This window comes from Rhinopithecus roxellana, chromosome 6, assembly GCF_007565055.1.
Source record: "Rhinopithecus roxellana isolate Shanxi Qingling chromosome 6, ASM756505v1, whole genome shotgun sequence".
In the NCBI taxonomy this organism is placed as follows: domain Eukaryota; kingdom Metazoa; phylum Chordata; class Mammalia; order Primates; family Cercopithecidae; genus Rhinopithecus; species Rhinopithecus roxellana.
In genome coordinates this window covers 151,376,323-151,519,267 of record NC_044554.1, presented here as the reverse complement: position 1 = coordinate 151,519,267, position 142,945 = coordinate 151,376,323, and the positions used below count along the sequence as shown (strand labels likewise).

At 48.7% G+C, this 142,945-nt stretch overlaps 1 protein-coding gene across 4 annotated transcripts; it reads left to right on the top strand.

Annotated features, from left to right (window-relative positions):
* The first annotated feature begins 44,083 nt into the window (after nucleotides 1-44,083).
* Nucleotides 44,084-108,495, top strand: ADCYAP1R1 (ADCYAP receptor type I). 4 transcript variants are annotated; one of them, XM_010365070.2, is made up of 17 exons: nucleotides 44,084-44,471; nucleotides 54,949-55,070; nucleotides 56,597-56,702; nucleotides 69,764-69,871; nucleotides 72,387-72,407; nucleotides 73,490-73,531; nucleotides 75,919-76,028; nucleotides 76,516-76,613; nucleotides 77,089-77,221; nucleotides 78,162-78,315; nucleotides 78,721-78,781; nucleotides 79,405-79,474; nucleotides 89,685-89,776; nucleotides 97,219-97,299; nucleotides 100,310-100,439; nucleotides 101,942-101,983; nucleotides 103,583-108,489. In XM_010365070.2, exons 2-17 carry the CDS (start codon nucleotides 55,020-55,022, stop codon nucleotides 103,769-103,771), a joined length of 1,488 nt encoding a protein of 495 aa, XP_010363372.1. In that variant the 5' UTR covers nucleotides 44,084-44,471; nucleotides 54,949-55,019; the 3' UTR covers nucleotides 103,772-108,489. The 4 variants fall into 4 exon arrangements, with proteins under 4 accessions (XP_010363372.1, XP_010363373.1, XP_010363374.1 ...); XM_010365069.2 differs by having other exon boundaries at nucleotides 44,255-44,471; nucleotides 97,216-97,299; nucleotides 103,583-108,495; XM_010365071.2 differs by lacking the exon at nucleotides 97,219-97,299.
* Nucleotides 108,496-142,945: the final 34,450 nt, after the last annotated feature.

The following is a 142,945-nucleotide window of genomic DNA, read 5'->3' as shown; positions in this document are numbered from 1 at the left end:
TGTGTGCCCCTGAATTCCTCCGCTACACTTTAGGGAAGGAGGCTGCCTTAGGGAAGAGTGATTTGTGTATGCTCACAGGTCAGACTGGAAGGTGAGAGAGAGACGAGGTGGTGGGATGACTGCAGCAGACCTGGCGAAAGGTGAGGAGGGCCTGAACTAGGGAGGAGTTCAAGGACATGGGTGAGGTCTACTTCTCAGCTGGGGATGCAGCTCCTGACTTCTGTGGGGCCCCAGGGTGGCATCCATGAAGACCCTTGTGTTTGCTCAGCCCCTGCTGAGGGCTTCCCCTTCTGCAGAGGATTCTGGGAAAGGTTGCCCCTGCCAGCCTTTAGTCCTAAGGGATGGTGGTTGGGCCAGGCTCAGGAACCTAGCCTGGGTCTCGCCATCCCAGACCCTCCCCACACCACACCAAGGAAGGGCCTGTCACCAGGATAAGTATGACCCTCCCGTGTCCGAGTCCTCATTTCACTTACAGCTCGGCGCTAATCCAATTGCTGGCTCTAACCTAATTCTCCATTGTTGCTAGAGTCCTTTGCCTGCCGATATTAAAAATCTTTTCATTTAATTGTGCAGAAGATAGATCCTCCTCAGCCATCAGGTGGTAAATATAGAATAGCTGATGTGTAGCTCTAATTTCTTCCCTGGTGGGCCTCCTGCAGCTCTGCGTAATTGGGGACCAAGAAGCTCTGGGAGGAAGGAGACAGGAAGGAGAGAAGAGGGAGGCAGGGCGGGGAGCTGGGACCTTGCTATTGTCAGGAGGTTACAGATCAAAGAGATCTGGTCAGTATGTCCATTTCTGCAGGGCCAGTTGTTTTTCTCCTGAATCTCTCATGCTACCTGGTGACTGGGGTCCTGAGATATTGCATGAGAATCATGTGTTCCTCTGCCATAGGAGATCAAGATGCACCATCCGAACATATCTTTGGTGAAGGTCATGGGATCCCCAAGTCACCAAGAACCACAGCTATTTGATACACCAAGACCCTTTGCGATGATTGAGTGTAACCCTCTGGTTTGGGGACCACGTAGTTTCCCAGGCAGGCACTGAAAGAGTTGATGACAGAGGACAAGCATCTTGGTTTCTAGCCAAGGAAGAAAAACTATGTGGAACACTGTGGTTACTGTGTGTTCCCATAGGAGAGGGACAGTGGCATTGAAGTGAGGCTCCAGCAGCCATTAGCAGACCCAGGGTCCTCTCTCATTCACCCAGCAAATGGCAGGGCTCCAGTTAAAGTTACTGGCCTCACACTTGGCTACCAAGCAAGAAGGAAGCATCCTAGGAAGAGCCACTGGTCACTGGACACTGCCTCTCTGGTGGCTCAGTCCCAACTGAGACTTCCCAGGAGTTCGCAGCTTCCAGGATTCGCTGGTGCTCTGGAGAACATGGCAGGTTACTCCATCTCTTGGAGGGAGGGCTGCAGCTTCCTGTCAGCTGCATGCTCAACTGCCATGAGCTCCCAGCTCCTCATGCCTGTCCCATTGGCAGACCTGAGCTGCTGAGACTGCTCCTGCTTCCCTGTAGGAGGTTTTGCTGCACCTCAGCTCTTGGACTCCATTCTCTCCACCCCACCCTCTCACAGGCTGATGCGGGGGCATTCCTCTTCCCAGACTGGGGACCTCAGGTAGCCTTTCCTTCCCTTCTCCCTCCTGCCTCAGAGAGAGACACAGGTATTTCATAGGAGTGCCTGTTTCCTGAGCACTTGGGGGATTCTCGGGGCTCCATCCCCGCCTGGCCCCATCACCCCAGGCCCTCTGGGTAGGCCTATGCTCTCTGACTCCGCCCCGTGTACTCTCCAAGACCAACTCCTCCTCTCCCCCACTAATAGTGGGTTTTGCACACCCCTCTTCTCTACCCTTCTCTACCTGCTGATCCAAGATCCTTGGGGGAAGAGGAGGGAACCCTCACGGCTTGGGAGCTGCTGAATCCTCTGACCAGGGGATCCTGAAGAAGGTGACTAAGGTGGTTTCCAAGACCCTGGCCTGGAATATTCCCACTGCCCTTCTCTGTGAGTTCTTCTCCTCTATGGCTCCTGCATCTTCAGAACAAACAACAGCAGAGCACGTGACTGCTGGCAATGCCCAAATGACTCCAGTCACAGGATCCCTGCATGTCCGGGCCAGAATGGGCAGCACAGCTGACCCCTTTCCTGTTCTCAGGTGAGGAAATGAACAGCATGTGGGGAGGCATTTTTACCCAAGCTCACGCAGTGGCTCCGTGCTAGGACCCGGGCTTCCTAGCTCCAGTCTAGATGCTAGATATTTCTGTTCCTATTGTCAGAATGATAGAGAACTCACAAGGACGGGAGTCAGGATGACAGAGTGTCAAAACCAACTCTGCCCTCTGCCAGTGGTGTGACCTCCAGCAATGTACTCAACCTCTCTGGGCCTCCATTTTCTCATCTGTAAAATTAGGGTGACAATGGTATCTGCCTTGTGAGGTGACACGAGAGTCTGCTTAGATAACCTTCCCAAAGCTCCAGCACAGCGTCTCCCACATGGTAAGTGATAATTAGCTCTCACGCAAAATTCAGCTCCATTGGATTGAAAATTTCTCCTCAAACCAATGTGAGGAGCATTAGCTTTTCAAGCAATGAGCAGGCATTTAATTTACTCCCTCAGAAAATTGAAGGGTTCTGTGTTGGGGAACTATTTGGATGACTTTTTCAGAAAAAGAAGGTTGTGCAGATGTCTTTTTTCCTTCCATGGAAGTTTCCCAGCATACAGCAGGGACAACAGAGTCCTTCTGCTCATCTAGACACTGCCCCTGGAAGCAGAGGGAGCCACCCAGGCCAGCCTGCTGCTGGTTCTGCTCTGGAAGGCCTGCAGAAGCTCAGGGCTGCCCCATCTGGAACCTGTCCTGCATCTCCTGCAGGGCTGTGGGAATCCCTGCCCTGCTTCCCTGGAGGCTTTGGAGCAATGACTACGCCCCATGGTTCAGGCCCTGGCAGGGCTTCAAGCAAAACTGCTGATATTTACTAGGGCTGGGGCTAAAGATTACCTACTCATCTGGGCTGCAAAATTTAAGGAGTGCTCCAAACCCTATAACCAAAATACGCAATAATGTCCTATGTTTACAAAACAAAATTAATTTAAAAATCCGTGATGAACAAAACATCAAACTTAAATAAAGGCAGCGTTTGATCTTGTGCCAGCAGGAGCCTGAGAACAAGTACCTTTCTCATTTCATGCTACCTCAGCCCTGAGTCCTGGGGCTCCTCCTAGATCAGTGAAGTTGGCCTCTGGGAATGGGATCAAGGTGGGAATATTTGGGAAAAGCTCTGCAGATAATTCTGCTATAAGATGTTTGAGTACTCCCACTGTGAAAGAAATAATAAATGAAAACTGAGGGTTGCAGAAGGGAAGGGATGGGAGATGCCATGTGGTCCCTTCACAAGGGACTGCAACTGTTTAAGAGCTATATGCAAACAGACAAGAGCGGTTCCATCAGCCAAGGGGACTGCCATTCTGCTTTTCCTCCTCCATCCCTTTGGGAATTTCTTTGTGAATTCTCTTAGAATTCAGAAACTCCTAGAATGATTAACTGATATGACAAATTAACTTGCTCTGTCTTTGAAGACCCTCTGCTCTATCGTCTCCTACTCCAGAAAACTGGGGTCTTTCCCTGTGCTCATCCACGTCCTATACAGACTTCTAGGCCCAGCCTATGTCTTCTCTCTTCCAGGAAGCCCTTCCCAATGCCTCCTGTTGCGGGATGTCTCCCTCCATTCCTTCTGTGGCACACATTTGAGATCCTACTAAATGACAGGCCGGATTAAGGATATACAGGGATTGAATTTTCAAAAAACTGTACTTGGGGAATTCAGATAATACCATCACATAATTAAATTATACTATAAGGTTTAGAATGAAAAGCAGCAATCTTTGGTCCCTGTTTCTCCAAGCCTCAGGAGGCTGAGGCAGGAGAATCTCTTGAACCTGGGGGATGATGGTGGCAGTGAGCCAAGATCACGCCACTACACTCCAGCCTGAGCGACAAGAGCAAAACTCTGTCTCAAAAAAAAAAAAAAAAAAAAAAAATGTTTTCTGTTCTTCCCCATCCTGCCCACCAACCCCTGTGTATCCAATATATTTTATTAATTTTCTAAGGCTATGTTTTTAGTTTTTTCTCCTATTTGTCTCTGTTTCCTTGAAGTCTCTGTCTCTGTCTGCCTAGTCCTTTCTTAGCTCCTCCTCTCTGGCTGATGTCTTTCATGTAGAAGGCATTTCTAAAATGTCTGGGGACCCTTGGCAGCAGTCCATATTTAAGACAGAGGCACCAACAATCTGACAGGAGAGTATGTGTGCATAGATAGGGCTTGTCCCGGCACGGGCTTTCCTGGAGGTGATCAGGTGGCAAGTCCAAATGCTTCTAGGTCTTTTTCCTCTTGGGCTGATTAACTTTTCCAGAGAGGAGCTATCTAATTTCTGTCTGGGGATGGTTAGTGTTCTGCAGGTGGAGTAGCAGCTAGGGGCTGGAGACCTACAATTCTGTGTATAATCCCCTGTTTCCAGTATGGTGTCTCATCCTCCACGCTGCTTCACAGCCCAAGTCACCAAGACCTGAGACCCTTGGGTGCGCTTTTTGTGAGAGTAAACTTTCCGTCCTCAGCCAGGTGAGAAGGGAATTTAGGGGTGCAATGGGGGGTTTTTAAGTCCTTGTTTAAGTCCTTTTTTAAGGAGACATTCACCACTGCTTCTGTGTCCAGCCTCGCTCCTGCTTTCAGAAGAACTGGGAGCTCTACGTCCTGAGACTTTCCAGGTGCCCAGGCAGAATCCATCTCCCAATAAGCAGTTAGCTTTCCGCCTTCTCAGCTCTGCCAAGGCAGTTACTGTTCCTCCACTTTCCTTTTCACACATGTTGCTTCCCATTGTCTCCTCTGGTTGTCTTTTCCTGTCAGTGGGGGCTTTGCAGGGGTCTGTGCAGAGAACATAAATGACTGGGGAAGGTCCAGAAGTCTCCTGAAGGCCATCTAGATAGGGCCACGTAAGCCTCCTGGCTCCTCTCCATGCTGACAACCCCTGGTTCCACTCACCAGTCCAGCTCTCTCCTCAGAGGCCTGGGTGTGTGATGTGGACCGCAGGCCCCCACATTCAACATCCCTGAAGTTGATCTCATCCCCACTCCCTTCAAAGCTGCTCTTTCTCTTGTGTCCCACCATTGGAGATAATCCTGCCATTCACCTTATGCATCCCACCAAGACAGGCAGCCGTCATGCACTTCAAATTCCACTTCCTCTTGACTCTAGTCACCCCCTTTCACTGCCACCTTGACCAGTCTGGCCCATGCATCGGTTCTCCACTGCACTGCAGCTGCCTCTTAAGTGGTGTCGTTCTTCCAAATTTGGCTCAGAGAGACCTCTCTCAATCTCATCATGATGCTCATGCCCAAATACACACGGAAGCTCCCCGGCAGCTCCTCACCGCCCCAGCCCAGGAGGCTTGTCGTCAGGCCCCTCTGCTGCATCCCAGCTTCCCACCCTGAGTACTCTGGAGTCCAAATAGTGCTCATCACACTTGACATCTCACCTTGAGCCCTCAGAGTTGTCCCTGTCTCTTCTCCCTGTCTTCTCCTTCTCCTCGCCTCTTTTCCTCTGCCTGACCTCCCTTCTTCATCAGGTGTCAGCTTAAATGTCACTTCTCCAGGAAGGCTTCCACAACACTGCAGCCATCCCCACCTCACAAAAATTGCATGGGTATCCCTTCTGCCCATCCTTCTTCATGCTGCAGCATCCTCCCCTGGCCTTGTCCTGTCTTCCCATCACACTGCAAGCTCTGTGAAAGCAGGCTCGTGACTGCCCTGCCCAGGGTGTGTGAACCTGCCCACCCTGCCTCCAGAGGCCGGCCCAGTGCCTGGCAGAAAGTAGGCATGGAGTTGTTAAACGTATTAATTAATGTTATAATTAATTTATAATTATATACAGATTGCATATTATGTACTCATATAAATATATTTTATAATTGTACAGGTTATAAGTTAATGTTACAAGATATTTAGTGTTACGTACTTGTTAAATTATGGATAGGTGAAGTCCATTGTGGTCTGGGCAGGGATCAGCATTTTACCTGAGGAGGGAGAATGGCCTTGGTTTTCAGGAGGCTGTGATGAGTGAGTAGTCCCTGTCAATTACTGTGCTCTGGCCTCAGAGGGACCCAGGTCTGGGTGACCACAGACCCCAAGGAGAAAGGTGTGTCCAGAGTAAGCGGGGACATTTCTTCTGCTGCTCTTGCTGTGATGGTGGCTGTGCCCCTCCTGTCACACCTCTCTGCTTTCACAGTCTTCCCATCGCAGCTCTAACTGGGACCTCCGAGAGGCTGGGCACAGATCCAGGGCTGGGTGGGTGGGGAAACTGTCACTAGTGTGTGCCAACTCCTCCGCCTCCACCTGGGCCTCAGTGAGAAGCTCAGTGAGGTGCAGCCACCTCAGTGGAGAACAGTCCCTGGCAGTGCCCCAGCCCTTTCCCCATTGCCACTGCCACTGCTGTCACTGCTCCCCCCATAGCCTCTTAATGAAACGTCATCTCCCAGTATTTCCCCAAACCACTTTCTTCTCACTATTCCTCCCACCCCTGACAGCCATAGATTAGGCTCCAGCATGTCTGGTCTATGTTTTATTTGCCTCCACCTGGCACATTGCCTGTGCCGGGTGGGCAGGAGGCAGGAGCACAGGATGGCCAAGGGCAGAGACTTTGGAGCAGCTGCCTGGATTTGAAAACCAGAGTTCCATCACTGTTGCATGCCTCAGTGTTCTCACCTATAAAATGTGTATGAATATAACACTAGCAAATTAGATTGTTGTACAGATTAAACGAGCTAGTGCATGCAAAGTGCTTAGAACTGTGTCCAGCACACATGAGCCTTACAAAAGTGTTGCCAGTTATCACAAAGTGTGCACTCAGGAAAGATTTTCTGGGTGGAATTGTGTCAGGGTGCTGGAGGTGAGCTGTGCCTTCTGCTCTGGACAGTCACAGCTTCTTGGCTGGTCCCCTTGCGTCCTGCTAATCCCCTCTCAATCTGCCCTCTCCACTGTAGGATTGCCAAGGCTTTCAGGAGCCTGAGCCTTGCATGCTGTGGCCCCTTCCCACTTCTCTATTTTTCTCAGTCATACACACACAAACACATGCACACACACATGCATGTATATGCACACATGTGCACACATATGTGGACACAAGGTACATATATATGCACATGCACACACACCCTTCCCATGGGTCCCCCATGCTCCTGGCTGTTCCCATCCTCTAGGTTTTGCTAGGCCCTCTCTGTCTGCCAGCTGCTGCCCTGCTTTTTGCCCCATGAGGTCCTCATGCTGGCCTTGGTTCTGTTGTCACTTTCTCTGGGACGCCTCTTCTGCTCAGATAGCTCACATTCAGGGAGAGCTGAATCATACTCACCCACCTCATTACTCTCTCCTGAAGTTCCCTAAGGAGACCTTCCACCTCCCATGCAGTGATGGAGCCATAACTGTTTACCTGGGGGTCTCCCTATCTGTCAGTGAGCGTCTAAAGCCCCTCTTGGGCTTTAGGGGCAGGTGTAAATCCCACAGGGCACAACAACTTCCTTCTGTCTCTTAGTTTCCCTCCCCAGCCCTGACTCAGGGACCATGAGGCCCCAGGTAGAGGCAGCTCCTTGACCTGCCCCCATTGGCTGGGCCTTGGCCACCTGCTGGGGCTCAGCAACCCCCACCTGCCTCTGCTCCTAACCTCCACGCCCACCACCTCTCCTTCCTCCTCATCCTTCCTTCTTTCATTCCACAACCTGAATTGGGAGCCTGGGGTCTGAGGTGAAGGTGAGGTCCCACAGAGGTGCGGTCTGGTGGGACATCATCATGCCATGCTCTCCACCCTGTTCATCCAATTCTCTCCTTGTTCAGGAGGTTGAGGCCCAGGGAGGGGACACTGTGCCAAGGGAGCTGAGGACAGAGCTAGGACCAGACGCCACTCCTCTCTGCTCACAGGTCCAAATATGGGCTCTAAGCCTCACTATCTGCCCTTTTCCATCACCTCAGTCCCACTGTTCCTCCCCCAACACTCCTCCCCGCTCCTGCTGCCCAACCGCTGCTTTTCAGAAGCTGCCCCACCCTAGGGGAACGGGATGGAGGACAAGATGTGGGTGATGACTGTCCTTCAGCTCACATGGTGAGCATTCAGGCAGTGGCCCACGCTGGTGGTTTGTCCCCTGAAGGGACCAGTGTGGGCAGTGGCTGGGGTTGGGCAGAGAGTCAGACTCACTCCCTTCTTCATCTGTGCGATCTCAGAGAAGTTGAAAATGCTCCCCGATGTTCAGCCTGGTTCCTCAAGACTGAAATGCCACTGTCACAGGCCCACTCCTCATGCCACTTGAAGCCTTATCAGTCACTTATACCTTGGTGTGAATGAAGGAAGTAGGGGGGGATAGGGCGTGAAGTGGGAGGATTTAGGGAACCAGAGAGGGAGATGCCTTGTCTGAGGTCACACAGCCTGGGCCAGGCAGAGTGGGGCAGCTTGGGCTCTTTCTGAACCTACATACCTGGGCTACAGCTTCTCCTCTGAGCCTTGCACTGCCCCCTCCCCCGCAGTCCTCTGCCCACCATCCTGAATAGGGCCAGATCAGATGGATACTATAGAGAAGCCCTGGGTCAGCTGTAAGCCACCAGTGAGTACGCAGAAAACGGAGTGCAGCCCAGGAGGGAAAATGGAAAAGTCCCTTTGGAATTGCCTCGCCCACTCTGCCTCTGGTGCCTTGCAGATTCCCAAATTCCCAGCGCTGTGCTTCTTTTTGGGGGGGATATGGAGGAAGGGCCTTGCCCCACTTCCCTCCTAGTGGAGGGTGGAGTTTTGTTGTTTTTGCAGTGTTTTTGGCATCAAAGGTGAACTCTGGTTGTCATGGGAACTCCAGCAGAGGGAGGGAGGGAGAGGGCCTGAGGGGGCTGAATTAATTCCAGTGTCGGCTGGTTCTCCAAGTGGGAATCTGCGGGCGGTAAAGAGTGAGGGTCCCAGGAAAGACCCTCACCCAGGAAGGCCCCTTAGTGCCCCACGTCCCACCTGCCCAGCCTGGCTCCAGGTGGGCTCCCGCATCTGCCGTGCAAGCATTCTTACTTTTGGGAGGAGGCATGGGCTTCCGCTGCTGCCACAGGAGGTTCTGGGTCTAGAGAAGGTTGTCTTAGCTTGGGTGAAGAAAAAGGAGGAGGGAGCCCCCCAGAGAATGTCAGCAGGCTTGGAGCCTGTGCAGACCCCTCAGTCCTGTTGGGGCAGCAGGGAGCAGCAAGTAGGGCAGGGCCAGGCGGTCCTCTGAGTGGCTTGAAAAACCCGATTCAATTGCTAGAAGCCTCAGGCTGGGACATCCAATAAGAGCACAGGACCAGGCAAATGGTGGGTCGACATGTTGTACTTTCCAAGGAAATAGTCTCCTTTTGCTATCTTTTCTGAAACACACAAGTCCTCTCATCCTCCAGTTCAATTTTCTACCTTTGATAGTGACGCAGTGACAGCGTAATCATTCTCTACTAAAGCAACAGCTCAGGTCCAGTGGTAAAAGGCAGCTGGCATTAGGGATGGGAAGCAATGGGGATTGGTGAGGAGCATGGTTAAGGGGAGAGCTTTGGTTCTGGATGAAGGGACTGTTTTACACGCTGCATCTGACTGCTGTCACATGCTGAGTCAATGCTGCCAGATAGTCCAACTGCTTAGACAAAGCTAGAAATCCAGATTATGTAGAGTTCCCTGATTCTGCCTTTTTCCTTACCATAGTCCTCATTCCAGCTTCCTCTGCCCACCTAGACCCAAGACTTCTCAAGATCATTGATGAGGGAACCCCTGCTGTTACCCTGAACAGTTAAGATAAACCAAGCCCTTAGAAATGGTCTCATTTGTCTCATCCTGCTACAGATAGGGAAACTGGAGCCCAGTGGGGCAGGGACCTCCTTAGCCAAAGGCACTGAATGGGTTAGTGGCAAGCTGCAGCTGGAGGTATCCAGGGCAGATAAACAGAAGGATGACCCAAGAATGTATGTGCTCCTGTGAGTACATGACAAACGATGTGTCCCATCAAGGTGAGACGAGACCACAAAGGTGTGGGAATGATGTTAATTTTAGCCCACATTTATTGGGACAGGCACCAGACCAAGCAGGGTTTGGGTCTATTGAAAAGACATTTTATTTTTGTATCACACAGCCCCTTTTAAACTGTATTATGGGAGAAATCTTTGCTTGCTTTATGAGCTGAAAACTCAGACAGATCCCATGTCTTTTTTGCTCACTCCTATGTCACAGACAAGATGTTCATTAAAATTCTGAAATTGATTTAATGGCGCATCTTTTCCCCATGCCCCACTTAGGGCTGGAACCTGCAGTGGAAGGGGCAGGGGGTGGGGATATGTCCAGTTTCTTTGTTCTCCTTGACCTTCTCTCTTCCAGCCACCCTCCAGTTTACAAGCCAGTTACTGACCCCTCCGGGGTGTGAGTAGGGCAGGAGGGAGGTGGGAGAGAGGGCTGGTAATGGGAGGCAAAGTCTTACTGGAATCAGCTTTGCACTCTCTGGGCCTGGCAGGTGGGTAGCAACGGCTACTCTTCTGCAACACTCAGTGGGGGCCACCTCTATTCTGCCTCTCCTGGGGAAGGAGGTGGCATTCATCATGAGCAGCAATGCCCACCCCACAGCCCACCACAGCCACAAGGCCCACATCATCTGGTGCATCCCAAGGAACTTGATCTGTGTCTCACATAGCCTCTTTTGGTCTTAGTTTCCTCATCTGTTAAATAAAGAGCCTTGTATAAGGTTGTCTTCCTGCTGTAAGGAGCAGTCAGGTCCTCTGAGGAGCAGGGTGCAAGAGAGTTAACCTTTTCTCTTGGCTCTCACCTGGGCCCAAGCAGAAGACCAAAGCCACTTCTGAGCTGCTGGGGGACTCCTGAGTTCATTCCCCCAGCATTCCCCCAGAACCTTTAGAGCTCCTGCTATCTGCCAGGGGCCCCTCCCAGCTCCTGTGGTCTCCCACTTCCTACCACTTCATGAACCAGAAGGGAGGTCAGAAGGCCCCATGCTCACCCACACTTCCTCCTTAGCACCACCAATGCCAGCAGGAGGAGGAGCTGACCATTTCGGGGTGGGGTGGGGGTGGAGGGTGGGGGGGGACCTGGGAAGATGTGAGGCAGTAGTACCTGACACCAGGTGAGGCTCTGGACTTTCTCCTCCTCCTTGTCCCCCATCTCCTGACCCTAGCCTGTCACCCAGAAGAAGGCCATGCTGATAGGAAGCTGGCTATGGATCAGGGTGAGGACCCCAGAAGGCCAAGTTAGTGCCCAGATCTGAGGTGCAGGGGTACAGGGTGAGGGCCCAGCTGGAAGCTGGTGCTGGTCTTGGTGAAGGAGAATTTGCTATGAAAGAGAGGAGAATGGGTGGAGGCTTCCCAGCTGGGAAGGGAGAACTCTGTGCCTTCTTTCCAGCTCAGTCAGAGAGCTGGGGGAGCAGTGCCTGCCCTTCCTTGTCTGTGCCCCTGGCCTCCCGGGGCATCAGCCATGCTGACTGGGGACAGGAGTGTGGGGCGGGGTAGAAATTGGGTGAGGATGGGCCCATCCTCAGGAGTTCCTGATCCTCCTTCAAGCCTCAGAACAGATGTCATCAATGCCCTGGTAGGTAGGTCATCAACACGTCCATGTTCAAATGAGATGAATCAGCTCAGGGTCACCGGGAAATGCACCAGGAGGCTTTCCAAATACCAGAGAACAGGCCTATTTCTCAGGCTCCGCGAGCCTCTCTGTGCAAGCCTCTGTATGCCCTTCACACAATGCGAGGAATTGCCATTCCTCTGCCACCCGGGGCCTGGGCTGTGTCCTTTTCACCTCTGACCCCCAGGCCCAGGCCTCGTACCTGGCACAGAATCGGCATTGGATCAGTGTTTGCAGAATGAATGAATGAATGCAGGAGGAAGATAGATGGAAAGAAGAGAGGAGAGAGAGAAGGGGCAGGTGTGCTGGAGGAGAGGCTAGGTGTGGGTGTCACTTCTGGCCAGCTGGGACTCTCTGGCCAGAAGTGACAAGAGAAGGTGGGGCAGGGGGTCCAGGATGTTTGAGCCCAAGATCTGCACATACTGGCTTTTGTGCTGTAAGCTCTGCAGCCAGGGTGAGCAGCAACACACTCTCCTCATTCTCATACTCTGTCCTTGTCTGGGAGGGGAAGCCACTTTCATAGGGGAGGTGCAGGTGGACATATGGAGATTTGGGGAAACACAAAAGGGAGAGAGCAGGATGAGTGAGGCAGAGGTAGTTCCAGGTGGAAAAGGATGGAGGGAGGGGAAGGGTAGGGTGGAAACCTGGAGAAAAGAAAGAGGCCAAGAGGGAGGTGGAAGGGAGAAGAGAAGGAGGGCCCAGGAGGGTTTTGTTCTCCCCATTCCTTACCGTTGGTCAGACAAAACAGAATCTGCCTGTTTATAGGAAATGCTAAAAATGTACCTTCTTCAGGAACGACTACTGGTTCACATGAGCTGGTGACCTCTGAGCCATCGAGGTTCATTCCCTCTCTCTCCAGGTGTCTGGTCCTTGGAGTCACGGGGCATCGAGTGGTCTGTGAGGGGGCATGGCCTAGTGTGCATCGGAGATCAGATTGTCTGAGCTCAAATATCTGCCTGCTGCTGACTAAATGATTCTTGGGGCAGTTAGCTTGAATGCTGTCTGCCTCAGTTTGTCCATCTATAAGCTGGAGATAATAAAATAACCATCTCAAGGTGGTGATGTGATGTTTGAATGAGATAATCTAAGTAGAGTGCTGAGCCTGGGGCATCATAGGGTCTGCATAAATACGTATTATTATTATTATTATTATTATTATTATTATTATTATTTGAGATGGGTCTCACTCTGTCACCCAGGCTGGAGTACAATGGCATAATCTCAGCTCACTGCAACCTCTGCCTCCTGGGTTCAAGCGATTCTCCTGCCTCAGTCTCCTGGGTAGCTGGGATTACAGGCATGCAACACCACACAAGGCTAATTTTTGTATTTTTTGTAGAGACAAGATTTCACCATGTTTGCCAGGCTGGTCTCGAACTCCTGGCATTAGATGATCCACCCCTCTCTGCCTCCCAAAGTGCTGGGATTACAAATGTGAGAAACTATACCTGGCCAAATATGTACTATTATTGCTTGGGGTGCTTCAAACAGATGCAGAGACAGCAGGCAACTTTTAACTCCTGCACACCTGTCTCCTTATTCGCAGAAAAGAGGAGAATGAGCCTGGCTCAGACAGCCTGCCATGGATGGTGAGAGAATCCATGCTGATGATGGACTGTATCAGCGACTGTTTCCAATGACTGACTTCCTCCTTGGCTTTAAAAAACATTTCTCAACCTTTGAGGGAGATATTAATGTCCATTGTACAGATGAGGAAACTAAGGTTGAGATAAAACAGGTATTTTGCCCAGAGCCACATGGAGGATCTCATCAGCTGGGGAGGCTGGGACTCCCTGTGCCTGAGGAGACTCCTTTCAATTTGATCTCTGGAGAGAAACCTTAGGGGGTGTTGAGGGCTGGGGACATGGTGGGGAGGAGAGAGGACAGGTTCAGTTCCTGCCCGACAACTGTCATTATCTGTCCCACTTATTGTTCCTTGCTGATTCTGAACAGCATGTACCAGGTCTTAATGCTACAATCACCTGCCTATTTGAGGAGAAAATTGGACTAAAATGGCCTGGAGCTTTCAGTCTACAGTTCAGGAGAAAAGCGGGTGATGAGCAGCACATGGAGCAGGGAGGAAGAGAACAGCTTCCGAATCAAACGGTGTCAGCAAGGCCCGAGAGCAGCCATCAGTCCCAGGTAGATGCCGGAGGGGAGAAGAAAATGCCAGAGTCAAGGGACCTGGCCCAGACTTCTCCCCTACAAAATGCAGGCTCCTAAACCCCTCCCCCAACAAGACATGGTACAAAACTCACCCAGAACCACCGGGGCCCCAGAGTTTTTCCCCTGAGACATAAAGCTGTTGTTCAGGCCAGGTAAGGGCCAATGGCATGAAGTGGTCTTTCCAGATGTTGGAGGGCGGCTTGCCCTCTACTCCCTCTGCCGAGTTCTGGACCCCCTTGGGAGACATCTCTAACTACACAGTCCCCCATCCCACAGAGATTGTGCTGTGTCCCAGTTCAAGTGTTGGCTGAGAGTTACTGGCAAGAAGGACATGAAGGTCAGGACCCACACCCTGGGGACCACCCTCCTTGAAGGGGAGGGGCGAGGCTTACCCAGGGAGGCAGTGGCATCAAGGAGGTTGATCAAGGGTGGGATCAAGGAGGCTGAGGGGCGTGGTCATAGGTGTCCAGTGCTACAGAGACAGAGTAAGGTGAGGCATGAGGCTAGCAGGCCCAGTGACCAGGAGGTCATGGGGACTCTGAGTCCTCCTGGGGGCTGCTGATGGAAAAGCCCAAGTCTCAGAAGCCAAGTCAGGTCTGCTATTGTCAGCACCCCTTGGGTAGGCTGGGGTCTCCAAGCTGTCCTGGAAAGAATGTGGGGCTGCATTACTCCAGGACCCCAAAGTCCCATCTTGTGCTCATGCATGGGGAAGCTGACTCACAGCAGCTCTACCCTCTCCCAGCGCATTTGCCCTGGGTCTTGGCCATCTGCCCTCCTACCTACTTTTCTCTCTTCCTCCCACCTACAGGGCCAGAGGACTAGACCACCACAGGCCTGAGTGTGTCCTCATTCCTGCCCAATCCCAGGACCTAGAACTTTCTCTTTCTGGGAGTGCAGGAGTACTCAGACTGAACCTGAATTTTATGCTGCAGCTCAGACCTTTGATTTCATGGATCACTTATGACTGGGCTTGGAGGCTTAGACTTTTAATAGGAGGCTAAGGCTGAGACTAGACTTTGAAGCCACAAAGTCCACCAGCAAGTTGGCTATAGGAGCACTGGCTGGGGGAGCATGAATGGCTCTGTGTTGCCCTCCCCATCACAGTGGTCAAAAATCAGTGCTCACAGCTATGGCAAAGGTTAGGGAGGGAGTCTGCACCCCTGGTAGTGGGGAGCTGATGGCACAGCCTCCTTGAGGCACATGTAGGGGCCACCTGGTGATCTGGGCAGTGACTGGGTCATCCTTGCAGCCACTGGGCCTGGAACATCCAGTCCCACAGGTGGACAGGCACTTATCTGTACCATCTGCCTGTCCACCTATGTCTGATGTGATCTCCTTCAGCAGCCTATGCTTGCCTACAGCATGGAGGCCCTGCAGACGTGGGCTGAGGAGGGGTGAGGGAGGACCCTTGAAATCTATGGCTCCTGTATTCGTCCCTTCTCACACTGCTGTAAAGAAATATGGGGACTAACAATAGTGATGCCATTTTTCTACATTGGTGACTGTGTTTTCTACCTTGGTGATGGTGTTCCCAGAAACGAAGCAAGTGTCAACCTTGCCCATACTTTTTTTTTTTTTTTTTTTTTTTTTTTTTGAGACGGAGTCTCGCTCTAGCCCAGGCTGGAGTGCAGTGGCCGGATCTCGGCTCACTGCAAGCTCCGCCTCCCGGGTTTACGCCATTCTCCTGCCTCAGCCTCCGGAGTAGCTGGGACTACAGGCGCCCGCCACCTCGCCCGGCTAGTTTTTTGTATTTTTTAGTAGAGACGGGGTTTCACCGTGTTAGCCAGGATGGTCTCGATCTCCTGACCTCGTGATCCGCCCGTCTCGGCCTCCCAAAGTGCTGGGATTACAGGCTTGAGCCACCGCGCTCAAGTATGGCCAATTGCCCATACTTTTAATAGAGCGTAACAACCCAACCACAACAGAGCCTGATGGCCCTTACCACATCCTTCTCCAGTCCCCTGGAGAAGGTTCCTACCTGCCAGCACTTCCTCAACCCCTCTCCTATAGAAATTTATTATAAAAACCTCAGTTTGTAAGCGATCAGGGTCTCAACGAGATTCCTGACTGGGACCCCTCACAGGCTTATTCCTGTAAATAAACCTGTTTGGCCATCGAGTTGCCTTCTCCCTCTCTTCCTTCATATTTTCCTAACAAGAACTACCTGAGACTGGGTAATTTATGAAGAAAAGAGGTTTAGTCGACTCACAGTTCTGCAGGTTTAACAGGAAGCATGGCTGGGAGGCCTCAGGAAACTTACAATCATGGCAAAAGGCAGAGGGGAAGCAAGCACCTTCTTTACATGGTGGTAGGAGAGAGAGAGCAAAGGGGGAAGTGCCACACACTTTTAAACCATGAGATCTCATGAGAACTCACTCACTATCACAAGAACAGCCAAGGGGAAATCCAACCCCATGATCCAATCACCTCCCACCTAGCCCCTCCTCCAATTCGACATGAGATTTGGGCAGGGCAGGGACACAAATTCAAACCATATCAGCTCCCTAGACCAATGCCCAAGTCTTGGGTCTTGGGGACAGAGAGTGAGCTCCTACCTGGAAAGGAAAAGGATTCTGGCTTCCACTTCAGTAACCTCCACCACGTGTGAACCCCTGAACTGTAGCCCCCTCCCCAAGGGATGCCCATATCTCACCCTTGCGCTCAAACGTCCTTCCAAGATCAGGAATGCCAGCTATGACCAGAGCTGAGGCTTGCTGTGGGTAGGCAAGCTGGGAACAAGAAGAAAGGCAGAGGGGCTTAAACATGGAAAGGTCTTTAAAGAAAGTCTTGTCCAGTGTGATTTCTCAAACATTTTTAGCAGCTCAAAGGACTGGGCATCTTAGAAGCTCAAATGACTAAAACAGATGAAAGTAGTCAGTCTGATCGCAGTGTGGGTGGAAGGCCTGGGCCCACTTATTGACCCTGCTCTTCCTGCCCACCAGTATCGGCCACTGAGTGTCCTTGATGAACGCCTAGGGCTCCAGGTAGCAGAGTTTGAAAAACTGTCCCTCGACTTCAGTCCCTCTGCATTCTCTATTTGGCCTGCCTGTTTTTTGGATAGGCACACTGAGACTTAAGAAAGAAGGAGTTACTTACACAAGGTTGTTTGTGGCACAGCCAGGGACACAAACCCAAGTTCTTACATCCCAGCCTTATTCCTCCCAGCTGCCTGCTAGAACTCCATCTTCCTGCCTGCTGATTGCATCCCAACAGCTCTGTTTTAAAGAATAATTTTATTGTCCTAATTATGCATTTCAATATTCTAAACCACCTTACATTTGCTCTGGAAGCAGGAAGAGTAAACATCATAAATGCACATATAAAATCATTATGCTCCCTTTTCGTTTGACTCTGGTATCTGCTCCCTTGTGGGAGGAAATGAAGGAGGCTGAATTTGTTCCGCACCCTTGACAAGCTCATGGTCAGGATGGGAGTTTGGAGAGAGAGGGTGGTGGACTCTGGGGCTACCCTCAGGAGCTGCAGGCAGCGTAGAGAGGGGAGCTCACACCCTGCCACAACGGTGTGGGGGCATTCTGTGTAGCTGCAGAGTAAAGGCAGATAACCCACATTTTCTGTGTCACACAGCCTGAATGCTATTAAGAAGATAGACTGCCATGTAATAGCTATGAGCTTCAGCAAGTTTGCTAATCTCTCTGTGCCTCAGTTTCATCATCTGCAATTTATCATGTGTCAATTTATGCAAAACACTTAGCCCTGTATGCAACATATGGTAAATGCTCAGAACAATTAGCTGATAATAATGAGTGTCCACCCTGGAGGGGAGCTGTGGTGTGCGGGCTCTCCCAGGAGCAGCCCTCTTTGTCTGAAGCTTGGTCACTGGAACTCTGGTTAAAGGGTGAATGAGGCGGCCTATTGCGGAGGAAAGAGCCCTGGCTCGGAAACAAGAGACTTAGAACACCGATCCTCACTCTACCACCTTGGGCAGATCTGTATCTTCTTGGAGCCTCAGTTTTTGCGTCTGTAAGGTGGGTAGCATCACAGCAAATACACAGCGTTATTGCTCTCAGTGTTAGATTAGATAAGTGTGTAAAATGCTTATCATTTTACCTGGCAGGATGGAGGCATGTTGGAGTTAGGGAATGTTAGTTTCCCTCCCTGAGAGGACAGGCAGGAGGGCCCTGGATAAAGTGTCATGACAATGATCCTCCTTAGAAATTGGGGAGAAGATGGAGGTGACAGCCCCAGCAGCTAACAGAGGTGGAAGCCGTGAGAGAGGCCAGGCTGGGAGAGAGCAAACTTTCACTTTCACTCACTTAGCATGTTTCCAGGACACTGACCATTTCTGGCCCTAGGCTGGATGCAGGGGCTGACAGGTGAGACCACAGCAGCCCGGGCTGCCATCTCCTGAAATGAACGGCATGCCAGTTGGAGGTGCAAAGGCTCACTGGAGGCAGGAGGACCCCTTCAGCGAGGGAGGGTTGGGGTTTTGTTTTTGGACTGGGGTGTTAGGGGCAACTAAGATAGAAGAAATGTAGGTATCCCAGATGGAGGGAACCTGTGGGGAAGCACGGAGACAGGAAATTGTGAAGGGTGTGAAGGTCTAAGTCATGATTATTTTTTTCCCCAAAGGGAGACAAGCTGGATCTATAGCTGCATGGCATCCCAACGGCCTGCCCAGGCTTCCCCATTCCACCGGAACACTCTTCCTGGAGGAGTCCACAAGTCTTCTAGCCTAGAGCCATCTCCAAAATCCCTACAAAGCAACGAACGGTGTGACCCACAGTCTCATTCTGAAATAGACTGAAGCTCTAGGGCCACACAGGGGAACATTGACTGAAATTTCACAGTGGGCCCTGGGAGGGTCAGGGGACCCTGCATAGAGCCGGGGCAGGGTCCGCCCAGGCCCAGAAGGCTTCTCAGAGGAGGTGATGCTGTTGGAGGCCTGCCTGTGTCCATATCAGGAGAAAGCAATGTCAAGAACAGCAAGGTTGCTCACTCACTTCCTACTGTAGATCAGAGCTGGGAGTTTTCCTCAGATTACTTCTCACTAAGAAGACAGCCCTCTTCTCAGGCGCGGCTGCTGACATGTTTTGTTTTCCCCAGATGGGGATAATCAGCCTGTTTGGGAGTCGGGCTGACAGCTCAGGCAGCAGGCGGGGGCTGGGGGCGGGAGGCTCTGGGCTGCAGGCAGCTCAGAGATCTCAGGGAGCAGACGCTGCCCTGCCTGCGTGACAAGCTCCAGCAGGTGGGGAGATTTCCGTTTGTGCCACGGAGGAGCGGGCTGTAGAGTGATTTAGCTCAGTTATGTGAACCTTGAGAGGCTGCCCGACTCCTCTCCCCGTTTAATTTATGTTTGAGTGCCAGAGCTGAAGAGCTTCAAGCCGTCCCCTGCTATACCGGAAGGGGCCCATCACGATCCTGGCTAGGAGCTTTGCTGGGTATTTCCAGACATTCCACAAAAGGTGGGGACAGGGCTGGCTGTGCTCTCTCCCTCCCCTTCTCTGGGAAGACTCCCACAGCTTCCCCATCCCTTCCTGATGGCCCCACCCCACTGGCTCCCAGCCCCAGGAGTCTCAGTCTCACCTTCCAACCCTTGCGCAGGCCCAGGTCTGGGCTCTTCACTGACTCATGTTTTGGAGGAAGTGGTTGAGTCACCCACCAGCCTCGGGGCTGTCTAAAGGCAGGTCATAGGTGCTCTGAGGGCCGGACCCCAGGGCCTTCCGCTGCTCAGCATTTCTAGGCACTGGGCTGGAAGGTTCGGATCCCAGACATAGCAGGGCTGAGGAATGGCTATGTTAGAATCACCTTGAGCAGAACAGCCATGCTCACCTGAGGATCCTGGGTCCTCTCCTGTGGGTGAGTCTCTGGAGGTCTGAAGAGGCCTGACACCTGCAGACAGGTTGCAGTGGGCCCTTTTCTGTTCTCCTTCTCCCCCAGTCCCGCTTCAAGGAAGGAAGACCAGGCCAGAGACAGCCTTCCTGAGAGACTTGCACCTTCCCCTCACCCAGCACACCCTGATTTCCTCCTATGTGGAATGAAGCCGGTGGGCTTCCCATCTCCATGGCCCAGCCAGCTCTCGGTTCTCTGGTTATGGGTCCTGCCTCCCAATCTCAGCACTTCTTTTCTGACTCCCCACTGGGCCTAACACAGAGCCCAGCCTCTGCCTCTCAGTGCTTGCCCACGTATACCCTATGCTTCCAGAGGTGGAAGCCTTCCTCAGACTCTGGGCCTACACAAGGCAGCTGCTCCCAAGGACAAGGGTTAATGGAGGTCTTTGATAGAGTCTGAGGCCTTTCCAGAGGGAAATTTAGCTCCCAGAGGGGCCCGGGTGGGGGCCCGAGAGACCTGGCCACAGAGACCTATGTGCCCCTCTGACCATGTTCTTGGCTACAGCCTCATGAGGCCATCAGCGCCTAGTGCAGGAGGAAGGGCCCGGGCTCTGTCCTCAGCTCCTGGCCACACACCTTCAGTGACAATGAATCTGCCCCTCACCCCCTGCACCTCAGTTTCCTCGTCCGCCCCGCAGCATCCATGGGACCACAGCAGTGTGTACATGCGGCTGTGGCCCCTGAGAGAGGCACCTCTGGGACCACCGGCCATCTGGCCCTCGGTAGCCGTGTGGCGCAGATTTCCTCCTCCGTGGTCTCCCGGGCAACGCAGAGCTGCCTGCCAAGCCTGCTGCCGGGCCTGGCTCCCGCGCAGATCTTTAGTGCCACACAGAGATGGCTGATGGCAGGAGCCAGGGTGAGGCCCAGCCTCCCCAGCTGTCACAGGGAGCAAATCAGACAAAGGCTGAGTTGGGAGGGGTGGGGCGCCGGAGCCCGAGGGCCTGGGAAAATAGCTCAGAGGCCCCAGCTGCCCCCTCCCATCTCATCCTCCCAACACTACCCTCTCAGTGACCCCTGCTTCCTAGAACACTCTCTTTGGAGTTTCTCAGCTGTGGGCCTCAGTTTCCCCATCTGTCAAATGGGAGGAGCCAGGTCTCTGACCCTCCAGACTAATGGCCTAAGACAAGAACCCAGCCTGAATGACAGAGGCCTGAGGAATGGACAGGCTTTGATGGCTAATGGCCTTCAGACAGACGCCCACACTGCCACTGAAGGACTTTGGAGGGTGGATGTCTCAAGGGCATTTATTAGCTGATGTCTCCAGGGCCATTTGCTCCAAACCACCCGCTGCTGCTCACTCCATGCCACTGGTGAGGACTCTTCTCCCAGGATGGCTTTGCCCTTGTAGTTTTTTTCTGCTGCTCCCAGGACTTGCAGGCTCTGGAGGCTGGGCAGTTCTGTTTTAGATCACAGCCGCTCCTGCATTGACGACACCATTCCACCCCTGTCCTGAGTGAGACAGAAGCTGGAGCTGACCCTGGGACATGGGGTTGAAGGCAGGATGTGCAGAGAGTAAAGAGTCCTGCAGACTGCTGCTTCTGTATGTGAGTAGCTAGGCAGGGAGGGCAGCACCCACAGACCAAGGGTAAGGGAAGGAGGTGCTGTCCTACCTACAGCATACCCTCAGGTAAAGAGCAGAGATCCAGGCATTCCCCCATCAAGGTTGGGTCCTACAAATAACCAAGAGGCTTTTAGCATCAGCAGGCACAACTGCTGCAGTGGGGGGCTCCTTTGGGAGGGGGCAACTGGCACCATCAGGCAGCCAGATAGACAAGGATGCTGTCGGCCCTCAGGCCCCCTTTCATGAATTAGAATAAAAGATGCTCTCTCTAGGCAGTCCTGGCCCTGCAGTGCATGAATTTCAGTCCCTCACACCTCCCTAGGGTGCCATTGAATGGAGCAGAACCTGAATTGCTGTATGTAGCAGTCTGCCAAGCAGGATTGGAGAGGCAGCAACTCTTTGACCAAATACTGGAAAATCAAGGGAGATTCCTGACATGGTTGCATGGGGGAGGGTTTGTTGACTGTGAGTCTGAGACCCAGAGGCCAGTACAGAAAGGGCATAGGTTCCTTTAACAAATATTGATTGAGAACACCTATCCAGTGCCTGGCACTCTTTCAGATGCTGGGAAGGGAGCGATATCAAGATAGACAAGGTCCCTGTGGTCCTGGAGCTTGTGTCTTAGAGGAAAGAGTCAGAAAATAGTAACCTAGAAAAATTATCAGACAGCATGCAAAGACTTCAACCACAGGATGGATGGTGGGTGAAAGGTGATGTTAGATTTGGGATTGGGAGGTAGGTATCTGGTAAGACTCACTGAGCTTGAAGCTGAGACTAGAGTAATATGAAGGACTCAGCAACGGATTCATCAAGGGGAGAAGTAGGGCAAGTCAAGGGACCAGGTGGGAGAAGATTGTACTGAAGGAATGAACTTGGCCTTGTCCGGGAACTGAACAAGGAGGCTTGGGAGGACTAGGGGATGCAGAGGAGAGAAGAGGGGATGCACTCTGGAGGCAGGGGCTGGATATTGGGACTCAGTCACGCACTGTGAGGGGTCTGGACTTTTTCCTCAGTGCAATGAGAAGCCATTCGAGGAACTGACCCAGAAGAGACTCTAGAACAATGACTCTCAACCGGGTGTTATCCCCACAACCCCCAGGGATTTTTAGCAATGTCAACAGAGCGTGAGGATAGGAGTGCTACTGGCAGCTGGTGGGTAGAGGCCAGGGATGCTGCTAAACATCCTGCGATGCACAGGGCTGACAGCTCTCCACTCCCAACAAAGAATTATCTGGCCCCAAATGTCATTATAATACTGAGGTTGAGAAACTCTGCTCAAGATGTTGGAGTCCCCTGGGTCCTTGCTCTTTCAGAATAACTCAGGGTCAGGGCTGGGCACGGTGGCTCATGCCTGTAATCCCAGCACTTTGGGAGGCCAAGGCAGGTGGATCACGAGGTCAGGAGATCGAGACCATCCTGGCTAACACGGTGAAACCTCATCTCTACTAAAAAAAATAGAAAAAATTAGCCAGGCGTGGTGGTGGGTGCCTGTAGTCCCAGCTACTCGGGAGGCTGAGGCAGAACGGCATGAACCCAGGAGGCGGAGCTTACAGTGAGCAAGTTCACGTTACTGCACTCCAGCCTGGGCAACAGAGCGAGACTCTGTCTCAAAAAAAAAAAAAAAAAAAAGAAAAGAATAACCCAGGGTCACTGTACTCTAGCCTGTTGCTCTTTCTATATATATTCTGGGTTCAGATTTTGTCTCCACTGCTTGTCCAAAATGTCAGTGGTGCAGAGGTTGAGAAACTACTGTACGGGAAGAAGGGAATCATCGCAACTACTTAGACCTGTGCTGAATGCAGTAGCCACTGGCCACATTGGCTTTTGAATACCTGAAATGACCGGGCATGGTGGCTCACACCTATAATCCCAGCACTTTGGGAGGCTGAGGTGGGTGGATCATTTGAGATCAGGAGTTTGAGACCAGCCTGGCCAACATGGTGAAACTCCATCTCTATTAAAAATAAAAGTTAGCCGTGAATGGTAGTGTGTGCCTGTAATCCCAGCTACTCGGGAGGTTGAGGCAGGAGAATTGCTTGAACCCAGGAGGTGGAGGTTGCAGTGAGCCGAGATCTTGCCACTGTACTCCAGGCTGGGAAACAGAGCAAGACTTCGTCTCAAAAAACAAAACAAAACAAAAACCTGAAATGTGGCTAGTCCAACTGAAGTTCTGTGAGTATAAAATATCAGATTTCAGACTCAGCACAATACAAAGAATACAATATCTCACTTTTATTTTTATATGGATTACATTTTTAAATGATAAAATTTTGTATATGTTGGGTTAAATAAAATATATCATTAAAATTAATTCCACTTTTTTTTTTAAAAATAATGTGGCTACTGGAACTTTTAAAACTCCATATATAACTCCCATTTATGGACCACAAACTATGTTTCTGTTGCCCAGCATTGAGTTGACTAGCAATAATACTCATTGTACCGGTTCCTGTGTCCTAGCACTCTTCTGTTTTATGTACCTCGCTTAGTTTTCACAACAATCTCATAAGGGAGATATTGTTACTATTTTTCAGCTTATATATGAGGGGACTATGGCCCTGAGAGGTTAAGTAACCTGCCCAAGGCCACACAGGGAGTAAGCGTAGAGCTGGTTCCAGGGTCTGGATGTCCGGAGGATGGTGGCTTGGCTATGATGAAAACGGTGGTGACAGAGTGACAGAGTTTGGATGTTCATTTCCTCCAAATCTCATGTTGAAATATGATCCTCAATGTTGGAGGTGGGGCCTGGTGGGAGGTGTTTGGGTCATGGGGGCAGATCCCACATGAACGACTCCATGGCCTCCCCATGGTAATGAGTGGATTCTGGCTGTTAGTTCACTTGGGAGCTGGCTGTTTCAAGGCACCTGGCACTTCCTCTTCTCTTTCTTGCTCCCTCCCTTGCCATGTGACACACCTGCTCCCCCTTCCCCTTCCACCATGATAGGATGCTTCCTGAGGCCTCACCAGAAGCAGGTGCTGATGCCATGCTTCTTGTACAGCCTGCAGAACTATGAGCCAAATAAACCTCTTTTCTTTATAAATTACCCAGCCTCAGGTATTCCTTTATGGCAATACAAAATGGACTAACACATGGAGAGAGGGGAGATGGTTCAGGGTTCGCAGGGGCTCCTCAGGACTCACTCATGGAGTGGGCGTGGTGATGTGTAAGGGAAGGGACGAAAGCAAGAACACTCAGTAGGGCTTTGCTGTGAACAGCGAGGTGGGGGGTGATGCCTTTTGCTGAGAAGGGGAAGCTGGGGGTGGTACGGCCTTGGAAGAAGAGCTCCAGAGTTCTGTGTTGGTCCTGCTAAGTTTGAGACGACTATAGACATATAAGAAAACAGCTGGATTTGCAGAGAGACACCAGGGGTGGCGAGAGACATTTGGGGGTCAGACTTAGTATACTGATAGAATTTAAAGCCATGAGGGGCAATGCGATCACCTAGAGAAATTGTAGATGTTGGAGAGAAGGTTGCTAGGATAGAGCCTGAAGCATACCAGCAGTTAGAGGGTGAGCCATGGAGAAGGATCAATGCAGGAGGCTGGGAGAGAGACTCCAGTGAGGCAAAAGGAAGACTAGGCATGAGAAGAAGTATCTCAAGTGGGAGGGTGTGGTCAGTTTCCAGGCTCATTCACATTTTGCCTGTCAGCCTCTGGCTGGTTGGAGCAAGCAAGATAGCAGCAGGGCTCATTGACCCAAGGTAGGGCATCTGGGGAGCTGGGCTCATTTCCAGGCCCAAGCCCTCCAGGCTGGCCAGCTTCATGCTGAGCTCCTGCAGCTAGGCATTTCTGGTTCCTGAAAAGACATGGAGGAGCAGGAGAGTGTCAAGTGGCCCCAACTGAGGCAAGAGGAAAGCCCTGAGGTGTGGGCAGGGTGGCCCAGGTCACTCATTTGAAGCAGGTAACCCTACCTGCTTCAAAGTGATTTCTGTACTTAAGATAAAGTTAGCTCCTACATATCCTTCTTTTGGGTGAAGACAAAAGACACAGGGAAGGTCTAGGGAGAATCATGCCCACAATGGGTGGATGTGGGACTCCCTTCCCTGATCTCTCTTAAACATGTCAACCCTATCTTCTCTAGACTACTCTTTCTTTCTTAGGCCATAAGAGAAGTTTCTCCTCCTTGAAAAGCACATTCAGCTCTGGGCTCTGACAGAGTTTGGGGTTCAGGACATGAGGGGAAAGGTGGGTAGAAACTCTGATCTGAGCTTTCTGTGTCATGACCCTGGCACTAGAAGTTTCCATTTGGCCCCCATCCCTCGCTCCAGCTGTCTCTCAGCTGATTCACAAGGTCTCTGTCTCCAGGATCTTTTCTCTGCAGCACGTGTTTCTGGTTTGGCATCTGCTCACTGCCACCTGGATCCTGGCACCACTCGACCTGGCTTTTGTCCTCAGTCTGCCCACTCTTGGCTGCCTTGGGCACCCCCCACCTCTAGCCCAGGCCTGGTTTTGTCTCTCCCACCGCCTCCTTGGATCTGCCATTCCAGCTTACCAGCCTCTGCTCGTTCCCTGTCACTAATTTCCCCATCAGCAGCTTCCCTTCAACCGCACTGCCCGCAGAACCAAGTGCTTTGTCAATGAAAAAGCCCTCTGGGGGCAAGCACAGGAAATTAAAGACTCTTCACACAGTAAGAAAATCCATTCTCTTTCATGGATTTCTGCAGTCCAATTGCTTCTACTTCTGCTGAGTGGCTGGGATCTTCTGGTCACTCACACCCATGGGGGCTGGCCAGGGAGGGTGATGTTAACAAGGAGGGCCTCTGTCTGAGATTCCGTCATCCACAGTTCATGTCTTTGGGGCATGGAGGCTGCCTCCTGCATCACTAGGGTATGTGTGGCAGGAGAGTGTCTTCAGATCACTGTCAGAGGCAAACACCTAGAGTGGATGTGTTGTTGACTGAGAAAGAGCGTGTCCTGCTGGAGGGGAGGCACACAAGTCCAACCTAGCTTTGTGGTTCTGAGAGGAATGTGCTAAGGGAACGATATTCTACAGGGTGAAGGTTCTCTACTCCCAGCAAGTTAGTACTTTTCACTCCCTTGTCTAAAAAATAAACGGGCTTGGATCAGATGGTGTTTAAGGTCCCTTCCAGGTATAATTTATTCAGCAAATATGGATGAAGCTCTATACATGTGCCAGAACTTTCAGGAGCCTCAACTAATTGTGCCCAGGGCCCCAAATCAGACAGGCAGAAGCTGCCTCTCTCTTACCTCCCAGGGCCAACCCCTGTGGAGAGGCCAGGCTCAGGCTGCAGCCCGGAGAACAAGCTCATTGACCTCGATGTTTGAAAGCCCTTGAACCACAAAGGGGCCTCAGGGACACTCAGATCAGGCTGGCATCTTCTCTGAGAACTCCAAGACCCCATCAAGGGCACTTCACCACCATCACCAGGCTCTGAACACAGAGGAGGAAGCTTGGTCACCAAGAAGGCAGGTCAGGTGCTGGGAGAGGAAGTCAGGCAACTCCCTTAAGGGAGGTTGCAGAGCACAGGGAAACAACCTCAGATTGAGATGCTTCCCCCTCCCCCTGACCCCAAAGAAGGAAAGAGCAGGGCCTGGGCAGGGGGGACATGGAAGACTTCTTCAAGTTACTTAGGACCTGCCAGCATGTCCCAGTGGAGGGACTGGGAGCTGAGGTTGCAGCCAGCCCTGGGAGAATCTTCCAACTCAGGGATCTGGGTGGTGGCCACAGTCCAGACATTGGGAGAGCAATTCCTACAGGGCAGGATAGGCAATCCTGGTCCCAGAGGCACAGCAACAGGGGAAGATGCAGGGACTGGAGAACCAGTAGGCATCAGGGTAAGGGCTCAGCAGCCAATTATCCAAGTCTGCCTGGACACGGGATCCAGGAGCCCACCCATTCATCCATACATGTACCCACCTGCCTTAGTCATTTGTGCTGCTGTAACAAAATACTTGAGGCTGGGTCATTTCCAAATAATGAAAATTTATTCCTCACAGTTCTGGAGGCTGAAAGTCCAAGAGTAAGGCACCGGAAGTTTCTGGGTCTGGTGAAGGCTGGCTCTCTGCTTCTAAGATGATGCCTTGCTGCTGCGTCCCCCTGAGGTGGAAGGCAGAGGGCAAAAAGGACTAGGGCACCCCCTTCAGCCTCTTTTATAAGGTAACTAATCCCATTCATGAGGGCTCCACCCTCATGACTTAATCACCTCCTAAAGATCCCACCTCTTAGTACTATCACATTGGCGATTAAGTTTCAACAAATGAATTCTGGGGGACGCATTCAGACCACAGTACCACCCATCCAGGAAACATTTTCTTCTAGGTTTTCCTTTCCTCCCCATTCCCACAGTGCTCCTGCCCAGTGGGTGCCTCCCACCCCACCCACTGTGGGCATGATTCTTTCTACACCTTCCCTGTGTCAGACAGGTCCTCCTAGCCCTGTGTCTGCCCTTTCACATCCTATCCTAGCAGCCTAGGTGGATAACCACCTTCTCACACTTGTGGATGGTCACCCTAGCTCTGTGTCCCACAGTCCTCTCCCCTACAAGCCACAAAGCTGCTGGACACCTCACTGTTACAGAGTGTTGACAGTCTTCTGGGGCTACCCTTGGGCCACACTGAAGATTTACTTGATTAAATTTAAATGAAGAAAAGGAACCCATATATAGTGAGCATCTAGTCGAGGACAGATTTTTTGCAAGTTCACTCACAGCCCTCTGAATTTGGTATAACCCTGTTAACAGCAAAAGTAGCTAGTATTTACTGTTGACTACTACTATATTCTAGGCATTAAGCTGAGTAATTTGTAGATGAAGAAATAGGCTCAGAAAGGATAAGCAATTAGTAACTTTCCCAGTGGCACGTAACCAGAGAGTGGCAACGCTGACCTTCAAAACCGGGTCTGGCTGACCCTTTGGAAAATCCTTATGGTGGGCCTCCCTGCATCCTCCCTTTCCCACTGACCCTAGCCCTGTAAACCACGTTCTCCTCCTGACCTAAATGCTATGGGCTTTTTCCCTTCTGGGCTCTCACTTGCATCTGGCACGTTCTTCTGTAAGCTCCCTAAGAGCACTAGGGACTTTATAGGTCCTCTTCATCTCTCTGTCTCTCTCTTGCTCTTCTGTCCACTCTCATCCAAAAGACAGTAGAGGTAGGCCCAATGAAAGGTACTTCATAAATTCTTATTGTTTCATTAATGACTTTGATGCTCACAACAAAACCTACCTTCTTGGTAGTGTTGGGCATAGCTATTCCCTTTTACAGATGAGCAAGTTGAGGTCTAGAAAAACAAACAAACAAAAAACTGGCTGGTCATATAATAAGGAAGTGGTAGATGTCCCTGAGTGCTCATCTGTGTGTTTGCCGTGCAGCCTGGCCTGGGACTTGAAGACAGGGTCATCAGTTGCAGTGACAGACATTTGTGGTCTTGCCCTGGACAGGGGCTCCTTCCCAGGAGGGAGAGTGGAGCCCGCTCCCTGTCAACCTGTGGCCAGGTCAGCTGTGAAGACCAGAGCAGCTTCCTAGTGGCCAAGAGGCAGCCCTGGGAGGGAGGGAGGAGACAGACCAGTGATGTCACTCCTAGGCCCCGTCTGAGAGGACTACTGTGCTTCCTATCTGGCTTTCCTTGCCACAGTCCATATGGGTACTGTGCTGGGGATGGCTGGACAGTTGCTACGTGTTGCCTGCTCTTTCTCACATCCCAGCAGGGCCCAGAAGATGTGAGAGGCACTGCAATCAATAGGACCTGAAGATTGATTCATTTCTCACTCTATCCTTCCTCCCTGGGCCATCTCATCCACTCCCATGGTTTCAATTGCCATCCATACCAGTGGTTCTCAGCCCTGGCTGCACACTACAATCACCTGGGGAGCTTTTAACAACATGCCTATGCCAGGCCCCCTTCCCAGACCTGATAAACTCAGAATCTCTGTGTTGGGACCCAGGTATCAGTATTCACCAAGTTCTCCTCTGCAGTCAGGGTTGAGAACTGCAGATTAATTCACCCTCTGATTACACTTTCTTCCAACTCCCATCTCTCTTCTGAGCACCCTGCCTGCTCCTTTGATGTTTCTCCCTGTGTTCCCCTCAAGGTACCTCAAACTTACTTGCCCAAGTCAAGTTCATAATCTTTACCACCACTGCCTCACTCCATCTCAAAGTCTATTTCTCCAACCAGGGCTCCCTGTGTCAATGAACATGACCACCATACATCCAGTGGTGTAAGACAGGGACCTTAGGGCCAGCCGGCCTTCCCTCTCTTTTCCAACATCTTCATGTGTAATCCACCACTCTGTGAATATTTGATTCAGCAGCTGTAGCAGAGAGACCCAAAATAGCAGTGCCCAAACAAAATAGAAATTGCTTTCTTCCTCACATAAAAATGTGAGTAGGCAATTCAGGGCTGGTATGCCAGTTCCGTAATCACGGGTTTGGGCAATGGTGGGGTTGGGTGGCGGGGGGCGGGGGGGCGGGGGTGGGCAGGACTCCTGCTAAATCATGTGGCTTTGCTCTCCTTACAAAGCAGCTTCCTCCTCTTTGCCCAAGATTGTTGCCCTAGTTCCCACCATTGCATCACCATTCCAGCCAGTGGGGAGGGAAAAGGGAAAGGGGAGGCCATACCCCTCCCTTCGGGAGCACAAACTGGATGTTGTTCCTATCACTCCTGCTCACACCCCACTGCCCTGAATTTAGTCACACCTCACACTTGGCTGCAAGAGAATCTGGGAACTGTAGTCCTGCTGGCTTTATCTCCTAAGGTGGTCTCCAGATCCTCCATCTCTCTCTACCTCTCCTACCATTCTATTAGTCCAAATCACATCTTTTGCCTCATCTACTGCAACAAGTTTCCTTATTGATTTCCCTGCATCCTTCAACCTGATTTTTCCCCTGCATCCTGGGTGATATTTTTAAAATGCAAACGAGGCTTTGTCATGTGTTCAGCAGCTTCCCACTGGTCTGAGATAAAACCCCAGGCCTTGATGGGCCCCCAAGGTCTGACCTGGCCCTCCGGCCTCAAATCCAACCTTTCTCCCTTGCTGTCTGTCCTCCAGTCACGCTGGTCTGAGTTCAGTGGGTTGAGTGCTTGGTGCCTCCCTCTCTACGCACAGTTTTGCTCTTGTTTCTTACTCTGCTGCAGTATCCTCACCCCCTCTGTCCCCACCCAGCTCTCAGCTCCCTTCATTTGTTCTTCAGATCTAAGATAAACTGACTATTTCTTTGGGAAGCCTCCCTGACCCCTGGGTGAGATCAGGCTGTCTTGTTACATAAGTTTATGGCACCCTATTCTTTATTTCAATATCACAGGTTATTTTGCATTATTTGTGTGATTTTTGTTTCAGTTCTGTGTACTGCATCTGACTATAAGCTTCGGGAGGGCAGGGACCACTGCCACCTCAGTGGTTGGCACTGTGCCTGGCCCACAGGAAGTCTGTGCTAAATACTCGTTGCTCAGGTGAATCATGAGAGCTGGAGAAGTGTGAAGAATTCCAATTTACCCAGGAGATGAATATGGTATCATCTGTGGAGGTGGGACATGGCGGGGAGGGCACAGATCCTGTGTCCAGTGTTGGAAAGACTGGGCTGGACGTGTCTGTGAAGCCACTGGGGTCAATAGGCTGCTGGATGTATGGCTCTGGACCTCTGGAGAGATGTCCTATTTCAACCAACTGACATTGGATTCTTGATCTGGACCCAGGTTATCAAGGGTCAAGTCTGCTAAGAGGGCAGCCATTCAGAAGGTCTTGGCATGGTCCAACATTAGATGGGAGGAATCTGGAAACTGGGAGCTACTCTAATTCTCCTTACCGAATTCTAATCTTGAAAGGTCCGTTCTGAGCCCTTCAGATGGTCACGGAAGCCAAGGTTCTGAGTAGCAAGCACAGTGAGCACAGGAGGGCTGGATCTGTGTTCCCCCTCCTGTGTAACGTTGCACACTTCCCACCACAAGTTCAAATCCATGAGCAGTCTAGCTCAGCAAACACTCATGGAATGTCCACTGAATGCCAGGCCAGTGGGATGGGTGATGATGGCTGTGGTAGTGGCAGAGTAGTGGCAGTAGTAATAGCTATTGTTTAGAAGGTAGATTCACACCAAACACCATCCTAGGCGTTATAACATTTAAACACACTTCATCTTCACAGCAACCCTATGTGCCATTGTTCTTCACATTTGACAGCTGGGAAAACTGAGGCAATAAAAAATTAAAAACAAGATCACAGTTAGTGAGTGGCAAGAAATGAAAAGAAAGACTATAGTCCCTTTGCTTAAAAAAGTTTAGAGGTGGCCAAGCACGGTGGCTCACGCTTGTAATCCCAGCACTTTGGGAGACTGAGGCGGGTGGATTACAAGGTCAGGAGATCAAGACCATCCTGGCTAACACGGTGAAATCCCATCTCTACTAAAAATACAAAAAATCAGCCCGGTATGGTGGCGGGTGCCTGTAGTCCCAGCTACTTGGGAAGCTGAGGCAGGAGAATCACATGAACCCAGGAGGCAGAGCTTGCAGTGAGCCGAGATTGCGCCGCTGCACTCCAGCCTGGATGACAAAGCAAGACTCTGTCTCAAAAAAAAAAAAAAAAAAAAAAAGTTTAGAGGAATGGGGCTATTTCCTTGGATTCTCTGTAAATAATGAGGATAAATATTGTCACTCCCATTGGACAGACAGGGAAACTGAGGTCCATAAAGGGGTTTCTGGTAAATGTAACATTCAGTTGCATGAATTCTCACTTCTTTTCTTTTGTCCTTCCCATCTTGTACACGTTAAGATTAATCAAGCTTTCCCTGGAAAAGACTAAACTAATTTTAAGGAGACAGGTAGCTGATGGTCTGGCTTCAAGTCAGTGAACGGTAATGGAGAACCACTACCAAGGATGACTTTCAGCATTCTGACGGAATTCACAGAGCTTGGCAGTTTAAAAGGTCCTTTACAGAACTTGACCCCGTGAGATAGACAGCATCATCCCTGAGTCACGCATGGAAAAATGGAGACTCTAAGAAGTTAAGTGACTTACCAGGACCCTAAGGCTGGCTGGTAGGTTGTGGAAGGGACATATATATGAACACCAGCCTAGGGCTGTCTGTCTGACACTCCTTCTTATTGCTTCTGTCTGTATCAGCAACTCCAAATCTAGGCGTCCAGATTTATTCCCAGCTCGATCTTGCATTTTCCTGCTGGCACATTTTCCCTTTTCCTCACCCCACCTAGTGTCCATTCTTTAGTGCCCTGACTGTGCTAATTTTTAATTGCTGTATGGATGAATCAGTGAATTTGTGCTAAAATGTTAATGACTAATAATGGCTCAAGGTATTTATTCTCCAGAGGTTTTTGCTATTTTTCTTCTTTTTTAAAAAAATGATTAAAAACAATAACAAAAATTCTTTTTATGGGTCCTGCCCTTGGATTTTCAAAAATGGTTCCCATTCATTTATCTTATTTCCTTCTCAGATCCAGCTCTGTCCTTTTCTATCTATGGCCACTGCTCAGCCTTTCGCCATCTGTCCTCTGTTTCATTAGGTTCCCAACTGATCTCCCTATCTCCAGTACATCCTCCACCCTGTAGCCCAAGCGATCCTACTTAACATTCCTTGCCCTAAGCTCTTCTCTGGCTTTGCATCCTCCAAGAATAAATTCAATCTCTTGGCCTGGCATTCAAGGCCATCACCTGGTCCTGCTCACCTTCTAACTGCTTTTCCCACCACGCTTCTTCTGGCACCTTATCCCCCAAACTGTCCATTGTTCTTCCTACACCTCACTCTGGGATGTGTCTCTGTGTAGTCATCCCTGAGTCACCCAATTTCAGGGGAAACTTTCCAAGATCTCCAAAGAGTCTTTCAAGCTCCTTTTACTTGATTGAGGTGACAGGAAGTTTCCCTTCCTACCTGCCTTGCTTGGATGTCCCCAACAAATGTATCCTCAGAGGTTTTCACTTTCTAAAGTCTTCACTTTCTATTACCTGCAGGTAGGGGTGGGGGTGGGGGATAATGTTGTTTAAACAGGTTTGAGGCCACTGTCTTTGCAAGTCTTTCATGGATAATCTCTCAAGATAGTTCTCTAAGGGGTAAAGGGTGGGCAATGCTGAAAATGTGTGGGGGTGTTTTCAATGTCACAGTCACTGGGCAATGACACTAGCATTTAGAACCAAGGTCAAGATGAAAGGTCTAGAATGCTAATCATGTAGGATGCTAAATGGTTTATGTGGCAAAGAGCAGTCTACCAATAAAGAATAAGTGTCCCGATGAACACACCTACAGTGCTGCCCACCTTGAGAACTGAACATGGGATCAGGTGGCAGAAGTATCAGAAAGGAACAGGTGATTGGAGCTCTGAGAGAGACCATCCATCCTTCCCAGACAGAACTCCCTTGAACTTCTGGGAGTGAGCAGGTGTGTCAGACCAAGTGTCTAAGGGGGAAGCCTCCAGCTCTGCTGTGCAGCCATATTGATGGGAAGAAGATAACTTCTTCCACCTTAGAGATGCTAAAAGGAGAAACAGGGAACACACAGACTCAGATTTGTTATTTGGATTGTTACAAAATTCCTCCTAAAAATTTCCTGACTCATGAAGGAAAAACAATGAGAGTAAAGAAAAGTTGAAAGACCCACGTGAGTATGTGGCTACTGCTGGGTTTAGGAACATTCATCTATAGCTCCATCTCCATTTGTTAACATCATCAAAGTTTGCATCTCCACCTCCAACACCACCAGGGCCACCTCCCTCCAGGATCACTCACCCACCACCACAATCAGCATCTCCTCCAACATTGCTGATTCCATCCCCAAGACACTGTTCCCTGTGTCTTGACTCTGGGTCAAATAAACTGCCTGGTCCACCAATCTCCTAGATACTCTTTCCCATATTGGGAAGAGCTCAGGGTTTGGAGTGGAACTGTTCCTGGAGCAGAAGACTCTCCTCCATCAGGAAGGGGATGAGTCAGCTTGCTGTGGGCTTTAACAGGGACTGTAGCTCAAGTCTTTGCAGCTGTAGGTTTCCATAAGCCAGCATGTTGAGTGGGCTCAATTTGACCATTTTAAGGAAGTCCACTGGTCTTTTGAACTTTTTAAGATGAATCCTGTTTTCTGCGATCTGTGGGCTCATCTAAGCGTCATTTTTCAAGGAATCTGTAGTTGGGATCAGGGTTCTGCCTTGAGTTAGCGTTAGAGGTCAGTCTGTGGCCAGAGCAGGAACTTGTTCTGAGGCTGGGATTAGAGGCCAAACTGGGATGGAGTCAGGATTGAGTGTCTGACCTGGGCAGAAGCTCTGGCTGGGGTTGAGTTAGTTCTTTGGGTAGAACTAGTGTCAAGGTCGTTAGTTGAACTTCTATTGTATATCCAAAATTTCTTACAAAGTACCCCCATTTTATCCTGGGTCAATCTATTTCCTTGAGGGATTCCTCTATCCTCCAGCCCCCCTTGTCACCACCCTACTTTTAGCCCTAAGTTTGCTGAGGCTGAAGGCACAGTCACACTCCTGCTCTGGGGTAGGGACTTCAGAACAAGGTGGAGAAACTTCTGAATCCAAAGCCCTCTGCTGCCTAAGCCCACAATTGGAGGAGGGGAGGGCATAGCCAAGGCCTGATGCCTGCCAGCCCTGGCAGCTGGATGAGCAGCTGTAATGGGATTAGGCCTGGCTATGCCCGCCTCCCTGCGTGCTGTCCCGAAGCCCTCCCTCTCTTCCTCCCCCAGCATTCTGATCAGGATTCAGCCCTCGGCTCTACCTACCCCGGCCAGGCCAGCCCCATTGTCCTCTCCTTCCCTGGTGCCGGTGCCTAGCAACACTCACAGGGGAGCTCTTTTCCCACCGCTATCCTGGCCCCTCACCCTGCCCCTCGGCTCTGAGCACACACAAGCACCACTTGCCTTTTTATCACTGCAAAAAAAGCCAGTGAAAGGAAGCCAGCTGGTTTCACCAGATTCTCCCAATGATCCAGTTCCAAGCCTCTCTTCTGAAATTCTGGGCTTCCTTTCCAAGATTCCTGGGTCCTACTACCAGCAATTCTCAGATTACATTTGAAGATTGTAGAGTTTCATTCTGGAATTCTCAAGTCCTGTCGTCCATTCTAGGACTCCATGAATTCTAGAATTCCAGGACTTTGCGATGTGGGTTTGCGACCTGGGTCTCAGACCATTTAATTGTATTCTAGAATTGAGTTATTGTATTTCAGGGGAGTCTGTCATTCCAGAAATGGAGTCTGTGGCCATGAATCATGGTGAGAGGGGTTAAGAGATGATGGGGACATGGGAGATGCATTTTTATTCTCTTTAAATTGCAGTTTCTGAGAGTGAAGAGAAGAATGAACCTGCTATCTGGAGAAAGGGAAGGTGGGATTCATTCACCAACTCAACAAACACTATTAGCTGCTCTAAGCACCTCTAAACACAGGGAACAGAGCATTGAGCAAAGAAGGACCCTGCCCTCAAGCAGCTCACATTCACTTAGGGGAGACAGATCTGAAACAAATAGACAGACACTATGCAACATGTCAGATCTACGAAGAAAAAGAGCAAACAATGAATAATTGATACTGTATTATACTTATTCTGTGCTAGGCACTGTTCTAAATGCTTTACATGTATTCACTTATTTAAATCTTACATTAACATTAAAAGGTAGATGAGATGGTTCAGTCCCACTGAATAGATGAAGGAACTGAAGCACAGCAGGTTAAGTAACTTGTCCAAATGGCAAAGCCAGGATTTGAACCCAATAATCTAGCTTCAAAATCTGTGTCCTAATGCAGGGTTGAGGGGTGGAGAGTGATGGAGGGTATAGCTTACACAGGGCAGGTAAGGACCTTCAAACAGGGTGTAGCTTACACAGGGCAGGTAAGGACCTTCAAACAGAGACTTAAAGAAGGTGAGGGGGTGACGTATATGGATATCCGGGGAAGGGAGGTGGGACAGACATGTTCCTCAGGGATTGAGCCAGGTTTCTTCTTCCAGTAAGGCAGACCAGTGTTCTCTGTGCTGGGGGGCTAGAGGAAGATTTTCCAGGGGGACCTGGTGGGAGGGGCAGGCTCAGAGAGATACTTATTGCTGTGGGTGTACCAAGACCCCTTTGACGGCTCCAGTCAGATTCCTGTGTGTCCTCTCCTCCCTGGCCACTGCGGATGGATCCCCTCCTTAACAGATAACTGTCCTCAGAACACAAAAGAGAGAGCTGGAAGAGACAATCCCTCATGACAGGACTAATCAGGCTGGCTAATTATGAGTAATTAGAAACACCTCTCCCGCTGTGGGTGGCCCTGTCCCAGTGTGAAACAGAGTGAGGACTTAATTCCCCTCTGAAGGAAGTGGGGCTGGGGAGAGGCATGGGAGGGAGGATGCATCCAGGCGCCCCTGCCCCTCCCTGTACGCCTGGCCTCCTGACCCTGCACTCAGTCTGTCCTGCTGGTAGACACAGACTATGGGACATAGGAAAGGGATCATCTGAGACATCGGGGTGGAGCCGAGAGAGAGAGAGAGCTAGCAGCATCTTTGGATGAGTTGTTTCACCTCTCCAAGACTTGGTTTCTGTATCTGTAAACATGGGATAATAATAATTCCTAATCACAGCTTTACAACAATCCAGGGAGACAAGCTAGCAAGATAGCATGGGGCCTTAGTAAATTGTAGTGCTTATCACTGTTTCGTTTTGTCATCTGTTGCTTTGGATGACTTAAAACAGTTCTTTCCCTTCTCTGGGCCTCAGTTTCCCCATCAAGGTACTATGGAGGTAGGGGTTGGTTACTCACTTGTTCAATCAATACATATTTCCTGAGCACTGACTTTATGCCCAGCACTGGAGGTGGAATAAGACTGACACGGGCTCTCGCATTCCAGGGAGCTCCTCAGGGAGCTTGGTCAATGGGTTGCCCCCAGCTGTCATGTTCCAGGCTAGAAGGTGGGGGGACTGTAGTAGACTGGCTTCTAAGGTCCCCAAGGTTCCTGCCCCCTAAAATACAAGCCTGTACAAGTCCTTCCTCTTGACTGTGGGCAGGACCTATAGATAAGATGGGGTTTTGATTTCCTGATCAGGCCAGTTATGTGGCAGAGGGGAACGGATTCTGCAGATGTTACTAAAAGCTCTAATGAGTTGTCTTCAAGTTTATCCAAAGAGAGATGATCCTGAGAGGATCTGAGCTAATTACATTAGCCCGTTAGAAGAGGGCCTAGAGAATGCTTTTACACTGTTGGTGGGAGTGTAACTTAGTTCAACCATTGTGAAAGAGAGTATGGCGATTCCTCAAGGATCTAGAACTAGAAATACCATTTGACCCAGCAATCCCATTGGTGGGTATATACCCAAATGATTATAAATCATGCTACTATAAAGACACATGCACATGTATGTTTATTGCGGCACTATTCACAATAGCAATGACTTGGAACCAACTCAAATGTTCATCAATGATAGACTGGATTAAGAAAATGTGGCACATATACACCATGGAATACTATGCAGCCATACAGAAGGATGAGTTCATGTCCTTTGCAGGGACATGGATGAAGCTGGAAACCATCATTCTAAGCAAACTATCACAAGGACAGAAAACCAAACACTGCATGCTCTCACTCGTAGGTAAGAGCTGAACAATGAGAACACATGGACCAGGGCAGGGAGATTCACACACTGGGGCTTGTCGGGAGGTGGGCGGCTAGGGAAGGGATAGCGTTAGGAGAAATACGTAATGTAAATGATGAGTTGATGAGTGCAGCAAACCAACACAGCACATGTAAACCTATGTAACAAACCTGCACATTGTGCACATGTACCCTAGAACTTAAAGTGTAATACTAATTAAAAAAAAAAAAAAAAAGAAGAGGGTCTAGAAATCCAGGATGGAGAAACAGTGGAGTCTCTCTCCCTTGGCCTTGACAAACCACACTGCTATGAGTGAAGAGAACCACAAGGTGGCAAATGGTGGGAACCCTCTAGAAGCTCAGGGCCTCAGTCCTACAACCACAAGGAAGAGAATTCTGCTAACAACCTGGGAGGGGACCCCAAATCCTCAGATGAGAGCCCAGGCCTGGCTCACTTTGACTGTAGCATTATAAGACTTTGGGCAGCGGACCCTGACCCATGGGAATGGTGGGATAAACAACGTGTGCTTGTTTAAGCCACTGCTTCCTGCAACTTGTTATAGGACCCTTGATTGTATGCAAGGCCTTGGACCAGTCCCATCCCGCCGGCTCACACTAACCTTCCCAGCCCCTGATTGAGGGCTAGAGCCCTGGGTGCCTCAATGAATTTCTCGCAGGCAGTCCTCCCATCACCCATGGCAAAAGATTGTTTCATCAACTGCCAACCTGTTCCCAAAGTTGCTCATCAAAGATTGTTCTATTTGCCCTACTTTTAATATAATTATCAGCATTATTTGCATGACACCGAGTCAGGGCTCAGTCTGTCACAGGCCCCATACTATCCTGAGCTGCTTTTCTGGGAAAGGCTGTATCCCTGCCTCATGCAGGCTGCTTCCTCCCACACAAATTATCTGTAATTTCCACACCTCTGTGCTTGCCGTGGCTCTGCGTTAAAGCCAGGACTTGTGTGGGGCTGGAGCATACTGTTATTTTCAAAGCAGTCAAGCCAGGCTCCAGGAAGCTATAGGAACATCAGGTGGGACCTAGCTTTGACTGCAGCACCTGCAAGGGGGGACAGGCAGAGTGGGTACAGGTGTTCACTCCAAGAGTAGCCAGACCCAGACCACTGAGGTCAGCAATTGTGCAGAGGGCAGGGCATGTGCAATGTGGCTCCTGAACACACATGATATGGCCTATTTGTAAGATACTCATGAAGGTCCCTTCTGCAGTCAAAGAATACTATGCACAAATGCCAGGGTGTGCAGAAGATGGAGGAGAGGATAGGGGTAGAGATAAGAAAAGGAAGTCCTGTGGATAGAGATTTGGAAGTGAGAATGGAAATATTTCATTCTCCTTCAACCAGGGGCCCTGGAGGGTACTCATCTCCCATGTGTAAACAGCTGTGTCTCTAGGAGGAGACTACAGTAGGTGAATGGAAAGTGTCACTCACTGTCTGACAAGAATTGCCTGACAGTGATGAAGCTATGCCTCTGTAGACAGGCCTGCTGCCTGCCTGAGAGTCTGCAGGAGAGGGAATATCTCTATCTTGGTAGAAAAGATGTGCTTTCCTATTCCAGATCTGTGGATGGCGTGTGTGTGTATGCGTGCGTGCACACCTGTGCATCTGAGTGCATGCACATACTTGGACCGTATGTGAATGCACCTCTGGGCACACATATTAACTGGAAATGCACGTGTGTATGTGTGCACAGTGTACTCAGGTGTAGCAATAAGTATGTATATTTGAGCATATGCTCATCTGGGTGTAAGGGTGCATTTGGATATTTATATACACAAAGGACAGAAACTCAGGGCACTTGACTCTTCACATATGTCTCTTGCTATTGCCCCAGGCTTCAAGAAATTACTTCTTCCATCCGCCCCACCCCCAACACACCCACACTTTCCAACTCCCTAGAGGCATGTCTTCCCTTCTAAGGTCACGATTCTGGGGATAGAGCACAGGACCAAAAGCCCAGAGACCTGGTGTGTTGGCCCAGCTCTGCTACTAGTTAGCCCCATAACAGAACAAACCATTTCTGTTTCCTGAGCCTCATTTTCTTCATCTGTGAAAGGGGGTGCTAAATGGTCAAGTCTGCACTTAGCATTTAGGGCCCAAGTCCTTTGTCCCCTGGCCCCACCTGCCCCCACTCCCAACAGCGCTTTTCCCCTTGCTCGTCCTCACCCATTGCTGTGCCCTGTGGTGGGTGGGGGACAGAGAGGACTCAGGCCTAATCTCTGAGGAGCTCCCAGGCATCTCTGAACATGGGTATCCCCTTGAATCCTCCTTGACTCCAGGCTTTTTGTGAGGCAGCTTCAAGGATTTCTAGAGCTCTCGGAACCCAGTTTGAAAATCATGGATCTAAGCAATCTAACCTTCATTCCCTTGGTTTCTCAGAGGATTCCAAGAGCCCTGGGGACCAGGGTCTGTGGGGTGACTGAAAAGGCTCTACATGGCATGGGTTCATCTGATGAAGATGCTACCTCCTGGCTCCTCTGTGAGACATCAGGGGAAAGGAGTGCACCTGGCCTTCTGGGCTGCTTCTGGGGTGGGTGGCCTCCGAGGAGAACTCAACCCTGCCACTGGAATGTCTCTGGAGCCTGTGTGTTCAGGGACAAAGGGCCTTAGTGGGGCAATGGGCATGGCTGACCCAGCTTCGGGGGGGCTAAGCTTTCCAAGGCCTCTCTGTTGCTTGCTCTGTTCTGTTGCTGATGCTTCCAGGCCTTCCAGGGAGCACTCCCTGAGGCACCTGGGGCTCCTCAGTGTCTCTCTGGCCATCTGACCCCATTGCAGATGTAGCAGACCAGACAGCATTCTGAATGAAGCTTTCCCAGAGACAGAAATACTATTTCACAGTCTGGCATTCAAGGTTCACACCACTCCCCAAACAGGGATTAAATGGGCCAATGCACAAAAAGCAGTTGCTTCCCAGCCTTTCCATACTCTGGTGCCTGTGGAAAATGAAAACATTTATATGTCTCCTGAGGAAAGTGGAAAAGGCTGCTTATGGCTGCCCAGCAGGCTGAGGGACCAGCATCTCAGAACACTTCTAACCTGTTCTGGACATATGAGCATGCTATCTTGGGATGCTTGCCCACAAAGCATTAGCAGAGGGCTGACGACAGGGGTTCCTAACCGTGGCTGCACATTAGCATCCCCTGGGGAGTTATAAAAAATTCTTTTGCCCAGGCCTCACCATGGACCAATTATCTAATTATCTTGGGTGGTGAGGCCTGGGTGTAGGCACTTTTTAAAAGCTCCCCGGGGGGAGTCTGTAGTGCCCGGAAGGTTGACAAGCATTGGTGCAAGACATGGTGAGCATTCGGTCGATGCCAGCTGTCTACAATAAAGCACCTGTGTCCTTGTGTGTGCTGTTCTTGTCTGAGCAGCGTAAAAGCTGGAGTGGGGTGGGGTGGAGTGGGGTGGGCTGGGGTGGGGGCCCTGTAGTTAGGGAGGAAACTGCTGCTCAGGAGAGATGAATGCTGGGTAGGGTGGCCTGGCATCCATCTCCCTCAGCCATGTCTCAGAAAATTGAATTAAAACCCATATTTTTCAGCTGCTGCCCGCCTGGCTGGCTGGCTTGTGGAAGGGAGTGAGGCAGTGAGCACCTCAAGGCAGGGAAAAGCTGGTGAGGGGGCCCCCCAGCCTCCCTCCCTAGGAGACAGGAGGCAGCCCAAGGGGTCCTCTGAGAGAAGACCCTTCCCAGGGGTGGTCCCTTGGTCTCAGGTCTTCCCAAAGCCAGGCAGGTAGGGGTAGGGTGGGAGTGGTAGGCTGGCTGGCTTACAAGGTCAGGGCTAGATCTTGAGGTGAAGTTGATTTTTTTGGGTGATTGGGTGGGGAGGCAGAGAAAAGGGGCCTGTCCCTTGGGAGGCCTAATCTCGGGGAACAGAATTGGCATAGCTCCTCTTCCAAGATTATTTGGAGAGACTACAGTGGATGCCTGAGACAGGTGGAGAACAGTGCAGGATGTGAAAGCCTGAGTGGCTCCCAGAATTAAGGGGGTGGAAAGAGCTCACAAGGTAGAACAACACTAAGTTGGGCAGCAGGATAAGATTTCTGATAAGAAAGTTGCCTGTGTGTCCTCGGGCTAGTCTTGTTGCCCCTCTGGGCTAAGGCAGCCCACGCATAGAGAAGGAGACTAGACAACCCTCCTGGATCCCATCTCCAATGTGTGTTCTATGCCTCACCCAGGCTAATGCTACTCGGGGGGCTGGAATTAGAATTGAAGTCTACGAGGGCTGCTAGCCTACATGGCATCTTCAAGAGCTTTAAAGAGGTGCTGCCTCCGGGTGGATCCACTACAAAAAAGTGCCCCTTTTGGGTAGATGGGGGCATGCCTGGTTTGGTGGGCAGTAGGTAGAGTAGGATCTGGATTTCCAGCCCCACTGGCGCCTTCCAGGGGATCTGGAACCCACAGTGGAAACTGAAGAACCAAGAGTATGGAAAGGGAATAAATCTGGAACTGAATGCTGAACTTCAGAGTAGGGGGGCCTCTATCTGGAAGTCTGGGCATCCACATTCCCAGGATGGGCTGGTCTGCCATAGATGACCTTGATCTCCACCCTTCCTCTCACTCCCAGGCCCTCTGCGTCCTGCATTCTGAGTCCCTCTTGACTCTGAGACTCCTGGCAGCCTCCTTTCCCTCACACTTAGTTTCACAGTTTACAGAAAGCTTTCACACACAGCATCTCATTTGATCTTCACAACACCAGAGTTGGAGGCAGATGAAGAAATCAGCTCTCAGGGGTTAGGGCAACAAGCTAAGATGGGGTTAGCCAGGATTAGAGGGAGGTCCTGTCTGTGTCTGATTTTAGCACATCACCTGGCCCTTTTCTTTCCATTATTTCTTCTCTCCATTCTCTTCATTCTTTCTTGATACATATAAGACTGATATTCTCCTCCACCAGGAAGCTTTCCTGGACTGAAAGGAATATGAGACAATCAGACTACCAGCGTGTTGTGTCAATGGGGGTCAGTGGCCATTGGTCAGTAAAGAGAAACATGGACCTAGGAACCTCCACGTGTCTTTCTGGGACCTCAGATTGCTTCTTTCAAGTTTCCATATGGATTCCTCTCCATCCACAGGTCCTTTCCTCTTTGGTAGACTGGGGACCCCAAAGGAAGGCTCAGGGTTCTCCCTCCTCCTTCCCCCTCCTTGAGGCCTCCTCGACAAGGTGGCCATACCTAGAACTTGGGCCCAAAGGGAAGCTGAGTGAGAATTTACTTGAATGGGCAAGAATAGAGCCTAGCTGCAGAACTGAGATGCTCTAAGAGACTGATGCCTGAGGCAGGGACCAAAAACTGAGGGCAGAGGCAGGCAGGAGCAGCTGTGGGATGGGGGCTGGGGTGGGGTGGGCAGAGGGTGAGAACTTGCCTGGGAATGGGTAGCTAACTACTCTCAGCTAAGTTTTGGCTTCACTGCCAACCCGCTAGGCCACCTTTATTTGTGTAGTTCTCCTTATTAAGCCATTTCTACTAGGAGGAGTTTGGACAGGACTGTAATAACAGTAGCAATAGAAATTTATTCAGCATCGGCGAATCAATGATACCAGGGAGAAACTACAATGGAGTGAGTGCACCATTTTTGTTTGCTGCTGCTGTGAAGAGTCCTGGGAGCCAGTACTGCTGTTCCCTTGTGCAGATGAAGAAGCTGAAGCTCAGAGAGGCTGAGCCACTTACCCAAGCTCACAGAGCTGTGGCACAGCAGGGACTGGAGCCAGGCAGTCTGATATTTTAAGTTGCCTCTGTCCTGTAAGCACCACCATCCCCTTTCTGGTCGTTCTCCGGCGGGGGGAGGGGGGAGGGTCACATTTGAGTACATCCCGACAGGCACCCCAAAACTAGCCGACCCTCCCAGACCTGGGCGGTAGGGGCAAAGAAGAGCCCAAGGAGGGTCTGAGACTTGCCTGGTAAGGAAGTCTTCTTGGAGGAAGGAGAAGACAGGCTCTGATACACAGGAAATCTTGAGGACCTAGGGAGAAGAAAGAAGGCTTTCTAGTCCTGGCTGTGATGGAGGGAGTGGGAAGAGGGTGGTGAGCCCAGGAGGCCCAGAGATAGAGGAGACGGGGATGACAGGCGGCTGAGGCCTCCACCTCAGCGACCCCGACTCCCGCCACTGGGATTTCCCGCCGCAGCTCCTGCTCAGGTCTGTGCTGCGGGTGGGGTGAGGTTGAGCAGCCCGGCGCCCCCACCGTGCCCCCCACCGCGCCCCCCACCTGGCCCCTCACCTCGCGCCCCACCGCGCCCCCCACCGCACAACCCTCGGCCTAACCCCGCCCCCGGGCGCTCATTGGCGTGCAGCACCCCCTCCCCAGACTGCGAAGTGTGCAGGGGGAGGCGGTGGTCTGTCGCCTCCCTCCAGCGCCCCGCCTGGCTTCGCGGCGGAGGCGGCGCCTCTCCTGCAGGACTGAGCTGAGCTGGGCTGCCGTGCCGCGCCGCGCGGGGCGGGCGAAGTGGGGCGCTGCGCTTGGCCCCGGGCGGGGACTGACGGCGGCGGCGGCGGCGGCGGCGGCGGCTCCGGGCGAGCGTGGTCCCCGCGTGCGCACACGCACACGCCGCCGCTCAGGGACAAACGGACCCCGGCCGCCCGCGGCCACACAGGTGCAGAGACCCGGCTCGGCGCGCTTTCCTCGGCGCACACGCTCCCCATCCCCGCGCCGCGCGGGCCGCGGACTCGCAGGCTGCGCGTCCTTTGCGGAGTCTGCCCCTGCCCCACGGACAGGCCCCGCAGTGAGCAGGTAAGGGTCGCCCCGCCGCGGCTGCCCCTCCACGCCTAAACTGTCTTCTCCCGGCTCCAGAACCTTCGCCCAGCCGGGACCTCGGATCCCCTCCTCTGGCTTGGCGGTCTCCGCCAGCCGCGACCTCCACCGACGGAGAGTGGGCGAGGGCAGGCGCCAGGCAAACCTTCCAGATCCCAAATGAAGCCCCCTACCGCCTGTGCGCCCTTCCTGCGCGTCAGGATGACACCCCCCAACCCAAGTGTCTGGCGCTGCGCTCCGGGCGGCCGATGGCCGCAGCCTGCCGGGGTAGGGGTCGGCCTAGCTATCTCGCGCCCCTCCTGATGCGGAGAAGGGAGACCAGGGGCAAGGAAGCCAGGAGGCCGGAGGGACCCGGAGTGACATGCCGCCCTACCCCTAGGCGGACGGACGCACCTACGCGGATCCGGAAGGCAGGGCTGGAAAGTCCCCCGGGGCTAGGTACCGCAGTCCGCACGGGGCTTGAGGGGTGGGCAAGCAATGTGCTAGGTAGGGGTTGCGGTAGGGGCCAGTGTAGAATGCCCCTCTGTGGTGACACATTCGGGATTGTTCAAAAGAGCGTCGTCTCGGTTTCCCGTGGCGCGGAGGGGCTGGGGTTGGGGATGCTAAGGCTTCGGTGGTCCCAGAAGAAACGCCCTGCGGGGTCTGTGGGGAAACGACACCGGCCTTCCCAGGCTGAAGTGGGCCCGCCCAGACCCCTGCCGGCCGCTTTAAAGGCAGAGGCTCCTGCGGCAGCTGCGGGGGGCGGAGGCCACATCCTCGGCGGGACCTTGGCAGGTTAGGGGGCTCAGAAGGGACCGGGGAGCCAATGGATGCAGCTAGACCCTCAGGAGGGAACCCAGCCGGAAGCCGACTGCATTTCACGTGGAACTGAGGAGCGGAGCCTCACCCCTGGATGGAGCTCAGCCCCCTTTTGGAAGATGCTGGGGGTGAGGGGTGGACACCTGCTAATTCTTCCGACCATTCCTATGTTTTTGAGTGCAGGTGCGTCAGACTCCCTTTATCTTCCCTAGCCTTACGATGTCCCACAAAGCCCCCCTGGCCCTCTCCAAAGACACAGTATTTGGCTTTTCCCACGAGCGGCCCTGGGGAGGCGCTGGGGGATGGGAAGGGGCTGGACGCAGCATGTGGGGGGCAACTTGCCCTGGGACTGCAGCTGGCCTGAGACAGACAAGCATCCTGAAGGTCAGGGTAGAAGCTTTGAGTGGCAGTAGGATTCCCAAGAAGATGAAAAACTATGTTTGAACCTTTGGGGGCAGGGGCAGCAGGCAGCACCCAGGTTTTATCAGGAGACCCCAATTAAATGAGTTTGGTGCTGGGTACAAGTAGGACTGGTGGAGTCCCCAGTCCTAAGCTAAGTTCTGCTCCTCATCGACCTTGGGGAGGGCAGGCAGAGGCACCAGCTTGGACACAAGCCGAAATCTGAACATACAAATTGGAGATGGAACACGCTGAGCAGGCCCTGGGCCAGATTTTCCAACCAATCCATCAACAAGTGTGTGTGGGGTGACAATGGAGGCGGGCCCGGTCCTTTTCCTCTTTGGCCATGGGTGATTCATGGGTGGTTGGGTGTCTGGAGCAAGACCCCCAAAAGTCTGTTTGCCCCCATGTGTGGTGAGGGGAGGTGTCTGTGGGGAGCCTCTGAAAGGATCCCTTTCCTGCACTGGGACTGATCTAGGCTAAGCGGTGCATTAAGTCCTGTTTTGTATAAGGTTCAGGCTGGCAAGGGATTGATTGGAGAAACACTTTTGACCCATGCTTTTCACATGGCCACCTCTCTCTGTTGTGCATCAACTTTGGGACACTCCCTCAATTTATGTCAAATAAATAAATACACACATGGGAGTTTATAGTATATGTGGCTGAGAGGCTAAGAAAGCCAAGGCCACAGGGTGGCTTTTCTCCTGGGGACAGGGCTTAGGCTGGAGCGTCCCAGGTTGCCGCCCTCCCAGGGACAAGCATTTCATTGACCTGGGGCTGGCACTGATTAAGTGGAGGACATCTTGTGCTGTCTGCCACAGGGCAGAACCAAGATGTGCCAAGTGCAGAGCTGGAGCTTAGCTGGGTGCCAGGCAGGCCTTGCTTGCCTGAGACCCACCCACCATGGGGCTGACACTGGAGGTGACAATGAGTTTCCTGTCCCAGTCAGGTTTGTGAGCAGAGGCCTGATGCCCCAGACAGGGGCTACCAAGTGGTTTTCTACCCTGGAAGGCCTAGAGGCCTCAGAGACCCTCAGCCTTCCCTGAGGAGAGGAATCTAAGATTCCAGGGTCTGAATGAGTTGGGCTTAGTGGTCCAGCCGCCTGGCAAGATGGAGACTGGAAACGCCTCAGCTGCAACGTGTTTGTACCGAGCTCTGGATGCCGTCAGAGGCAAACGGTGACAGCCACCCCCACAGTGACACACAGAGAGGGAGTGACACACAGCTAGGAAGGCATATAGGCTTTCTATGACACCTGCCAGAGAGCTGGGGTACAATAGTGACAAGCAACACCAGAAAGACAAATGGATGTTGAGACACACCCTCTCACACAGATCTGGGCACACCCAGGGACTCAGAGATATTTGCCCAAAGAAGATCACAAAGGTCTTCATTAGTAAAAGTCCAGCTGCATATTGAAATGAATGGAGGAAAGTGTGTGTGTGTGTGTGTGTGTGTGTTGCATGAACCTAGAACAAGGGTAGGCAACCTTTTTCTGTAAAGTGCCAGATAGCAATTATTTTACGCTTGTGTCCATATACAACTGCTTAATTCTACTGTGTAGCCTACTGCAGCCTTAGATGATATGTAAACAAGTGAGCATGGCTCTGTTCTGATAAACTTTATTTATGGACACTGAAATTTGAATTTCATACATTTTGCCTGTGTCGTGAAATATGATTCTTTTAATTCTTTCCAACCATTTAGAAATGTAAAAAGCATTCCTGGCTCACTGGCCGTACAAAAATAGGCTACAGGCTGGATCTGACTGGCTGGAAGGGGTTGCCAGCTCCTGGGTTGTAAGGTTAGGAAAGAGAAATGGTCAGAGAGGTTGACGAAGGGAGGGACTTAGCGCTGATAGCTGGAGATGCCTGATGGTACCTTGGATACTTTGCTCCGTTCTACGTGGAGCTCAGAGTGCCCATCTGTTTAATGGGAGAGGCTCCCTGCCTAGCCTCAGCACCCTCCACCAGATTGGCCTCCGCTTTGTCCCTGTGATCGATTCCCCCACTCTGAAGACACCTAGAGACAGCATTCAGGACTGAAAAACTGACTGCTGTCACTTGAGCCTGCCAAACAGTTCCTGAGCCCCCTTTACCATTCACCCCTTGTGTCCCAGTCTGTGCCCATGCCCACAGGTGGGGAAGCCACACGGAAACCTGGGCATGCCCCTTGTTGTAGACACGACTCGAAACTCACAATGAACACGACGAGACCTGAAACAGCTTAGAGGAGAGGGGCTCCTTATCTCAGGGCTGGGGCTTCTCAGTGGAGGAGGGCAAGGTCATAAAGGACAGGTGGGCAGGTGCTGCCTGAGTGGGCTTCCTGGAGGTGGTGTTGGGGGTTTGGGTTGACCTTGGAGGATAGCTGGACACTCTTATCTCAGCTCTCCACAGACTCCATGCATTGCCTTAGCTGTCCTCATCTTTTCCTCCTGATCAATGGGCACTGCAGAGGGTTGACTGAGACAAACATATATATATATATGTGTGTGTGTGTGTGTATCCTTCCTAGGCACCTCTGAACTTCCCAGCCACTGATCTGAGGCTTGTGGGCTTGTGTAGTGAACCAGGTCCTATCTTGTGTTTCTTCCTTTCTCTACTGCCTCCTCCTGAAATTTCCTTCCTGCCACCTGTGGTGGGGATGGGCCAAGGAGACACTCCTGTCTGATTTTTCCGTGTCTCTGGATTCTGTCCCCCACTTTCCATCCCAACCGCCTTCCTGCTCAGCTTAGTACCCCATCACCTCTACCCCAGATCCAGAAAAGGGCCTCAGGGTACATTTCTGCCTGCACTTTCCTCCCTTGTCTTTGCTCCCCAGCCTTTGAAGGGATATTTTCTAAATGAGAAACTGATCACTCCACTCCCTTGCTTAGAACTCTTCATTGCCCCACCTCTGTCCGGTGGAACAACCCTCCAGCTTCCACAGACTGGCACCAGCCCTCCACCCTCTCATCCACCTCACCAACTCCTGATATCTTGTTGTGCTGCTTGACACCCTGGAATCACCTTCCCAAATCCATCCAGGGGGCACTCATCCAAGTTTTCTGGGCACTCATGTGTCTTGCCTGTGCCAGGTGCTATGGGCACACGCACATCAGAGCTGGGCTCATGCTCACTTAGGAGAGGCTGAAGCTTAACCAGGGTCTGCACCAAGCGAAAGGTTCTCAGTGCAGAGCTACTCCTCCTCAAGCCATACCCCCTGCCGGGTAGGTGCTCAGTGAACACCGTCCACAAGCTTGTGCCTCTCTCTGGCCAGGCTTCCTGTTCCCCTTCCTCCCCTCCCTCCTCCTCTCATTCCCTCAATCCTTTCCCTTCCTACCTCCCTCTTCTCCCTGCATTTATCTTCTGCCTTCTTCCTCCTCCTCCTCTTAGCTGGCCCAGGGGGTGCACTCCCTGACACCTCCAGGTCAGGAAAGGTCCCTGCACTATCCAGTATGGAAGAAGACTCCTCACAGGACCCTGGGAAGGACTCGGCAGCATGACCTTGGGGAAGTTTCCTCGTCTCCTAGGGCCTCAGAGCCTCACCAGTGAGATGGGATGATACTGCCAACGTTCATGGGTGCCCCAGCCTGGCCCTTCCCTGCCTTGGACCTGGTTCCCCACCCAAGCTTGTACGAAATGCAGGGCACGAGTGGGATCATCACTAGGGCCCATCTGGTGGCCTGACTCCTGTCACCTTGTCACGCCTGCCATTGTGCCCTTTATCGGCTCTGGTCTTCTTGAGGAGGAAGGAGGTTCTAGAGGGTTTCCCCTCCTTCCCTGCAGTAGCTTCTGTCCCTCCCTTTGAGGGGTGAGTGGGAGGGGGGCAGTGTTTCATCTTTCAGCCTTCTCTCCCTTGTTCCTGGCCCTAGGAGGGAGAAGAGGAAGTAGGGGTAGTCCAGCTCCCCTGTCATGAGTAAAGGGAGCATGGGGAGAGCAGGGGAGGCGAGTGATGTACTTAGCCTGGCCATCTCCTTTCTAGTATCCAGGCCTGTCCTGCCCTGTAATGGGGAGGGATGCTGAGTGGCCAGAAGATTCCAGTAAGAGGTGGCACAGATGGCCCCAGCCCCTTGAGGGGCAGATTAGAGTCCCAGGGCTGTGTGATCCAAAGAAGAGGTGGGGTAGGTTGTCCACACACACCTGTGTGGGCTTATGTGCGGCAGAGGAACCTGTGCTGCTCAGGGCTGGTTGGGAAGGGCACAGGGACATCAGAGCTTCCCACTGTGGGCCTGGGCCAGACGCTGGAGTGGGGCAAGCCCATCTCAAGAGCAGAGTTGCCTTCAGCCAGGGGAAGCAGAAGGGCTCTGCCGGGCTTTGGACAGTACAGGGACGGCTGGAGGGTCTCTGAGTCCCCTCTGCACAGAGATGTGGAAAGTCTGCTAGCCCAGTGAGTCACCGCTCGCTCCCATGTGCTGACTGATGATGCCATCCTCTGTGTGCAGGAGCCACCGCTGCTTGGTGCAGCAACTCAGAGGAGGACATGGCTGCTGTAGTCAGTTTAACTCTAGGTTTGGTGGCTGGACTTATGAGGCCTGAGGAGGAAGGGGCAATGGTGTGCTATTGGGATCCCCCTGAATTCCCTTACAGTCCAGGTATCTGTCACACATCCCATTCCTGCCAGGCAAGCCTCCAGGCTCTATATTGTGTGACCTTGGAAAGTGTGTCGCCTTCTCTGGCCTCAGTTTCCCCATCTGCACCTTGGGAGGTGGGCTTTAAAGTCTATTTCAGGTCTGAAATGTTGTATCTGTAACGAACTCTTCCTAAGGAGGAAACTAGATATAGATATGTAAATGGGTGTAGTGGTGGGCCTGACTAACCCCTGGAGGTGTGTGTGGGGGTCCCTACTAGGGTACCAGTGGACTCTGAACTGATCTCCTTTGACCAGTAAGAGAGGGCAGTGGAAGCATAGGGATGGAGTGCACCAACTTTGGAGCCAGACTGCTTGGATTTACTTCCCAGCTCTACCAGGGACTTGCTGTGTGATTTTGGGGAAGTTGCTTACCCTCTCTGTGCGTCAGTCACCTCTGCTATAGAATGAGCTAATGCTAGTAACTATTTCAGGCAGGTTAAATGAGTTAACACATGTTTATTGCTTGGAAGAGTGTCTGGCACATACTGAGTATTTAATAAATGTTAGCCATTAGTAAATAAAATCACAGGAGGCCTCCTGTTCCCATTTTGAATGTTACACGGTGCTGTGGGGGTGGAGGTGATAGCAAGAGGGTGCAAAAAGTCTGAAGACAAAGTGGTGAGATAATAATAATAATTAACACATGTATAGCCCTTACTGAGTGCCAGGCTATAGTACATACTCTATAGTTTATTTGTATAAATTTGCTGATGCCTCACTGTAACATCTGTGAGATAGACATTAATATTACTCTCATTTTACAGATGATAAAAAGAAGGCACAGAGAAGTTAAGCTGTTTTCCCAAGCTCCTAGGGCAAAAACTTCTGGCAAAATGGTCCGAAGTCTGTTATACTAAATGCCAGGAGGTAACTTTAATCATCCTTAAAAACTATCTGCCCCAACAGATCCTGGACCCAAGAGAGAGAGCCAGGGAATATGAGGTGACCCGTTTTCCCATCCTGAGCCACTTTTGCGGCTCGGTTGAAATCCATCCTCAGGGAGGGGAGAGTTCAACCCTGGGCTGCAGTCGCAGGGCCTGGCCTGTCCCTTGAGGGTGTCACTAGCAGCTTGGGAGAGTCTGGAGGAGGAGGAGCCACTGGCAGGGCTGGGGTGGCCAACAAGTGAGGGGACCCATCTCAGAGGGACACTGCAGAGAAGCACTTGGTTTGGGGCAGGCGGCCTAAGTCTGTAAACTCTGAGCGTTGTTCAGCGGGGGGCAGTGCAGCGTTGCAGTGGGGGCAGAAGTGCCTGAAAGGATTACCACCCAGAGAGGGGAGAGGCTGTGGGAGGTGATCCCTGAGGTCCCCAGCCGAGTCAAGTCCTGGGAGCTCCCAGGTTCTCTCTCTCCTCCTCTTTGCTGGCAGGGGCATCTGTGTCCAGTTGGGCAGTGGGTGGACTGTAATGGGTGTGGGGACCAAGAGAAGGTAACAGTGGGAATCAAGAACCCTGGGTCTAGTTCCAGAGGAGGTGCCCTAGTGAGAGTGCCCCAGCTCCCTTACCCTGGGTCACTGGGGTCGGGGCACACCTGTCTCCTGGTAAACAGCCTGGTGATGAAGCAGGGGGCTGGGGGTGGGTCGGGGCTGGGCCTCTGCTGGAGCTTGTCTGCAGTCCACTGCAGCTATAGCTGAGGAGCTGCCTTTCCCACAGCACGGGCGAGGCCCCTGCAAGTCTGGGCATCCCTGCATGTGTACATGCATGTACACACGTGTGTATGTGTGTGTCGTGCCTATACCTGCACCCATATCTGAATCCGAATATATCTTATTGCCTCTCTATAGCTGAAGGCCTTTGCTGAGTGTGTGTCAGCGTGAATTGTTCTGTATATCTACAGTCTGATATGTGACATCTGAATTGCCGTGTGCTTGCATCTGCACATATCTTCTTTCCGTGTGTGGTCCTCTATGTGTCTGCGAAGGAGTGTGTGTGTGTATGTGTGTGTGTGTGTGTGTGTGTGTGTGGTTGCCTGTTGGTCCCTGAAAGAATCTCTACCTTGTGTATCCCATCATGGGAGTTTATATTGATATCTTCAAGTGGTGGCCCTGGGGATAAATGTCTCTTTGTCTCTGTAGGGTTGACATGTCTTTATGATCATCTCTGTGGACCTGTTTCTGTGTGTGTGTGTGTGTGTGTGTGTGGGTGTGTGTGGGTGTGTGAAAGAGAGAGAAACAGAATCAGAAATCCACCAGTCCTCAAAACACAAACTCACTGTCTGCTTGCTGCCACCCGCTCCCCCACCCCACCAGAGCTGTTCAAAATCCTGGTTTCCTCTGTGCCAGCTCCCTGGGTTCTAATAAAGGTTAAAATAGAGGCTTTATAATCCTAACTATACACGAGCATCACCTGGAGAACTTTAAACACCACTGCTGCCCGAACCACAGCTGAGTGCTTCTGATTCATTGGGGCAGGGGTAGTTTTGGAAAGCTCAGATGACTCTAGTGGGCAGCCCAGGTTTCATACTGGGGTCAGAGGTTAGGCCTTTGCTGGGGAAGCAGTGAGTATCCGCTAGAGGGCAGCCCAGTCTTAACAGGGGTAGTGCTGCTGCCATCTCAAGGTGTTGCTGAGAGCAAGGAGCTCTGTTTTCACCTTTGTGGCCTGAGGTTGTGGAAGGTGCAGGGAATCAACCCCTGATCTTGGAGGCTCTCTGCCTTGCAGGATCTCCCCACAACACTCTGCTGGCCTAGAGAGATGGCCTCCAGCCTCTGCCGAGGGTCACTGGTGCCAGACACTCCTCCCTCGCAGCCAGGCAAGTCAGGAGGGTTTTCTCTTTGCAGGCAGAGCCTTGGGTTCCCCAGGGCTGGTAGAAGTGACCAAGCCCTTTGGGGGCCACTAGTGCTAGGTCACACCAGAGGTAGCCTGTGGCCACCAGGGGCCTGGCAAGCCCTGGGAGCTGGTACAGAGACCGAAGCCTGAGTGCCTGGTAGAGATGGTGCCTCAGGGTGCCCAGGACTGCTGAGACCAGTGCTTCCCCAGCCTGCCCTGTCTTCCCTGACCCACAGGAAGAGGCTGGGCCAGTGTTGCCATGGTCCCCAGGCTTCTTGGAGCATCTCTTGGGGATATCTGAGGCCTCCCTCCGCATCTCTGAGTGAGCCCTGGTGCATAATATGGGGAGATGGGGGCTCCCTCTTTTTGAGCCTTCCTGCAGCTGGTTTTATTTCCACTTTTTGGATGCCTGCTTATCTCCAGCTTGAGCTTGGAGAGGCCCTGTGGGAGGCAAGGAGAGAGGGAGGGGATGTGGTTAGGCAGAGAGTGAGGGACACAAAGGCCCCTGGGGTGCAGCAGCTCTGCCCGCTGGTGGGGGGTGTGCAAGGACTAATGGTTGGGATACACATGAAGGATTTGCTCGGGCCCCCCATGGCCTCCTGGGCCAGGCACCTGTGGGTTAGCTGTGCCCTGATATGGGCCTACTCAATCTCTTTTATAATAATTTAATAGTAATAATAATTTTTAAATAACCATAACCATTGCACAGCTCTACTGGAGCCTATTTAGCAGTGCCTGTTGATGGATGCTTTGCTGTCCCATTTTTTATTGTTGATGCTATTTTAAAGGATGCGGTGGCGAATGTGCTTGCATGTGCTTCTTTTCGTCCAAGTGCAAATATTTATCAGATGCAGAATTGCTGTGTTGTAGGGTGTATGTCATAATGATCAGTTTTAGAAGCAGAGTATACTATTCCCCTGGAAGCATGCTGGGCTCTTGCAGCCTCCTTTTTCGACTCCCTGTAACCTATCTGTTTGGTCCCCACCAGTGGCCCCAGTCCTTGCAGACCTGCCCCTTGGAGCTCCTGCAGCTCTGAGGCTTGAGCACATGCTTCAGCTGCCACTGTATTTTCCATGTCATGGTTTAAGGCTTTATCCCGAAGATGAAGTAGAGTGAGGTAGGGCAAAAAGAGGGTGTAATTGTTAGGGAACCAGGCCAGGCAGCTGGAACAAAGAGGCCCTTTAAGGGGGTAATTAGCTAGAAGGTGGTTTCCTGCTGGTGTAACAGTCTGGAGCTAGGTGGGCCTCCAGGCAGGCTGGGTGGCTGGGTTCCACAAGGTCACTTTGTGGTCCTGCCTCCTCTCGCAGCGTTGCTCCCTACCCCCCTCAGATCCTGTTCACGTCCACACTGTCAAAGTCGGGTTTGTCATTTGGGAAGGGTTAAAGAGCAGGAGCAGAGATCATGCCAGGACCTCATGCACAGAGGGTGCAGATGTGGCCACAGGCTGCCACCCACATTCCATAAGTGCTAATAACTTCATCATGTGCCCACACCTCCAGTCTAGAGATACCAGGAAATGTCATCTCTAGGTGAGCATGCATGTGCCAGCGAAAGCTTTGTCACTGTGGAGGAGGGGGAAAATGCAAAGATTTGGGGAGGCAGTCCCTCTGTTGCCAAGGAGAAAGTCATTCCAGAGCATGCCAGGAGACTGGTGGAGCTGAGCCAGTGTGTACCCATAGTATCCCAGCACCTAGCACAGACTGAGTGCCTAGCACATGTTTGCAGGGCAGAAGAAGAAAAAGCAAGACGGATGCAGGCAGGGAGGTGGGGTTATCGTTGGAGGCTGAAAGCTGTGCTCCAGGGAGCTGGGGAAATAAGGAAGGGAGGTGGTCTCACCCCTGCCACTGCACTGGGCTCACAGGATTCACATCTTTCCTTCCTCTCTAGCCCAGAGACGCGTTGGGGCTGACCCACAGCTGCTGTCAGTGGGAGGCCAGTGGTGCTGGCCAAGAAGTGTCATGGCTTGTGTCGTGCAGGTTTCCCTGGCTGCTCTCCTCCTGCTGCCTATGGTAAGGGCCCAGGAACGTCTCTCTGGGAACCCCAGGCTCACCTGAACCCCCACTCCAGAGAACCCATGTTTTATGTGTGCCCTCAGCTCAGCTATTCATCTGGCTGGTATTTCTGCCAACACCACCACTGGGCCACCCAGTGCCTTTGTGTGAATCAGAAAAGACATGCCTTCCTCAAGACCCTGTACTGATTTGACTAGAAATGATTACAACATTTACAAATCTTTATGATGGTAATGTGTGGCAACCTTTAGAGTTGCACAGTACACAACCTGCTCAGCTGAATGCAGGAACCCTGGTCAGGGCTGCAGAAGGCTCTTTTGATTTTCTCGTCACCATCCCACAATGCCCTGCCAGGACAGAACTCAGAAGGCTGCCCCCGCTCAGGTCTCTCCCTGAGCAAAGGTGGGGATGGGGAGTGGGCAGAGGAGGACTCCCAGGTATTGGTCCCACCACTCTACCTGAGAGTTCAGAATAGCAGTGGGTGAGGCTGTCCTCAGAACCCTGGGTACCAGTCCTGCCTCTGCCCTGACTCACTGTGTGGCCACAGACAAGCCTGTCCCTTTCCCTGAAAACTGCCTGCACATCTGTGAATAGTAGGGGTTGGACTGTGTCCCCAAACATGGCCCTTGGCAACTCAAATGCCTTGTGACTGCCTCCATACTTGCTGACAACCCCCTGGGAACCATCCCTGCCCTGGGGTCTTGTGTTAAAGCGACAGCATTTGGAAGCAGCTGTCATAATAGCAGTGCATAGACTGTGAAGTTACTTGGTCCTGAACTTGAAGCCTATATCTGCTATTAACCAGCGGTGTAACTTTGGGCTGGAGTTTCTTAACCTTTCTGAGCCCCAGTTTCTCCTTCTGTAAATAAGGATGGTGAGTAGTCCCCACTAAATGGCACCACTGCTCCTTATCCTGCAGCTGCTGGGGGCACCTTCTTCCTGAGCCCCTGGAGGAAAGAGACAATGAGCTTTCTCAGCCTGACTTCTCCCCTACCACTTGTTTTCTCCTTTAAACTGCAGTAGTAGCCTCGTGGCTGCTGGAGTCAGACCTCCTGGGTTGGAATCCTGGCTTTTCAGTCTACTGAGCCACATGACTTTGAGCAAGTGACTTAACATCTCTGTACTTAAGTTTTCACATCTGTAAAATGGAAAATGATAAAAATAGTACTGCATAGTACTCTCCAGATCCATACACACGCACACATATGACACTCAGAATAATGCATGCACAGAGTGAAGTGCTGTATGCGCTTGCTAATATTGTTATAAGATGTGGAAACTGAGAGCCCAGGAGGGAGTGGGACCTGTCCAAAGCCACACATTGAGCTGGTGACTGAGAAGAGCCCTCATGGTATCTCTCAAGGTGAATGTCAGGGCCCCTGCTGGCCCTGACATCTCTTGTCACTCTCCTCTCTGCTTCTACTCCCCACTCTCTCCAGGACACTGCCCCTGGGGCTTTGGTAGGAGAGCCTACAGGCGGCCTTCCTACCCGCTCCCACTGTACATCCTGTGTTCTCCTACAGGCCCCTGCCATGCATTCTGACTGCATCTTCAAGAAGGAGCAAGCCATGTGCCTGGAGAAGATCCAGAGGGCCAATGAGCTGATGGGCTTCAATGATTCCTCTCCAGGTGAGCGGGGCAGTAGGGAGCCTGCCACGTCCCCAGTGCCAGCTTTCAGAACTGTTTTCCTGTTCTCAGGCCCACTTAGCAGAGAGTGGTCAAGGGTATGGGTTTCTGGGGCCTTCAGAAAGCCCTTCGGAATACTGATGTTCTGGATCTGCTCTGGGCAATGATGCTGGGGCTGCCGTCCTCAAGGTTCGTGTGGCCTGGATGCTTCACAGCTGTTCTGGGTAACTGGACATGGCCGCCTTCTCTCCCACAGCGGCTAGGATAGCTTTGGTGCCTGGGCTGGGCAGTGGCTGTCAAGAGCTTGTTAGCAGCAGAATGGGCCTGGTGGCAGCAGGGACACAGCTGTTGCCTATGGCTGAGCTGTAGAGCACTTGGTCAACCCAGGGAAGGAAATGTGGGGTCCTTTCCAATCTCCTCTGCTCATTGCATCAGAAGTCAGAGAAGAAAGCAGCAGCAGGAACTGCAGTCTTGAAGACTTGGGTACAATGCTTCTCCTGGGACTGCATTTGAGGAGGGTCCTGCTTCCCTGCGCTGGAGGAAGCACACGTTGCAGGACATTGAGCGTTCTTAGCCTCCCCCTCTAAATGCCCATAGTACCCCGATCCCAGTGACAGCCACAAAATGCCTCCCAAGATTTCAAATGTCCCAAGGGAGTGACACGATCCCTGGTGAGAACCAGTGGCCCCATTGAACCCCTCTCATCCTAACTCCCCATTGTGCAGATGGGAAGCTAAGGCTCACACAGCAAAGGTGCCTTCGAATCTTGGCCTCAGGGGAAGTTGGGGATTTGGGGGAGGGGGCATCACAGAGGCCTCTCCAGCCTCACTTGTGCCTCAATCGTTGGAGGACTGGCTCCATGCCGCCTAAGGGTAGGACTCTCTGCTCAGGCCGGAGGGATTCATTTTTCCTTCTGGATCCTCTGAGCACCATCTGTTTAAGCACTTGATTAATCCGCAGCCCAGTTAAATGGAATGGTCCCACTGGATGGAGCTCCCCGGCCAGTTGCTTCTCAGTGAACATTAACTGGTGAGGGAGCTACTCTGGGCTGTGCTGGCCTTTGCCTCCAGCTGAGCTCTTGCTCAGCCCTAACCAAGGCTGAATGGGGATTTGGAGCCCCACCAGTGAGGGAAACTGAGGCAGGGGGCCCAGAAGGGCACACTGTTGGAGGAGACTCAAAGAATACCCCAAGAATATCTGGTCCAAGTCTCTGTTTGGAGGGTGGGACTGCCGAGCCCTGAGGGCAGGGATGGTGTGGATCACATGGAGGATCAGGCTGAGGTGGGTCTGGAACCCGGGTGTCCTGCTCCCAACCCAGGGCCATTGCTCCTGCATCACATGTCTTGGATACATTTGGGGTTGAGCAATAAAAGCATCCAGGAGGGAAGAATAGAGGCAGGGGCTGGGGTGGGACAGGGACCTTGGTGTAAGCTGTGTGCAGTTTAATTGCACACCTGCTTGTTGAACTCTGGGCTGAGAGGGCAAGACAGGCCTGTCCACAGGAATGTCACGGCAGAGACAAGGGAGATGGATGCCAGGCTGGACATACAGCATCCCTGGAGGGGCCAGGCCAGTGCTGGGGAGCAGGTCTCACCTGCAGGTGTGCTCAGGAGAGGAAGAGATAAGTTCTCTGTGGGAAGGATTCATATATTGAAACTGGATCCTTGCTTCTCAAACCTGGCTGCACATCAGAATCACTGGGGAACTTTCAGAAAAATGTACTCCAGCCACAATCCAAACCAATTAAATCAGAAGCCTGAGTCCGTCATAGTCACCATAGTTTTTAAAAGCTCCCCAGGCGATTCTAATGAGAAGCTAGTGTTGAGAACCCTTGAGCTAGGCCCAAGGGATAGGTAGGCATTTGAAGGCAGTGGAGAATTGAAGGATAGACGAATGGGTGGACACGGTAGGCTGAGGAATCCACAAGAGGCAGGAGCCTGGTGTTTTTGGCAGTAGTGAGTAACCTCCTGTATTTGGAACTCAGAATTGGAGCAGATGGGTTGGGCTGTCGAGGGGGCATGGCTGAGGGCCCAGGGAGCAGATATTGTGTATTTCATGTCCATCTCCACTGGAGTTGAAGGTAGGGGAAAGCAGTGACCGGCTCCCACTGAGCTGGTATCTCTGCAACTGCCCCAGGGGCTCCACTTGTCCGCCTTCAGGGACCTTGTGAGTCAGGGCTGGTCATAGGAGGTCAGGTTGTGAAGGATTCTCCAAGAGGTGAGTGAATAGCTCTCCTTTAACCCTGTCCAGATGGGAGAGGAGGCTGCACCCTCTCACAGTCTGCCTAAAGGAGAGGGTCCCTCATCTCTCCCTACTCGTCCCCTTCCTTGAATCATGGGGTGGGGCTGAGCGAATTAAGCAGAAGCAAAGGGCAGCCATTAGGTGGGGAAGAGGAAAAGACTAAAGGCCCAGCTGGACCACCAACTCCATGGCCCTTTCCTGCTCTGGGCCTCAGGATCTTCTTTTAAAATGAGTGGGGTGGAGTGGATCATGTTAATAGCCAGGCCCTCTACAGACTTCCTGTGTGCCAGGCTCTGTGCCAGCACTTCATTCTACCACCGCAGCGGCTGGGGGATGGGAGTGGTTCTATTATGACCCCTATTTTATAGATAAGGGAACTGAGGCACAAGGAGGTACTGTGCTTAAGGACATAGTCCATTAAGAGGCAGAGGTGGAACTTGCCCTCCGGCAGCCTGTACCCTCAACTTCTGGGATGCACCACCTCTGAAGAGTGACACACTCTGGGTCCCAGCACCCTCCCAGCCCCAGCACCAGCCGTGGGATCTTTGAAGGGCCCTTAATACCTTAATTTTCATGTCTGAAAAATGGAGGAAAAATAATACCTACCACATGGGATTATTGCATTAAGTGATAAAAACCTGTGAGAAGTGCTAAGGACAGCATATGGCATTTGCTAAGCGCTTAACTAAGACACTGTAGTTATTAGGAGCTGTCATCTTGGAGTGTTGGGGGTCTCCAGGGCTCCCACCTTCTGCTAGATCCCAGTTCTTCTGGGGAGTAGAGAGACATCTCTAGGAAGCAGGTCAGTGCCACTTGGAACAATCCTGCAAGACTCTCTGGAAGAGCAGGGGAGAGGTTAGGGACCAGATCTGGGCTTCAGAGGGCAGATGGAGAGAGTACGGGAAGGTGGAGAGAAGCATTCAGCTGGAGAAGGGTGGAAGGGGAGCAGTGAGTAAGGAGGGTGAGCACTGTAACAGCCAGCACTTCAAGGCGGGCGCTGGGTTCTCTGTCTCTCTCTCTCTCAGACATGCACGCATGTGCGCAAGCGCGCGCGCACACACACACACACGTGCACGTGCTCACGCTCAATAACTCATTTAACCCTCACCAGCCTATGGGCTGGGTAGAGTTTTACCCCCATTTAACACATGAGGCTGCTTAGACACAGAGAGGTTAGGTTGCTTGTCTCTTACCTAGTAAACCCCTCAGCTGGGAAGGTGGAGCCAAGGTGTGCATGCGGATGGTTCTGGAGTCCACGCCTTCGCCCCTGGGCTGCATTGCTGCTCAGAAGAGGAGTGAGGAGATGCCCTGGCCCTCAGCTTTCCCCTTGCCAGGGTGAAAGGTCATATAGCAGAGGCAGTTGCAGTGAGGCTGGAAAGAGGCCTTGGGAGAGAGGGGCCCTGAAATGTGCTCGAGGTCTGCCCTTTTCTTAGCTTTGAAAAGGCCAAAGGGTGTTTGTGTTTCTGAGGCCCAGGATAGAATGAGGTCTCGGCCTCTAATGACTTGCTTGGGAAGGAGAGCGGCAGGCCAGGATGAGGAGAGGCCCCTGGGGAAGCTGTCCTGAGAAGCAGCGTCCATCCCCCTCACTTTGGGGTTGTGGTCTGAAGAGCTTGCCCTGCAGGCTGAGGTTGGAGGACTCCCCTCAAGGGGACCTCAAGTTCAGGGAGAGCGTTGACCTTGCTGTCACTCACCAGGGAAAGCCTTACTTTTCCCCCATTGCACCTTAAGAACCTCTGGCCTGCTCTTAGGGGCGCCCTGACTGGAGCTGGGCTTCTTGGCTCCAAATTAAACACACTTGTGAAAGATGGGCCTCCAGTCCTGTCATCACACCTGCAGCACTGTAGAGGCCCCAGGAGCATTTAAAGATGCTGATGTCCAGGCCCCTCTCCAGACCAAAGTCCTCAGCGTTTGGGTCAGGAGGACTCCATGCAGATCTGTGTTAAAAGCCTCCAGGTGATGTGTATCCAGGTCTGAGAACCACTGGCCAGAGCACAGCATCCACCAGGGTACTCAAGTGATCTCAGGCAGAGAGTAGCCCCTCAGGGCCCAGATAAGCCAAGCTGGGGAGCTCACTACTAGCCGAGTCAAATCTGAGTGTACCAAAGAATCGACATCTATATGTTGTGTTATTAATCCATGCCAGCCCTCCTACTGCATCTCTTTCCTGTGCCTTCCCTGCCCGGGTGGTCCCCAAGCACACACACCATGCACAGAACGCTGGCCAAAGTTCAGCTGATGTCCTTGAAACACACTTGAAAAAGGAAACCTGACAGCTTGTTCCAATGCCTGTGAGTGTAAACTCACAACAGTGTCTTTTATAGAGTTTTAACATACTTTTATATATTTTGTGTGTCTTCCACAATCTTTTAAATCTAGTAATATGAGTCAATTGGAACAAGAGCCCTGATCTTAGTTGAATTATGTCCGTGGCACTGTGTGTGTGTGGCTGGGGGGCTCCAGGGGGCTCCAGGAAGGCACTTGTTTCCTTCAAGCCCCTGCTCCTCACCGGTCCTGGGACCTCCACTCCAAAGAGAACCTAGGATGATGCTGAGGGGAGGCACCCATGGTAGCAGGCAGCTTAATGGGAGTGAAAAATAGAGCCCAGAGAGATGGCCATAGGGAGTGAAAGCAAGCTTGCAGCCTGCCTTGCTTTGTTTGCAAAATCCTTGTCATGTTTTAAAGGTGTTTATTGAGGAGAGGAGGGGCTTTGGAGACATAGTTAGTCGTTTTGTCCCTGGTTCCAAACCCCCAAATGCTAATGGAATTTGAGCCAATACCAAATTGGCTCTATCATGTGATGCCCACGGAGGCTGAGGCCAGAGGTGATGGTCATTGGCCAACCACACTGGAGGCAGAGCCGGCTCTGAGATGGGACCCAGGTCTGTTATCTCAGACAGGAAGTGCCCTTTCTCCCGCAGTGCTGTCGTGGCCAGAAGGGAGGGACAAAGAACACCTGTACCTGGGAATTGGCATCCCCAGGCCACACAGCTCTCAGCTCTGTTTACTTTGCAGTCTGCCTGCCCAGGATGAGACCAGCCAGCATCTCTTCTTTGCAGGGCTGCAGATTTTCATCAGCCCAGAAACCTTCCTTGCATCTAAGCAGGGTTGGTCAGTGTGGTCCTCAATGGGGGTCCCCACACTCTGGTGGAGAAGGAAGAGGAGGCCTGTGGTGGCCATAGCAGGAGCAGCAGAGAGCAGGCTTGGAGGGAGGATGGAAAGGCCTGCTCATTGCTATTCTGACCTGGTCTCAGAGGCCTCTCCAGGGCACCAAGTGCCTTGAACCAGTCCTTTCTGCCTTCACTAGAGGGGAGAGGCCAAGAGGAGGGAAGCACATCAGGGCTGGGCCAAGGCTTCCCCATCCTTAGAGCAGGAGGAGCTTCTTGTCTGGGCCTCTCAGCTGCTCTGAGACTCAACAGGCCTCAAGCTTGAGGAAAGGGTGGTGTCTGCAGGGACCCTCATGCTGAGGAACTTATTTCCTGTCTGACAGAGGGTTTCACTTCTATCCAAACTTGTGTTTTCCTGAAGTCTGGTCATTCTCAAACTTGAATATCAGATCTTCTGTTAAAACAGATTGCTGGGGCCACCCCAAGAGTTTCTGATTCAGTAGAGCTGGATGGGGCCTGAGCATCTGCATTTCCAGCAAGTTCCCAGGTGGTGTTGCTGGTCTGCGGTCCATACTTTGAAAACCACTGACTTCCAAAGGGGATGGCAGCATCTTTAGTCCTATGCCACCCCCAGCACTCAGCTCACAGCGGGGTCCTCATTTTATGGAACAGAAACATTGGCTGTAAAGTAAATTTTGGTAAATTGAATTGTTTTTACCCTGGATTGCATGCTAAAATGGGGACCTTGTTCTAACAATACCTGGGCATCCTCAGGTGGCTTCTCAAAGGAAGGACCATGGCTTTGTCTGAGTCTCTTTGGTGCCCTGCTCTATGGAGTTTTGAACACTGTAGAACTGGACAAAATCATCACCATGACAACCCAGGATTAGCTCCTTATTTTGTTCCAGACAAAAGCTAATAGCTCGTGCGTTCTCTCTCAGTCACCCTGCCTGAGTGGATCCCTTCCCTCCTGCTCTCACACTTCACTGCCACTCCTGGGCACTTTATAATGTCTTAGGTGGGAGCAGCTCCAGAAAGTGTATGCAGCACTCCCCCATCCACCCCCCGGCCTGCATTCCTCTCCCCATGTCCCCCAGTGGGGGCCTATACACAGATGGAGCCACGAGGCTTGGAGTGTTGTCAGGAGTGGAGAGGTCTCACAGAGAACAGGATCTGTTCTGATTTTCAACCTCTGGAGGAAGAAGGGGAGGACGGAAACTTGGCCTTGGTTGCACTCGGCCATCTCCTCCCTGAAACATGTTTTCCTGGCTGCTGTGTCCCTCGCCTGTCCTGGTTTTCTTCCTCAGTCTTCTTTGCCAAGGCCTCTTCTAAATGCTGGCATTTCTGTTGGGGCCAGGCCTGTTCTCTCCTCTTTTCTTCCCTGATCTCTGTTCTCTCACTAGACAAACCATCCATGTCCGTGGCCTAAATAGCATCCCTGTGCTGCCTGCTCCCTGCCCTCTTCTCCAGTTGCTACTTCTCTAGACTCCAGACTTTTCTCCGGCTGCCTACTTCGACAGCTGTCTCCTCTTGGCTCTTAGCACCATCTCAAACTGAACATACCCCAGACTAAGCTCTTGCTTTCCAACTTGCCTAATTCCCCCAACATCTGCTTCTCACCTGGCCCTTTCCACTGTGGTAAATGATCCATCCATCCATCCATCCATCCATCCTCCCACCCACCCACCCACCCACCCATCAATCCACTTGTTCATCCAGACACTGAAGCCAGAAACCCGGGTGACATCCTTGGTACCTCTCTCCCTTGTACTGTGTTAGTCAGGATGGCCTCGACTCTACAGCAGTAACAAATCAATCTTAAAATCTGAGAGACTTAGCACAGTAACATTTCTTGCTTGCATGTATCATAGGCCAGTGTGGTCAGCAGAGGTAGGAGGTGGAGCTCGACTTCACACAGTCATTTGGGGACCCAGGTTTCTTCCATCTTGGAACACTGCTACCCTTAACATGTGGTCTTCAAGGGTGGTCCAGAGAAGGAAGAGAGGCAGGCTGTGGAAGCTTGTGAGGGATATTTTAGAGGTGGGTTCCACACTTCCACCCTCTCATCATCGGCATGCCCTCAGTCATGTGATGTAGGTGAGCACTAATAGTCTTTTGCACACTTGCCAGCTAGGTCCAGTGTGTTGCCAAGCCCTGTCAGCTCTGCTCTTGACTCTGTCCCACACAGGACTCCTCTCTAACTCTGCTGCCATCGCTCCAAATCAAGCTGTTTCATCTCACCCCTAGACTACAGCCATGTCCTAATACGCCTCCCCGTGTTTGCATCTCTGCTATTGGACTATGTGGTCTTCCCCACACAACCAAATCCAAGTGTGACTCCTTGTCTTAAAGCCTCTCTGTGGTAGGTTGAATAATGCTCCCCACCCCGCCCTGAGAGGCCCACATCATCCTAATCCCTGAAACCTGTGAATGTGTTACTTTACATAGCAAAAAGAACTTTACAGAGGGAATTAAGGATCTTGAACTGAGAATTTTATCCTGGGTTATTTGGGTGGACCCAGAATAATCACATTGGTCCTTACAAGTGAAAGATGGAGGTAGGAGAATCAGAGAAGAAGAGAGACTTGAGGACGCAAAGCTGCTGGTTTCAAAGAGGGAGGAAGGGGCCATGAGCCCAGGAATGTGGGTGGCCTCTTAAATCTGGAAAAGGCAAGGAAATGGATTCTCCCCTAGAACCTCCAGATGAAAGGCAACCCTGCTGACACCTTAATTTTAGCCCAATGAGACCCATTTCAGACTTCTGACCTGCAGGAATATAAGATGATAGTTGTGCCATTTTAAGACAGTAAGTTTGCTTACACACTTACAGCAGCAGTAGGGAATGAATACACCATCCAGTGGCATCTCTAAAAATTTAGCATAAAAATCTAAAATTATTAATACAACTGGACTAAGAGCTCTGTGAAGGCAGACACTGGGCCCTTTCTATTCACTCTGGTATTGCTGTGCATCATCTGACTCAGTATGTCTTGAATAAATGAGTAATTAAAAGAGAGAGGGAGAAGAAAGTGGGAAGAAAAAAAAAGATAAAAGGAGGAGGGGAAGGAGGGGGAGAGGAAGGAGAAAAGGCATCTTGAAATCTTCCAGTCTCAACAAAATTTAGCTTTGTTGAGACTGGAGTGTGGAACATATGGGTCTGTAGAAGCTGGACGTACTGTGTGTGAGTGGAAGGAAAATCAGTTGCTGTTTTTAGTTAGAAAAACCCAAGGCTGTCTCAGGAGCCCAACTCCCATCCTCCCATGCTCCAGGGAAAGGGGCCTGGGAGGATTCAGCTCCAATCCGCTGAGGCCAGAGCAACTTCCATTCAAAAGACGAGAGGAGGTGGGAGCCTGCTGGGTCTTCCCATCTGTGCTGGGCTGGGAGGTGGTAACTGCAAGAGAAATGGGCACCAGGGCATTCTAGGGAGCCCCAGGGAGGCAGCTGTGAGTCTCCTGAGACCCCAGCAATGCAGGCTAGAGGGCTGAGTGGAGGCCTTCGAGCCCTCGATAGGGTCAGGGACATTGTCTTTGGGTCCTGGGGTCCTGAGCTCTCATTCTAGGTTTCCCACCTGCCCTGGTACTATACAAATTGTCTTCAGGACTCTAGAGGGGGCCCAGGCTGGGGACATACGGGGTGCCAGGAGGGCTTTGAGAGCTGTGGCAGATATATCCTGACAGCTCCCAGGCCCCGGGCTGGGGTGGGGCACTTTAGCAGATGCCCTTTAGGCACCTTTAGCTGCCCCAACTATCCTCTGGGCACCAATAGGTCCTGGGTGAATCTCTGTTCCAGATTTGAGCTCTGTTCACTCAAAGCTGGGAGTTCACAGAGACACTCAGTTGTCCGTGTGCACATAGGAAACGTGAATCATGGTGGAGGGGGTGGTGACTGGCCTGAGTCACAAGTGAGCCTGTGGCAGAAGGAGATCAGAACTCAAGTTTTAGGGCTTCCGGTGCTAACGCTGAGTAGAGACCTGCCCTTTCCCCTCACTCTGCCCTCAAACATCAATTTCACAGCTTTGTCTTTTTCTCCACTACTGGCCCTGGTGCATAGATGGTCCCTGGCACAAGGCAGGTACTCAGTAAACAGTAGTTAAGAGAATGCATCCCCTGTTCTGCTGCCAATGAGAGCCCCCTTCTCCCCTCGTGCCACCCGCCTGACCTTTGCAGCCTTCCTTGACCTCAACCCTCATGACCCTGCTCATTCTCTCTGAAGTGGCCCTGTGACCTCGGCAGTGTCAGCTGGTAGCAGCAGCTGGCTGTGCCCGGGCCTAATGTTCTCCATTAAGGGAACATCTGTTGGCTGGGGCTCCCGGGGCATGGGCCAGACGCAGCCACGCTCTACGGCTGTTCCACGGTCAACATGGGCTGCTGCAGCCAAAGATGTGCTGTTGGGTCTCTTTCAAGGACATGATGTCACAGCCAAGCACATGCTGGCTAGATGTCCTCTGCTAACGGTTACACAAGAATTATCGATGACTGGCCTATTGCTATGAGACCTGATACCCGGCTCCCCTCATCTGGCCTTTAATGTCTTTACCTTCTTGGGTTATTCTTCTCAGAGCTTTCTATGGTACCTCTGGCTCCCAAACTGTCTTTCCATGAGCAGGATGCTATGGGCCAATGTGACTGGGTGCGAACTCCAAAATAGCCGGGTGTGAATTCTGAGACAGGATTTTCTCCGTCTAGAAGCTGTGGATACCTTCTGGTCCAAACAGCACTCAAGCATCACGGACCCTAACAGAGACTGTGAGCTCATGGTGCCTGCTCCAAGCCCCTCCTCTTTCCAGCACCTTCCCAGGAGTCCTCTGGGCCTGTCAGCGGCCCTGCCCCAGGCCATCTCACCTTGCAGGTCCCTGCTTCACCTCCCTGCCTATGAAGGCCTCTCAGGGGAGTAGTTCCCAGGGACACCTAACTGGGATAATGAAATTAATGATTCTGACAGCAGTGAGGAGGCATTGAATGAGCCTGGCTCTGTTCTGACAGCTTTGCACATGTGAACTCATTAATCGTCACAGCAGCCCTGTGAGGCGGGTGCTGTCGGTCACTCGCTGTCCCTGACCTGGCACAGAAGCCTTCTCCATAGCCTTCCTTTATAATCCCTAACAGCTGCAGGCTGCTTTCCTGCAGCTTCCCTCTGCTGCCTGGCACTGCACACTCCTGCCTCCCCACCATACCTCTGCCACTCTCTCCTGCTTGCATCACTACCTGTGCTTCCTCTGCCCACTCCAAATATGGGGTCTCCAGGGTTCCCTCCTCCATGCTCTTCTCACTTTACGGCCCTTCCCAAAGTGAGCTGTCTCATCCCATGGCCTCAACCACTACCCACAGGCTGGAAGGAAAAGTGAGTGGTAGGGTCGTAAGTACCATGTTAAGGATTGAGGGTGCTAAGAGCCCAGAAAGCATGGGATTGTTGGTGGGGGGCTTGTGACATGGCCAGATATTCATTTTGAAAAGCTTGTGGTCATAGCTGTATGGGGTTTGTGTACCTGTGGTCTCAGTGAGGGGTCCTGAGCTCCTTCACTGAGTAGGGTGAAGGAATAGAGAGTGGGGCATGGATTGCACAAGGTTTCAAGGTAAAACCAGCAAGGGCTTGATCAGGAGCACTAAAGGGAAGGAGATGAAGTGGGGTGACTCCCAAGTTTCCAGCTGGGGCTGGAACAGGCAATCAGCTTTGGGTAGGAGATGCTGCACTGAGTCTTGGACTGCAGTGTTTGAATCATCTTTGGTTCTTCAAGATGGGGGTGTCCAGCAGGCAACCAGCTGTGGGCTCTACCCTCACAGAGTGGACAGCACAGAGGACTGGGAGTTGTCCACATACAATTCTGTAACATCCATGAGCAGGGTGAGCTCATCCAAGGTGGGCAGGATGGGCAACCAAACGCAGGGCAGCTACCAGCACCTGCATTCAGTCAGGGCTGTGGGGGGGACCCAGTAAAGGCTGAAATTGTTCCTTGGATTTGGCAGCGAAGAGGTCTGTGGTGACCTTGGTGAGAGGTGTTTCAGCATTGTGGGAGGACAGAGCCAGAGAAGCAGGGATGGAGCAGGAAGAGGTGGCGTCAGGCAGTGCAGGGAACTCTACAGAGGCTGGCAGAGCTGGAAGGAGAGGCAAGCATGGGGGGAAAGGGGTCAGAGGAGCCACTGAGTCCCCTAGACCTGAAAATCTGGTCATCAAGCTTGACAGTTTCCTCTTCCTCGCAGTTCATGTCCAATAAGGCACCAAATCTTGGGGATTCCTAAACACCTCTCAGTTGGCCTGTCCCTTCCTCTCCATCAGCCTGGAGATGCTGTGGGGGCCTCTGCAGCAGTGCCTGCCTCCACCTCTTCTGGTTACGAGTCCTTTCACAATTCTGGCGTGGCGCATGCAGGCTTCTGCCTGGCTGGCTTTCCCCTCTTCTCCAGCTGATGAATTTGTGTCCCCTGCTGGGCCTGCCTAGGGGGTAGGTGGGGGGAGTGGAGCAGCAGCCTTAGACCAACCTGTTCCTGCCCCTCCCCCTAGGGTGGGTGGGGGGCCTTGCTGAGGGGGTGGGTCTGAAGTAGGACCCCTCAGTGGTGGCTAAGGAGGGGCTAGGGTGGGGCGTGTGGGAGAGGCTGCTGCAGAGACCCCTGCATCTCAGCATCTCATTCCTAGGGATCCAGCCCTGGCCTGGTGTGTCTCCCCTCCCCACAATCCTGTGAGGTTGTGCAGCTGTGAGGCTGTGGGGCTTCGGGGGTGTGGGGCAGTATGAAAACAGGTGAGGGCTCCCTCCTTCCCTACCCAGGAGCTCCTGAAGTGCCTTGTGTCTCCATTCCTGTTTGAGGGATGTTCCCAGTACAGGACTCAGCCTTCCCTCAGACTGTAGGCCTTGCCTTCCCTCTGCTAAACCACTTCCGGTCCCCTGCAAGGGCCTGGCTTGTAAGCCATGGAGCACACCTCAGTGTGTGTATATATAAGTGTGGGGATGTGTGTGTACCTGTGTGATGCGTGTGTGGTGTGTGTGTGTGTGGTGTGTGTGGGTGTGGGCATTCATGTGTGATGTGTGTGGTATGTGCATACATGTGTATGGTGTGTGTGATGTGTGTGGTGTGTGTGATGTGTATGTGTATGGCATGTGTGGTGAGTATGTGATGTGTGTTGTGTGTGATGTGTGTGTGGTGTATATGTGTGATATGTGTGTGGTGTGTGTGGTGCATGTGTGTGGTGTGTATAGGATGTGTGTGTGTAGTATATGTGGTATATGTGGTTTGTGTGTGATCTCTGTGTGGTATGTGTAATGTGTGTGTGGTGCATGTGTGATGTGTGTGTGTTGTATGTGTGTGTGATGTGTGTAATGTGTGTGGGTGTGAATGTGGTGTATGTGTGTGTGGTGTGTATGATATATGTGTGTGGTGTGTGTGATGTGTGTGGTGCATGTGTGAGTGGTTGGTGTGTGTATGTGGTGTGTGTGATGCGTGTGTGATGTGTGTGTGGTGTATGTGGCATGCGTGTGGTATGTGTTGTATATGTGTGATGTGTGTTGCTGTGTGGTGTCTGTGATGTATGTGTAGTGTGTATGTGATGTGCATGGTGTCTGTGGTGTGGTATGTGTGTGATGTGTGTTTGTTGGTGTGTGTGTTGTGTGTGTAGCATGTAGGTTGCTGTGTGTGGTGTCTGTGGTGTGTGTGCTGTGTATGTTGGTGTGTGTGATATGTGTGTATGGGTGTGTGTGGCTAGCCCCTCTCACCATGGCTGTCTTACCCACAGGCTGTCCTGGGATGTGGGACAACATCACGTGTTGGAAGCCTGCCCACGTGGGTGAGATGGTCCTGGTCAGCTGCCCTGAACTCTTCCGAATCTTCAACCCAGACCGAGGTGGGTTTATCTCAGTCTCTTTAGGCCATGCTGGCTTAGCCTGCTCCCCAAACTCGGCCCCAGGCAAGCACCAAGGGCAGGGAGGCCACCCTGTAGGCACAGTCCCTGCTCCCGAGCTCACATGTGGTGTGGGGGATGAAACCAGAGACACGTGCACACACGGGGACACAGGTACATGTGGGGACCATGGTTGTGGGTGAGAGCAAGGCTGTATCCTCACGCGTGGGATCCGTGCCGGCTGTCACTCACCCTCCAGCCCAGGCCCCTGTCTGTCAGTTGGGTATGTGGCCGGGTGGCCCCCTCCCAGGTGCGTCTGTGAGGGTAACGTGGAGCGATGCTGTGGACGCCACTTAGCACAGGACTTGGCGCGTTTTGAATGTGCAGTAGTAAATGTTAGCTGGGATTATTGTCACCATCCTCCCACAGCCACAGATCCTCAGCGCCCAGTGGGAGGCATGGAGAGAGACGCGCATGTAGACACCCCCCTCAGGCAGAATGAGATGCGTGGGGAAGGCAGCTGGACACAAGACACCCACATCCACATTCAGAGCCACTTAGATGCTGGCACAAGGCCCAGTGGGGCCGGTGCACACTCACATTTGCTCAGCAGAGCATTTTCTGGGCCCTAGCTGCCCTTAGGCAGTTACATGGGCTCAAGTTGGGAGGAGCTGGGTCTTGGGCTGCCTGGGGAAGGGGTGCCACCCACAGGGAACAGTGTCACAGTGCTGTCGGTGACTCGTGAATGTGGGCTTGGAGGCGTGGGTGTGCGATGGTGCCTCCCTGAGAGGGAAGGCTGGGCGGCTGCAGTGTCCTGCAGACCTGGGTTTGGGACGTGTCTGTGTTTGAGGTCTCTGGGGGGCACTGAAGTGCTGTGGAGATATCCAGGGGCCACCAAAAAGATAGAGGAGCCCACGAGGTGGGCAGAGTGGCTGAGCTCTGTGCACAGGTGGGATGTAGGGCGAGGGCAGGGGAGAGAAGGCAATGCTTTCCCTACAGGCAGAAGGCCCGGTAGCCCCATCTCCATGGCAGGGGGTGTCTGAGGGGAAGGGGTAGCTGCAGATGGCTTCTTTGGATAGGGGTCCCTTGGGCTCTTCCAGAACGGTTCCTGCCTTTCGGCTGGGACCTGTGAACTCCCCCACGGGCCTTCTACCTGATCCCTGTGAGTGTCACAGGAGGCAGGGTGGCCAGCTGAAGGTACTGAGTTGGGGCTGGGCAGAGAGAGCTGGTGGGGCTGGCTCCAGCCAGGTGACTTACTGAGCCACCTCCTGGGTATGAAGCCATGGGCGGGGGCTCCCTAGGGTATCAGAGGGGTCCGAGTTGTGTGTGGCCATGCGACCTGGCCTTAGCGTTCTTCTTTTCCAGCCTAAGGCTTAGGCTGATGTCCTTCTAGAAGAGGCAAGTTTCCAGGCTCCACTCCAGCACTGAGTCCTACCTGTTGCAGTCCCCTGTCCTCTCTGAGAGGCAAAAGGCAAATTTGCTAATTTGCTGTCAAACCTCGAATTCCAATAATCGACTCTGCCCTGGATGGGGAGGGGCTTGCAGGAGGTGGCAGAGAAAATAGTGGCATGTGTTGGGGGCCCCAGGCCCCTGTCTCTGGCTCCCACCCCAAGGTTTGTTTAGATGTGCTGCACCCTGCAGCAATACCTCCACCTCCAGACCACCGGCCGGCCCAGGAGGAGGGTGGCATTGAACTCTCCCATCTGAGGGCTTGGGGATTGGGTGTGACCTGAGCAGGCCAGAGTGAATTTTGAAAGAGGATACAGGCAGCGGAAGCGCTGGAGTGAGAGATACAGTGGGACTGGAGGGCTGTCAGGCGTGGTGGCAGCCAGTGAGTGATTCAGCCTGATTTCCAATTCATTCCTGTAGAAGCCAACTTAATCACTTCCTTCATTCATGTATTTCTTTCATTCTGTCATTTCTTTAAAGTTTGTTTATTGAACATCTACTCTGGGTCAGATTCCATGCCAGACTCCTTCTTCTTAGCAACAAAAGGCAAAATGAATCAATAGTAAAAAAGATTTTCTTAAGATAAACTTTCCTCCACACTCTCTCCTTCCTCCTTCCTCTGGCAGTGGCACAATGAAGGTGTTATTTACATCTGATTCTTAATGGTTCATTAAGGCAGGGCCTTTTAGCACCTCTGTTCACAAAGCTTGATTGGTGAGACTTGCCTTGAATACTTTGCAGGGAGAGAATGGGATTCCTCTGTTTCTTCTCCGTTCCCAGGTAGCCTGTTGTGATGACTATGGCTGTGTAGGATATTGGAGAGATTGGACATGTGGGAGCACTAATCTCCCTCCTCCTCTCAAATGCTTCAGCTCGTTTCTGTTCTGTGGGTCTCCAATGTCCCCAGCTTATAGTCCTCATGCCTTCTGGGTCCCCCAGAGCCCTCTTTAATGTTTGGGGTTGGGAAGGAGGAGGAAGTGATCAGCAAGACCCAAGGAGAGCAGCCTCTGACTTTTCTCACCTTGTTGCTCACCTCTGACTTTTCTCTCTCTCTTTCTCTCTGTTTCAGTCTGGGAGACCGAAACCATTGGTAAGAGGAACCTTGGTGAGGACAGACCGCTGTCTTTCTGTCCATCCAGCAGGAGCCCAGCCTCAGGAGATCTCAGGCTCTGGCTGCTGGGATTGGGGTGGGGGTAGAGTAAGAGGCTCACTGGGGATCAGGTTCTTTCCTCTTTCCTCCCTTCCCTCTCCCCGACCTTGACCATTCTGGAAGTGGGAGGTGGGGCACAGGAAGATGCACAACACAGGCACGACCTCAGGTCCCTCACAGGCTTGTTTGGGAGGATGGGACTCACCAATGGAGGTGCTAAGAAACAAGCTCACACATGAGTGCAGGTGCATGTATGTGCATATGCACAGACCTGAACATGTGCATCAGTCCATGCAGATACTGACATCCCTGACAGCTAAGAAGCCGGAATGCACAGTGAGCAACAGAACAGAAGAGCGAATGATGCAGCATGCAGGCAGAATAGTGAAGAAGTCAGGGGAGGCTTCCAGGAAGAGGTGGCATGTCAGCTGGACCTTGGGAAAGGAGTTTTGAGGGGGTGGGGTGGGGTGGAATGGGGTCTCATTGCAAGTAGGGGTTTTGGCATAAGAAAAGGGTGGAAATGGGAATAAAGAGTAGGAAGAGAGGAAAAACTGTCTGAAGATGAAGTCTTCCAGATTCCCTTTGATGAAGAGCAATTTTGGAGGCTGAGGTGGAGGATTGAGCACCAAAAAGGAAACCCCAAGCCCTGGACCCACTTTGCTGTTTTTTGCCCATTTTTTGAAAAGGCCGAACCATCCCTTTTCATTTTCTCCCATTCCTCTCCACTCTGGAGGCCCTTCCATCCTCCTGGCAGTACCCATTGCCATTACCTGTGGTGGTGGAGAACTGAGTCCTGGACCATCCTGAACATCACAGAAATGCAAAGCAAGGGAGAGTGGTGTTAGAAGGTGCAGTGTGTGAGGAAGGTGTGTGGCTGCTGTGTGTGATGTTGCCTCTTGGCTAGGACCCCATCCCCTACTTCCTGTAGACCAGGGGTAGCCTGAGCCTTCGGGGGCGGAGAGTAAACAGTAGCTAACTGTAAGCGAGGCATTTTGATACATGCCTATGTCTGTATTTTTCAGGAGAGTCTGATTTTGGTGACAGTAACTCCTTAGATCTCTCAGGTAAGGGGTTAGGCTGGGGTTGACCATGGACTGGCTGGAGGGAGGGCATCTGCTGATGTGTGAGCTTTGAGAACCCCATCCCAGGCTGGGCTCTGCTCCTCTGTGGCTGTGTGATCTTTGGCAGGTGACGACTTTTTTCTCTGATAAAGGTACAGATTATCTTCATGGAAAAGCACACAGGCAGAACATCATGTGTAGAATTTCAGGGGAGACACAGATGTCTTAGAGTCCCTTTGTGGACTTCAAATAAAGAACTCTTGGATTGGATGATCCTTGACTGTTTCTGAACTCCGACATGTAGAACAGTGGCTCTCAAACTTTAACCATGCTTTGCAGTTACCTTGCGCGCTTGTTAAACACAGGTTTCTGGCAGTCTGTTATTCATTCCGCCTGGGGTGGGGCCTGAGAATGTGCTTGTCTCACCAGTCTTCCAGGTGATGCTGATGGGCTGATCCCGGGACGGGCACCCCTTTGGGAAAGCTGCCTGAAAGTTTTGTGTTCCTGTGCAGTTACTGGGGCAAATCAGCCTAGTGAAGTAGGCGCAATCACTGCGGGGTTTTGACAATCTCAAGAGCACTCCATCTTCCGGAGATTTCTGTCAGAACAATACAGTGGCAAATTCACAGAATAGTTCTGAACAAAAGGGTTTATGTTTTTCTGAGCCCACACTGTGTTATAAAAAGGAAAAAAAGAAAGAGTGAAAATAAAAGAAAGGAAACCGCTTTTCCTTCTAGAACTTTTTTTTTTTTTAAATTGTTTTTCAAAGCAGCTTCCCTTTCCTCTTCCCACCATCCTGATGTGAGCAAAGCAGAGAGGAAATGAGGCCCCAGGAGGGGAAGGAACTTGGCCACAGTGGTGATTTCCCTGGGACATTCAGACTTTCTGAAAGAAGTGTTCAGAGGGACTTAAAAGGAGGTTGCCTGAGACAGATTTGCTGGAAGAAGGGACAGTTTGGCATCAGCTGTGGGACAGAAGTGAGCTCCTTTTCTCTCCTGGGCTTGCCAAACTTCCCCCTTAGCCTGTGCCGTAGAACTCAGAGCTGGAGAAGGGCTGGGCCCAGTCTCCCTGTTGTGGGCAGAACTCTCCTTTCTGGCAGAGTTACTCATATCCCAGGAGGTTCATTTCTGACTTTCTTGGCTAAAGAGAACTCGCCTTAGATCTTCTAATGCAGGAAGCAAGGGACACAGATTGGAAAACTGGAAGGATCTCCTCTCTTGGCCTCTGCCTCCCGCAGGGGCTGACCTGCTGCCCTCCTTGCCTCTTTCCTGAGCTCCCTGGAAGTGGCGTTGGCTGCAGAGGGGAGGTTTCTGTTCAACAATATGGGTACTGGAGCCCCTTTTCTGCAGGTGTCTCTTGTTTTATACAATGTCCTGGTCTTTGAATGCTGTAAGGGGAAGAACCAACCACATGTGTCCCGATAGACCAGATACTTCCAGTGTCAGGCTGGGTCACACTCAGGTGCTGGGCTGGAGAAAAAGGGAGCTGCTTGCTCGGCCCCCTGCCCTGGACATGAGTGGCCCACCATTATAAACCATCGGGTGAGGGGAGAATGAAAAAGCAATCTTGAAAGACGAACACAGCCCCGGGCAGGGCAAAAACCAGCCTGGACTCTACTGTGCAGCCAGCACATGATTCATTTAATGGCCATGACTGATCCCACCCTCTCGAGTGTCCCACTGAATGGCCTTAAAGTCAACCAAACTAAAATTAAAGTACATTAGTGACAGGAAACAGCCCTCCCAAACTCCGAAAGACAACACTTTAAAAGAAACCCAGATATATATCTTCATAAGATCCGGCCGTGTGTTAGTGGAAATCTGGACCTTGTTAATGAAGCAAGCCCTGTGTCCCCTCGATGCGAGATGTTGCAGCTGCTGTGAGGCTCAGAGCTCCGAGGGGAAGCATCACATCAAACCGTGTTCCCAAGGTGTGCCAAGGACCCCACTCACACCCTGCAGTCACCAGAGGGGATTCCTGAAAGTGCCCAGATCTCCTGACGGAGAATCCCTAAGGGCAGGCCTGGAATCTGCATTTGTAATCAGTCTCCTAGGTGGTTTTGCACGCTGACATTTGAGAAGTGCTGATCCAGGGCCCAGGGGAGGACTCAGGCCCATCCCTGATGAGCATTTAGAAATGTTCCAGAGGGGAGGGATGCAGGGATGCTGAATTCAGCTAGTGCAGTCTCCCCATCTTTGGTTGAGATGAGCTTGCTCCTTGTCTCTCCATCCCTCTGATCAGCAATCACTGATTTCCGAAACCTTTCCCTATGCTTCCCAGTTGGTCACAGGGGTTTCCAGGAATTCCCACTGAACACGTAATTTTTGCATTAGAATTTCAGGGCCGTCTTAATCATTTCTGGGCCTCACTGAGTTTTCTTTTTGCTGCAGACATGGGAGTGGTGAGCCGGAACTGCACGGAGGATGGCTGGTCGGAGCCCTTCCCTCATTACTTTGATGCCTGTGGGTTTGATGAATATGAATCTGAGACTGGGGACCAGGTGAGTGTCTGCACCCTGCTCCCCAGAGGTGATGAGGGTGGGGCTGAGGAAACTTAGGTCAGTAGGCAGCATTCATGAGCCCCTGCTGGGGCTGAGAAGCAGCTGGGATGCTGCCTACTCCTCCCCACCTACACCTGGCTACTCTTCCAGGATACTGGAATTAATGCCACTGGGTTAATGCCAGGCCCAGCAGGGGGCTTCCTGGACCTTTGTGCAGGCCAAGGCTGCTGTCTGTTCTGATTGGACAGCGCTCTTGCCTTCAACAGCATGTACTGAGCATCTGCAGAATGCTGACACTGTGCAAAGGGGAGTAAGAGGCTTGGCCAGGGATAGGAGGCGGTGGAGATGACATCAGCAGAAGAGAGGAAGGAGGAGCTAGGCCTGGAGGTGGGCAGGCCCTGGCCTGGGAGACTGCGTGCAGGCCCGAGGCAGGCTGGCTGTGGGCAGGTCTCTCATGAAGTCCTGCCTGTCCTGTGATCTCCTTCAGGATTATTACTACCTGTCAGTGAAGGCCCTCTACACGGTTGGCTACAGCACTTCCCTCGTCACCCTCACCACTGCCATGGTCATCCTGTGTCGCTTCCGGTGAGACCCTCAGCAGCATTCAAGCAAGCACCAGAACTGGCCAGGGCCTCAGAGGCCTTGGACCATCTCTCCCCTACCCCTTGATGTCAGCCCTAGAAGACCCCTTGGAAGGCATTTCCCCGAGTCCAAGGATAACAGATGGGAAACTTCACCCCAGAGAGGGCAACTGACTTTTCCAGGGCTATGCAGCCAGGCAGAGCCTGGGCAGGAAATCTGCATTCCTTGCTTTTGTCTTCCTGGTCTAGATAGTCAGAGGCCACAGGAGGGAGAAGTCTGGCCATGTGGGGTGGTGGATCTGGGTTATAGGGGCCTGGAAGTCAGTGAGGATTTAGAGAGGTTGGCAGAAAGGTGGCCTGGGTGGGAGACCTGCTGAGATAAAGCCACAGAGTTGGCCCACCACAGATGCCCACATGGAGGGTGGGTGTGAAATGCTGTGGGGTCCAAGGCTTCTTTCTCCCCTGGCCCACTCATGTAGGAAGCTGCACTGCACACGCAACTTCATCCACATGAACCTGTTTGTGTCGTTCATGCTGAGGGCGATCTCCGTCTTCATCAAAGACTGGATTCTGTATGCGGAGCAGGACAGCAATCACTGCTTCATCTCCACCGTGAGTGAGCCGAGCAGGCCCATTAGGGCTCTGCCTGGAAGGCCCTGCACCATCCCCTTCGTTCCCTAGGACGCACATTACCTGCCTGACATCCTGCAGGTCAAGTGTGTTCCTGCAGGTGAAGACATTGCCCCAGCACCCCTGGTTTATGTGAAAACTCATGAATTAAGTTACTAGTAGGTGATGAGCCAATGTACGACATAACTTCCAGCCAAATGCTTCCTGTCTCTTACCCTGGATGTTTCATTTGGCAAGACAGTGGAGGAAGGTCAGCTGGGAACACCAAATCCCACTTGACTGACAAGGAAACTGATGCTGAGAGAGGGCTTACCCAGCCCCTGGTCATTTAACTAGCCTGGGATGGAGCCCAGGTGCTGATTGGCCAGGGGTCTTTAGAGACACCTCCCCAGGTCTCACACCTCTGGAGGAGGTAGCATGCGGAGAAGCTGGTCTTTGAGGAGGTAGGTTAGGAAGAAGAGTGTAAAGTCCAGGGCCTTGACCAGAGGACATGCTTGGGGAGCCTCTATGAGTAGAGAGTTCTGGAAGCCAGGAATATGTATCCCCCCACCAGAAAGGTGTCCAAATCCTCATTATACCAAGGAGCCTCCTGCAGGGTCCTCTGGCTGATTCTCTCCTTCCTCCCCTCCTCTGTGGGAGATAGGGTAGGAGCAGGAAAGTGAAGGAGGATGAGCTGGTTGCGAGGAAGCTCTGTATCTGCCACCCGTCTTTGTCCTGTGTGTGCAGTTTTGCCTCCATGAGCAGCTTTGACTCAGAATCATGGGATGCTGCAATTTTCAACTCTTTGATCCAGGAATATTGACTCTCTTAGATCCTTGGGATGTTTGAGCCTGAGCATGCCAGAGCCAAAGGGCCCTAGGATTCTCCCCTGCTCCTGTTCTTGTTGGGCTCACACCCCTCACCCCGGTGCTTCTCTTTGCAGGTGGAGTGTAAGGCCATCATGGTTTTCTTCCACTACTGTGTTGTGTCCAACTACTTCTGGCTGTTCATCGAGGGCCTGTACCTCTTCACTCTGCTGGTGGAGACCTTCTTCCCTGAAAGGAGATACTTCTACTGGTACACCATTATTGGCTGGGGTAGGTTCCTGGCTGTGGCTTGGACAGGCTCAGGTCCTGTGGTCAGGTGTGTCCAGGTGTGTCTTTGGTTCCGCCTTCAGGAAGTGTCAGGTGAGGAGGGGGCACTGCCCTGCCCGAGTCTAATGGCCTAGGCTCTTTCTTGGACTCTTTCTCATTCTTCTTGCCTGTGGACAGCCCACTGTCTCAGGGTGGAGTTATGCCCAGGAGTCCTCTGAGAGACAAGACAGCCCTTGGTCTGAGGGAGATGTAGACCCTTAGGAGGCCTGGGTGTGAGGAACAGTTAGAATTCCCAGGAATTCCAAATCTCATGGGGGAACGATAGCCTCTGGGAGCCCCAGGTCTGCAGTGGACATTGGCCATGTTGGTTTTCCTGTTCTCATGGACCTCTTTTTCTTGTTCTCCCAGGGACCCCAACTGTGTGCGTGACGGTGTGGGCTACGCTAAGACTCTACTTTGATGACACAGGGTTAGTACATGCTCAAGAGTCAGGGCCACAGCACAGAGTAGATTCTTACAGATGGGTTCTCAGTAGCTGCCCTGACTTCACATGAACTGCCCCCAACACACCATTCAATGCCAGGCCCAGAGTAAAGCCCAGTACTGGGCACCACCTGAGCCCTGGCCCCATGCAGGTGACCCACCCAGCTGCGTCTCAGCCAGCAACCCAGCAAGAGAATGTGCTAGGTCTCTGAGCCCTTGTCTACTTCTGCACTCAGCTGAGTGTCTGTTTTCCTTTTAGGGAGGGGAGGAAGCATGTTGAGGGGGAGGTCACATCCTAAGAGCTGTAGGTCTGATGGGGAAAAATGGTCCTTTCCTAGGAGCTCACTGGTGATCCTGACTTTTGGGCTTCATGCCCTGCCTTGATAGGTGAGCGGAGGGAAAGATAGAGGCTAAGAAGGAGGGGATTTTCAGAGCCAGGACCAGGCTGGAGTCTGCAGCCCGCTGGAAAGCTCTTCTTCCAGCCAGCTCCTCCTCAGAGAGCTGCAGTGGTGAACGTGTTGGGCGCCCAGCTAGATGGTGCAGTGTCCTGCAGGCTTCTATGCTGCCGACTCACGGACGCGATCTTGCTTCTCTCTGTCCATCTTTCAGCTGCTGGGATATGAATGACAGCACAGCTCTGTGGTGGGTGATCAAAGGCCCTGTGGTTGGCTCTATCATGGTGAGTGTCCTTGGGATGAAGAGGAAGGGAAGAGACAGGGTCTTGGGCAGAAAGGCATGTAAGGAAGAGAAATGAAAGAGTCCCCACACAACCCTGACTTCCTCCTCCGTCATGGTAATCTGATAATCATGATAATCATGATAATCTGTAACAGGGATGCACAAACTCTTTAGTTATTCCCCTAGCACTGGAGATTTAGATTATTCCATTTTTTCCTTATTACAAAAGATAGAAATAGTTTTGTGCATAATTTTGAGCATGTGGAAATATTTCTTTAGAATAAATCCTTAGTAGTGGCATTGCTGGGTTGAAAGGGGTACACATTTAAAATTTCAGATCCCAAATTGCTTTGCAAAAACCCTTTAACAATTTATGCCTCCTGAGGAAGACTAGCTCGTGTCCCCACTTCATTGTCTACACTTATTATATCAATCATTTAATTTTTTGCACAGGCTTATGGAGGATAATGCTGGCTCCTAATTTTAATGTACATTTCTCCATCTCACTAGGGTGACTGAGCATTTGTTTCCAAACATTAATTGGCAATTTGTTGTTATTGTGGATATTCCTGTTTATTTATCTTGTTCAGTTTTCTGTCAGATTTTATTAGTTACAGTTTAAAGGATAGTTAACCTTCCTGTGTTGTATATGTTGTAAGTATATTGCGATTTCTGCGTAGCATTTATACAGTCAAATGGTCAAGATTTCTCCTAGTTAATTCCAAGCCTTATTTCTGGTTGATGGAGGCCTTTCCCAACCCAAGATATAAAAGTGTTATTCTTGTTTCGTAACACTTTTGTGGATGTAAAACAAAATCTACACTTCTTGTGGGCTATTACATGTGTATCTTCAATCCAGCTGCAATTTTATTGTTTTGTCTGGTCTGAAATGATATTCAATTTTATCTAATTTTATTTTTTCAATGGATGGACATCCTACCCTCTCAATCCTTTTTATTGAATCCTTTCTCCATTATGTTGAAATGTCATTTTATTATAAACACTCAATATACTGGTCTTTGGTTCCAGACTTTCTATTCTATGTTACTAATCTATTTCTCCATTCCCATGGCAGATGCACCATTATGCTAGTTACTGTAACCTTGTAGCATGTTCTGGTATGCAGATTATCCCTTCATTATTCTCTTGTTTTCTTCAAATTTTCCTTGCACGTTTACTCTTTCTGGTGTACTTTTGAATATCCTTGTCAAGTTGCACCAAAAAAGTGTAATTAAGATTTGTGTTGGAATTGCATTGCATTTACAGACTCATTTGGAGGAGAATTTATTTTCTTAAAAGACTGAGTCATCCTCTCCAAGAATGTGGCATGATTCTCCAAGTATTCAGTCTTTCTTATAGAGTCATTTTGGTTAAGTTTTTTAGTGTTCTTCCCTGTTCTTGCTATGTTTACCTCTAAGGTGTTTTCCAGTTTGGGCTTTAAGTGGGTCTGGGAATCATTCTTTCACTGTATTTTCTAATGGACTATTGCTAGTGTACAGGAAAGCTATTGGTTTTGATGTATTGTGTCTTTTCTTAGTTATGCTTCTGAACCCTCTTACTGGTTTTTATACCTTTTCAGTTGGTTCTCCTGGATTTTCTAGGTAGAAAATTATATAATTGTCAAATGAAAATAGATTTTGCTCTTTCTTTCCAGTGTTTACATCTTTCAGCCCTTCTTTTTGTAGGGATGGTGTTTTCTCTAGTTTTGGCAGTTACCCCTCATTGAGTTGGGAGTTTTTCTTGTTGGCTTCAGTGTTTCTCTGTTGTTGTTGTTTTGTTTTTTGTTTTTTAAAATCAGGAATGGGTGACAAATTGTATCAAATGTGTTTTGGAGGCATTCATTCAAGTAATCATTTATTTAGTGATGGATATTTATAGTATTCCAGTTTTCCTTCGTTATGAACAGTGCCACAATGAACATATTTGTGCATATCTTGAGCATATGTGAATATGTCTTTAGAATAAATCTCAAGAGTGGAATTTCTGGGATGAAGAGTATGTACATTTAACATTTTCATGCAGATCAGATTGCTCTCAATGAGCAAGGTACAAGAGCGCTCATTTCTCATGTCTTTGCTGAATTACACTTGCTGGTCTTATGGAGGATAATGGAAGCTTGTTGTTTTAGTCTGTTACTGTAACAAATATTAGATTTTTGGGGGTGCATTTTTGGGGTAAAACATTTATTAACATGATCTGTTTATTCTTTTACTGTATTGCTAAATTTTGTTTCTTAATACTTTGTTTAAAGTTTTTGGCATTGTTCATAAAATTCTGCGGTCTTAGGTATACGTGTGTGTATCTGTGTGTTTTCTCTCCTGATTCTGTTTTTGTAGCAAAATTTTGTTAGCCTCATAGGTAATCCTGAAGTTGTTTTTTTTTTTTTTTAATTTGCCTTGAAACAATTAAGCAGTATGTAAATTACATCTTTCTTAATGTTATTCTGAAACTGGTCTATAAAATTATCTAAACCTGGTACCTTTTAATGCATACACCTTTAACTACTTTTTAATTTCTTCTGAGGTTATTGTTCTACTTAGATTTTCTATTTCTTCTTAAGTTGATTTTGTTAATATTTGTTTTCTCATTTTCTTTAATTTTCTCTCATCATTTAAAATATTGTGTGTGTTCCATCATCAAAGACCAGAGGCAGATAAAACCACAAAGATGGGGAAAAAGCAGGGCAGAAAAGCTGGAAATTCAAAAAATAAGAGCGCATCTCCCCCTGCAAAGGAGCTCAGCCCATCGCCAGCAACGGATCAAAGCGGGTCAGAGAATGACTTTGACGAGATGAGAGAAGAAGGCTTCAGTCCATCAAACTTCTCAGAGCTAAAGGAGGAATTACGTACCCAGCGCAAAGAAACTAAAAATCTTGAAAGAAGAGTGGAAGAATTGACAGCTAGACTAATTAATGCACAGAAGGTCATAAACGAAATGACAGAGATGAAAACCATGACATGAGAAATACGTGACAAATGCACAAGCTTCAGAAACCGACTCGATCAACTGGAAGAAAGAGTATCAGCGATTGAGGATCAAATGAATGAAATGAAGCGAGAAGAGAAACCAAAAGAAAAAAGAAGAAAAAGAAATGAGCAAAGCCTGCAAGAAGTATGGGATTATGTAAAAAGACCAAATCTACGTCTGATTGGGGTGCCTGAAAGTGAGGGGGAAAATGGAACCAAGTTGGAAAACACTCTTCAGGATATCATCCAGGAGAACTTCCCCCACCTAGTAGGGCAGGCCAACATTCAAATTCAGGAAATACAGAGAACGCCACAAAGATACTCCTCGAGAAGAGCAACTCCAAGACACATAATTGCCAGATTCACCAAAGTTGAAATGAAGGAAAGAATCTTAAGGGCAGCCAGAGAGAAAGGTCAGGTTACCCACAAAGGGAAGCCCATCAGACTAACAGCAGATCTCTCGGCAGAAACTCTACAAGCCAGAAGAGAGTGGGGGCCAATATTCAACATTCTTAAAGAAAAGAATTTTAAACCCAGAATTTCATATCCAGCCAAACTAAGTTTCATAAGTGAAGGAGAAATAAAATCCTTTACAGATAAGCAAATGCTTAGAGATTTTGTCACTACCAGGCCTGCCTTACAAGAGACCCTGAAGGAAGCCCTAAACATGGAAAGGAACAACTGGTACCAGCCATTGCAAAAACATGCCAAAATGTAAAGACCATCGAGGCTAGGAAGAAACTGCATCAACTAATGAGCAAAATAGCCAGTTAATATCATAATGGCAGGATCAAGTTCACACATAACAATATTAACCTTAAATGTTAATGGACTAAATGCTCCAATTAAAAGACACAGACTGGCAAACTGGATAAAGAGTCAAGACCCATCAGTCTGCTGTATTCAGGAGACCCATCTCACATGCAGAGACATACATAGGCTCAAAATAAAGGGATGGAGGAAGATCTACCAAGCAAATGGAGAACAAAAAAAAGCAGGGGGTGCAATACTAGTCTCTGATAAAACAGACTTTAAACCATCAAAGATCAGAAGAGACAAAGAAGGCCATTACATAATGGTAAAGGGATCAATTCAACAGGAAGAGCTAACTATCCTAAATATATATGCACCCAATACAGGAGCACCCACATTCATAAAGCAAGTCCTTAGAGACTTACAAAAAGACTTAGACTCCCATACAATAATAATGGGAGACTTCAACACTCCACTGTCAACATTAGACAGATCAACGAGACAGAAAGTTAACAAGGATATCCAGGAATTGAACTCATCTCTGCACCAAGCGGACCTAATAGACATCTATAGAACTCTCCACCCCAAATCAACAGAATATACATTCTTCTCAGCACCACATCGCACTTATTCCAAAATTGACCACATAATTGGAAGTAAAGCACTCCTCAGCAAATGTAAAAGAACAGAAATTATAACAAACTGTCTCTCAGACCACAGTGCAATCAAACTAGAACTCAGGACTAAGAAACTCAATCAAAACCGCTCAACTACATGGAAACTGAACAACCTGCTCCTGAATGACTACTGGGTACATAACGAAATGAAGGCAGAAATAAAGATGTTCTTTGAAACCAATGAGAACAAAGATACAACATACCAGAATCTCTGGGACACATTTAAAGCAGTGTGTAGAGGGAAATTTATAGCACTAAATGCCCACAAGGGAAAGCAGGAAAGATCTAAAATTGACACTCTAACATCACAATTAAAAGAACTAGAGAGGCAAGAGCAAACACATTCAAAAGCTAGCAGAAGGCAAGAAATAACTAAGATGAGAGCAGAACTGAAGGAGATAGAGACACAAAAAACCCTCCAAAAAATCAATGAATCCAGGAGTTGGTTTTTTGAAAAGATCAACAAAATTGACAGACCACTACTGAGACTAATAAAGAAGAAAAGAGAGAGGAATCAAATAGACGCAATAAAAAATGATAAAGGGGATATCACCACCGACCCCACAGAAATACAAACTACCATCAGAGAATACTATAAACACCTCTACGCAAATCAACTAGAAAATCTAGAAGAAATGGATAATTTCCTGGACACTTACACTCTTCCAAGACTAAACCAGGAAGAAGTTGAATCCCTGAATAGACCAATAGCAGGCTCTGAAATTGAGGCAACAATTAATAGCCTACCAACCAAAAAAAGTCCAGGACCAGATGGATTCACAGCTGAATTCTACCAGAGATACAAGGAGGAGCTGGTACCTTTCCTTCTGAAACTATTCCAATCAATAGAAAAAGAGGGAATCCTCCCTAACTCATTTTATGAGGCCAACATCATCCTGATACCAAAGCCTGGCAGAGACACAACAAAAAAAGAGAATTTTAGACCAATATCCCTGATGAACATTGATGCAAAAATCCTCAATAAAATACTGGCAAACCGGATTCAGCAGCACATCAAAAAGCTTATCCACCATGATCAAGTGGGCTTCATCCCTGGGATGCAAGGCTGGTTCAACATTTGCAAGTCAATAAACTAATCCAGCATATAAACAGAACCAAAGACAAGAACCACATGATTATCTCAATAGATGCAGAAAAGGCTTTTGACAAAATTCAACAGCCCTTCATGCTAAAAACGCTCAATAAATTCGGTATTGATGGAACGTACCTCAAAATAATAAGAGCTATTTATGACAAACCCACAGCCAATATCATACTGAATGGGCAAAAACTGGAAAAATTCCCTTTGAAAACTGGCACAAGACAGGGATGCCCTCTCTCACCACTCCTATTCAACATAGTGTTGGAAGTTCTGGCTAGGGCAATCAGGCAAGAGAAAGAAATCAAGCGTATTCAGTTAGGAAAAGAAGAAGTCAAATTGTCCCTGTTTGCAGATGACATGAGTGTATATTTAGAAAACCCCATTGTCTCAGCCCAAAATCTCCTTAAGCTGATAAGCAACTTCAGCAAAGTCTCAGGATACAAAATTAATGTGCAAAAATCACAAGCATTCTTATACACCAGTAACAGACAAACAGAGAGCCAAATCAGGAATGAACTTCCATTCACAATTGCTTCAAAGAGAATAAAATACCTAGGAATCCAACTTACAAGGGATGTAAAGGACCTCTTCAAGGAGAACTACAAACCACTGCTCAGTGAAATAAAAGAGGACACAAACAAATGGAAGAACATACCATGCTCATGGTTAGGAAGAATCAATATCGTGAAAATGGCCATACTACCCAAGGTTATTTATAGATTCAATGCCATCCCCATCAAGCTACCAATGACTTTCTTCACAGAATTGGAAAAAATGGCTTTAAAGTTCATATGGAACCAAAAAAGAGCCCGCATTGCCAAGACAATCCTAAGTCAAAAGGACAAAGCTGGAGGTGTCACACTACCTGACTTCAAACTATACTACAAGGCTACAGTAACCAAAACAGCATGGTACTGGTACCAAAACAGAGATATAGACCAATGGAACAGAACAGAGTCCTCAGAAATAATACCACACATCTACAGCCATCTGATCTTTGACAAACCTGAGAGAAACAAGAAATGGGGAAAAGATTCTCTATTTAATAAATGGTGCTGGGAAAATTGGCTAGCCATAAGTAGAAAGCTGAAACTGGATCCTTTCCTTACTCCTTATACGAAGATTAATTCAAGATGGATTAGAGACTTAAACGTTAGACCTAATAGCATAAAAACCCTAGAAGAAAACCTAGGTAATACCATTCAGGACATGGGCATGGGCAAGGACTTCATGTCTAAAACACCAAAAGCAACGGCAGCAAAAGCCAAAATTGACAAATGGGATCTAATTAAACTAAAGAGCTTCTGCACAGCAAAAGAAACTACCATCAGAGTGAATAGGCAACCTACAGAATGGGAGAAAATTTTTGCAATCTACTCATCTGACAAAGGGCTAATATCCAGAATCTACAAAGAACTCAAACAAATATACAAGAAAAAAACAAACAACCCCATCAAAAAGTGGGCAAAGGATATGAACAGACATTTCTCAAAAGAAGACATTCATACAGCCAACAGACACATGAAAAAATGCTCATCATCACTCACCATCAGAGAAATACAAATCAAAACCACAATGAGATACCATCTCACACCAGTTAGAATGGCAATCATTAAAAAGTCAGGAAACAGCAGGTGTTGGAGAGGATGTGGAGAAATAGGAACACTTTTACACTGTTGGTGGGATTGTAAACTAGTTCAACCATTATGGAAAATAGTATGGCAATTCCTCAAGGATCTAGAACTAGATGTACCATATGACCCAGCCATCCCACTACTGGGTATATACCCAAAGGATTATCAATCATGCTGCTATAAAGACACATGCACACGTATGTTTATCGCGGCACTATTCACAATAGCAAAGACTTGGAATCAACCCAAATGTCCATCTGTGACAGACTGGATTAAGAAAATGTGGCACATATACACCATGGAATACTATGCAGCCATAAAAAAGGATGAGTTTGCATCCTTTGTAGGGACATGGATGCAGCTGGAAACCATCATTCTTAGCAAACTATCACAAGAACAGAAAACCAAACACCGCATGTTCTCACTCATAGGTGGGAACTGAACAATGAAATCACTTGGACTCGGGAAGGGGAACATCACACACTGGGGCCTATCATGGGGAGGGGGGAGGGGGGAGGGATTGCATTGGGAGTTATACCTGATATAAATGATGAATTGATGGGTGCTGATGAGTTGATGGGTGCAGCACACCAACATGGCACAAGTATACATATGTAACAAACCTGCACGCTATGCACATGTACCCTAGAACTTAAAGTATAATAAAATAAAAAATAAAAAAAAATATTGTGTGTGTTTATTGTCTTGCCATCTTTCTCATTCCTCAATTTGTTTAATTATATTTTCTCCTTTTAAATTGACTAACACATACAGTTAGCAGTATTGCTAAGTACCAGGTATTGATTTTTTTTCATTTTTTAAAAAATAATTTCAACTTTTATTTTAGATCCAGGGAATACATATGCAGGTTTGTTACATAGGTATATCACATGATGCTGAAGTTTCAGGTACAGTTGATCCCATCACCCAGGTAGTCAGCATAGTACCCAATAGTTAGTTTTTCAACCCTTGCCCCCCATCCTCCCTCGCTGTCTAGTAGTTCCCAGTGTCCATTGTTGCCATCTTTATGTCCATGAGTACCCAGTGTTTAGCTCCCACTTGTAAGTGAGAACATGTGGTATTTGGTTTTCTGTTTCTGTGTTAATTCACTTAGGATAATGGCCTCCAACTGCATCTATGTTGCTGTAAAGGATGTGTCTACATTCTTTTTATGGCTATGTAGTAGTTCATGGTGTATATGTGCCACATTTTCTTTATCCGGTCCACTGTTGATGGGCACCTAGGTGGATCCCATGTCTTTGCTATTGTGAATAGTGGTGTGATGAACAAACCAATGCATGTGTCTTTTTTGTAGAATGATATATTTTCCTTTGGGCATATACTCAGTAATGGGATTGCTGGGTCTAATGATGGTCTGTTTTAAGTTCTTTGAGAAATCTCCAAACTGCTTTCCATGATGGCTGAATTAATTTACATTCCCACCAACAGTGTTTCCGTGTTCCCTTTTCTCTGCCGCCTCCCCAGCATCTGTTGTCTTTTGACTTTTTAGTAATAGCCATTCTGACTGGTGTGAGATAGAGTCTCATTGTGGTTTTGATTCTCATTTCTCTGATGATTAGTGATGTCGAGCATTTTTTCATATGTTTGCTGGCTGCTTGTACATATTCTTTTGAGAAGTATCTGTTTATATCTTTTTTCACTTTTTAATAACAGTATTTGTCTTTTGCTTGTTGAATTGAGTTCCTTATAGATGCTGGATATTAGACCTTTGTTGGATACATAGTTTGCAAATATATTCTCCCATTCTATGGGTTGTCTGTTTGCTCTGTTGACAGTTTCTTTTGCTGTGAAGTTCTTTAGTTTAATCAGGTCCCACTTGTCAATTTCTGGTTTTGTTGCAATTGCTTTTGAGGAGAAAGCAATAAATTGTTTCCCAAGGCCTATGTCCAGAATGGTGGTTCCTAGGTTTTCTTCTAGGACTTTTATAGTTTGAGGTCTTACCTTTAAGTCTTTAATTCATCTTTAGTTAAATTTTGAATATGGTGTAAGGAAGGGGTCCAGTTTCACTCTTCTGCATATGGTGAACCAGCAATCCCAGAATCACTTACTGAATAGGGAATCCTTTCCCCATTACTTATTTTTGTAAACTTCAGACACTGATCAAACTGGGCATGTAGCAGAGAACAAGACTGATAGAATCCTGCCCTCATGGAACAGGCTTTGTCATTCAATTTATCTGTAAAAACCAACAAACAAGATAATAGCCAAAATAAAACTTTATTTTTATTGATCAATTCTCCTATTTTTTCTTATTTCTTTCTGATAATTTTTTATAATTATTAATTTCTTTCTTGTATAAGTTACATTTGTGGTAATCTTTCCCTAGCTTTTGATTTGAATGCTTAAGTGTTTTCCAGTATTTGTTATTTTTTTAATCAGTTAGTTTTTGGCTCTTCATTTTCTTCTCCAAGGGCTGCTTTGGCTACGCCCGAAGGATATTGTGTAGTCCTGTGTAGGCCTGTCATTGTGCCTTGTTTCTGTTTCTTTGCTCCCCTTCCTCCTCCTTTGTGACTGTTCACATAGCTTCCTACTTTGTTGAGGAAGCTTTTGTCCCCAGTCTTTATCTGAAGGCAATGCTACTATTGCCACTCCCAGGCAGCCCTTTAATTAGCAATGCTTATGGCTGTCCATTCTGGTTCCCCATATTTGATGACTCTAAACTTGGAATTTCTCTAAAGAACAACTCTCACTTCTGCAATAGCCTTACTTTATCTCTTTTGGGCTGTAGTTTTCCCATCACCTTGATCTTGTTTTCTCTTTCTCTTTTAGAAATGGTTTACTTTTCTGACTTACTCATGATGTCCTTTCCTATTTCCCGTACTTCTATGGAATTCTTTTTCTTCTATCTCTTCCTTCATTTCAATGATACTGTGGGAGGCTGGAGAGATAAATGTGAGTTATCATGCCGCCATCTTGGATTAAAAGTGTAGATGGGATCTTGACTAGGTGGGGGAGGGTCCTGCTGGAGGAATAATAGCCTATGCTGAGGCAGAGGTATAGAAAGTCTTTGCCCAGAATCATGTCCATTTGCTTTTTTTTTTTTTTTTTTGCTCCTCAGGTTAACTTTGTGCTTTTTATTGGCATTATCGTCATCCTTGTGCAGAAACTTCAGTCTCCAGACATGGGAGGCAATGAGTCCAGCATCTACTTGTAAGTACCATTGTGTGGATGCCACAGCCATTTCTGACAGCTGCGCGGGCCCTGCATTCAGGTCACAGGCAGAAGGCCTGTGCTTTGCTGATAGGGTGACCTAGCATCGGCATTTGCAGATCTTCTTCTGATTAAACAGCCTTTAATATAGTTGCCCTTCCAGCATTAAGCAAACCCAGGAGCTTCTCAGCTGCATGACCATGATATGGATGGGCAGGAAGAGAGAGGGAGAGGGAGAGGGAGAGGGAGAGGGAGAGGGAGAGAGAGAGAGAGAGAGAGAGAGAGAGAGAGAGAGAGAGAGAGAGAGAGAGCGAGAGCGAGAGAGCGCATGCCTGACAGAGAGACTGACTAGGAGTCAAGATGGAAAACACCAGATTTCTTAAGGGAGGTAGGTTCTTGGTTGTTTAGAAGTTGAATTTCCTTTGGGGTTCCTGGTTCTGTGGGAAGCTCATGAATACCATTGATACACAGTTGCCTGATATTCCCACCCCAGCCCAGACTGTGGAAGTTGCCCAGTTCCCACTAGGGAGTCAGGTGGACACATTTTCACTGGTCTGGGTGTTGGAAGGGGGGTACTTTATTTCCTCCACTGGCCCTGAGGGCAGCTCTACCTCTGCATGTGGTCTTATTTCTTCAACTCCTTCCTTTCCCATGAACATCTGAGTGTTTGGGGATTATTGGGTTAGAGGGCAGCTTCTTACCATAGAGCGTAGGGCTTTCTCCACTTCCCTGACCACTTGATTTGCAAGAAGTATTTCTGCAGTCATGTCCCTAACAGCCTATCTTTGCCTGCCCTCTCCCACGTCTCTCCGCCCTGTCTCATTCTGAAATCAGACAGAGCACCTTCCACCTCCCATCTCTGGCCTTGTGAATGGGAACATGACCAGCTGGGTGTGTGGGGTATGAGGACATTTCTGATGCTGGGGAGGAAGGTTGGTAGTCCCCTGTGGTTGGCTGGGGGGGCGGATGGGCACACTCTGGTTCTGAGGGCAGTCCCTGGGGTCCGTCTGCTGGTAAGGCAAAAGCCCTATGTGTGGCTTCCTCTGCTCCTTCAGAAGAAAGCAAGTGAGGAGGAGCTGAGGTATCTTCACTGGGTGCGTCACTGGGAGCATGGTACTGCCTTCATCAGAGACCCCAACCTGGGGTCACAACCTTGATGGCTGCCCTGTAGATGACAAGTGGGACAGTGAGAGATCCCAGTACAGGGCTCCCCTAGGGCCCCCTTCCTCAGTCATTCTCCTAGGGGGAAGAGGCAGGAACTGCTCAGAGACCAAATCCCAGATCCTTCCCTAAGGCTCCTTGAGGCTTCCTTAGGGAGGCGGAGCTTGCTCTTGGTCTGTCAATCTGTTCAGCTTGGGGACCTCCCCATGTGAAACCCTTCCTCAGGGGTGGGGGACTAGCACAGGGCCTGAGGTGTTCAGCCAGGTTTTTTCTGCCTATGCAATGATTACCTCACATTGGAAAAAGTGCTTTTTTTTTGCTATCCTTTTACTGTTTTTTTTTTCATGTTTTTGCTAGTTTTTACCAATTCTTGCTTATATGTGTATATTATGTAGTAGAAAATTATTCATCAATATAAATCATAAAGTCTTAGAGGCCCTGCACTGTGGGGTGGGAGGCCAGCCCTCTGCTACTACATAACCTGCCCTAGATATATCATTCCTGCCTTCATCTCAAGGATTCGCAAAATAGGGCCCCGCTGCTCACCTCATCTCCTGTCTAGTGTTGGACACTGCCCTTGTGTCTGGCCTCAGTTTCTCCTGCTTGGGTGTGGATCGGGTCACACACTGACAGTTGTCTCCCATATTTGAAGCTGGCAGGGAGCTAAGTCAACCTCATCTCTCATTTGAGCTCTAGTGGTCTTGATTTCCTCCCCTTCCTGGTAGGATTTGTTCTTCTACTGAGGGCCCCCAACCTCTTCTCTGGGGGGTCCTCTCAGCTTTCCATACTAAATAGGATACCCTACTGAACCCTGAACACACTTTGCTAGTTCAGACATTCTGCTTTGGGCAGCAAGAATCCCCAGGGCCTGGTGGGAAAGAAGTGTGAGCCAAGGTTTCAGGTTCTCCACACACCAGGAGCCTTGAGTCTTGTTAGGTCTTCCTAATCCATAGATAAGGGCTACTTGTAATTAGCACATGGTTTATACATTTAAGTACTGTATTAATCTGGGACATTTAAAGATCCAGCTAGTTGGTTTGCTTCTGGCATTAAAAAAAAATCGCTTTGCAATCTCAGCAAATCCTTTTTTTTTTTTTTTTTAGAGAAAGCCAAACCTCTGCTAGTCTTGAGTGCCCATGATTAAAAAAAAACTCAGATGGATGAAGTCTGTGAGCCAAGTGGGAGTGCCCACACAGGACAGGGGATCAGCTTGATCCCATTCAGTCCAGCAGCATGTTTGAGTGACAGGGTCAAGGAGACCCTGTCGGCCAATGTGAGTAGTAATCCAATTGACCACACTGCTAAGAGCTGTAGGTCACTTGGAAATACTCATGACCACATCCATGCACATTTAATACCCGCAAACATCCAGCGAATCTGGTGGAATAGGTAAGCCACTGTCAAATAGAATCACCATGTTACAGCTGAGGGAACTAGTTATCAGTGAAGTGACATGAATCCAGGAGGAAGGAGGATGCCATGGCTATGGTGCGGGCAGGCCTTTCACCCCAAGCTTGACAGCACCATCATCCCTGTCCTCAAGGAATGCACAGATGAAAAGGTAGCATTAAACAAGTGTACAAAATTAGGCTTCCTGGAAGAAGAGGCCCCTGGTGGGTTCTAGCCTGTGTGAAAGCCCCCTCAGCCCAGAGTGCTTGGCAGAGCTGGCTTTGAGCTGGGAGGTGTCTGCACTGGGAGGAGGGGAGAATGCCAGACTCAGGGGAGGTGAGAGGGCAGGGATTGAGAGGAGAGGGAGATTCCAGGGCTGTGCCAGAGTCCCCTGGGGTACCAGAGTTATGTGTGGGGCCGAAAAGCCCCTTCAGATCTGCCCACAACAGCTCTCCGGTTTTTTCCTCTTGTTTCCAGAACAAATTTAAGCCCGCGAGTCCCCAAGAAAGCCCAAGAGGACCCCCTGCCTGTGTCCTCAGACCAGCATTCACTCCCTTTCCTGTAGGTTGGTTCCAGCTGCTCAGGTGATAAGGGTTTGTCCTCCATAGACCAAGACGGTGTTCCTGACCCAGCCTCAGAAGCACCTGTTGGGGTCTGGGACCTCTGCAGGGGGATGATGGCACTGAGCCACTCATCCTCTCTGACTGATGCTCCTGGTAGGATGAGTGGCTGGGGACAGGACTTGGGAAGTGGGCATCAGGGGCTGGGTCAGGGCTCAGCATGTGCTCAGGGTCAACTTGGTCTGGGGCAGGGGTGAGGGGGTTAGGGCTTAGCCCTCAGCGGGGGTTGGCACTCAGCCTCAGGTAGGTCAGGGTTAGCTGGAGTTGACCTCTGTGAGCAGGTAACTGGTTCAGAAAGGGGAGAGGTGAGGCTTCCAGGGTAGACATTAACTGTTCGGGGAGAGCCTCCACCCCCTGCCTTGAAGTGAGCGGCTTCATTGCAGGGGCCTCCTCCCTGGAAGACAAGCATTGGAAGCTGCAGCTTAGGTGGAGGAGGGAAAACCCATCTGTACTCCCATGGGGTCTCTTTGGCCCCACTGGGGAGGATGCACACATCTCTGGAGATGGCTGTGCCGGGGCCAGGCATGTGCAGCCAGGCAGCTTTCAGTCTAGGGGCTTCCTCCATAGCCAGAGCCTTCCAGCTCACACAGCCTCCATCTTACACTTCCACAGCACCTCCTCCCCTGCCGAGGAGCACCCGATCCTCAAAGTTCATGTTAGGGGCCGGCAGCAGGGAATTGTTACCCTCATGTTGCAGACAGAGAAACTGAGGTCCAGAGAAGGAAAATAGCATCACCTAAGATGACCCAGCAGTCAGTGGCTGAGCAAAACCCTGAGCTAGGGTGCCCAGACTTCCCAGCTGGGACCCCTCTGGGCTGGCCGGGAGTGTGGAGGGGTGGCTCGTCCTTGTGGTTGGGGAGGAGGTGGTGGTGGGTAGGAAGTTCCCAGGATCTGTGAGCTGTGCTGCTAGTGGGGTGCCAGTGTGGTAGGGAGTACTTCTGGGACTGGGCAGGGCTCTGGGGGTGGCATAGCATCTTAGTATCACGAGAGACCCTATGGAGTGTGATCAGCTCAGTCCACCACATTCTGTGGACCACCAAGTGGCCAGCACCACATTGATCCCTAGGACTGCAGATGTGAAGAAGAAAGGGATGCTGCCTGCAAAGGGCTCCCTGCAGGTGTCTCTGTCTAGCGTTTCTTTGGGTGTTTCCCAGGGCTGTAGCCCAGCCAGCCCTGCACACAACAGCTGCGGAAGCATTTCTGGAGTTTGGGCCTCATAGAAACCGTGTGCTGGATCCCTGGCTGACAGATGTGAGTGCCGAGACATGGAAATGGCTGTGACCTTCCTGCGGACACACAGTGAAGCTGTGGCGGAGCCAGTCCTGGAGGCCAAGGCTCTCTGACGGGCAGACGTGGGGGTGGGTCATGCACCTGTGATAAGGTCTCCCACTTTCTGAGTCAGGCTGCTCTGCTCTCCTGACCCAACACCCTTGCCTGAGCTTTTAGTCTCTTTTGGATCCAACTCAGAGTTTATCGCATCAACCAGTCTAGGTTCATCTCTTTTGCCTGACTTAATTTATTTTCCCTTTTCCCTAATTGTGACTTTTCAGAGATTCTGACATCTTTCTGTCTCCCGCCCCATCTCTGGCTTTCCTGCGCTATTTGTTCTTTTTCTTTTCCATGAGTGCTTTTGTGCAGAGCCATTGAAGGTTTGGGGAAAGACTTTTCCTTAGACTCGTCTCCTTCAAGAGCCCTCCAGGGTCAGTCCTCCCCCAAGCTGCTCCTTGATCTGTCCTCCCCGACCCCCATCAGTGCCACACAACTTCACCAGGTGCAGAGTTTCCCAGGAACTTGTCACTAAATGGTCTTTGGAATACTTTCAAAAAAAACCTGAAAAAAATCGGAGGAGTCTGTGTTTACCATAGAAACATCTAGGGTCCAAGAGGGACAGGAACAATCTTGAAGCTAAAGAAAGCAGGACTGCAGAGGAGAACTTCAGAATTTGGGGTGAAGGTTTAAGCTTGGCATGTAGGAAGCAACAGCTGAAGTTGGGGGGGTCTCCTGGACCCTGATTTCTGTGGTTTACCCAAGCCAAGGTTGAGGGGTCACTGGCCATAGGAGAGAATAACCAATTATTATTAGATACAGAGTCTTGCTCTCTTTCCCAGGCTGAAGTGCAGTGGCGTGATCTCGGCTCACTGCAACCTCTGCCTCCTGGGTTCAAGTGATTCTCCTGCCTCAGCCTCCCAAGTAGCTGGGACTACAGGCACCTGCCACCACACCTGGCTAATTTTTTGTATTTTAGTAGAGATGGGGTCTCACCATGTTGCCCAGGCTGGTCTCAAACTCCTGAACTCAGGCAATCCACCTGCCTCGGCCTCCCAAAGTGTTGGGATTACAGGCGTGAGCCACTGCGCCCAGCCTGAGACTAACCAACTTTTCAGCTAGGGCAAGGTACATAATAAATTTGAAGAATAGAATAGGTACCATTTCTGTATACCCAGTTAAGCTCCTCTAATTATTGAGAAAAACATACTTATTTGAGTCTGTCTCTTTGTATGTGTGTGAATAGACCTTTGACATTCATTGAGGAATCATGAAGAAACTTCTCAGGTAGATGAATACCTCCTAACAGTGCTTCTCAAGCTTTGGCATGCATGTGGATCTCCCAGGGATCTAGTTAAAATGCAGATTCTGACCACAGGTCTGAGGTGGCACGTAGGATTCTGCATTTCTAAGAAGCTCTCAGGTGGTGTTGGTGTTGATGGTCTGGGGGTGGCAGTCTGAGTAGCAAAGCATCAAACCAAACCTCAGCATTCCTCTTCTGGAAAAGGGGATCTGTAGTTCCCACCTCACAGTGTAGTGTGAATTGAATGGTGCTGTTTATTGAATGGGAACCCCAAATCCATTATGCACAGATGTGGGGGGGACCTGGGTTTGCCCCATCTTGGAGGTGTGTGACACAAATTCTGGCCTCAGCGAAATGACACATCACCACCTGTCAGGTACCTTCAGGCTTACTCTTAAAGAACTGGAATCACACAAGGCAGATCCTGAATGCTAAGGGTGTGGTCTCTGTAGCTGTCCTCATTTGCATGAGGTCCAATCTGATTTATTAATTCATTGACCAGCACGAGGAGCCTCAGAGCCATGTGGTACCTGAGGAGAGTTAGCAAAGTAGCAACCCTTCTGCAATCTGAGAAGATGATACAGCTCATCATCTATCCTGACACATCTGTGAGAGAAGGAGAAAGTGTTCATGGCTTGTGTCAGCCCAAGTCCAAGCAGGACCATGGTAGACTGGAGACAGAGAGTCAGCCTGAGACCTCCCTGAGGAGACAGAAGTCCTGGGTCCACCCAGGAAAGCGTAGAGCGAGATTGCAGCCTGGGCCCCCCTCCTTGAAGTGGTTTGTTTCTGAAAGCCATGGGGCCGTGCCCAAAGGCACTCCTCTCAGTCTTCAGCCCCTGCCCGTTGAACTTTTATCAAGAAGTCCAGCCCAGCACTGTCCCTGAGAACTCCCTGCAGTGATGGGAATGTCCTATATCTGTGCTGTCCGATATGAAAACCACTAGCTCCATGTGGCTGTTGAGCCCTTAAAATGTGACCAGAACAACTGAGGATGTGGGTTTTTAATTTGATTAATTTAAATTCAAATAGCCACATATGGGTAGTGGCTGTCATATTGGAATAGTTTAGGTCTGGATGAATTAACAATCCATTCAATCTGACTTACCTCTGTCCCCTGTGTATGTGCTGATTCTGAGTTGCTGGGGTCTCAGAGGGAGGAAGCTGTGGACCAGAGGAGAGGGAGAGGGTAGAGGGGAAAGACCAGTGGATGGACACCCAAGTTGACCTTCACAGCCAAGCCCAGAACTGGCCTGATGAGAGGCTCAGGTTGCCTGTGCTAGACAGTGCAGAAGGTCCGCAATGTGAGCTTCCAACTCTCATCTTGTTGAGTGGGACCTCGACGAGGCTGGGCTCTTAAGCTTGGAGCCAACTCTGGAGGCAGCCCTAACTCCCTGTGTGAGACCTAGCCCAGGCCACCTTCCAGATACACACCCTCTAAGCCCACTCACCTATCAGTGGTCCCAGTGTGAGTGTGAATGCGTGTGTGTGTGTGCGGCCATGCACACTCATGTCCACATATAGGCGTGCATTTCTCTGTCCAGAGTTGCCCATGTCTTGGCCCTTGGCTCCCTCATTCTCCTCCATGTGACTGCCCTGGCCCTGTCTCCATACCCTCTTCTTTTCTGCCTAACCTGTAAACTGAGTTTCTTCGCTGCCTGGTGCCCCCCAGCTGACAGAAGTGCTAATCTTGTCACACCCAGCAGCTGCGTGCAGAAATGCTACTGCAAGCCACAGCGGGCTCAGCAGCACTCTTGCAAGATGTCAGAACTGTCCACCATTACTCTGTAAGTGTGCGTGGCCGACGCTGTGGCCGGGAATCCTGGAGGGGTGGGGGACGCATGCTGCCACTGCCGCTGCTGGAGGAGAGTGGAGAGCCAGCCTGTGCCTCCCAGGCCCAACCCATTCCCGGCTGTTGCATGTTGGTGTCTGTGTGTCTTGTGAGTTCTCTGCAGCCTCATGGTCATGGGGTGGGTGTGCAGGGCATGGGGATGGACCTACGGCCATTGTGAGTGCTTCCTGAGGAGGCAGCACCCCCGTGTTCTCTGCCGCTGCTGCCTGGTGTGTGGCCTTCCTCAGTCCCCACCTTCTCTGAGCTTCAGTGTTTTCAACTGCAAAATTATTTCCAAGAGTCTTAGAGCCTCAGTTCATATAGACCTTCCCCTGCACAGGGCAGGGAACTCCACTCCAGTGTCCATAGCACTTTGTGTGTGAGTCAGCATTAACTCACTCAATCCCCACAATTCGATGAGCTGGGTCCTTGTGTCATCACCATTTTACAGATGAGAAAACTGAAGTGCTGAGGGATTAAGTCACTCACTCAAGGACCGCTAACTGGCAGAGGGAGGATTTGAACCCAGAGAATCCCAAGCATTTTGCCCTAAGGAGTCTCTGGCTGGAATATCAGACTCAATTTGGACATGCCTTTTACTCAGGGTGCCATTGTCCCCCTGGGCAGCCCACTGTAATTTGGGCATCTCTGATGCCCTTCTTGGTATTTTAGGATTCTTCTGCCCATTGCTGGCTCCTCAGGGCAGGAGGACAGAGGCTTAGTCCCCGTGTCATTATGGGTAGTGGCTCACATCATATGTTTCTGTCCCAAGACCTCGGTTAGCTTAGAAGCACAGTCCCAGAACGCTGGGCTCTAGAGACCCCTTATCTGTCCCTATTGCCCCATTTGCCAAAGTGGCCACTGGGATGCCCTGGCTCCTCAGCAGAAGTCCCTGACTGTTCTGGGGCTGTGTAGGGCTGACGGGGAGGGAAGGTGTTGCCCTTGGACTGTGCTGTGGAATGCCCTCACTACTATCACTGCACCACCTTGTGGCTGGGAAAGGCCTGAAGCGTCACTGTTTCTCACACTCTGAATCCATCCCATGTAATGCCACCATGGAAGCTGGAGAGATTTGACTTCTTGGTTTCCAGGGCCCTTTTCAGACTACAGGGACAGGTACTTGGAAATGGTCCCACCTGTGGGGATGGAGGCCAGGAGGAGGAAGGCAGGGGCCACAGGCATGTTCTGGGGCCAGCTTCCTTTCCTGAACTCCTTCAATAGACATCTTTTTAAAAGTAGCCCCTATAGGTAGGGCCACCGAGGAGTCCCCAAGACATCCATGTCCCTGTGTTTCTGGCCATTTTCCTCTGCATTTTTGACTTTCATTCCTTCTACAAGCACCCCCTGTTGCCTTCTGGTGCCAGGTATGGATAACCAGAGATGAACAAGACCCGAGCGCCCAAGAGATAATTGTTTTGAGGATGCTGAGGCTCTCATTCTAGGCCTGTGTGCCACATGGATTTCTTCATGGAACAGGCATTTTCCCAGTGTCAGCTCCCTGCCCCAGATAAATGAGGCACCACTCCCACCTTCAGGGAGTCACAGTCAAAGACAGACAGATAAGAGGAAGGCTGGAAGGATGGACTGGTCAGGATCGCATCCGGGCTCAGCAGGGACCTGCTCGGATCCTGTTGGCCCTTGTTTATGAGCAGGGTGGGAAGGGGTGGGCACCCACACTCACTGTCCTCTTCCTTTCCGGGCTGAGCTTCCTCTGCCTGAAGATCTCCTCAGGCTGCTCCTCCTCCCACTGTGTCTCCTCCTTCCTTCCTTCTCCTCTCTTAGTGTAAGCTACGAAGTCAAGGGCCTCATACAGACCCCGAGTTCGGCTTCTCTAGAGATCTGGAGCTCCCATGTTCAACAGAACATTCTCTCCCAGAAAGGCTGGATGAGGGAGAGAGGGACACGTAGTATATTTGCCCCAAATCAAATGACTGCCTCATGCCTGCTGTCCACCCCGGGGGACTTAGCTCTGCCGGGAGCTGGGGAGGCTGATTCTCTGGAGGAGCCGGGCCGGATGCAGATGTGGGGGAGGCCGCATCTGCAGGGCAGAGCTGGACTCTCTGGTTAGACCCACAGGGAGCCAGGGTGCCCACTCTGGGGGAACCCTTGGGAGCACCCCCATAGAGCAGGACCCACAAGTGCACATGGTCCCAGTGTCCTAGCTGTGGGCTTCTGTGGCCCTGTGCCTTCAGAACGGAGCCCCACCCTGCTGTCAGCCTAGGGCCAGAGGCAGGCAGGGGAACCCCGGGAGAGCTGCCTCAGGAAGCACTGCAGTCCTCCAGCCCTTCCTTCCCTGCCTGGCCCACTTCAGAGCATTCTCCTCCACCTTTGACTCAGTTTCCCAGCAGCAGGTTCCTCCTGCCCAGTTGGAGATTGCCGATGCCCAGGGTCAGTAAGGTCCTCCTAGAATCCCTCCCGAGTTTCTTCCTCTGTGGTCCCCTCACTGAGCCTTCCCTCCCTCCCTGTCATCAGCACCTCCCCATCACTTGGTGAGTGTCCGGGCTAGCCCCAGACTCTGAAAAGCCAACTGTCTCTGTGGCCTTTCGAGAACTGCTTCTTTCAGGCACAAAGAGCTTTCTTCCGGAACAGGAGAGCGGCTGCTCTGCCTGAGGACCCAGCATTTCCCTCAAGCTTCTCAGTCTGATCCCTGTGTTTTGCCCTGACTTTGCTTTTCCCGAGGGTTTTGCACGTCACCCAAGGGGTCCCTGTAAATCGTGTGCACATTTTTAGTGGCTCTACAGGCTGCTGACTGGGTGCCCTGCAGACTGGGGATGTCTCCCCACAATGTCCCAGAGAGTCCTGGCAGCCCAGGCCACTTGCACTGGGAGAGAATGCTGAGGGGTCTGTGGACACGGGCCCCAGCTCGGAGGGAGAATAAGGGACTGGGGCTGAGTTCTCTGTCCTCTGTGGGTCTGGCCCTGAGCCCTGGAAGACCCCAGCACAGATGTTTTGCTTTCTCCCGACAGGCGGCTGGCCCGGTCCACCCTGCTGCTCATCCCACTATTCGGAATCCACTACACAGTATTCGCCTTCTCCCCAGAGAACGTCAGCAAAAGGGAAAGACTCGTGTTTGAGCTGGGGCTGGGCTCCTTCCAGGTAGGTGTGGCGCGTGGGGAGGCAGAACTCACTGGGAGCCAGTTGCTCACCGGCAGGTGGTGCTGGAGGCTCTTTAACCTAGACTGTGAAATGAGTACTAGAGTAGAGGTGATGAGGGAGCCCTGTCTGCTGTCTACCCTCAGGGCTCCTGTAAGAAGACACACTGGTGTCTGCCCATCACTGCATCTGAGTATCCTGAACCAGCTGCCCCCACTCCTGACCCTCACCCTGGGTGACCTGAGATGGCACCTCCCAGCAGCCTGGGGTGCAGGGTGGAGTGTCCTCAAGAACCCAGTGTGTCCACATCCTGACTTCAGCTTTCTAGGCCATGTACCCCTTGAGTTCTGTCTTACCCACCTATAGGTCCCCAGTACAGGGCCTGGCCGCAGAGAGCCCAGTGAGCTGCACAAGTGCATGAGCAAACAGGCATGAGTGAGTGAGGGGATGAGAGGGTGAACAGAATGCTGCCTCTGTGCCTGGAGGAAGGACTGGATGGACTGGAAATGAGTAAGGGGCTAGGTGAATCACGGTGAGGAAATGAGCAGGCGGGAGCAGCAGTGGGCGGATGTAGGCAGGGGCAGCTCTGGAGTATCTGGGGATAGAGTGCCTCTCCCTAAGCCAGCTGTTTGAATTAGGATTTGATCTTAATGGTCAGAAAATTAATCTCCAGATCGGACTTGATCTCCTCCACCATTTTAATTCAAGGCCATTTAACCTGGCCCAGGTTCTTAGTCTGGTGAGACTGGCCATGGGTCTCATCTGAGACTGGCCTCATGGGCTCATAGACAAAGCCCTGGCCCAGGAGTCAGAGCCCAGGGCTCCTGTCTCTGTGCTCGCTGACCAGTTCTGGGGTCCTTGAGCTATCATTCTTCCAACACCTTCAAGCAACAGCACAGGGCACAGAGATTGCAAGGAACTAATTTGCAGCATTCAAGAAAATGCTCCTGCTTTTTCAGTGTAAGTTTAAAGAATATATAGAGAACAGCTAAGTGCATACGCTGTGCCAAGTACTCACTCTGCATGGTGTTCCGCATTGCTGTGTATGACAGTATCTGGCCCAGGGAGGGCAGATTGGGGAGATGGCCCAGGGAGGGCCGATGGTGGACAAGGATGGCACAGGTCTGTTCTGTCCTGGAGGGGTCCTACCCTCAGAAGCCTGCAGGCTGGTTAGGAGCCAAGAGAAATTCTAGGGCATTCAGGGAAGGCTTCTTATAGGAAGTGGGGTAAAGCTGGCCTTTGGGAATGGGAAGGATTTGAACAAGGGAATGTGAGATCCAAAGCTAGAATCTGTGGGATAGGACTTGCCCACTAGCCACGTGGCCTCATGGGTGTGCCCATCTTGGTAGAGTAGAACTGTCCCATCTTATCCCAGATCCCTGGGCAGGTGCCCCTATCCACATCATGGTGTATTTCTGCTTCCTAGAGTCACCCCCTCCATGCCCCACACAGCATTTCAGAAAGTCCTTTGCTAGCATCCTCAGGCTTACTTTCTCTGTTCCCAGGGCTTTGTGGTGGCTGTTCTCTACTGTTTTCTGAATGGCGAGGTAAGACCTTGGCCCTCTGGCTTCTTGGCAGTGGAAGTGGGGCTTTCTGGGAAGCAGACAGGGGAGCCACCTGTCGGCCACATGGGACTGACTCCCCAGAGAGGACTCTGCCAGGTTCCCAGAGCTGAGAGGAGGGGCTGGTCACACAGCTTCTGACATTGTGTGGTGCCAGGACCTCCTGATACCCACACCCTGTGCTGGAATCTGTCCCACTTTGCTAGCCGTGCAGCCAAGGCCCCACCTGAAGAGCAAAGCTCCTGGTAAAAGTGTCAGCTCTGCTGTGTGCAGATCTCCCTGGGAGGGTCCTCTCCATAAGACACTCCATGGTGAGGAAGAATTGACAATGAGGAAGCCTGGGGCACAGGACATAGGACCTACAGGCCATGAGGCTGTGCTCGGCACAGCTGCTGAGCCAGGAACTGCCCAGCACTCAGGGCTGCCCCTAATTGGCCAGACAGCCTGGCCCAAACTGTCCCCTGATAAAAGGGAGACTGAGAATTTGGAAGAGACCCCAGGGAGAGACCTGGAACCTTCTAGTAATACTCCCATTGCCAGAGATGTGGTTCGGGCGCTCCCTCTGTACCCTGTTGGGGTGAAACTCTTGAGCACAACCCGAAACAGAGGTGCTGGGGCAGCAGTGGGGACTGAATGGCTAGGATGGATTTGAGAGTAGGCGGGAGTCTTTGCACCAGTGCTTGGGTCTTAGCTGCATCACCTTGGCAGGCTCCTCCCTCTTTTGCATCTGAGCAACAAAGAGATTGGGCTCTGTGATCACCCAGACAACCTACAGAAGGATCAGATTAGGACAGACAAGGAGAGCCAGAAAGGGCCCTGCAGGTAGTGGCCAGGAGAGCTTAGAAGTGGGCATGTATGTAGCTTGTTCTGAGCTTGCAGTGGAAGTAGGAGCTGGAACTGGAGAGGGTGTCTGTAGGCGCTGCTTCCAGTTGTGCAGTCTGTGCACTGCACAAAGGTGCTTGACTGAAAAGGCACATGGAGGTTGAGACCCAGCATGGCCCCCACTCACCATGCTAAGAGCTACATGGGTGTGTGTTTTCCCAGAGGGGTACATTATTTAATGGTTCTCAACCCTGACTGCCCATTGGAGTCACCTGGGAAGCTTTAAACAATATGATGTCTGGGTCTTGTGCAGAGCTTTGGATGTAATTGTTCTGGGGTATGACCTGGGCACCTGGAATTTTTAAAGCCTCCCAGGTGATTCTAATGTGTAGCCCTCTTACTGGTCAGCCAAGGGTGGGGATCCTTTCCTGATCCACCTGCCCTGTGGGGCTGCTTGTTAAAGATTTCTTGAAGGACCTGATGGACTAGTCTCTGCCTGGCCTGAAAACAACAGGAAGCTGTTAGAGGGCCTTGCTCAGAAAGTGGCAGGGGAAGGGCCTGCTCGGGTCAGCTCCTCAGAGGCGCCCCTGCCTACAGCTGCTAAAAGCCCCCACTGGAGACCTTAAAGGCCGCAGGCTGCAACTGGGGAGGGAGAAGGGTGCTGAGGGTGGCAGTGCCAGTCTGGGAAGGGCCCCAGGCCAGACGGCCTGGAGGCTGGAGAGGATGTCCACCTGGAAGTGATGTCCAATTTGCTCCCTGCAGGTACAAGCGGAGATCAAGCGAAAATGGCGAAGCTGGAAGGTGAACCGTTACTTTGCTGTGGACTTCAAGCACCGACACCCATCTCTGGCCAGCAGTGGGGTGAACGGGGGCACCCAGCTCTCCATCCTGAGCAAGAGCAGCTCCCAAATCCGCATGTCTGGCCTCCCTGCTGACAATCTGGCCACCTGAGCCGTGCTCCCCTCCTCTTCCTCTCCTCCATCCACAGGCTGGGACTGCAGGCAGGCGCCAGCCCACGCATGTTCGTGCCTCTTCCCTCCCCTTGGGCAGGCCCTGGGCCGGAAGCTTGGCTCCTGAGGGGGGAGAAGGCGGCAGGGCACAGACTGGGATCGTCCCCTCCTTGTTTTGGTACTGGTCCCACTCACTGTGGTCCCCTGACCCCAGACATGTAAATACTCCTCAAATTTGGAAAAGTTGTCCCATCCCTTCCCCCTTTGCCCCAGTGTCCCCACTCACTTCCAGTCAGGTCTCAGCTCCACCCCACTGTGTCTTGGTCAGCCTCAGTGATGGCCTGACCCCAGCTGTGAGGCCTTGTGAGCTAAGGCTGAAGAGACCTTGCCTGTGGGAGCTGGGGTGGTACCTGCCCCAACAGCGCCCCATCATCTGGTTTTGGGTGTGACCCCTCAAGTGTGCATGCCACCGTGGGGCTCTTCTCAGTCCTGGACCCAAGTCCCTGAGGCCTAGCAGAGGGCCAGCTCAGGTGGCCAGAACACCCCTTGGTGCAGGCCTGCTGGCACTTGCCTGGCATCTTGTTGTCTGGGTGCTCAGCTCCTGGGTCCCAGGGCAGTGGGACAGCTCCAAGGCTTTTCTCATCAGAGGCTTTAGTTTGGGTGGAGAGTATGCAGGTCAGGGAAGGTTCTGGTGCTTTTCATTTGATCCAAAAGGAGCTGAGAGCCAGAAATGTGGCTGTGATTGGGAAAGAGATGGAGTTTGGGAGGCCCATGGAAGAAAACCTTTGCCATCTCCATTGTTTTACCCCTAGCTTAAGATGGACAGGGTTCTTCTGGTCACCTCCCTTCCACCTCTTCCACTCTCACGGATGCCTTCCAGAAGATGTCTCCAACCATGCCTACCACAGAGAGCCCTTAAGCCGTCCCCTCCCCATTTCCCCTAAGTCAAAGCCATGACTAGGATGTACCAGCCGCCTGCCTGTGATGTTGGCGAATCCTGAAGCACCTACACCCGAGTCTGGGGCCCAGGGCTCCTCAACACCCACCCCCATGGATGATGAGGAGCCCCAGACACCAGCTCCTCGGGCCTGGACTCAACTATTGAAATCTCTGAGACCTTTGCAAAGATGTCCCTTATATGCCCTTGACCTTGACTCACCATGGGCTGCTGGGGTGTCGGGAGCAGAAGCCACACCCACCATGCCCAGGAACAGAAGTGGCTGCTGATGGGGCGGCTGCTCCCCACCACCCGCCCTGGCTCCCCAGCTGCAGGTTGCACACCCTCAGCCTGAGAATGTACAATAGGGTGGTGCCCAGCTGGGGAGGCAGAGGAAAAGTGCTAGAGTACGTGGTCCCTGTGTGGCCTAGCTCATTCCATGTCAGCATTTGGTATTACTCCTGTCCAAGTTCTGTTTGTGGACTTGTTTCATGATGATGTTCTGGAATGCTTGGGGACTTTGGATGGAGGAGGATGTTGCTCCATTTTATAAAGAGGAAGGGGCCTGGGAGACTTGGGAAAATGTTTCTGTAGAGGCTTTCAGAGTGGCTGGAAAAGGCTCTTGCTGCTGTAATTTAGAGAGGAGCTCTGTGTCCTTGGCCAGTCAAGTAAGTCCCTGGGTCTTTGGCAAAACCAGAGGAAGAAAGGAGCTACCTGCCCTTTCCTGGGCATGCTTGGCGACTCAGATTGATCATGGAGTGTGCAGTGGTCCTTCTGCACATGACCTCATGATCCCCTCCACCTGCACTGACGCAAGGGTCCTGTGGCCATCTTGCACTTTCGGTACTGCTAGGGGGTCTGGGCTGCTTGGAAGGAGCCTGGGGTTCAGGGAACTAGACTCTATCCCAGCTGGGTTCAGACTGCTGTGACTGGACATGATGCTCCCTGTCTGGGCTCCAGTTTTCCCATTTGTGAGACGAGGCAACTTCTGATGCTTCTCTAAGCCCTGTACTTAAGTGATTTTTCCAGTTCAAAGCCAAGGCAGGCAAAAGGGCATGCATCATTGTGCCTCATATCAGGTTTTGATGAATGTGTGTGTGTGTGTGTGTGTCTGTGTGTAGAAGGATGGAGACAGGATGCTGTTTATTTTCCATTTCCTGGAAATGGACCCTCTGTCCCTTCCATTTGGACACCATAGTGGAAGCTGATGGCCTGGAAGGAAGGATTAGGTCATGGATATTTGAACAGGTGCCTTGGGCATGATATATAGATGCAACCATATATACCTTGCTGGGGTGGGGTGCCACTTCCAGTGGCCACCTCCAGATCCAAGGAGCAGCTCCATGGGGATGGACCCCATTCATTCATCATCACTCCCAACAGCAGGTCTGTTTCATTGTGGAAGAAGAAACTTTGGCATTATACAGACATCATCACAAAACAGTAAAAAGAAAATCAATCCTGAACCCCATGCAGTCTGCTGCTTCCTGAGCCTGGCCCTGTGTCCTCATAGAGGTTCCGGGTTCTTATTGGTTGGTTGGTTTTTCTGTCTGAATGAATTTTTGCCAATCTTGTAAGCAGATAAACCTGATTTATTCTCAATGTTCCAGGAGGTTCTGGCCTTCAAGATCACAGGCAATAGGGGGACAGCGTAAGGTCTGTGTAAAACCCTTCCCTCTCTGACCCTCTGTTTTCAAATCTGTAAAATGGGCAGCAAGACTAGATGATTTGTATGTAGCCCAACGCATCTCTGGAACTCTGTCTAAACACCAGCCATCTACTTGGAATGGGCCCCAGGACTGTGGTATTTGCCTGGCCAGGAAAGGATAAGAAATACTGTCATGTGAAGACAGCTTGAGAGGCTTGGGAAAAGTGGGGCTGGGGAGGAGCAGGCTTGTCAGACTCCACCCCTGTTGATGATCATTCCTGGAAAGGGGGTTCTTGTTCTATGCACTCCTAAAGGAGAAAACTCACCCATGGGAGGCTGAATTATCCTTGGGATGAAGAAATCGCTCTTTCCCTGTCACAACTGTCCAACCAGGGAGCAGGGAGGCAGTGTCAGGGAGGGACACTTATCCTGGGGGAAATGGGATTCCAAGTCAAGGATGCTGAGGCTGTCGGGGAGCCAGAGAGGGGGGTCCCAGTGCAGGATGTGGGTGGCTCTGTGGTTCAGTGGCTCTGTGGTGGTCCCTAGCACTGCAGACTTCATGACTCCCCACTTAAGTCCAAGCCACATTCTCTGTCCCAGTGTGTAGCTCTGTCACCCTGCTTGACACATCCAGTGGCCTACAGTGACTCCTCTCTAACCCCACCCCCTCCAAGCTGGGTTCTTTGTGGAACAGGGCCAGGGAGCTAGAGCCAAGCCTGAGGTTTGAGAAATACCTGCATCTATAATCCCCGCCAAGGATGCCCAGTCACCTCTCTCATCTGACCCTCACTCTTCATGGAAGGGAAAGCTCAAAGGGACTCTTTTATTTTGAGTAGTCCCTTGCCCTCTTCATGGCCACTTCAAAGTGAAGCCAGCAAGTATTGATACTTTATCATTTAGTATTATCATAAAGTATTAATAGTTTATCATAAAGTCCTCCTTGAGCCCAGGGACCATGGAAGTCAGCTAGAAGAGCCCTGAGCAAGGAGTAGGGACTTGGGCTTCTCCAAGCTTTGCTCCTGGCTTGTTTGACCTTGACTCATTCTCCATATGTCTCTGAGGAGGCTCACAAAATACTAAAGCTGGGAGGAAACTTGGAGATCTATAGGTCAAACCTCCCCATTGGGCTGATGAGAAAATACATGTGAGCCTAGCATGGTACCTGCCACCATGGTGGGATCCAGTATATTTTATAAATCTGAATGAGTTAATGGCTCACCAGTTTGTGCACAGCCCTGCACATGAACAGAATGTGACACTCAAGGCTTCCATGCAGTACGCATGTAACCTTGCACAGGAGAGGGGCTCTGGTGACCGATGGTTTTCCAGGACTCTATTGCAGGAGAAGCAATGGAGTCAGTGTGGTGTGGGGAGACCTGCTTTTTAACCTGGACTTAGCGACCTGCTCTGTGATCCTTCTTTGGGCCTCGGCCTCCTAATCTGAGTAATGGGGAGAACTTCATTGGCATTGTTAGTCCCACAGGCCAAGGATAAGGTTGAAATGAGATGGCTTGTGTGTGAAAAGATTTTGGAAACTACACAGATGTGGGCTTGTTCTTGGGATGAAAACTGCTGGAAGGGACTCCTTGCTGTTTATCTACTGCTTTGAGCTCTCCTGAGTTAACCTTTGCCCCATTTGTAAAACCACCAGCATCAGGAGTAAGGGGGAGGCCAGAAGGCTCAGATGGACGCAGAATTCTAGCTTTATCTGCATCAGCTGATTCAGTTTTCTGTTGGGATCAGAGAGAGGATACTTCCATATGGGTGAGAGCAGCCATGCCCTTGGGAGTCAACTTCAAGGATCTGGGACATTTTGGTGTGCCCATTCCTTATTTTCCTGAACTCACCGTCTTGGGATATTTCTGTACTTGGCCATGTGTGTCTTGTCTTATGTCTGTCTTCTGTAGCTTTGCCTCTGTCAGGGCTGGAGTGGTGCAGCCCCTGGCATCTCAGACATGGTTCCTGCCTCACTCGTGGGAGCTGGACCAGCCTGGGTTTCATCTCCCACAATAAAGATAAGCCCCACAGACCTTACTGCTACCGCTGCTGCCATTAATGCTGTGCTCATAATCTTGTCCAGGATTTTAAGAATGTCAGACTACTGTAGATGACTCAATAAATGTTTTGCCATTTTTCCTGGTGGCTGTAACTTGGCATAAGTGGAGGGAAGGGAGGAGAGGAGGGGGAAGGGGAGAGGACTACCCCCAAAATTTGATCATCCCAGAGTAATCCAGTGTATACAAGGCCCAGTGGCCTTTAAGATTCCAAAGGAGAAATATGAGAGTGGGCCTGAGTGAGCCTAGGATGGAACTCGAAAAGTAAATTAGAAGTCTTGGCCTTAAAGGATCTCCAGGGGTCATGGAAACTGAGTGAAATCATGACCTTCCTACTGTACCTTGGGAGTACCTACCAGATATCCCAAAACCTTGACTGCAGAGAGCATTTCATCCCAGGTAACTACAGGTATATCCTTGGCTTCCAGGATCCCATCCCCTAAAATACTTCTGGATATTCTGAACCATCAGTCCCAGCCAAACCAGATAACCAATTCAAGGTAACCCTCATTTCCTCGAGGTTCTGTTGATTGTCACAATCCCAGTGTCCATTTTCATATTGGTCATAATGTTCAGTTGCTAGTAAAAGAAGATAATTTTGGCTAGGTCAGAAAAGGAATTTACGAAAAAGATGTTGAGCTCGTCATAGATTTCTCTTAAGGCTGGAGAAACTAGAAAAGGTATCTGCACCCATATCATACCGCATGACTGATGACGAAACTGCTGCCACTGTTGCTGCTGCCACTCCAGTGATGTCTCTTCCATGCCAGGGACATGGCTTTGCAATTATTGCCACCTCTGAAAGCAGAGAGCTTTGCTGCTATTCTCACCATCAAATCAGATTTCACTTTCAGCCCTCTTCCTCAAGTTGCCCACTTCCGAATCAAAGTTTCATGTAACACCATTGGATTGGCTGTGTCCTTGCTACAAGGAAGACTGGAAATTGGACTTCTCTGGATTCTACATGGAGGTCAGGGTCACAAGCCTGAAGATTTTCTAAACACAATAAAATCCTGGGAATACTAAATGCCCACTACAACAACAGGCCTGAGGTCTACAGCAAATGCAGGGCCAGCTTCCTCTAGCAATCAGGTGGGCCACTGTGAAGAAGTCAAGTCAATCAAAAGATGGATTTTAGCCCAATAGTGTGCTAGCCCTGCAATCAGCTAGGTCTGTATAGATCACTCACCAGATGCCCCCCAGGTGTTCATGGGGGTGTTCCCAAGCTGGGACACTGGTTGGTTCTGCTTCCAGAGGCTGTGCCTGCTCCGCTTTCTCCAGACTCATCTCTTCTTTTAGTTCTAAAGGAGATGACCAGGCTATGTTATATGACCCACTTAGCAGATATTTTGAGTTGCTTCCAAAATGGAACCTATGCTCACAGGCTGAAAATTAGTCTCCTTGTGTGTCAGCCTCTGCTGGCTGCTCCTAAGTAAGACTTCCCTAGTGTTCAGAAAAAATATTACTTTCACTGATGTGACCATAATGAATTGAGCTTCCATATGTTTTGTTCTTTGAAGGTGGTCATGTCCAAAAAGCAAAGGTAAGGGCCAAAATTTAGTTGAAAGGCTTGAATTTCACATTAAGCTTGAATTTCTTGGCAACAGTGAAGATCATCAAACTCCTGAGTCCATGTGAGCATTTATCAAATTCTGTTTCCTCTGTCCACTTCCCAACATTGATAGACTAAGCCCTCATTTCTCACAAGCCCCTCAAAAAATGCCTTGAATCTTGGCTGTTCCTCACGATGTTCTCTGTTTTTACTGGTACTGTGTATAATTCCTCTTGGGAACCCAGTGGTTCTTAGACATTATCCTGCATCAGAGTCACCTGAGGGACTGTTAAAACACAGACTATGGGACCCACCCCCAGAATTTCTGATGCAGCAGGTCTGAAGTAGGGCTGGACCATTTGCATTTGTAAAAGGTTCTCAGCTGTGGCTGTTCTCCTGGTCTTGAGACAGCACTTTGAGATCCACTGTTCTACAGGTTCTAACTGAGGACACTGGAAGGGCAATATAGTCCCTGTTTGTGAACCATGGACCTGGACAATGATTAGCTTTCCAGGAGGCAGAGCACAAGCATAGACATTTGCAACAGGAGCTTTAATTTCCTTTTCCTCTCAGGCAAGTGTCTTAGAACAGAAAGCAAAAGTTCCAAGAGGAAATGAGCCTGCAGATATCCATTCAGTCTCAATCAGTGTAAGTATTAGACCATCTCTGAATCAACTAGTATCAAGTTCAGTGGGATATGACAGCAAAATCTCCAATAAAAAGTGGCTTAAAGCAGACAGAAGTTTGCTTCTCTCATATGAAGTCCAGAGGTAGACAGTCCAGAACCGGTGTTGTGGCTTTGTGGTCTCTCTGAGGACTCAAGCTTCTATCTCTTTGCTCCTCCATCTTTGGCAGGTGAGTTCTAGTCTTGAGGGCACCCTAAGCTCCAGGGCCTCTGGAGCTCTGGGTGTCACTGGACTTAGAAGCAAATGGGAGAAGGCAAAAGAACTCTTCCCCTTCTTCAGTCATCTTCTTTTAAGAGGCCTATATCTGCTTACATCTCATTATCCAATGTGTAGTCACATGGCCACACCTCACTGCAAGCAGGTAATGCAGTGCAACCTTAATAACATTGGAAGGAAAGAAGGGATATTGACCGGCAAAAAGTAGTTTGTGTCATAATCTCAAATCTCCAAATCTTTCAGCAGTCCTTAGTGGTGAGTTGGGTTCATCCAACACCTGTGGAAAACTAGAGTCATATGGCTGTATGTTTGTCCTATTTTACTATATTGGGAACGAACTCGGGAATACAGTCTCCAGCCTGGACCACAAAGCCCCCTTATCAGAAGTGGGCAGCTGTGTCTTCCCATACATTGAAACCTAGTCTAGTTTCAAGGGGTGAGAGCATGCCTGCATAATTTCTGGTAGTCTCTCTCTTATGGCTGCAGTTCTTGAGTGGATTCTGTGCCTTGGTGGTTTCTACATCAAGTAGTCTCTTTTTAATTTGGGGGATCCTCAGAGTAGTGATGGGGGTGTTGGGAGGGATGAAGGTCTTGTAATATCTGACTGTCAGTTGCCTTCAAATGAACTCATGTAGATGCTCTGAGCCTCCCAGTGTTGTTACATTGTGCCCTTGTGGATAGCCCATTGCGGTAGTTATTCTGGTGTGAACATGGAAAGTCCCTCTGCCACTGTCCTGGATTCAAGGTTGTAAATTCTGTGGGTGAAACCCAGTAACCAAGAGCTCTTCCATATGCTCTTTCTAGGTCAGAGAGGCAGTCCTTAGCAGATGGCAGAACTGTACAAAGACATCATGTGTATCCATTCCAATTCATACAGGCTCTCAGCTGAATGGGGACTTTGCCGTGATATCTCAGCTTCAGTCAGCAAATCTTCCATCAATGCAATAGAGAGGGCCCTTGTTCTGACCCTCAGGGCCCTCTCGGGACCACCCCTCTCAGTCACCCTCTTTCTCTCTTCCCTTTCAGAAGGCCCCCACTTGCACTGTATTGTATTCTAGGTTCTTCTCCCTCACCCCAGGTCCCTCCTCCCCTCTGCCCCTGATGTAAACTCAGGCATGGCTTGGGGCGAGTTCTCCTTGAGCTTACACTCTTGGTGCCCTTATATTTTGGGTGTCCCCAGTACTTAAGAGTCATCTGTAGTGTTCTCCTTAACCCTCTTGAGACACTTTTTCCATGGACAAAAGCATCCATTCCTATGACATTAAACCTAACTTCCATTAATAAACTCAACTATTCACCACCAGGAGCGGCTTTGGCTTGGGCAGTAAGTACCATGGAGAGAGCCAAGTGAACCTTGGGTCCAGCACCACAGAGAGTTCCAAGACTGTACCTACTTGGCAGTCTGTCTGGTCTATTTTTATCTGATATGAACAAAGGCAGATTTAGGTTTTATGAAACTGGAAACTCATATAATTTAGTGAGTCCTCTTTAATACAAAATGAAAAATTTTTAATTAAAGTTAGGTATAAAAATAAGGGATTTTTTGAATGAGAAAAGTTGACAACTATCATAAACATTATGAAATCCAGAAAAACAACATCATCTTTGTATTAATTACTCTCTGATGGTTTTTGCCTACTTGTTTTGGTTGCATGCTCTTTGATAATCTCTTTATTAGATGACAACATTTATATCATTTTCTATTCATAAAATTTAAATGTAATTTAGTCACATAGTTAATAAAAATGTTTGTTTTATTATTGAACATTTGGACTCAGCACCAATGAAAACAGAATCCTCCAATTACAGTTTTACAGATATGATGACTGGAAGATTGTTTTCACAGACTAGCACCTGGCTCCATACACATCCAACTTTGTTTCTCCAGCACTGTGCACATTGCCAGGCACTGTAGGACATTTTAATATGATGATATGATATGATCTCTGGCCCTCTCTCTACCTTTGTACATAATGCTGAGTGAACAACAGGAGTATTCCTGGAAGGACATTATAATATCACTGTATAATGAAGCAATGGCACACACTCATGTGAAACCCACTGAACCAAACTGAGTGTCTGTCTAACTTAACCTCCCCTTCATTGGATCCCCAAAGTGTTCCTGGCAGTTGAGTGCTACCAAGCATGTAAGAAGGTGTGGTAGAGGAGATGTTAGGGTGGAGAGATGCTGCAGGCTTACCCAATTTGGGGCAAATAATTTACTTTTCCAAATTTTCCAAAAACATAAGATCTTGTGAACACACTTCTGAGATCCAAGTGAGAGACAGGGGCTTGGAAAGTGCTGGATATAATCCATGTTTATCTATTTGTCATCACAGGAAGATATTTTTCAGTTTTACAAGACTTAAGCCTGTAATGCAGAGAACCAGAGATTTCTGAGGTCCCTGTTTTCAAATGATATCATGTGCTCTCTGGAGCATTCAGGTCACTCTTTAGATGGGTGGCTGTTACCCCTCCATTCAAGAATCTCTTACTGGGACCTGACTATGTGGTAGAGGCACTGAGGGCACAGTTTGGCATCAATAATGAACCAGAAACAGTTTGTCCTCACAGTCAGGTGGAGAAGACTAAAATAAATCAACCAGGAATGGTGTGTGATAAGGTATAATTAAGGTATTAAGGGGTCTGTGGGTTAATAAATATTTGTAATTGCTGCTTCAGCCTCCGTTGCCCTGAGCTCCCTCCAATAATTCCCTGATTTTGTTTTATGGAAACTGCCCACTTCATGATCAAACACAAGGTTTGGGTGCCTACACTCCTAGCCTCTGGGGTGGGCCCAGATAAACAAGCCAGGCCACATGGCCCTTATCACTCATTCCTCTGGCTATAGTGACTATCTCTGGGACAGGCACACAGGTCATGTGAGGAGTCTATTTCTAGGGTTTCTGGGAAAGAGGGATTCAGGGATTCCTCTTTTGTGAGGAAGCTTATTGGAGAGACACCCTCTTGTCCCCTGGAAAGCATGACATGAGAATGTGAGGCTGGCAGGTGCTACAGTCATTTGCAATTATGAGAGAAACAACTGGAGCTGTTCAGAGAACATGGTAGGGATCTTCAAGATGAATCAGACAACAGGGGAGGTGGAGGGAAAGGAAATGGGGTCTTTGGCATTATCATTGGAACCACTTGATCAGGCCTCACCTGAAGGCTGATTTACTCATGGACTTTCCTAGGGACTGATGGGTAGGAGGGTTATTTGAATGGGCAAGATATAGAAAAGGCATCCTTTTATCATGAATTTTTAAAATAAATGCACTAAAGTGCAGACACCAATGCAACAAATTCTGTGTCCACCCCAGAACTAACAGTATGCTATTATGCTTGATTCAAATATTTTAATTTTTTATGAAAGAACACATGACAGATGGAATTTGGTCTCCACTGTGGCATTTCTCAGTTTGATTTCCCTCCCTCTCCCCTTCCAGAGGCAGCCACTAATAAGAACTTAGTATGTATCCATACCATTTATGTTTTTGTACTTATACTAAATATCCATCAACATTATTTAGTATGTGTGACTGTGTGCTTTTAAGTTCCATCAATGGCATCACACTAGATCTATCATTCTGCCTTTGTTTCCCAAGTAATTCTATTTGCTACTTATTTATTCATACTTGTACATTTACATCTAGATGATTCCCTTTTAATTGTATAATATTACATCATAGAAACATGCCAGGCATAGTCATTGTCCTCCCTGTGGAAACGTATGTAGTTTCCATTTTGAACTTATTCCAAACAATGTCTTATGAAGATCTGGTTCTTACATGTGCAGGAGTTTCTCTAGACTTAGAATTGAAAGAGTTGGATCCAAGGGTGTGAAATTTTCAACAATTCTCAGAGAAGAAGGAAGGAGAGGTGGATAGCATTTTGTTTTTACTACTAAGGGATGCCTCATTGTGTTTCTATTAATGCTTATCTTTTTTGCCTTAAATTCCATTTTGTTTGATAGTAATATAGTTGCAACAATTTTCTGGTTAATATACATATGGTGTTATCTACTTCTACCCATTCACGTGCAATTTTTTGCCTCTTTATTTTTTTAACTGTACAATGACATGCAGAAGTTTATTCAGTTTATACAAGTAATTTCTCAGATTTATAAAGTAAAAAGCTAGACTTTCAGAGGAAAAATTCCTTACATTGGTATCAACATATCTTCTAGCCCCCATAAATAATCTGCAATCACTTGATAGAAAAAATTTCCACAACCACATAGGTCACGCAGACTTTTAAAATGCTATTGTATTCAGTTTGTTTCAAACTGAGCAAAACAATGCAATTTTTACTTCTTTACACATTTCAAAATTGTACTTATATTAATGTTCCTTCTCATTTCAACTCATCGCATTACCAATAAAACAGGAGTGAGATAAGAGGGGAGAAGATCCTTGAGTGCTTCTAATTTTCCTTGAAATAAACTAATAATTCATTAAAATTTTAAATAAGTCATTATAAGGATAATAAAAGCCTCAAAGACTTTTTAAAATAAAATTATACAGTAAATAAGTAAATAAGCATTCAAATGTTAGTAACCTAACAGGCCCTAACACAGCTTTCAGATAGTTTCATATTAGCAGGGAAATATTCGCACAGAAAAGAAGTTTCCCAAGAGGGACTCATTTTAAACATAAATCATAGCTTAAATTACTACTATATAGATTATACTGAGCAAAGACAGAAAGAATGAATGTTTTCCTCCATTCATGAACTGTGTAAGGCTACGTTACAAAGTCAGATAATGGACTGTAAATCACCTACCATTATTGATCAATCATGTTTATTTAAAGTTTTCTTAACATTAGACATTTTTAATGGGGGTAGAAAAAAAGTAAACAATCATTTCACTTCTTCTGTTCTTCTACTCTAGCCACATAAGCCAGTTGTAATGGATGATACAGGTTTCAGCTGCAATTTGTAAAATATTCCAAGAGCTGCCATAGTCCCAGGAACTAGAGAAAACTGCCACCCACAAATAACATACCAAAGTAAACATAAATACAGTATGATTCTAATTTTTTCATACAATCCCAGACAACCTCAAATAATTTTATAAATACCTTATCAAAAAGGAATTTAAAAGGCTATCAAAACTATTTAAAACATTTAAATGCAGAGTGCTCAAATTTCCTTCCATCAGGCCAGAAATCATCACAAAAATTATGATCACAGTTACAAGCAGAATGAGTGGAATGTTTAAGTTTAGGACAACCAACCCCATGTAACTTTTAAAAATGCAATCATTTACTCAAATATACTGTAACTAGAAATAGCGATAATACAGGAAGCAACAATAAGCTTGTGAGTGAAATTTCTAGATGCTGACGGAAACCATCCCATCCCATATTGCAAATGCAAAAAGAAAAACAGTCCTCAGAGAGTTAAGAGTACTCTGGTCATTGTTGTTCATTTGGTCCTGCAAGGTGTTAACCACCTTCACTTCCCGTATCACAAAATTAGCCACAGGAGGAGCTGGTGGATCTTGTTCATTATGGGGACTGGTTGGCTTTTCAGGTACATCGGATCCTCTTCGATTAGGAGGACTCAGTAGGAACAAGATCACTGCAGTCACCAGCCAGGCTATCAAGATCACAGTAGAGCTGATGCCATTATCATCACAGGGTCCTAGTCATTCTTGCAGATATCTGTGTCTGTGCAGCAGAACCGGGGCTGCCACAACAGACTGGTCGGCCTTCTCATCGCATATGTATGAGAACAAATATATTCATAGGGATCAAGCCCACTTTCTGCCATGATTACCCAACTTGATTTTACTTGACTGTTTAAATACTTCTGGAGGCTGGGAAGTCCAAGATCAGGGAATTGGCAGATCTGGTGTCTGAAGAGGACTTGCTGTCTGGTTCATAGATGGGGCCTTCTCACTGTGTCCTCATATCTCTTTATATTTTAGATATATCTTTTCTATGTAACATATTGCTGAAAAAATTCTTTTACTCCAAACTGATAGACTGTGCTTAGATGGGCATAATTAGTCTATGGTTATTCACTGCGACTGAGGACATTTTGAGCTTATTTCATGATCTTACAGTCTATATGCCATGTCTTTGTTTCAACCCCTACCTACTCACCTGCTCCTTTTTTGTTTTTGCCTTCCATTGCATTATTTCCCTTCCCTTTCTTTTACTGATATGGCAAATATACATTCTATTCTAATGGTGTTGTTTAGCTTTACAATTTTAACAAAATACCTAATTTTATGTTTTTCCATGAAACTTTAAAGTTGATCATCCTTCTTTCCTGCTCCAAAACAAGATACATACTGAAGCATGTTTAACTTTCTCCAAGATTCACATTTCCAGAGTCTGTTCTTGTTGTCTACTCTTTTAGACACATCTTACTTAAAATTCTAAATATAGTTATTATAATTGTAGTTTGAGCTTGTTGAGCTCTATCACTATACTTCTTTGCCTAAAATACTTGATTTCTAACCTTCCCTTCTTGTCAAAATGAATATTTTAAAGTAGATCTGTGTAGGGGAGAACACTCCATCTTTATAGGATTACGTTCAGAAAGTGGCTATGTATTTCAATTGGGCAGCTATTTTCTTTCAGCATTTTTACACTATGATTGCTACTGATATTGTTTTTGAAGATAAAAATAGTACTTTTCCCCCTTCTTTCATTGCCTTTAAGCTTGGTCTTTATTACTGATGTACAGTTTCATTCTTACCCTGCTTGGCACATGTTATGCTTTTGCCAAACTGTTCATTCAAGTCTTGAATTCTGGAAAATTCTTTACCCGGATAAATTTCAATGATGCCAATTGACAACAGGAATCCAGGGTGTTGATGTAGGAGGAAACCAGGGGAGTATAGTGACAGGGAAGCCAAGAAAGAGTTTCTAGAAGGACAGTCATTTGGATTAAATGCTGCTAATGGTCTTTGAAGAGTGGAATGGAAACCAACAGCTGGTTGAGAGGAAGGTGGCTGGGTCATCTCTTGCCCCAGGCTTGAGAGAGGAAAACTTGAGGATCTCCATCCTTGGCTTTGACTGTGCATCCCCAGGACTGACTGGAGCCCTATCCCTGTCTGGAACCTCACACTTGGCTTGGAGGCTAGGTCTGCATGCCCTGTAGCCTGTATGAGACCCAGGCTGCACTGAGCCTCTTGGCAACACCACGCCTGAGTTTGGGCCTGGCCTGCAGGGCAGTGTTACAGAAACCAGAGTAGCTTTCCCCACGAGGATCCAGGATTCATTCTGGCTCCCCAGGGGTTGTAGACTTAGAAGTCATCTGACAGTGGTGAGACAGGGAGCTGGTTGGTCCTTTTGCAGTCCACATTTATCTTCGCAGTTACGGGCAGGCTCCACAGCTTTAGGAACCAGGGGGCCACTCTCACCAAAGCCCAGGCCTCATCCCAGCCTGCCCCATGGCTCCAGAGCTGAGAACCAGGCAGCAGAAATGACTGGGTGAGGAAGAGCTGGCAGCTGGCTTGGAGCAGGATGGCTCAGTTGGGGGTCTTCTCTTGCCCCTAGGATCCACTGGGAGGGGCCCCAGGGTTGGTAGAGGCCATGGAGAGTTCTCCCATGAAAGCCCAGTCCTGATCCTCATTCTCACTTCCTGTGAAAGGAGTAATCAGGTTCCAGGCCTCACACTCAAGCCCTGGAAATGATGGAGTGGCGGTAGAAAAGCCCCTCCCTGGCAGGAGGGAAACTGCCTCCTGGCAGTTTTCAGTCCTTATTTGCTCCCAGTGTGTCCGCAACTGGTGGGTTCTTGGTCTCGCTAACTTAAAGAAAGAAGCTGTGGACCCTTGCGGTGAGTGTTACAGTTCTTAAAGATGGTGTATCCGCAGTTTGTTCCTTAAGATGTTCAGATGTGTCTGGAGCTTCTTCCTTCTGGTGGGTTCATGGTCTCCCTGACAAGAGTGAAGCTGCAAATCTTTGCAGTGAGCGATACAGCTCTTAAACACAGTGTGGACCCAAAGAGTTTGCAACAGCAAAGTTTGTTGCAAAAAGTGAAAGAACAAAGCTTCCACCACCGTGGAAGGTGACCCCAGCAAGTTGCGCCGGCTGGTTTGGGCAGCATGCTTTTATTCCCTTATCTGGCCCCACCCACATCTTGCTGATTGGTCCACTTTACAGAGAGCTGATTGGACCGTTTTGACAGGGTGCTGATTGGTGCATTTACAAACCCTGAGCTAGACACAGAGTGATGATTGGTGCATTTATGATCCCTTAGCTAGACATAAAAGTTCTCCAAGTCCCCACCAGAATCAGGAGCCCAGCTGGTTTCACCTAGTGGGTCTTGTATCAGGGCCACCAATGGAGTTGCCTGCCAGTCCCATGCCCTGCACCAGCACTCCTCAGCCCTTGGGTGGTCGATGGGACCCGGTGCTATGGAGCAGGGGGTGGTGCCCGTGGGGGAGGCTCGGGCCTCGTGGCAGCCCACCCAGGGCCACATAGAGGAGGGGAGGCTCAGACATGGCGGGCTGCAGGTCCCGAGCCCCGCCCCGCTGTGAGGCAGCTGAGGCCCGGGGGAGAATTTGAAGGCAGTGCAGGCCGGCACCCTCTGCAGCTGTTGGCCCGGGTGCTAAGCCCCTCACTGCCCTGGGCTGGCAGCGCCAGCTGTCCACTCAGTATGCGGGGCCGTGGAGCCCGCACCCACCAGAACTCGCGCTGACCCGTGAGCTGCATGCAGCCCGGGTTCCCGCCGGCGCCTCTCCCTTCACACCTCCTGGCAAGCAGAGGGAGGCGGCTCTGGTCACTGCTAGCCCAGAGAGAGGCTCCAACAGTGCTGTGGCAGGCTGAAGGGCTCCTCAAGCACGGCCAGAGTGGGCGCCGAGGCTGAGGAGGTGCCGAGAGCGAGGGCTGCTAGCACGTTGCCACCTCTCACCAAGACACAATTTTGCTGGAAAGGAGTCCTCCCACCAGAGTGAAAGGGATACAGAAGAAAGGATTACGTTGGGAATGGAATGATTTCTATCTTTGGGGGGAATTTAAAGAAACACCACTCTATGTCACCCACTCAAGCAATCAAAATATCAGACCCAGCCCTGGTCCTCAGAATGTCCCCATCTTCAGCTTTGACTGGCCCCCCAGTGACTGGCTGGAGCCCCATCTGAACCACATACTCAGCTCTGAGGAGAGGTTTGCATGCCCTGTGGCCTATGGGAGGCCCAGGCTGCAATGAGCTTCTCAGCAACATCAGGCCTGAGATTGGGCCTGGCCCACAGGGCAGTGTGAAAGGAAAAAAAAAAAAAAAAAAAAAAAAAAAAAAAAATGCTCGGGACCTCCAAATCACTGGCTGAAGAGAAAAGTGAAGCTGGGAACTGAGGACAAACTTGTCTCATTTTATTGCTAAATGAGATAGCTACAAAGATTAACAAAAACAAAAACCTCCCTCCATCCCTCACAATTTGATTTGCCCACTGGGAAATTCCTTGTGGGGCCCCAGTGTCTCAACCCTAAAACAGTTCTGTTGAATTTCACCCCGACAAAGTACACTGATAGCTTATCTTCATAGGAACGGCACAAAGAACAGGACTCAAAGTCATCCCTCTGCTCCCCCGAGACAAATGCATATCTGATTGCTTCCTCTGCCCTATGTTTATTTTATCTTCTGTAAAAGCGCAGATCCACTGAGCTAGATGAATGCCTAAGTGACTGTTCCTCTTCCCCCTCTCGCATAGAGAAAAGCTGATCAGACTCATAAGAATGCGACTGTTTGCCTCTTACGTACCCACACCTTTTAAAAATGTCTTCCTCTTTCCCCATTAGCTGCCCTTTCCCCTCTAAATATTGAAGTCCTCAAAATCATCTTTGGAGAAAGGCACAGACCTGTCTCTCGGGCATGAGTCTTTAACCTTGACAAAATAAATGTCTAAATTGAGACCTGTCGCAGGCACTTTTTGGTTTACAGCAGCAAACCTGGAAGCACAGAAAGGCAGATCCCAAGCAGAGGAACACTTTCAGCGGGCCATGACCCAACCACAGTCACTTAGCGTGAGGGGCGGTTAAGGCAACAGACAATAGAACATGTCTGAAGCTCAGAGCCACTTCCTCCCCCAACCAAGCTGCCCCTCAACAAGTTCCCCATCTTGGTTTCTTAGGGCAAAAATCAGCCTCTGGGTCTGCACTGCCCTCTTCTGGTCATTCGGTTGTTAACACGAGCAGCCAAGAGCTCCCCTTTGGAAATAGCAGGAGTTCTTCCCAGTTTCGATTTTTCTGCCAACCAGGCTTGTTTCCACACAATGACTCATAAGTGAGATAATGAGGGGCAAGAACAAGTTAAAATATTTACTGTAATTTACATTTGGAGGAAAAACTTTAGTCTTACATTGCCTGTAGAAAGAATGTGACCTACAGAGGATTTTGCAGTGGTTTAACCCTTTATATTTCTTTTTGATAAAGCACACATTTACTTTTTTTTCTGATCATACAGAAAATTTATTTCTTGAGACCACATAAATGTAAGAAGCATGGCTTTGGTGTCATTTAGAAAGTGGACATGTGTCTAAGAATTTTCACACTAGATTGTAAACACTAACATAACTGATCCATCCATCTTCGGATTTTCATTGAGATATTTACTAAGTCCATCATCCGATGCTTTTGAGGACATGAAAGTTAAAGAGATAAGAATCTTGATCCCAAGACACTTTATTGTTTTTAAGGAAGTTAGTAAAGACTCTAAAAGCAGGCAAACAGGGAAATGCATCCTCGCAGAAGCTGATAGTGCCAGGACCAGGTGCCTTCTTCCCCAGTCCAGGGGCTGCAGGTTGGGTTGCTAAGAGCTTACCTTGCCCTCTTCTGCAGACAATTGCTGGCAGATTCCTGAGGGGTAACACTACCCCCTTCACCCTTCTCATCCAGGGTGGCCAGTAGCCAGTGACTGAGGGATGTAGGAGTAACACTGCCCAGCCGCCTTGCCTCTGGATGGGACAACCTCTGTGGTTCACATCAGTGCCTCCTGCTCAATCAGCATGACGCTGATTCTTCTGAGGCCTGGCTCCTTCCTCCACCCATTCCTGCTTCCTCACTGCCCTTCGGTGTCTCCCAGCGCACTCCTTCTGTGAGTTCCCTGCTCAAGGATCTCTACTTCAGGCTCTACTGCTACAGAATCTAGACAAAAACATGTGCCGATCATCAACAAGGCCCAGAAAAGATAAGGTCCAGTTTCAGGATTAGGGAAAACTTGCCTTGAAGGTCAGGTTAGATCTGGGCATGGAAGAACTGTTCATCTAGCCCACTGACACATATTGACTGAGTGCCTTCAATGAGCTGGGCACTCTTCCAGGCCTTGGGGCATAGCGGCAGATATGACAATCTTGTTATCACTGGCACAATAATTCTAGCAGAGGGAAAAAAACAGGAAATGAACAATGGAGAATAAGATGAATTCAGTTAAGTTCTTTTCTTTTTTTTGGAGACAGAGTCTCACTCTGTCCCCCAGGCTGAAGTGCAGTGACTGGATCACAGCTCACTGCACCCTCAACCTCCTGGGCTCAATTGATTCTCCCACTGCCTCCTGGGTAGCTGGGATACAGGTGTGCACCACCACACCCGGCTAATTTTTATTTTTATTTTTTGTAGAAATGGGGTTTCTCCATATTTCCAAGCCTGGTCTCGAAATCCTGGACTCAAGTGATCCAACCACCTCAGCCTACCAAAGTACTGGGATACAGGTGTGCACCACCACACCCGGCTAATTTTTATTTTTATTTTTTGTAGAAATGGGGTTTCTCCATATTTCCTAGCCTGGTCTCGAACTCCTGGACTCAAGTGATTCACCCACCTCAGCCTACCAAAGTGCTAGGATCACAGGTATGGCTACTGTACCTGGATAAGTTATGTTCAGTAGTGAAAATAAAATATGGCAACCAGCTACTGTCACCAGATCCATTTTCCTACAATTCTCCAGAAACTTACCCTTGAGAAATTAGGTGATTCATATATCTAGTTATAACCATTGGAACCTTTCTCCTGTCATAATTCTTCATCTCCAATGGTGCTGGCTCAGTCAATGTCAACTTCCATTGAGTTCCTGCTGAGGATACTCACTTTAAACCATGGCGCTGACCACCAAACATTTTTCAAATACTTACTCTACAGTCTGTATTTGGGGCCTGGCACAGTGGCTCACACCTGTAATCCCAGCATTTTGGGAGGCCCCAGCAGGAGGAGCCCTTGAGCTCAGGAGTTTGAGACCAGCTTGGGCAATGCAGTGAGACTTCATCTTTATCAAAAACTAAAAAAAAAAAAAAAAAAAAAAAAAATAGGTGTGGTGGTGCATGCCTGTGGTCCCAGTTACTTGGGAGGCTGAGGTGGGAGGATCACTTGAGCCTGGGAGATGGAGGTTGTAGTGAGCTGAGATTGTAGCACTGCACTCCAGCCTAAGTGACAGAGGAAGAGTCTGTCTCAAAAACAAAACAAAATAAAACAAAACAAGGCAAAGCAAAACAAAACCCAAAATAAACCAAAGTCTGTAGTTGGGATCTTGAAGCATTCTCTGGGCTTTCCATATAACATTACATCCACTGAAGCATTTTGTTTGAGTTCTGGACTCACTGCAGAGAGGCAGCCTTCTAAAGCAGTGGTTCTCAATCTTTTTGGCATCAGGGACTGGTTTCATGGAAGACAATTTTTCCACAGACTGGGTGGCAGGAGGATGGTTTTGGGATGAAACCATTCAACCTCAGATCATCAGGCATTAGATTCTTGTAAGGAGAATGCGCCTAGATCCCTCACCTGCACAGTTCACAATAGGCTGGAGCTCCTGTGAGAATCAAATGCAGCTGCTGATCTGACAAGAGGCAGAGCTCAGGCGGTAATGGTTGCTCACCTGCCACTCTCTTCTGCTGTCTGGCCCAGGTCCTCTGGTCTAAAGGACCAGGGATGCTGTAGTCCCTGCCCTTGCTGGCAACCAATACCTGTGGCTGCCCGAGAGATGCTCCTGGGACAAAGGAACTGTGCCTTTGAGAGAGCCCGGGGTCGACACATCCTGCATAGCTGCTCTCTTGATTCCATTCTCCGTGCCAATGTCCTGCAACCACACTGTCCTTTGATCCCATAAGCCTTCCTAAGGCCTGCAGCCTCAGGAGAGAAAATGTCCTTTTTTTTGGCCTATACGCCTGGTGGCAGGCATGTGTTTTATTCATCTTCCTATGCCTCATGGGCACAGCAAAATCCCATTACACAGGAGTTAACCAGTGAAGCTGGTGGAAATAAGTGAACTCCAGGGTCTTCCACAATGCCCACTTGCCCTTTCCTTCTTAGGATCCCAATAGCCAGGCCAGAATCCTCTCTCTATTTAACAGGCCTCTAGCTTTCCAGCCACTGTGCCTCGGTTCAGCCTGTTCTCCCGCTCAAAGGCTGCCTGGTAGAACAGAAAGGAACCCCAAAGTGTGTAACTTAGGGCAAATGGCTTCTCCACAGAAATCTTGCATACAGTGTCCAGCTCCTGTCAGTATACAGGAGGTGCTCAAGATACTTCATTCTTTAGCTCTCCACATTACAATAGACAAAATGTTTGTGGCCCCCTCTCCACCCAAATTCGTATGTTGAAACTTAACTGCTGCTGAATGGTATTAGGAGGTGGGGCTTTTGGGAGGCAATTAGGTCATGAGGGTGAAGCCCTCATGAATAGAATTAGTGCCCTTATCAGAGAGACCCCACAGAGCTCTCTTCCTCCTTCTTGCCTTGTGAGGACACAGAGAGAAGACGGCCATGGATGAGTCAGGAAGTGGGCCCTCACTAGACACCTTGATCTTGGACCTCTGCAGGCACCTTGACCTTGGATTTCCCAGTTTCCAGAACTATGAGAAGTGAATTTCTGTTGCGTATAAGCCACCTGTTCTCTAGTATTCTTTAAAGCACCCTGAATGATATCCGTCTTCCACCCAGTCTACTTTTGAAAAGTCTTCCTCTGTTCTCATAACCTAACAGCCCACCTTGCAAATCTCACCTCCTCCAAAGAGGCTCCTGTGGTTACTCTGATGCAGACTGACCTTAGAGTTGAAGTTATTTTTCTCTAATTTGTGTGGGATAGGATCTTCCTAATGTAAGACTTAACAACTCTACAAAATTGAACATTCCTTTTTTCAACACTTGGGTTGTCATTAAGGCTTTTCCAAATATTCTGATCCTTTTCTTTCAGGGAACAGAGTTGGATGACTTTGGCCTGAGGTCCCTGAAGTTGGGTGTGACCATGTGGCATGCTGTGGTCAACGAACAGCAGGAAGCTGAGCCACTTCGTTGCTGAAACACTAAAAGCCTGTGTATTTGGCACACTCTTGTTCCCTCTGCTGGAGCAAAGAACAATGTGCACATGTAATTTGAGCCAGAAATAACCTTTTTCAGCACAATGCAGCTTGACTGTTGTACCTAGTTTACTCTCCTGAGATGAAATTGATAGTATCTATGTGTCTGTATATGTGTCTGTATGTGTATGCATATATATTACTTATTTTTTCAAAGGCATTATAATGATCTAACTGCAATATAGAGGAGAAAGAGGGAGCATTAAATTGTAATAATCTATATTCAACAAGTAAATGCTGTCATCCAAAAACACAAGGAGGCATAAGGAAGTAGATGCTTGTACCTACAAATCTCTTTTTTTTTTTGAGACGGAGTCTCACTCTGTCTCCCAGGCTGGAGTGCAGTGGCGCCATCTCGGCTCACGGCAAACTCCGTCTCCTGGGTTCACACCATTCTCCTGCCTCAGTCTCCCGAGTAGCTGAGACTACAGACACCCGCCACCACACCCGGTTTGTATTTTTAGTAAAGACGGGGTTTCACTGTGTTAGCCAGGATGGTCTCAATCTCCTGACCTCATGATCCGCCTGCCTCGGCCTCCCAAAGTGCTGGGATTACAGGCATGAGCCACTGCGCCCAACCTTGTACTTACATATCTCATCACCTTAATGCAGCAGTTGCAAGTGCAGACTCTTACCCATGTGCCAGTGACTCAAAGACCACTGTTGTTGCTGACATGATTACCCGAAAATATGAACATGTTAGGAAAGTTTTTGACAAGAGAGAGTTTAATCCTCCCTTAATTGGCAACGCAGTTACATTCCTGGGAAAATGCAGTGGATTTGAAACTATGCCCCAAATACTTTGCATTTAAGTATAAACAGGAGTTGTATTCTTTTTTTTTTTTTTTTTTTTGAGATGGAGTCTTGCTCTGTTGCCCAGGCTGGAGTGCAGTGGTGCAATCTCAGCTCACTGCAACCTCCGCCTCAAGGGTTCAAGCGATTCTCCTACTTCAGCCTCCCATAACCCCTGTAGCTGGGATTACAGGCACGTACCACCACGCCTGGCTAATTTTTGTATTTTTAGTAGAGACGGGGTTTCACCATGTTGGCCAGGGTGGTCCTGAACTCCTGACCTCAGGTGATCCACCTGCCTCCCATAGTGCTGGGATTATAGGCTTGAGCCACCGTGCCCTGCCCAGGAGTTGTATTCTTGATCTAGGTTTAAATGTAAACCTACACTTGGCCTAGGTTTTAAGTAAAACCCTACATGTTTTTGCCTATGTAAAGGTCTGTTAGGACCCTGGAAAGTTGTGCAGGATATGGGACAGTTCTTTCTAGTGTGACTTGCCCCGAATATTGCAAGACATCCACCATCCCTGACCCTGCCGGATAATGAAAGTCACACTCCAGCTCCAACTATTTTGATGATGAAAAATGCCCCCAGTATTGCCAAAGTGGCCCTTAGAAGTTGGCTTTTCCCTTCTTGAAGCGCACCGAAGACTTTTTGAAGGATGCCACCTATGTGTTGTCTGAATACGTAATAGCACCCGGCACAGAGCTGGGTTGAAGGTAGCTTCCTGACTCTGTTGAACCAACTCTTTAAAGTCGATTCTGTTAAGCCGGGTTTGTCTTGCCAGCACATGATGAAGGGTTGTTCCTATGGACTGAGCCTCCAGGATTCTATCTGTGATGGCAGGACTGGGGCCCATGACATAGGACAGCACAGTGGCACCCCAAGGGCTGGATAACATAGAGATGCCCTCCAGGCCAGCACCCCCAAGTGCCATGGATATTTCCAGAGCATCCCTAAGTTTCCCTCATTTGGCTGTGAGAGCTCATCCACAAAGCCTTCCCCTACTTCCTATGATAATCTCTGGGGTCGCCACCTCATCAGTGCCTTCACAGCATTCCCTGGAGATGGCGGTGCATGGCTGGGCTGGTTCAGCTGAGAACAGCTGTCCAAGCGGAACAGGAGAACAATGGAAGCAGTATGTATTCTTGGCTGCTCTGGAGAGAATGGTGTTTCCAGATTCTGGCGGCCCTCCCTCTCCAACACAGCATACCTGGCTGACCTCCAGCTTGGCCCTGGAAGGGTTTCCCTCTTCCCTTGTTCTCCACAGCTTCATTTGAGAGCAGGATTCAGGAGGATTCTCCTCCACCAGCAGCTCACTTCCTGTTTGCATTGTTCGGAAACCCCAGGCAAGATCTGGGGATAAGGAATCCCTGCCCCCTCATTTAACAGCTCTGAGGATTTTCTAAAAGGCTGATCAACAATCTGATTCCTGGGGACTCTGCTCTACTCTGTAATTTCAGAAAGCATGTTGCATTGTGGCCCTCGAGTGGGCATCCTGCCCTTAGAGTTCCCGTCTCTTGGCATATCCTAGGTCTCAGCTAGGTGGCGGCTTTCCTCTGCTTCTGAAGGTAAACAATAGTAGCAAGAGGGTAGAAGCCAGCTGTTCCCTGCCCTCAGGCCTCATTTCTAGGGCTGGCACTCTATGATGGCAAGAGGCATTATCTCTGGCAGACAGCAGAGGGTGGCAGGGGACTGAAGATCTCATTTTGCCCATTTATGTGATTCCTCTCCGGCCCCAATCTTATTTCCTGTCATGTTGCCACCTTCTGCCTCTGTTCATATATAGGCTTTAGCACACAGCAGACATTTAGCACACGACAGACATTTGACATTCTGCAACTCTGCAAGATGTTCAGTTTTCTGATTATTGAATACCTAGGCCTTCTTAATGAGCCTGAGCCTCATTTCCATTCTCATTTCAGGTAGGCCAGCTTGAACCAAACCATATTGCTTTCATAAAGAAGCTTACTAGAAAAATAAAGAAATGGGAGAGGCTATAGTGTGTAGCGATTTACACTGCATAACAACACTTTAAAGAAATTGAGGAAGGGATTACTGTAAAAGTCAGAATCATTGTTAATTTGGGTGGCAGAGAATGGACTGTGGGTGGCCTGGAAAGTTCCATTTCTTGATTTGTGTGCTGGGCTCCCAGGGTATTTAGCTTATAATAATTCATTAAGCTATGCATTTTTGCATACTGTGTATATATGTATTTATTTTCCAGTAAAAAGTTAAACAATCCAATCAAAAGGCAGAGATTGTCAGGCTGGATTAAAAATCATGACCCAACTTTAGATTCTAAGAAACAAGCAGGTTGAATGTAAAATAATGGATAAAAAGACGTAGCAGGTTGCTATAAAGACACATGCACACGTATGTTTATTGCGGCACTATTCACAATAGCAAAGACTTGGAATCAACCCAAATGTCCATCTGTGACAGACTGGATTAAGAAAATGTGGCACATATACACCATGGAATACTATGCAGCCATAAAAAAGGATGAATTTGTGTCCTTTGTAGGGACATGGATGCAGCTGGAAACCATCATTCTCAGCAAACTATCGCAAGAACAGAAAACCAAACACTGCATGTTCTCACTCATAGGTGGGAACTGAACAATGAGATCACTTGGACTCGGGAAGGGGAACATCACACACTGGGGCCTATCATGGGGAGGGGGGAGGGGGAAGGGATTGCATTGGGAGTTATACCTGATGTAAATGACGAGTTGATGGGTGCTGATGAGTTGATGGGTGCAGCACACCAACATGGCACAAGTATACATATGTAACAAATCTGCACGTTATGCACATGTACCCTAGAACTTAAAGTATAAAAAAAAAAAAAAAAGACGTAGCAGGTAAACAACAACCACAAGAAAGTGGAAGTGGCTATAGATATGCACCTAATACTGAAACATCGAAACACACCAAGCAAAATGGACAGAAATGTGAGAGAAAGATAATTCAACAATCGTTGGATACTTCAGCACCCCACTCTCAATAATAGATGGAACAACCGGACAGAAGATTGCTGAGGAAAAAGAAGACTTGAATAATACTACAAACCAACTAGACCTAACAACGTCTATAGAACATGTCACTTCACAACAGAATATATACTCTTCTCAAGTGCACATAAAACATTGTCCAGGAAAGACATATGCTAGGGAATAAAACAAACATCAATACATTAAATAGGGTAGAATAATGAAAAGTGTGCTCTTCAGTCACAATGAATAAAATTAGAAATCAATAGCAGAAAAAAACCAGGAAATATTACAAATATGTAATAATACTCCCCAATAACCAATGAGTCAAGGAGGAAATAAAAAAAGGATTCAGAAAGTGGTTGGGCGCAGTGGCTCACACCTGTAATCCCTGCACTTTGGGAGGCCGAGGCGGGTGGGTCACCTGAGGTCAGAAGTTCAAGACCAGCCTGACCAATATGGTGAAACCCTGTCTCCAGTAAAAATACAAAAATTAGCTGGGTATGGTGGCGCATGCCTGTAGTCCCAGCTACTTGGGAGGCTGAGACAGGGAGAATTGCTTGAACCCAGGAGGTGGAGGTTGCAGTGAGCTGAGATCACACCACTGCACTCCAGCCTGAGTGACAGGGTGAGATTCTGTCAAAAAAAAAAAAAAAAAAAAAAAAAAAAAAAAAAAAAAAAAAAAAAAGAATTCAGAAACTACTTCGAGGTAAATAAAAATAAAGATCAATATACCAAAAATTTATAGGATGTAGCTAAAGCAAAATTTATAGGAGAATTTATCATTGTAAATGTCTATATTGAGAAAGAAGAAAAACAAAAAAAAAAAACTTATATGTAAATGTTTCAAGCAGCATTCTTCATAATAGCCCAAAGTGGAAACAACCCAAATGCCATCAACTGACAGATGAACAAATGTGCTACATGATACAATAGATTGTTATTTGGCCAGAAAAGGGAATGAAGCACTGATACCTGCAAAAGCATGGATGAATCTTGGAAATGCTATGCTAAGTGAAAGATGCCAGTCACAAAAGAATATACATTACATGATTCCATTCATGTGAAATTCCAGAACAGAGAAGTCTACAGAGACAGAAGATGGAATAGTAATTACTTAGGGCTGAGGGAGGACGGGGGTGGTGGATACAGGGATGACTGCAAAAGGTGTGAGGTTGCATTTTGAGTTGATGAAATGCTCTTAAATTGAATGGGGTGATGAGTGCAAATATCTATGAATATACTAAAACCATTGAAGTGTACACTTTAAGTGGGTGACTTGGTTGGTATCTGAATTACATATCAATAAAGAGTTTAAAAAGCTAAAAGTGTTTAGAAACATTGTTGTAAGTACCTTTGATTGCATATCAATAAAGTTGTTTTTTAAAAAGTTAAAAAGTGTTTAGAAACATTGCTGTAAGGACCTTTGAATACACGAGTAAGACATATTTGGGAGGATCTGTAAATTCAGATTTAACCAATATAATGATATTAAACATTAGAAGTTTAGTTTTACTCATCTTTATCCAATGTAAACTGTATTTTATACTAATATTATAATAGAATAAACTCCACTTTTTATATTTAATGTCATCATTTTCTAATATTTCAACTCAATTTTTGTAATTAGCTATTTTAAAAGTCTGTATACAATTTCAAGGAGTGAATGTAATAATTCTCCCTATCTCCTGTAAGAAACTGTCAAACCATTTTCCAAAGTGGTTGTACCATTTTGCATATCCACCTGAAATATATCAGAGTTCCAGTTGCTCTACATCCTCACCAGTGCTCTGTGTTGTTAGCTTTTAAAAAGCTATTCTGGCCAGGCACAGTGGCTCATGCCTGTAATCCCAGCACTTTGGGAGGCTGAGGCAGGTTCAAGACCAGCCTAGCCAACATGGTGAAACCCCATCTCTACTAAAAATACAAAAAATTAGCTGGATGTGGTGGCAGGTGCCTGTAATCCCAGCTAGTCTGGAGGCTGAGGCAAAAGAATCCCTTGAACTGCAGAGGCAGAGGATATAGAGGCAAAAGAATCGCTTGAACCGCAGAGGCAGAGGTTGCAGTGAGCCAAGGTCAGCCATTGCATTCCAGCCTGGGCAACAAGAGTGGAACTCCGTCTCAAAAAAAAAAAAAAAAAAAAAAAAAGGGTATTCTAATAGGCATGCAGCAAGATCTAATTATAGTTTTGAGCTGCACTTCTCTAATTATGCTGATGAATATCTTTCCATGTGTTTATTTGCTACTCATATCTTTTTGGCTGTTTACATTTTTTTCCAGTTTTTCTAAAAGTTGGCTTATTTGATTTCTTATTGAATTGTGAGAGTTTTAAAAATCCATATTATTCATACAAGGCCTTCATCAGATATGTGATTTACAAATATCTTCCCCCAGTTTGTGGCTTGTCTTCAATGTCTTAACCGTAGTTTTAGAAGAAAAGACATTTAAAATGTTTATTGTCTAATTTGTTAACTTTTAATTAATTGATTTTGCTAATTTTGTTTGCAGAGACTATTTTTGTGTGGTAGGAAATAGGGAGATGTTGAAGAATTTTCAGCAGGGGAGCAGCATATTGAAAGAGACATTAGGACAAAAATTGGTTTGGGTGTAGACAACAATATAAATTGAAGTAGAAATAAATCTAGGGTAAGAGAAATTAGCTGTTACAATAAATTAGGCATGAAATAAATGAGGAAGTTAGGTAAGTATAGTAACAACCAGAATTATACCTTATTAAAATTTCATCTATCTGCTTAACTAGAATCTGCTAATGATTGAATAGATTTTCTTACAGCCAGGGTTACTTTGGATGACTCCAAAGGGAAATCCAGAGACTTCCCTGATCAGCAACATGAGGAGGCCCAACCTCCTTAATCCTATTTGGCCTGTCCCTCAAATGCCCCCTTTAAGAAAATGTGTATCACGGTTTTCCACTCAGTCAGGAAACATAAACTTTTTAGGATGCAATTTAGTCATAATGCTGATGTCTATTAGTTATTGCTATATCACAAACCACTTCAAAAGTTAGGGTATTAAAACAACCATCAGCCGGTTGCTGTAATCCTGGGCTGAGGCGGGCAGATCACTTGAGGTCAGGAGTTCTAGACCAGCTTGGCCAACGTGGTGAAACCACATCTCTACTAAAAATATAAAAATTAGCCAGGCATGGTGGAGGGTGCCTGTGATCCTAGCTGCTCGAGAGACTGAGGCAGGAGAATCACTTGAACCCAGGAGGCAGAGGTTGCATTGAGCTGAGATTGTGCCACTGCACTCCAGCCTGGGTGACAGAGCAAGGCTCTGTCTCAAAACAACAACAAGAACAACAAGAACAACAAAAACAAAAAACAAAAACAAAAACAAAAAAACAGAACTACCAAAAAAAAAAAAAAAAAACCCCAAAAATCCAAAACATCATTTACTTAGCTCATGATTCTGAAGATTGACCATTTGGGGTAGGAACAGCTAGGTTCTTCTGGTTCCTTCTGGGTCCTCTACTTGGCTACAGATGGCTTTGTTGATCTTGGCTGAGCTCTTTCAAATGTCCTGGTGCCTTGGCTAGCTTATTGAAGCCCAGGCTCAGCATTAACAAGTGCCTTCCATGGTATTTAATTGGACAAAATAAGTCAAAGGGAGCCCAGATTCAAGGAGTGCATACAAGGAGGGGAATAATCGTAGGTATTTTTGCAACAGTCTACTTCGGTGCTTGTCTTCAGACCTGAGATATGATCATGTCTGTGACATTCTTGGAAAGAAAAGCATCCTAGAGACCTTTCTAGGAGTTATTGGCGAAGGAAGTATTTATAAGATAAACTTTCATTAAATTCATTGTAGCAGGATCTAGGAATTAGGATCTCAAGGGGAAATCCCAACTCTTGTTGTTTGCTTCCCATAAGAATAAGAAACAGCAGCATTATCAAGTGCTGCACTTTACTACAAATATTAACCGGCAACAATTGACCCTCTCTGGGACTTTCCATTTAGTTATTTACTGGAAGCTGTTCCTGTAATTTTCAACAGTGCTGTTATCTATGAGATTATTTTTCTTTTAGCTGTGCTGGGTTTTCAGGTGCATTAATATAGCTTAATATCTCTTCCTGTTGCTTCTCTAATTAAAAGCTTGTTGGATTTCCAAATAAGAAATAACATACACAAGCACTGGTAATACAAGCTGCTAATAATTGGGAGAAAAACTTCAGCAAGGAACAGCATCAACCAGGCGTGAGGGATCGATCTTATGATCGGGCAAACAAAGAGGCCTAGAAGTCTGAGGGGGATTGCAGGGCAGTGATCTGGCTCTGAGCAGCTGGCCTCCCTGAGAGGGGCTGCTGCAGATGGAGGCCCGCCAATGGGCAGCCTGAATATAGTGCATGTGCCCTGTCCCGAGCTGGATGTTTGAATTCTGGGTCCCAGAGAACAGCTAATGTCTGTCTTTCCAATCACTGCGTGTATCCTTTCCTGCTTCCCCAAGTCCCTCATTCCTCTCCTCTTGGCGGCTTTCGCCCTCTTTGGTCCAGGCCGCGGGAAACCTTTCCTCTAGTTCTAAGAATCGGCCACTAGATGGCACTAGCTGTTCGGATTAACGTGCCTTCCTGCGCTCCACAGGCCCAGGGCGAGGGCAGGCAGGGTCCGAAGACAGCTTCTCTCGGCCACCGTCATTCTCTCTCCCACTTCGCTCTTCACTTCTCATCGCTTCCTCGTTTCATTTAAACATTAGATTCCTTCCAGCAGCGGTGTTTGCGTGATTTCGAAGGTAGGGAAACTGTGTGTTTGGTATGGTGTGGTGCCCATGGAAGAAAGGGAGTTTGTAGGTTCCACAAGAACCTTAGCTGCCCCGTAAGGACACAGATCGAACTCCGGGCAAGAGAAACAGCGACTGCTTCCCTCACTCATGCCAGGAGCACTGGCCTCTCTCAAGAATCCCCGCTGAGCTGTTCTATAGCCCCTCACACTGTTACTTAAAAAACTGAGTTCTTGGTTGTGCGGTGGCTCACGCCACCCAGCAGTTTGGGAGGTCGAAGCGGGTGGATCACTTGAGGTCAAGAGTTGGAGACTAGCCTGGCCAACATAGCGAAACCTAGTGTCTACTAAAAATACAAAACAATTAGTTTGGCGTGGTAGCGGGCACCTGTAATCCCAGCTACTCGGGAGGCTGAGATAGGAGAATCGGTTGAACCTTGGAGGCGGAGCTTGCAGTTAGCCAAGATCGGGCCACTGCACTCCAGCCTGGGCGGCAGAGTGAGACTCGGTCTCAAGCATAAATAAAGTAGGCCGGGCGCGGTGGCTCACGCCTGTAATCCCAGCACTTTGGGAGCCCAAGGCGGGCGGATCACGAGGTCAGGAGATCGGGACCCGTGTGGCTAACACGGTGAAACCCCGTCTGTACTAAAAATACAAAAAATTACTCGGGCGTGGTGGCGGGTGTCTAGTCTCAGCTGCTGGGGGGGGGGGGTGAGGCAGGAGAATGGCGTGAACATGGAAGGCGGAGCTTGCAGTGAGCCGAGATAGCACCGCTGCACTCCAGCCTGGGCCACAGAGTGAGACTCTGTCTCAAAATAAAATAAAAAATAAATAAAATAAATAAAACAAAATAAAACACAAAAATTTAACTCTTACTTCCTTTTCTCCATCTTCTCACCCTAATCCATTTTTCTTTTTATAGTTTCATCCTCACTGATGTGAATTTTTTGTTGTTGTTGTTTTATTGGTTTTTGAGACAAAGTCGCACTCCATCACCCAGGCTGAAGTGCAGTGGTGTGATCTCGGCTCACTGCAACCTCCACTTCCCGGGTTCAAGCAATTCTCCTGCCTCAGCCTCCCGGGTAGCTGGGATTACAGGGACCCACCACCACAGCCAGCTAATTTTTGTATTTTTAGTAGAGACGGGATTTCATCGTGTTGGTCAGGCTGGTCTCGAACTTCTGACCTCAGGCAATCCACCCACCTCGGCCTCCCAAATTGCTGGGATTTCAGCCGTGAGCCACCAGGCGGCCTGATGTCACCTTTTCACCCAGTCATTTCTAGAAGCTAAAAGCCATCCTATTTTCTTACATAAGTCTAGTGCCTTTTCCAATCTACTACCTTAATCCTCCCTAACTTCATGTCTGCCCCCACCCCTCCCTTTCCTCTCCGTTTGTACTGAATAATGGCATCGGTTTTTGGATCATCTATTTGTTTAATTACACAAGCCCTGGTATTGACAGTGGGGATACAGCAGTGACTTCCAAGCTGAAACTTTAAGAATGAGTTGAGGTTAGCCAGGCAAATAGGGGTAACAGCATTCTTGATAGAGCAGATTTCAGCTGGGAGTGACTTTGCCTGGAAGGAGCCATTTGACAATGTCCATGACTAGACATTTTTGGTTGTTGCCAGTTGGGGAAGGGAGTGGAGTTTGCTCCTGACATCTCGTGGGGAGAGGCCAAAGATGCTCTAAACATCCAGCAATGCCCAGGACAGCCCCCTACAACAAATATTTAGCTCCCAAGTATTAGTAGTGCTAAGCTTGAGAAACCTGTGATAGAGAAAGCTGCAGAGAGAATATGGCTTTTTTGAGAAACAGAGTTTTATTAGAATGGGAATGAAGGTTGGGAGATGTTAGTAGGGACCGGGGTGTGCAGAGCTGCACCAAGGAGTTTGTACTCTCTCCCAAGGCCAATGGAAGTAGCTGGAGATATTGGCGCCACTGGAGACTCTGTTCCAAGGGACATTGAAAGCCCTTGGAGGGAAGCTATGGACCCTCACAAATACGTGGTGAATGAATATGCTCCATTCCAGGCCTTTTTGTCCAGACCTCTGTAAGTAAATACTGCTATGCTATCAGCCTTTTGAAGTAAACCAGAAGTATAGTATTCACTTACTTCATAAACAAGCAAATAAGCGTAATTGAACTTGCGTGACAAAGCACTATTCTGTACTTTATCATAAAGATTTTTACTTTTCATCGTCCTGATGTGTCCAGAATCGGTTCCTTCCAGGTGGGTTCTCTGTCTGGCTGACTTCAAGAATGAAGCCACAGACCCTTGCTGTGAGCGTTAAAGTTCTTAAAGACGGTGTGTGCAGCGTTTGTTCCTTCAGATGTTCAGATGTCCAGGTGTCCAGAGTTTTTTCTTTCTGGTGGGTTCGTGGTCTCTCTGGCTTCAGGAGTGAAGCTTCAGACCTTCCCTGTGTTACAGTGGTGGTGTGGACCTAGAGTGAGCAGCAACAACAGTTATTGCAAACAGCGGGCAATGAAACAAGAACTGGTTGTTGATGCAAGACTGGTGGGGTGCTTTTATTCCCTTATTTAACCCCACCCACATCCTGCTGATTGGTCCATTTATAGAGTGCTGATTGGCCCATTTTACAGAGTGCTGATTGGCCCATTTTGACAGAGTGCTGATTGGTGCATTTACAAACCTTTAGCTAGGCACAGAGCGCTGATTGGTGCATTTACAATCCTTTAGCTAGACCGAAAAGTTCTCCAAGTCCCCACCCAACCCAGAAGCCCAGCCAGCTTCGCCTCTTGCTGACAGCCCTATGTAATAAAATATCTTTTTATTTTTTAAATCCTTATTCTTTCAGATAAGAACACAGAAGCCCAGGGAAGATAAGTAACCTCCCAAAAAATGCACAGCAGGTAAGTAATAAGGTGGAGAGTTTAATCCAGAGCTGCAAGATGGCAGAGTCCAAGTTCACAGCCATAAGCTGTACTGTTATTATGCTATTTTGCCATATTTTCAAAGAGTAACAAAAGTAAATGATCACCCATCTTTTATATATTTCAAGGCTACTATTCACGTCTTTTATGTATGTCAAGGTTACTATTCCAGTAGTCTTGAAAATAGAACATAGATTTACTGTACTTTCTTAGAAAACTTTGTTCTATGTGTATTCATTTTTTAGATAGTATAATCCAATAATAGTTGGAAAGAACTTGAAAAAAATACACTCCACATACTTATGGTCATAACAAATAAGCATTGAATTAAAAAGTTAGGAATAAAATAATCAAATGAACCCAAGAAAAGCAGAAAAAATAAAAGCAGAAATGTATATGTTAGAAAACAGAAACATTTATAGAAACTAAATAAATGCATGAGTTTGTTGTTTGAAAAATCAGAGAAATATATAAACTATTAGGTCATCTAATCGTTTTTTGAAAGGAAGACATAAAGCCATGTATTAGAAATGACAATGTAGAACTAACTGCAAAACCAGAGGAAAGTGAATGAACCAGCACAACAGGATTTTTGCTCGGTATTTACAATACACCTATATGAAATTGTAGGAAAATATGAAGTAACAAAATGTATCTTTTTTTTTTTTTTTTTTTTTTTTTTGAGATGGAGTCTCGCTCTGTAGCCCAGGCTGGAGTACAGTTGTGCCGTCTCGGCTCACTGCAAGCTCCACCTCCCTGGTTCACGCCATTCTCCTGCTTCAGCCTCCCAAGTAGCTGGGACTACAGGTGCCTGCCACCACGCCCAGCTAATTTTTCATATTTTTAGTAGAGACAGGGTTTCACTGTGTTAGTCAGGATGGTCTCGATCTCCTGACCTCATGATCTGCCAGCCTGGGCCTCCCAAAGTGCTGGGATTACAGGCATGAGCCACCACATCTGGCCTTTTTTTTTTTTTTTTTTTTTTCCGAGATAGAGTCTTGATCTGTCCCCCAGGCTGGAGCACAGTGGTATGATCTCAGCTCACTGCAACCTCCGCCTCCTGGGTTCAAGCAGTTCTTCTATCTCAGCCTCCCAAGTAGCTGGGACTGCAGGCACAGGCCACCACGCCCAGCTAATTTTTGTCTTCTTAGTAGAGATGGGTTTTACCTTGTTGGTCAGGCTGGTCTCGAACTTCTAACCTCAGGTAATCCACCTGCTTCAGCCTCCCAAAGTGCTGGGATTACAGGCGTGAGCCCCCATACCTGGCCCAAAATGTATCTTAAACGAGTTAAAACGTATATAGACCAAAGACAGTAGAAGAAATAGAGAAATTTGCCAAAGAGTTACTGCTAGCCTCCACATAAGTCACCAGGCCCAGATGATTTCATGAAACTATATGACCATAACTTCGCGGAACATGGAACTTGAATGCTCTTTAAACATCTACAGAATAGAATGGAAAAAAAGAAAGTCCTTCACATTCATCTTATGATGTGAAAAACATGCTAATATCAAGCCTGTCAAAGAGAAAATAGAAAATTATAGATAAATCTTTATTTTGAATATTGATGTAAAATATTGTGAAATATTGTGAATATTGTGAAATATTGTGAATATTGTGAAAACAGTACAGCAGCAGATCGAGTCAAATAATATTCCATGAGTTGTGTTTATTCTGATAATGTTAGAATTGTTCAATATTAGGAAATGTGATGGTTAATTGTATGTATCAACTTGGCTGGGCTCAGTTCCTGGATAGTTGGTTAAACATTATTCCATGTATTTCTATGAGGGTGTTTTTGGATGAGATTAACATTTATTTTATTTTATTTTTTCCTCTTAAAATTTTTTATTTTTAGTTGTTGTGAGTATGTAGTAGGAGTATATATTTCTGGGGTACATGAGATATTTTGATACAGGCATGCAATGTGTAATAATTACATTAGCGTAAATGGGGTATCTATCCCCTCATACATTTATCCTTTGCGATACAAAAAATCCAATTATACTCTTAGCTATCTTAAAATGTATCATTAAATTATTATTGACTATAGTCGCCGTATTGTGCTGTCAAATACTAGGTCTTATTCTTTCTTTCTACTTTTTTGTACCCACTAACCATCCCCACATTCCCCTCCCCCTCCTGCACACCCTCCACCCCAGTTAGCCTTCCCAGCCTCTGGTAACCTTCCTTCTACTCTCTAGCTCCATGAGTTTCATTGTTTTGTTTTTTAGCTCTCACAAGTAATTGAGAACATGTGAAATTTGTCTTCCTGAGCCTGGCTTATTTCACTTAACATAATGATCTCCACTTCCATCCATATTGTTGCAAATGACAGGATCTTATTCTTTTCTTATGGCCAAATAGTCCACATTGTGTATACGCACCACATTCTCTTTATCCGTTTGTCTGCTGATGGAACTCGGGTTGCTTCCAAATCTTGGCTATTGTGAATAGTGCTGCTGTAAACATAGGAGTGCAGGTATCTCTTTGATAGACTGATCTCCTTTTTGGGGGGTATATACAAAGCAGTGGGGTTGCTGGATCTTATGGTAGCTCTAGTTTTAGTTTTTTGAGGAACCTCCAAACTGCTCTCTGTGGTGGTGGTCTTAATTTACATTCCCACCAACAGCGTACGAGGTTTTCTCCACATCCTCGCAAGCATTTGTATAGCCTGTCTTTGGATAAAAGCCATTTTAACTGGAGTGAGATGATATGTCATTGTAGTTTTGATTTGCATTTCTCTGATGATCAGTGATGTTGAACACCTTTTTATATGCCTGTTTCCCATTTGTATGTCTTCTCTGAGAAATGTCTACTCAAATATTTTGCCCATATTTTAATTGGCTTATTAGATTTTTCTTTTTTCCTATAGAGTTGTCTGACCTCCTTTTATATTTTGGTTATTAATCTCTTGTCAGATGGGTAGTCTGCAAGTATTTAAGTCCATTCTGTGGGCTGTCTATTCTCTTTATTGATTGTTTTCTTTGCTGTGCAGAAGTTTTTCTTTCTTTTTTTTTTTTTAACTTGATGAGTTCCCATTTGTCCATTTTTTCTTTGGTAGCCTATGCTTGTCTGGTATTACTCAAGAAATCTTTGTCCACTTCAATATCTTGGAAAGTTTCCCCAATGTTTTCTTGTAGTAGTTTCATAGTTTCAGGTTTTAGATTTAAGTCTGTAGTCAACTTTGATTTGATTTTTGTATGTGGTGAGAGATAGGGGTCTAGTCTGATTCTTCTGCATATGGATAGCCAGTTTTCCCAGCACCATTTATTGAAGAGACCGTCTTTCTCCCATGTATATTCTTTTTAAAAATGAGTTTGCTGTAGATGTGTAGATTTGTTTCTGGGTTCTTTATTCTGTTCCATTGGTCTATGTGTCTGTTTTTATGCCAGTACCATGCTGTTTTGGTTACTAAAGCTCTGTAGTATAACTTGAAGTCAGGTCCTGTGATTCCTTCAGTTTTGTTCTTTTTTCTCCAGATAGCTTTGGCTGTTCTGGGTCTTTTGCAGTTCCATATAAAACTTTACGTTTTTTTTCTATTTCTGTGAAGAATGTCATTGGTATTTTGATAGGGATTGCACTACATTTGTAAATTGCTTTGGGTAGTATGGACATTATAGCAATATTCATTCTTCCAATCCATGAACATAGAATATCTTTCCATGATTTTCATGTCCTCTTCAATTTCTTTCATCAGTGTTTTATAGTTTTCATTATAGAGATCTTTCACTTCTTTTGTTAAGTTAATTTTTAGGAATTTAACTTTATGTGTCGCTTTTGTAAATGAGATTACTTTCTTCATCTCATTTTCAGATTGTTTGCTGTTGGCATATAGAAATGCCACTTATTTTTGTATGTTGATATTGTATCCTGCAAGTTTGCTGAGCTTGTTTATCAGTTCTAACAGATTTTTTTGTGGAGTCTTTAGGGTTTTCCAAACATAAGATTATGTCATCTGCAAACAGGGATAATTTGATTTCTTTCTTTTCAGTTTGGATGTCCTTTATTTCCTTCTCTTGTGTGATTGCTCTAGCTAGGACTTTCAGTGCTGTGTTGAGTAACAGTGGTGAAAGTGGGCATCTTTGTCATGTTCTACACCTTAGAGGAAAGGCTTTCAGTTTTTCCCCATTCAGTATGATACTAGCTGTGGGTCTGTTGTGTATAGCTTATATTACATTGAAGTATGTTCTCTCTATACCCAGTTTTTTGAGAATTTTTATTATGAAGGGATGTTGAATTTTATCAAATGCTTTTTCAGCTTCAATGGGGATGATCATATATTTTTTGTTCTCCATTTTGTTAACACGATGTATCACATTGATTGATTTGTGTATGTGGAATTATCCTTCCATCCCTGGGGTAAATCCCACTTGGTTATGATGCATGATTTTTTTCATGTATTGTTGAATTTTGTTTGCAAGTATTTTGTTGAGGTTTTTTTTCATCAATATTCATCAGGGATATTGGCCTGTAGTTTTGTGAGTTTTTTTTTTTTTTTTTTAAATGTGTATTTGTCTGATTTTGGTATCAGGGTAATACTGACTTTGTAGAATGAAGTTGGAAGTATTTGTTCCTCTATCCTTTGAAACAGTTTGAATAGGATTGGTATGAGTTTTTCTTTAAATGTTTGGTAGAATTAAACAGTGAAGCTGTCGGGTCCCAGGCATTTATTTGCTGGGACACTTTTTATTATGGCTTCAGTGTCATTACTTGCTATTAGTCTGTTCAGGTTTTGGATTTCTTCATGGCTTAATTTTGGTAGGTTGTACATATCTAGGAATTTCATCCACTTCTAGATTTTCCAATCTGTTGGCATATAGTTGCTCATAGTAGCCAATAAAGATTCTTTGAGTTTCTGCAGTGTTGATTGTAATGCCTCCTTTTCATCTCTGATTTTATTTATTTGGATCTTTTTGCTTTCTTTCTTAGTCTACCTAAAGGTTTGTTAATTTTGTTTATCTTTTCAAAAAACCAACTTTTTGTTTCATTGATGTTTTGTAATTCAATTTCATTTACTTCTGCTCTGATCTTGATTATCTCTTTTCTTCTAGTAATTTTGGGTTTGGTTTGCTCTTGCTCTTCTAGTTCTTTAAGATGAATCATTATTTATTTGAAGTTTTTCTTCCTTTTTGATGTAGGCACTCAAAGCTATAAACTTCCCTTTTAGTACTGCTTTCATTTTATCCCATAGGTTTTCATATGTTGTGTTTCCATTATCATTTGTTTCAAGACAGTTTTCAATCTCCTTAATTTCTTCATTGACCCACTGGTCACTCAGGAGCATATTGTTTAATTTCCATGTGTTAGTATAGTTTCCAAAATTTCTCTTGTTATTGATCCCAGTTTTATTCTATTGTGGTCAGAGAATATGCTAGCTATTATTTCAGTTATTTTGAATGTTTTAAGACCTGTTTTGTGACCTAACATGGTCTATCCTTAAGAACGATCCATATGCTGTGGAGAAAAATGTGTAAATGTGTATTCTGCAGCCATTGGATGAAATGCTCTGTAAATATCTATTAAGTCCATTTGGTCTATAGCGCAGATTAAGTCTGATGTCTCTTTACTGACTTCCTGTCTGGGAGATCCATCCAATGAGGAAAGTGGGTGCTTAAATCTCCAGCTATTATTGTATTGGGGTCTATCTCTGTCTTTAGCTCTAATAGTATTTGCTTTCTATATCTGGGTGCCCCAGTATTGGGTGCATATATATTTAGAGTTATTGTATCCTCTTGATGAATTGACTTCTTTATCATTATACAATGACCTTCTTTGTCTCCTCTATTTTTTTTTTTTTTTGAGACGGAGTCTGGCTCTGTCGCCCAGGCTGGAGTGCAGTGGCCAGATCTCAGCTCACTGCAAGCTCCGCCTCCCGGGTTTATGCCATTCTCCTGCCTCAGCCTCCCGAGTAGCTGGGACTACAGGCGCCCGCCACCTCGCCCGGCTAGTTTTTTGTATTTTTTAGTAGAGACGGGGTTTCACTGTGTTAGCCAGGATGGTCTCGATCTCCTGACCTAGTGATCCGCCTGTCTCGGCCTCCCAAAGTGCTGGGATTACAGGCTTGAGCCACCGCGCCCGGCCCTTTGTCTCTTCTTACAATTTTTTCTTGAAATCTGTTTTGTCTGATGTAAGTATGGCTACTCCTGCTCTTTTTTGGTTTCCATTGGCATGGAATATCTATTTCCATATCTTTATTTTCAGTCTATGTTTGTCTTTATAGGTGAAGGGTATTTCTTATAGGCAACAGGTAATTGGGTCTTATTTATTTTTTATTTTTTATTTTTCACTCAGCCACTCTGTGTCTTTTGATAGGAGAGTTTAGTCTATTTACATTCAGTGTTATTATTGATAAATAAAGACTTAC

Excerpts from the sequence above, each read along its gene's own strand:
- ADCYAP1R1 (XM_010365069.2), top strand. The coding sequence starts at position 55,020 with ATGGCTTGTGTCGTGCAGGTTTCCCTGGCTGCTCTCCTCCTGCTGCCT. Across the intron at positions 72,408-73,489 it reads CTGGGAGACCGAAACCATTG|GAGAGTCTGATTTTGGTGAC; the intron begins GTAAGAGGAACC and ends TGTATTTTTCAG. Across the intron at positions 79,475-89,684 it reads CTGTGGTTGGCTCTATCATG|GTTAACTTTGTGCTTTTTAT; the intron begins GTGAGTGTCCTT and ends TTTGCTCCTCAG.